A 132,146-nucleotide genomic window follows, 5' to 3' on the forward strand; every position below is an offset into this window, starting at 1 on the left:
TCAAAAAAGTTATAGGCTTATATGTTGAAAAATAAATTAGATGCCTTCAGTTATTTCCAAAAATTTAAGCCCTTGATAGAAAATCAGAAAGGCAAGAGCATCAAGTGTCTAAGAACTGATAATGGGGGTAAATTTTGTTCTAGTGAATTTAATAATTTTTATACTGAGCATGGTATTGCTAAAAAGTTCCTGTAACCCCTCAGCAAAATCGTATTGCTGAGAGGATGAATCATACTATTATGGAACGTGATAGGTGTATGTTGAGTGCTGCTAGGTTAGAGTAGTATTTCTGGGCAGAAACAGTTCGTACTGCTTATTTCCAAATCAATAGTCACACAGTTTTGTTATTGATTACAAGACACCATAAGAAGTTTTGACAGGCAAACCCGCTGATTATTCTTTCCTCCGTGTTTTGGGTTGTGATGTATATTTTGTCATCTCAAAAGAGAAAAGAACTAAGTTAGACGAAAAATCCAAGAATTGTATTTTTTTTTTTTTGTTATGTTGATGGTACAAAGGGGTATAGATTGTGGGATCTTACTGACCACAAGGTTATAGTTAACCAAGATGTTATTTTCAATGAAAATTTTATGCAGAAGAAGAAAGATGCGCTAGATGCAAAAACTGTTGAGGTGGAATGTAGACATAAGAACCATCGAAATGATGGTGAGGACCAAGAACCCGAAATTGTCCAAGAGCTTAAAGAATATTTAGATGATCTTAAATTAAGAAGATCTGATAGACCTAAAAAGGTTCATGTGAGGTTTAACGACTATCCTATGATTGCTTAATAGAAAAGGGTGAGCCAACTTCTTTTCGTGAGGCATGTGAGGTCGATGAAGCCGGTCAACGGAAAACATTTATGGAAGAAGAGATGGAGGCCCTGCGAAAGAATAAACCACAAGACCTCGTCAAACTATTAGATAAGTGAAAGGCAATTGGTTACAAGTAGGTCTTCAAGAAGAAGAAAGGTCCTGATGATACTATTGAAAGGCACAGAGCTCGATTGGTTGTGAAAGGGTATGCTCACAAATCAGGCATTGATTTCGATGAGATTTTTTCTCCTATTGTGCCCATGTCCACTATTAGAGTTATTTTGGCTACGGTTGTTGTTCTTGATTTAGAGTTGAAACAATTAGATGTAAAAACTTCATTTTTTCATGTGACTTAAAAAAAGAAATTTATATGACTGAACCTGAGGGTTTTATTAAAGAAAGGAAAGAGAATTTGATATGTAGGCTCAAGAAATCGTTGTACGGGTTGAAGCAAGTGCCGAGGTGTAGTACAATGATTTGACTCTTTCATGTTGAGCTTGAATTTCGAAGATGTGAAGCTAACATTTGTGCCTATTTTTGGAGTACGGTGATGTAAGCTTTATTAACTTGCTATTATATGTCGATAACATGATTGTTGCATGACCAAACAAAGTGAATATTGTAACACTTAAAGCTCAATTGGCTAGGAAATTTGAGATGAAAGAATTGGGAGCCGTTAACCTAAATCTTGGGATGAGTGTACTTAGAGGCAGGAAGAGCAAAAAAATCTGGTAAACTTAGAAGAGTTATGTGGAGAGGGCTCTACGGCGCTTCAATATGCAGAATGCCAAACGAGTTAGTACCTTATTTCCTGTGCATATGAAGTTGTCTTCAAAACAATGTCCTAGCATTGAAATAGAGAAGACACAGATGTCTTGAGTACCGTATTTATCTGCAATAGGGAGCCTTATGTTTGCTATGGTTAGCACCATACCTGATATAGCACAAGCAGTGGGAGTTGTGAGCAGATATATGGCAAATGCTGGTCATGATCACTGGACCGCTGTGAAATGGATCCTTCATTATTTGAAGGGAACTTGTGATGTTGGTATTTGTTATAGTGAAATGGATTTGAAAGTTACTGGTTATGTCGATTCTGACTTTGCAAGTGACTTGGATAAAAGAAGATCTACTACAAAATATGGTTTTTCTTTGGGAGGTGATGCAGTTAATTGGTTATCCAAGTTGCAGTCTGTGGTGGCGTTATCTTCAGCAGAGGTTGAGTATATGTCACTTACTCATGCATCTACAGAAGCAATTTAGCTAAACATGTTATTTGGTGACTTTCGAGCTGTGCAAGATGGTATTCCGCTTCATTGTGATAACTAAAGTACCTTGTTTCTAGCAAGGAATCTAACCTTCCATAACAGAACTAAGCATATCGATGTTCAGTATTATTCCAACGGTTACATTAAACCAAACGTTTTTATTTAAGGTAAGAGAGAGAGAGAATGATAAAAAGAAATGTTTAGCTACTGATATGGGCAGAGAGAAACCTAGACCAATGGATGCAAAACATGTCATATATGGCAAGGGGTTAAGCTCCAATGCTTATAAATGGGGTTCACTCATCCATTAGAAAATATAAATTTATTCATGATGTGGTAGAAGATGGAAAAAATTTATTGCCAAAAATGCATACTGATGACAATCCAACGGATACGTCGACTAAGCTCATTGGAAAGGGGAAGTTCACTTGGTGCATAACTTTATTGGGGCTTGTGGTTACTTAATGAGTCCTAACCGGTGGGCATCAATTTTTGGAACAGACAAGTTAGAATAGAAACATGTCTTCAAGTGGGAGAATGTTGAGATATTGGCATGAAGCCACATTGAGATATGGTTCCTTGATATAGGAACTTGTGATATTTGACAACAACATATCTCTACCATATTTATGGAGATCCTATTTTATAAGATGTAAATCCTTTTGGGGTTAAGGGAAAGTCAAGTGAACCTATGGGATATGGATTGACTTCCCTACTCCTTAAAAGATGGGAAATGGAATCCTAATAGATGTAGGATATCTAAGTGAATTAGGAATGGCAGAGAGTCGCGTGGGTCTCCCATGGGGTTCCTATTTATAAGTAACATCTTGTAGAGAGAGAAAATAACACATTGAAGAATTATACAAGAGAGAATGGTTAGTTATTTAGTCTTTTTGGGTGGGTATTCCCGTGAGCGAATACCTTGTTTTAGGGCTTGAGATAGATAGCAAGTAATCCCTTGCATTCTCCATACTTGCATAGTATTTTTCTGATTAGTGGAAGAACTTTGTAGCATGTAGGCAACTTGCCAAACCACGTAAATATTTATGTTTTTATTCTTTTATTTTTCTACATTATTTGTCTTTTCCTTATTTTGATCCAACCTTGATTTTTATCTTCTATAAGGGGTGGCATATATAATTATCCTACACCTACTGGCACATAGAAAGGTTCCCCGTCGTCATGTAAACCCTACCAAATGTTAAATTATGTAAAAATTCTCATAAAGGACATGATTTTCATGATATTACCATTGTCACTAGTTAGGGGTAAAATGCATCATGTTCTTATATAGGGTGGCAACTAAATCATCTTGCTCTAACTTGTTCCGATGTTGGTTCATTCTCTAGTCTTGAATCAACGAATTAGTCCTCCATTTATATATATAGTTCAACAAGACTCTAGTACAAACTACAAATGAACACACAAGTTTGCACTCAAAAAAAAAAAAAAAACTAGAAATGAACACCAACAACAATGGAACAGGCTCCATCAATACAAATTCACAAAAACAACAAAATCTAAATTACATCTGACCTAAGATAGATGATTGACTCTACTTGGTCACAATATAATTTTAGAGAGAGAGAGAGATTACAAGTCTCTAAGCTGGCGAAGGTTCAAGGGTGAGATGTATTTAGTTGGACCATTAATAAGTTGTTTGGCTATTATGAGATTGGCAGCCTCACTTGGGTGATATGGATCCCAAAACACATATTTGGATCTATCTGAACATAAGGAAGAAGTTGGCCCACAAGGAATGATACCTGCAAATTGCCCTCCATTGCCACAACATGCCCTACTTGAGCTCTCAAACCCTGAAACACGAAGAAAACCACTTGAATACCCCCATCATTTTCTCTCTCTTATATTATTTTTGGGATTGTATACAATAAGATCATCTACCTTTGATACGTGGAGGTCACAATTACTTACAACCATCCGATATAAAATCTTATAGCTTAAGTGTGTCACAAAGCTTGAGATAATTTCTTTTGAAGTTTGAGCTTGGTCAACAGAATAAATGCAGCCACCAAATTTCACATCCATAGTCAAGATTAATTGTGATCATCTTGTACCAAAAATAAATGGTCTCATTATAAGGTAAGCTTTCTATGCTTCCCCTACAGCATAAAACTTATATACTTCCCCTTATCCAACTGTCCATTCTGAATGGAGGGTTAAGATTGTTCCAATCGCAATGTCACGTCTCTACACTATTTTATTTTTAATTTTTTTTCTATACATATTTTGACACCAAATTTTGGACGCCCAATCCTCTATTAAACTCCCACTAACGAATAATATAAAAAACAAATATTTTCAATAAAATAAAATGACCAAAATACCCCTAAAATTTTCAAGGGGTATTTTAATCATTATATTTTATTGAAATCTTATTTTTAATATTTTTGTTATAGATGTGCCCCAATGAGAAGATGACACGTACTAGATTGCATATTCATACAATTTGTATAAAAAAAACTAAAAATAAAATACTTTAAGACGTCGGATCTAAGATCAAACGGTCAGTGGCTCTCTTGATCAAAATTGGACGGCTGGATGGTAAGGGAAGCATAAACCTTCTATGCTATAGGGGAAATATAGAAACCTTTCCTCTCATTATATACCTTTCCATTATAATTCCTTATGTTTTAGTTTGAGCTTGTACACAATGCTAGCTATTGGGTCTCAAACAGCTTGCTAGCACCTTTCCAACCATCCGATATCAACAAGGGATGATTGACATGTGCCATTCCTCCGCGCAAAGTTTATTAAATTTTTCGATAGACTTTGAGTTTACATCTGGCATTTAGGGAGGTGCTAACAATTTGTTTGTAGGAAAAGTTTTGTGTGTGTCATGCGTCCCTTTTGAACATCGAACATCCATCTCTAGGATGGACATGGAATTAAAATATGAAACAGACTTAGGGCGTGGGAATTCTTCATTTTGATGACTAGAAGGGAATTCTTTAAAAGCAAGCATGCATTAGTTAGTTAGCTATACTCCCATACCAACTAATATTTGACCCCCCTTGTTGGGTGATAAACAACTAAGAAATGCCATTGCCGGTTACCAATAACTTTCATCTATCTTTGACAAAAAAAGGAATAATGTCCCATCCAAAACCGTTCTATTTTAAGGAAAGCAGTTTAATATCCAAAAATTTGCAGCAGCACAAAAAAAATATGTTCACACTATAGGATTTAATCGCTTATATAATTCAAAAAACAAAACAATTTGTAAATCATCAAGCCGACCGGCCAGTAGAACAATATAAGCCGGTCGATCTAGACTGAAGTAAAAACAACGATCCACATGGCTAAGAATTGTGCGCACATTTCGCTGCACCCTTTTTTTTTTGGTGCATATCTATTTCTTTATATTTTCAGTCTAGAAAGGGAGACCTTAAACTTTCTCTTAACTCAACCCACGCCCGAGTAGTAGAGGTGGGTTGCATTATGTAGGTAAGTAGCATAAACCTTTGCTACATCTTATCATGAATCCAAAACCTATGTTATTGTTCTTACTGAGGCTTGATAGAGAAGAATGGAGAAACATGATTTTGTAGCCAATCCTAATTAATTGAGATAAGGCTTGGATAATTATGATGATCTATTTTTTTAATCTTTATCTAAAGTGCTTAGATAAGATTATCACTAGGACTCCTTCAGGAAAAAAAAGAGAAAGAAGTTTCGTATCATGCAACAATCATGCAACACTAGCTGTTCATTTTTTTGAGCTTCAATCTGGCTTCTCTGGGCTACCCTGTTCCGGGGGCTGGTCGCCGGCCGCCGAGACTTAGACAATATATTTTCCAAAATTAAAATAGAAATAGTACTTACCAAAGTCTGCATAGTTGGTAATGAGCTGAAGGACAAGGTCATAGACATTTGCATAGAGAAATTTGGCACCAGGCATATTTTGGTTCATTTGATCCAACAAGTCCTTGAGGCGAGCATTGTATTGCACAGCCAATTTATTGGGCAAGGAGACACATTGGTTGAGTTTCAATTGATTGATGCTCTTTTGGTAAGGAATGCACCCTATAGGCCCCACATTTCCAATTACAAATTTCCTTGCATCCAATTTATAAAGCCTCTGCATAATACACAGCAAAACATATCTTGTCATTCCCGTCCATGAGGGCATTATAGTCATTATTAAAAAATGGCTAAAATATTTTCTACTATTGCAGGAGTATACTATCCATCTACTCCCTCAGGCAAAACCCAAGGGATATATTAAATTTTGCAATCTCTAGAACATAGTTACCTACTTCAAAAAAAAAAAAAAAAAAAGGGCATCCTAAGATTAAAGAAGAACTATCCAAGTTTTGAAGGGAAAGATGTAGATGCTTAAGATTTATAAATCAAAATTTTTCTCTTAGACAATAGTCATCTAGTTATATTTAGATGGATCCCAAAATTTTAAATAAGCAAAACATATTCCAAGTAAGTATTTTTCCCGAGGGTGTAAATAAATATTCTGCTTCTGCGGGAGCATAGTTTACACGCTCCTGAAAATAAGGGACAGGGGATACAAGCTAGCTTCTGAATTGGGGTCTTCTAGCCAAGCCCTAACATCACGTACCAATTGAAATTTTAATTAATTAGCATAAAATCTTATTTAAATTTTTATACAAGGCTTTCCTTTAGAATATCTTACATATGCATGCATTTTTATCAATTATTTAACATTTTACCCATTTTCAACTATTCCAAAAATGTGAATATTATAATGGGTTTTTGAAATTAAATCAAAATAAATGGATAAGATATTAAATAGTTCATGTCTCAGGTGCATTTTGATTAATTTTTTCTTGTTTTTATATGGATACAAATGGCTCCTGAGCCTCTATGGGAGTGGAAGCGGTGACTTACATTAAGCTGAGCCTGGAGATTGGTGATGAGTTGGTCTATGAAACCCTCAGGCGTAACAGAGATCCTCTCAGCAGTTGAGAGAACAGGGAGGAGGTAATTGTTCAGGAAATCATTAGAGCCGATGGTGATCGAGAATATGGAACGATTCCTTACGTAATCCCTCGCTGCGGATTCCCCAAGTAGCTGCGTCATTTGTTGCCTCGTCGTGTTAAAGTTGTCGATCTGAACATCCATTCCGATCCTCCCTATCTGTGAAATTGGAAAGATTCATTAGGTCCATGGCATGCACAGATAAGGAATGTATTTATTTTTTTAACGTCTCTCTCTAACCGACCCCAATTAATTGAAAAAAGTTATGATGATGATGAACCTCTCTGTCTCTACCTCACAAATTCACAGTTTTGTTAGAGAAATTAAACTTACAAAAATTCTTCCGGTTCCATTCATAATTCCTCCACCACCTGATGCATAATTGACACCATTTAAGATGACCTTTCCTGTAGCATTTGGTGACAAAAATGGGAGTGCATAATTTGACTGCCCGAGTTCCTCTCCTATAACACAAAAACCAACTCTTGAGATTATTATAAATTCATCAAAAATCATATATATAGATATATATATAGAGAGAGAGAGGAGAGATAGAGAGAGAGAGAGTTTTAACCTACCGACGATGTCACCGATGGTGCGGCCATTGGTGTATCGTCCGGTGGGTCTCCCACCAAAGGCCTGAAAATCGATCCCATTCGGCGCAATATTCGCCTTCGACAAAGTCGAAAGATAATTGTTATTTCCTGCATCCACTAGTGAATCCCCAAAAATGAAAGAGGCTCCTAACTTTCCATCACCCATGGTGCCTCCATTGAAGCTCAAGAGGAGCAAAAGTAGGGCACAGTATTTCATGTCTTTGGAAGAAGAGTAGTCTCCCATTCTTGGTTTGGTTTGAGAAATGGGAAGAAGAGGTAGAATTTGAATCCTTGGTGAGAGAGAAGCCCACAAGTATAAGTTTTGAAGTTGGTTTGAAATGCACAAGGGTAGTTCATCCACATGAATTCAGGTTTTACTTAGGAGAGTGAGAGTCCAAAAGTTAGGTCTTCTCAAATATTGATCCTTTGAGCTCTAGTCTTTTCTAGAGGACCAAAATGCCCCATGCACTGGTGAACCCAATTGCTTCCTATTAAAAATACATGTAGTAATTTTTGCGAAGACTAAATGCCCAAAACTTCAGCTAAATACCCAAAATTCAATCAAAACAAACTCCACCAATTGTTAGTAGCTATAAACCATCTCTCCCTTTATCTCTCTCTCCATCTCACACACACACTCTCTCTCTCTCTCTCTCTCCAGTTAAATGCCCAAACCTTTGACCAAAACAAACACCACCAGTTGCCATAAGTTATAACCCATCTCTCCCTCTCTCTTTGTCTCTCTAAGGTGTCTAGAACACAAATACTATACAAAGCCCAAGAGGGTCACTTTCGGATGAACATATTAAAAAAAAAAAAAAAGGTTATATAAGGGTGAGGCCCTAAACAATCAAATTAAGGCGCAAACAAAAAATTCACTAGAAGCGATTGTTTTGATGACTAAAAATCTTCAAATCGATCATCTCGACCTCAAGATGTATAGAAATGAGAAAAAATAGATTTCAAATCTTGAAAATAATGCATCTTGTATTGCGTTTTTTGAGCTATAAATTCTTTAGATTTTTAAGTATTCATAGATCTGTTGGATCTACACTCTTTTTAAAGCTTTAAATTTTATAATTAGAGATAAAAATAAATTGTAGGCCGTTACAAAGATTTTTAGTAATAAAACAATATCTTTCAATAATATTTGAAGATGCACGATTGTTTAGGCCTGAACTTTATACAAAGTACACCAAAAAAATTAAAAATAAATGTCTGGTCAAATGTCAAGAAATTGAATGTTTTGGTCATTGTTAAAAAGCATTGGGTGTTTTCATTATTTTGTGTTTAACATAGAGAGAGAGACAAAAGTCTAGTGGAGAGGGGTTGGCGTAGGGTTTTGCATTAAAATGTTGGTGTAGAATTAGGTTTCACAGGTGACACTAGTTTTGACCACATTTTAACCTTCCAAATCACTCTTATATTTATTTCTTTGAGCTTTAAGCCCCGTACAAAATATACAATGACTCTCACATGTGCACACGTGGAAACCCATGTTGTTAATATATTTCTCAAATGGATAATCTTATTTGCTCCCGCGGGAGCAATTTGTACATTTGCGGCAAAATCTGGTGACCAACTTGAGAGGAACTGCAACATTTAAGAGATCTCTTCCAAAACACGACAGGCAGTCCAGGGATGGTTGTATCAGTGCAGTTGATTATTCCAGTTGGCTTGCTGACATTGTTGTGGTTTCGAAGAAATGTGTTGGGAACTGAGACTTGCTCGATTCGATTCTTGTTGTAGTGGATATTTTATACTATAATAAATTCAATATCTCGAAACCAACTCGTTTATCATTAGCAAATTGTTGGACACGCAAGAAGGATATTTGGTGTAATAAGTTTGAAAAAATTTAAAAAAAAAATCGAGAGAAACAAAATGAGAAATTCAAAACCAGAATAACACCGTACGAACTACTATAGTGTTGATAATTTTTAAAATCCAAATACCAAATAGGGCAATTTTTTAATTTTTTTATTAAGGAGTACCTAAATGTTACCAGAGAAAATTGGACCCCTTTAATGATATTGTTAAGGGGTTTCATGCCCTCTATTGATAGTTTCCCTTTATTTTATTTTAGTTTCTAAATCCAAGTCTGGTTTGTGTCTATGTGTAAATGATTTGGATCCAACTTTGGTCCCAGGTCTGAGTCCAAGTGGAACCTAATTGGTTCGGGGTCGACCTGGACTCAACCTGATCCATTGCCACCCCTATCTACATCCGAGATAGACAGGATTTTGATTTGATTTGATTTTTCTCTCTTGGTTTTAAGGGAGAGAAAGAGGATCTTGATTTGATTTTTCTCTCTTGGTTTTAAGGGAGAGAAAGAGGATCTTGATTTGATTTTTCTCTCTTGATTCTATTCATTGATCATCCCACATATATAAATATAGAGAGAGAAAGCTCTTTATACATTCTTCAATGTATTGTCATCATCTTGCTTGGTGTTCTCTTTTCCTCTTACGAAATCTTCTGCAACTTAGGTACCGCTAAACCTGCACTGGTTTTCTTTATTTTTTTTCTTCTTTTCCGACGTTATTTTTTCCGCATTTTGTAGTTTGAGAAAGCGATGTGGATGTCTAGGGGAGTAACATTCCCGCTTCTCAATTTGGATAGATTTTCTCTTCCCTTTTCAAACTGGAAATGATTTAGATTCATTTATCTAAAGGAAAATTGTTTGATGCTGGCTGGATCGCATTTCTACAATATGTGATCTAGATGTATATAACATCAATCTTAAATATAGATGCAAATAGGTGCTGCATCTAAAAACAAGTGTAATTAACGGTCCAAATGTTTTCTTAATATAATTATTATTTTTAGTTTTAAAATTTATTTATTTTCCATATTCATAATCTCCATGTTAAAGATTATATATTCTCTAAAAATTAAGATCAAATTATATTTAAAAAATATATTTATTTCCAAGTCCACATTTCTACAATATGCGGGCTGGCCGCATAGAAACCGTGTCCTTATCTAAATCCTCCTTCCCGATTTGGAATATTCAAAATTAGAATTAGATCAGGGTTTCCAAAATCCCTATCCAAACATTTTCACTCTCATATCAATTCTAAATTCTACCCCTTCCTCTCTCTCTTCCATTGCCCATGCAATTGGCAATTTTCTAAATTCCATCGGAGTCCTCCCACCTGCAAGGGGTGGACCTCCTAAACTAATATATTTGGTATCTTAATTTTATATTAGAGGACTAAGATCCACGTAACAAAAAATTTATTAAACATTACATTCTTAAGAATAAGACTCTGTAGCCTAATTTGAGTTTTTTTTATCTTGGGTTGTTACCTTAGAATCTAAAAAATGAAAGCCATGGATATTTGCTATTGCATTTCAATTATATTCTCATATCTTCAATCCATTTATTTATTTCTATTTTTTTAAGATTTTCTAGCAAATTATTTGAGTTACTTATTGTAGGCTTATAATTAGCTAGATTGATTTCATCAGGCCACATATCCATATGTGCAGTAGACATGGAACACATACTAAAATATAAGGGTGTGTTTTGTATAGGGCTGAGTCCCCAAACAATCGAAGTATGGCGCACCTTTAAAATAGTATCGGAATATGTTTGTCGGTACTGGAAATCTTTGTGATGGCTTCAAACTTTATTTTTGTATCTAATTATAAAATTTAAAGTTTTCAAAATAGTGTAGATCGAGCATATCTATGAACACTCAAAAAATCTTGAAAATTGACAGTACATAAATGGACTATTTTCAAGACTTGAAATCTATTTTTTTCTCATGTCAATATATCTTGAGGTTGAGATGATGGATTTGCGGATTTTTGAGCATCGAAATAACCTTTTTTAGTGGAGTTTTTAGATGCCCCTTAATCTAATTGTTTAGGGCCCCGCCCTCATATAAACCTTTTTCCAAATATAAATGAAAAATAATGAAAATATTGAGAGAGTTGCTAGGATATTATTTACATATTTCATATAAATCCAGGGCTTATACCAAACAGTCAACTATCAATAATATTACAATTTTACAATAGCCATTCCACTTACAAAATATGAAAGCTCCAGATACTATGGTACGCCTAAGAAGTTGCTATTAACATTGAGTTGCAGTATCATCTCTACCACTTTTACCATTGTAGGCCTTTCATCAGGGTTTAACATTAGGCACAATTTAGCAATATTCATCATCTCTGTCATACCATCTTCCACACCATCACATATTCTTTCGTCAAATGCAGTGTTTACTCCTTCCTTCTGTGTTTTCGCCCTCACGAATCCGACCAAAGTGATTTCTTTCCCATGTCCATTGTCAAAAACTGGTTTCTTTCCTGTGACAAGCTCAAGCAGAAGAACACCGAAGCTATACACATCCGACTTGCAAGAAAGAATTGGGCTTTCTCTAGACCGCCTAAGTTCAGGAGCTGCACGCCCGAGATTTCGCCTTATGATGGTGATGGGTGGGGTGAGGTATGAGGCATCAAGGCTGGCTAGACATGTTGAGAAATCAGGCCTCACCATGATGTTTGAGGGCTTTAGAACACCCAGCACAAGGGCTTGTTTGTCGTGATCGACTTGGTTGTGAATCATTGCCATTGCTGAGGATGCTTGGAATGCTATGGCTGATCGCATCTCCCAGCTTAGTGGGGTGAAACTGATCCCCTCCTTTCCTATGAGAGAAACAAAATAGGTTACTCAGATGCTGGTTTAGAGCTCGAGCAGGTTGGATTCCAAGATATTGCTACCAGTGTTTGCAAACTCGGTCGGTTCAACTCGGAACCGGCGGGTTAGATCAGAACTGGTTCCGGTTTTGATCTCGCTGAGCATTTTAAAAAAAATTGTATAAAATCCTTGTTTGTAATGCTTTTTTTTATTTTTTTTAGCATTTTTGGAAAGTGTTACCCATCTTTTTTAAAATTAAAATAAAAAATACACCTGGGCACAAATGAATTATTTGAAAATCCATTTTTTCCCCTAAATTTCAACTTAAGATTTTGTTTGTTTAATCATGCTTTAAATATATTTTTCATAATTTTTTTATATTTTATTTGTACTTTTTTTCTTTTTTTTAACACTTGTTTGACTGGTCGGGACTTGTCCGATTAGGCCATTTACCAGTTACTCGAAACCAGACCTTGACCGATTTTTTAGGCCAATTCAATTTTTCAAACACTGATTGCTACTTGGTTAATCCCAATTAAATTTGCTATACATCATATGGTGTATGGCTAATAGAAGCAAAATGCTTCACCTTTTTTGTCCAAGGAGGAAAATATAGTATTTTCACTAAATTACTAAAAAAAGGCGTGGAGATTCTGGTGCAACAATCATTAAACTAGAATATATTTAAGTGTGAAGCATTCTACATAGGCGCACACACACGAGCCAGAATTTCAACACAACTACTTTGTTAATGAAATTCATTGAAAATTTATTGCAAAACTCCTCATTTAAACTTGCTGTTGGCAAAATATCATTTTCCATAATGAAGTTTTTAAAAGGATTCATGTATCAAGAGTGAAATCTTTTCTACAAAAATGGCCGGCCTTTTCGGAATTGCCCATGACTATGCTTTTAAGGTTTAGGATTCTCTCTTGAATAACACTATTGTCGTATTAAACATTAAGGGCCCGTTTGGATTCCAGAAAAAATATTTTCAGAAATGTTTTTCTATGAGATGGCACATTTTTTGGCATTTTGAGGACAGAAAACTATTTTGGCATAAATTATTTTCCTCAATTCAAACCAAAAATAAGAAAATATATATCTTTTCCTTTACCTTAAAAAAATTGCTTTCTTGCCTGGTTTCCCATTACGGAGCCCCTTACTTTATAACATATAAATTAATCATGCCAAAACACCCCAACGAGTTAGAGAGAGAAACTATCTCAAATTTTAAGTTCTGGAGAGTTAAAGTATCTTAAAATTTTAGAGAGAGTAACTATAGCTATTATTAGAGAGATAAACTACCTAAAAAGTTTTAGAGATGGGAACTATCTCAAAAAATTTATAGAGAAAAACTATCTCAAATTTTAAGTCTTCGAGATAGAAATTATTATAGAATTTTAGAGAGATAAACTACGTCAAATTTTAAAAAGGGAAAGTACCTAAAAAATTTTAGAGCAGGAAACTATCTCAAAATTTCTAGAGAGAAATTATCATAAATTTTAAGTTTTAGAGAGAGAAAATACCTAAAAAATTTTAGAAATAGAAACTATCTCAAAAATTTTAGAGAGAAAATACATGAACAATTTAAGAAAGAGAAACTCTCTAAAATTTTAAGTTTTAGAGAGAAACTATATTAAAATTTTAGAGAGAAACTACATTAAATTTTAGAAAAATAAACTACTTAAAAAATTTTAGAGAGATAAACTATTTCAAATTTTTAAAAAAGAGAAACCATCTCAAATTTAATGAAAAAATGACATTATAATAAACAACCAAGAGCACTTAACGAGAAAAGTGTATATATATATATATATATATATATATATATATATATATATATATATATATATATATATATATAGGAAGATACTACAAAATGCCTATAGGCGAAAATGAACAGTGATTTCGTCTAGTCTTATCACCATCCAAAATCATCGCACGGTCACGATTGTCCGGTAGTATTTCATTTTTCTTATCTTTTTTACAAATCGGTATAGATATAAGAAGATACTACAAAACACTTATAGGCGAAAATGAACAGTTATGAAGGTACACGAAATCAGTGTTCATTTTTTGCTATAAGCATTGTGAAGACTTTTCACATATATATATATATATATATATATATATATATATATATAATTTACGATTAGCCCACTAGCTCATATGAACATATGAGCCCAACGGCCCAGATTGAATCTCGACCGATTTGATGATCACGGATGTCTGGTAGTGTTTGAATTTTTTTTTTTTTTTTACAAATTTAAATCACTTGAAATTTTAGGTGTGTGCTCTTCTCATCAAGGCGCACCTAATAAAAATATATATAAAAAAAAAAATCACTAAAAAAGACCAAAATACCCCCCGAAACTATTCGGGTGATTTTGGTCAATTTATTTCATGTAAAATATTTTTTTGATACTTTTCAAAGATTCACCTTTTTTTGATAAACACACTCTTAAAATATCAAGTGATTTGAATGTGTAGAAATAAAATAAAATTTAAATACTACAGGACATTCGTGACCTTCAGATCAGCCAAGATTTAATCTGGGCTGTTGGGCTCATATGTTTATATGAGCTAGTGGGCTAATCCTAGCTTTTTCTATATAAGCCAAGATTTAATCTGGGCTGTTGGGCTCATATGTTTATATGAGCTAGTGGGTTAATCCTAGCTTTTTCTATATATATATATATATATATATATATATAAAGCCATAAAAATTTTATGCATTCATGTACCATCTAAACATTGGAAATCTATTTTAGAGGAAATATTTTTCTCATGCAATATATTTCACAAGAAATAAATTTTATGAGACAATGAATTTCCAGGTATCCAAACCACCCCTAAAGCATGTTTGTTTTGTGGAAGAGGGGCATGCCAAAGTCCATTCTTCTATAAAGTTTGGAAGATGCCGCTTCTATAGTGGCGGCCTCCTAAACAACATCGATTGACATTGTTTTTATGGCATTTGGAAGCTGCTGCTTCCGAATGGAGGCTTCTACTCTTGCATAACAAACATGGGAGTGATACAATTCACGGAAGCCGGCTTTCACAAAGCAAGCATGCCCTAAGGCATGAGATATTTCTAAAATGGCATGATGTAAAGTGGATTGATACGTGAATTTCAAGATATCCGAACCACCCCTAAAGCCAGTTTGTTTTTTAGAAGAAGGGCATGTCAAAAGTCCCTTCTTCTACAAAGTTTGGAAGATGCTGCTTCTATAGTGGTGGCCTCCTAAAACAACATCAATTGATTTCTAAGGCATTTGGAAGCTGCTGCTTCCGAATGGAGGCTTCCACTCCAGTGCAACAAATATGGGAGTGCTACAATTCGCGGAAGCCAGCTTTCACAAAATAAGCATGCCCTAAGGCATGAGATATTCCTAACAGGGTGTGGTTTGTATAAAGCCGAGGCTCTAAACAATCAAAATAAAGTGTAACTTAAAATAGTGTCGAGAAATGTGGTTTCAATACTGAAATCTTTGTGATAACCTTAAAATATATTTTCATCCTTAATTATAAAATTTAAAGTTCAAAAATAATGTAGATCGAGCAGATCCATGAAAACTTGAAAATCATGAAAATTGACAGTCCAAAAATGAATTATAATATGCACTATTTCCAAAACTTGAAATCCTTTTTTTTCTTATGTACATATATCTTGATATTGAGATGATCAATTTGAGTATATTTAGGTACCAAAACAACCTCTTCTAGTGAAAATTTTGAGGTGGGATCTAATTTGATTGTTTAGAGTCTCGGCTCTATATAAACTTTTTCCTTCCTAAAATGACATGATGTAAAGTGGACTGATACATGAATTTCTAGGTATCTAAACCACGCCTAAAGCTTGTTTGTATTGTGGAAGAGGGGCATGTCAAAGGCCCTTCTTCTACAAAGTTTGGATGATGATGGCCTCCTAAAACAACAACAATTAATGTTGTTTTTAGGGTATTTGGAAGCTGCTGCTTCCGAATGGAGACTTCCACTCCGGCATAACAAACATGGGAGTGCTACAATTCAAGAAAGCCAGCATTCGCAAAACAAGTATGCCCTAGGGGCCGAAGGCATGAGATATTCCTAAAATGGCATGATGCAAGGTGGCCTAATACATGAATTTCCAGGTATCCAAACCACCGCTAAAGCATGTTTGCTTTGTGGAAGAGGGGCATGTCAAAGTCCCATCTTCTACAAAGTTTTGGAAGATGCCACTTCTATAGTGGCGGCCTCCTAAAACAACATCGATTGACGTTGTTTTTAGGGCATTTGGAAGCTGCTGCTTCTGAATGGAGGCTTCCACTCCGGCATAAACATGGGAGTGCTACAATTCGCGAAAGCCGGCTTTCACGACACAAGCATGGCCTAAGGCATGAGATGTTCCTAAAATGGCATGATGTAAAAGTGGACTGATACAACTTACCATGCAACAGCTCTTCCAGACTCCCCATACAGAAGTACTCGTACACTATGAATGTGTCATCCCCATACCAAAAGCTAAACAAGATCGGCGACAGCAACGCATCGCGGATCCCTCCGATAAACGCTATTTGTTGATTGATTTCCGGCAACTTTGCTAGATACTCCCGGAGGCGTCGAATGGTGACAGTGGACCCACATCCAAGAACCAACTTATACAAAGGCCCCAAGTTGCCCTCCCCTAAGGGAACTCCAAGTGAGTTCACCAGCTCTGCCATGTTGAACTTGAGGGGACAACTCTCATTGCTAAATATGAGACCACAAGGCAATTTCACTTGGATCTCTAGAATGGAAATTGAGCCCTGAACTCCATCATTGATGGATGATTTAATGGGATTTTTTGTGTTGATCTTCTTCAACTCCCAATTGAGGATGCATCTGATGCATAAGATGACCAAGAAGACTGCCAAAACGCAGAGGCCTAGATAGGTCGCCACGCTCAGGAGGTCCATATGAGAGAGAGAGAGAGAGAGAGGAGAGAGAATAGATGAACTAATTGGGGCTTGAATCTTTGAACTTTTTTGGGCCACAGGGAGGTTTTCATGGATATTCTCGCAACAGAGAGAGAGCATAAGGTGAAGCTTCAATCTTTGAAAATTATATATATATATATATATATATATATATATATAGAAAAGTAGGTAATAAAATTATTTACCTAAGGTGGTCACAATTAATCTTGATCATGTGAAATTTGGTGGTTATATTTATTTTATTGACCAAGCTCAAAGTTCAAAAAAAAAAATTTCAAATTTTGTGATATACCATACCAAGCTATCAAATTTCATCTCCTATGGCTTTAAATAAGTGTGACCTCCCCTGACCAAAAATAAATGGTCTCATTGTATACAATCCCTACAGAGAGAGGAGAGAGAAAAAAGTTTACATAAGATGTCAATTTTATACTTTAAGGGTTAAGTGCATCTAAAAACCCACTAAAGAAGGTTGTTTTTATGTTGGAAAACCCTTAAATCGATCATCTCGACCGTTTGTTTCCAAAATCTTCAAATGTATATAGATATGCTTGATTATCACCATTTATGGATTTTTAAATTTCATAATTGGGGTCACAAAAAATTTTTATATCAAAGCAAGGCGGTGGAGTACCAAAAGTACATTTTCAACATAGTTTTGAGGCCCACCTTAGTTCAATAGTATAAGGTTTACACCTCATACAAACTTCACCTTACAGAGACAGAGAGAGCATAAAGTGAGAAGAGAGAGAGAAGCTTGAATCTTTTAGAATTATGGGGTGTGGACGAGGTTTTCTTGGGTGTTATCGCCCATAACGATTGATCCAATGTTGGAATCTTAGCTCAGCAACAGTGAATAAAGCGTGTGTATCATGCTCTCGCCGGAGCGTATTGTGTATCTACTCCCTCACTCAAATACTTATTGGGAGATATTTTCAGTAAAATTTTGAGAACCGGAATCATTAAATGATTATTTACTAAAGAAAACTTTCGAATTTCAAAAAAAAATTAACACTTTGATCACGCCTTCAAAAATTAAGTGGTCTTTGTTCAGTCTTAAGATATTATTGTTTTTTAAGTACATAGAGAGTTCAATTCAATTTTTATTTATTTATTAAGAATTAGTCCTTGAGAAGGTTACATCCCAAAAATTTAATCCTAATCCTACATTGTGTTTTACCCAAGGGAGTAAATGTGCAATATACTCCTGTGGCTCCTGTGGGAGTATAAGATCTTTTCGTATAGAACTAGTTGGTTGGTGATATGCGAGTAACATGGGTTGCTAATTTGCAAGGTACAATCCCATGGCTTCTTAGTCTAATATTCAATCTACACCATCCAATCTTATAGCTTCTTAGTCTAATATTCGATCTACACCGTCCAAATCATGGAACGATTAAAAGGAAACCAACAAACAAGGTGACTCAGTTTGATGCAACGAGGCTGACAAATGTAGACGAGACAGATCCAGAAATTTAAAAGCTACCCATGTTTCGTAACGGATTTTAACTTTCCTGTTTGTTTTCTTCATTCATTGTAATTATGAAAACAAAAACCTAGAATGGTTCGATAGGGCTACATCCCTATCAAAATAAGTAAAGCCTCACCTCGTAAGTCATAAAACATTACAATTCAAGCATTGTAAAACGTTTACATTATATTTGCTTGAACATTATGGTTGTAGAAAAAAAATTGGATTTTAAGCTCTGAAAATTGCAACAAATTATTTAAACCATCCATTTCACCCTAAATAAATGTTTATAGATCTGCAAGATCTTTAACTTTTTCTACTTTAAAAAACTTCATTGTCAATGTTGGAAATTGATTTTAGAGCCATCATGGAGATTTTGATTGCTAAAAGTGCTTTTCAGATGAGGATTTGAGGTGAAGTTTTATATGGTTTTCATAAAGCCTAGGCATTATAGAAATCTCATCCTTTCAAAAAAATTAAGGAGCTGTGTGCGTGCAGTGGAAACTATTGTTCCAATGTTAAAAGAAACTCTCCAATCGATTATCTCGATCTCGGGATATATGGATACTAAAAAGAAAGATTTTTCAGTATTAGAAATACTGCATTTTATGATACATTATCTGAACCACCCATTTTCAAGATTTTGTAAGTGTTTTCAAATATGATGTGCAGACTTTTGTACAAAGAGAGATTTCAAATCCTGAAAATAGCCCAATTAATAATTCATAAATAGTGTGAAAAAAAAATTATATAGACAGTCCATTTTGATATTATAATAAATTATATGCACCGCCAATTTTGCCTTAAAAATAAGTATTCATAGATCCACAAGATCTATACTATTTTTTTAGTTTTAAATTTCATTGTTGTTATTCGAAACTGATTTTAGAGCCATCATAGAGATTTCCATCGTTGAAAGTACTTTATGGACAAAGATTTTAGGTGAGGCTTTATTTGGTTTTCATAAAACCTAGGCCTTATAAGAACCTCATGCTAAATTTTTTGGGCAAATCGGTGAGCTTTATATTTTTCAAATAAGCATAATATGTGCTTTAGAGAGTGCATACTCACATGGAAGCATATACTATGCATCTATTCCCTATTCCCTTGCGCAGAAGACCTGCTTATGAGGATTTTTTCCAATCTAACTGCATTCTTTTTCAAAGATAAATGTTGAATTTTAAATTTTCTAACACTTTCATCTCACCCTCGAAATAATTGAAGGGTATGTGTTCAACCCTGAAACATTCGTTTTTGGAAATGTATATAACAATACCATTTACATTTGATACAAGAAGGTCACAATCATTATTGATTATTGGATGTGAAATTGAGTGGTTGAGGATATCTCATTAATTGACCACAAAGTCCATAATAAAATTTTTCGAATGTTGTGATTGCTTCAATCTATTGGATTTCCTAAAAGTGATTGTGACATCTATGTATCAAAAATAAATGGTCTCTAAATATTCAACTTAACCTTTTTCAAGTGTATAAAAATTGCTATTTGATTTTTTTTAATTTTTTTCAAGGGGTAGTCCATGGGTTGAAATACTTACCGCTCGTAGCTTTCTATCTCTTGGTATGCCCTTGTTTTAATTTGAATGTCACATATCCACAGCTTTAAAAAATTATATGAATACCTCAATAATGTAATTAAATGTGGAAATCAGTTCCATTCTTGAATCCATTATCGAGTATAGAAAATTACCTTGGAAACATCAACTGGGGCATTATTTGTGCTTGAAATTTGTATAGAATTCTCTTCACCTTCAAACATGAATTGCTGATTCTCTCCATGTTTTTCCACAGCTTTCTTAAACCTGTTACTCAACATTGCCTCTCCGAGAACTCGAAGAGGGCCCATCTGAACACCATGTTCAAGAAAGCCTGTGGAAAGCATGAATAGATCAAATCTTTCATTCTTCCAAACTTCCTAAAAGAAAAATTCGACTCTCAAAGACAGATCCAAATTTCATCAGCATTTAGTTAAGGATAGGGAGAGACAAATTTCATCAGCATTTAGTTAAGGATAGGGAGAGACAGAGAGCGAGGGGAAGGAGTGGGGTATGGGCATCAGTCCTTAATGGGGTGGATGCCTCAATGTGACGTCCAATCGTCCATTTCCACTATTAACATATCATGGAGAGAGAGAAAGGGAGAGATGGGAATGATGACAATGAAAGAGGGCATGCTAGTCCATTTATACAGGTAGAGGGTAGCCATAACCACCAGCATATAAGACCCGGTCTATCAACCCACTTATTCCCCTAATTTTGGCAACTCCCACGAACCTAGCCACAACTTTTCTAGACTTCTGGAGGGAGCGGGTCCTAAGTTGAGCTAGTATAGCGCTCTCCAACTGGAACATACTCTGTATTTAATCTTTAGAGCAAAAGATGTAGATAATTTTTTAGCATGAGATTTAACCAAGAAAAAAGCTTATATAAGGTGTCAAGCTTATATTGTATTAGTAAGATGCACCTAAAAAATCCATTAGAGAAGGTTGTTTCTATACTGTAAAACACTCAAATCGATCATCTTGACCTCGAGATTCATGGATATGAAAAAAAGGGATTTCTAGTCTTAAAAGTAGTTCATCTTCTAACACATTATCTGGACCGTTCATTTTCAATATTTTAATATGGTTATAGATATGCTTGATTGTCATCATTTCTAGAACTTTAGATTTCATAATTGGGGGGCAACGATAGATTTTATATCATCGCAAAGCTTTGCAGGCAGGTACAATTTCAGCATAGTTTTGAAAGCTTTGCAGGCAGCTACAATTTCAGCATAGTTTTGAAGTGCACCTTATTGCAACAATTTAAGGTTGACACCTTTTGTTTTTGTTTTTTTTTTTTTTAAGAGAGAGCTTGTACTCGTGTGATTCCAAAATACAAACGTTTAATAGTACAAAGCTCAATATTCAATTGATTTTGGCAAAAGCAAAAAAAAACAAAAAAAAAAAGAGAAATTATCGTAAATATATTTTAATTTAAGTTTAATTGAAAAAAAAAACCCCCAAACTTTCATTTATCTCATCTGTACCTTTTGTCTTCATTTTTATCTTTTTTTTTTTTTTTTTTACCAAAATGACGTTCACGGTAATCTTACTACCGTAATACATATCATTTTGTACGGTATTTAAAATACCGTAGTAACTTCAAATAATGTTAAGGTATTTAATATCATTTTATACGGTATTTAAAATACCGTAGTAACTTCAAATAATATTACAGTAGTTTGAGTGCCGTAAAACTCTGGTCATACCGTGAAACCAATTATGTACTTTAAGTACCGTAAAAACTTACGTACTTTGAGTACCGTAAAAACTAAAACCCATTATACGGCATTTTAAATACTGTAAAAACTAACCCATCTTATACGGTACTTAAAATGCTGTAAATCATTTTCTCATCCTGATTATATTTGTCACTTTCATCTCTATTTATCTCTTCTTTCTCTCTAATTCTTTTTAATATTTATCTTTTCTTTTTCTCTCTAATTCTTTTTTATCTATTCTCTCACTGCAATCTCATCATCGTTTCCTTAGATCATGTCCTCTGTTTTGCATAGCCGAAGTTAGTGTTTGATTACTCTCTTTACGGAAATGATGATGAGATTGTAGAGAGAGAAAGAATAGATAAAAAAAAATTAGAGGGAAAAAGAAGAGATAAATATTAAAAATAATAGAAATGATTATATAGAACCCTCCTCAGGTAGGACTCCAAAGGATCACCATTAAATTTGATACGGATCTATAGAAAAGTCAAGTCCCATACCTGTGACAACTTTTCTAAAGATTCGTGTCAACTTTAATGGTGATCCTTTGGGGTCCTACACATATGGGTGGGAAAGAGTCCTATAGGATCATTACTCTAAAAATAATTAGAGAGAGAAAGAATAAATAAACATAAAAAAGAATTAGAGATGAAAGAGATAAACATAATGAGAAAAAGGTTTATCGCATTTTAATTGCCCTATAACATGTGTTAGTATTTACAATACTTAAAATGCCGTATAAAGGTTAATGTAAGTTTACAATACTTAAAGTATCGTATAAAATACCCTCAGTATTACGGTACTCAAAATACCGTATAAAATTCTCTAAGTATTATAGTACTTTATAACATACACTAACTATTACGGTAATCCCCGTGAAAGTCATTTTGGTAAAAAAAAAAAAAATATGCAAACAAAAAAAACAAAAGTAGTGGGTTTTTTTTTCAATTAAGCTTAAATTAAGATATATTTACGATAATTTCTCAAAAAAAATGGAGATTAATGCTGGACAAACGTTTCTAATGTTCATTCATAATAATGTGCTAACTTTAGTAAGAAATGCTCAAGTAGTATTTGTACATATTTGTTGCTCATAAGGGTGAGGGTTAAAAACCCTCTATAATCCTGGCCTTTTTTGTTTTGTTTTTGTGTTTTTTTTGTTTCTCTCATAAAAAAAAAGAAAGAGAGAAATTGAGAAGACAATTTGAACCCAAAACCTCATACAAAGAATACTTTAAGAGTGCATGATCTACCCAACCCACCCCAAATATTTTATTAAGACAAGTTGAAAGCTAATTACGTATCTATTGTTATGATGCTTTTTTACTTTTTTTAAAATAAAAAGAGCATCAGATTCGAATCTAAGACGTATCACGCAAAAGCACCCCTAAGAGGGGGGAACCTGACTAACACAACATCCAATGCTTAGTGGCATAAACGAGTAAGATATTTTATAGGGAAAAGTTTATATAGCGCCGAGGCTCAAAACAATCAAATTTGAACTTACCTCAAAAATTTCACTAAAAGAAGTTATTTTTTATGTTCAAATAGCTTCAAATTGATCATTTTGACAGCAAGACGTATGGACAAGATAAAAAATGGATTTCCAATTTTGAAAATAGCATATTTTGTAATGCATTTTTTGACCGTCAATTTTCAAGACTTTCAAGTTCTCATAAATCTATCGATCCACACTATTTTTGAAGCTTTAAACTTTATAAATATATATTTTAAAGCTATCACAAAAATTTTCAATATTGAAACCACTAGTTGAAAGTAGGCTCTAATTTGATTGTTTAGAGCCTAAGCTCTATACAAACTGCACCTATATATTATATATACATTAATTTATATATTGATTTCGTTTGTTTCAACTGGAACTCTACTCATGCAAGTTACTCAATCTGAGTATCTCGGCCCGGCAAAGTGCCGAGTACATTGGCCGAGTCGATTTTTTGACCACTGCTCTAAACTTACTCGTAACAGTACTCTCCATTCATAACAGTTATAAAATTGCCTAAAGTGAAAATGCCATGGTTGGTCTGACACACCCTTAACATTATAAAGTAACAAGAGAGACCAGCTGGCATATATTAGAACAATCCCCAACACAGACATCTGAGAGATCTGTACCTTCTCAAACGAAAACTATAATAATACAAGATGATATACAGTCGAAAGATATTCCAATACATTTTAATAAACCATTACAAAGTAAAGACTGACTACAACTCAAAGACTGACCAAGTCCCTGGTGAAAAATCATCACAAAACTAAGGAGGAAACAGAGAATATGTTATCAGAAACCACCAAAGAAACAACCCAGATATTCATAGTGAGAGAGAGAGGAAGAGAGAGTCAATCAATCGGTTTCATGGTCAGGGAGGTGGGAGTACCAAGCGGGGGACCTGCCCTTGCTTCTGAGAAGTCTGGTGAATGGAGAATCCGGCATGAGAGCCCTCTCTTCCTCTTCTAACTCTTCTTTTGTCTTGGGCAAGCCATCAGGAACTGGAAATGGCCTCTCTGTTAACTGCTGCTCACTGGGTGGGGGCTTTTCTAAGACTTTCTCTTTCGTCTTCTTGATCATGGACGCCACCGCATGCAACAAGCTTATCAAGGATTTTACTCCATCAGTTTGGCGAATCAACGACTCTACTTGCTCTCTTGGGGTCTCTGCCTGTGTGCACAGAAAGACCAATGAATGAGTAGAGGAAGCCTTACAAAAGCGCAGAGTAAAATGATAATCTCTCTCTCACACACACATACATACAGTAAAATGGGGGGAGGGAGAGTGTTACCTCGAGCTCCTTAAGTTCAAAGTAAGCTCTCCAACAGCCGTAAGATTCGTCTCCATCAACCGTTGAGCAGTAATCTGCAACAAAAAAAATTAAAGTAGATTGCCAACAAAATAACTCCATGGTATTTGAAATGAGGGTATCTTATATCATTGCAATTTGGAGCTTCTTGATATATTTGGATTGATCATTTTCCAACTCTTAAAAAACAGAGTAAGAGACAGAATGGAATAACAAATGAGCAGAAGGACACAAAAGCAATCGAAGGAAAAAGAAATTCTTCACCTTTATTAGATAACAGAAAAGTTTCTCCAAGGTCCCATGCCATCCCCTTCTAAAAATCCTTCTTAGGATTTAATATATGAAACACATATTAAATCATTCTGGATCTATTTTCGCTTCGGATTTATGATTTTGCAGCTTAAGAAATGGTTCAGATTTGATGATTTGATAAGGATCAAAATAAACAGTGATGAACTGTCCAAAAAAAAAGTCTAAAACAGTCAATTTTATGGTTCAATATTTTTTTTTCAGATTCATGCTCATGGTGGTAAAGATTATCGACCTATGAAATTTTAGTCCGGAATCCATCTCTCAAGTTGAATTTCTCGAAGGAGACTGCATTTGAAGAAGTACTTAAGAGGCCCATTTTGATAAGGGTGTGGTTTGTATAAGGCCGAGGCACTAAGCAATCCAAGTAAGGCGCACCTTCAAATAGTATTATGTTGTTTCAATACTGGAAATCTTTGTTATGGCCTAAAAATTTTTTTTCATCTCTAATTATAAAATTTTAAACTTCAAAAGTAGTGTAGATCGAGATGATCAATTTGAGGATTTTTGTGCTTCAAAATAACTTCTTAATTTTGAGATGCGCCCTAAATTGATTGTTTAGAGCCTCGGCCTTATATAAACTTTTTCCTTTTGATAATAAAGGAAAAAGTATAAATAAGATGATATTCAAATCCCTCTTAAAAAAACATTCATCTTAGACATGGATCTAGAATCTGAGACACACCCTAAGTCACTATATATGCATTCTTGTGAACAATATACAGCAGAGTTCTGGAGATTTGTGGTGGTCTCCACTGCGTGGGAGCGTGTTTCTACTACATCTTTGTGATTTTGCAGCACAAGAACTGGAGCAGATTTGATGATATGTAGAGAATTCAAAAAGAACCAGAACAATCCATGCTTAAAATCGTCTAAGTAAGATTTAAAAGGCGCAATGATCATCTCAAAAGGACGGTATATTCTCAAGCCAAAAGACATTGTACTCCTAGTAAACTCTCCATTTACTCCTCCTGGTAAAACCTCAGGATATAACCTCCTAACTTCCATAAAAAAAAATTTCTCCCTCAGTAAAACCCGACCTAGGATTAATTTTAGGAAAATTGTTCCATGCGGCCGGGATCGCATTTCTACATGGTAAAAAGCATCCATCTTTAAGATTGGATGCAAATCGGCGGTCCATAAAAAAAAAAAACAATTGAACAAATGTCTTTTTAATAGAAATATTATTTTTAATTTTTAAAATTTATTTATGTTTTATATTCATAATCTTCATGTTAGAGATTACATATCCTTAAAAATTAAGCCCAAAAAAATCCATCTCAAAAGTAAATTTTTAAGAGGTGACTCATTTCTACAATAACTCATAGAAACCATGTCTTTGATTTTAGGATCTCAATTTTTGGAGACATAAAATCTTTGACGCATATTAATCTCCATAAAAAAAAATTACTAATTGCACCTTTGGAGGACTTGAAAAAAATTAATAGGTAAAGATTGAATAGAGACTGTTCAATTTTTAGAGGATAAAATCTAAGCGTTAGAAAACTCAAAGTTCTAAGTTATTCTTTTGAAAACAATCACCTGGGAATTATTAGGTATTTCCAAAAATTTCACATTGAAAAAATCCTCCCAGAACTTTGCTCCCGAGGGAGTATAGTATACGGGCTCAAGGAGGATATCTTTGTCATTTAACCAAATTTGGTTTTATTGATATTTTTTAAGGTGCGGTTTGCCCTTTCAATTTGAGGATATTTTGAGCATAAAAAACAACCACTTCTAGTGAAATTTCTGAGATGGGGTCTAATTTTATTGGTTACATGGGCTCTATATAAACTTTCTTCTATTTTTTATTTTTTTGTAGGGTAGTGAAAGGTGCGATAGCCTGCAAATATATTTTATTTTTAATTATAAAATTTAAAGCTTAAAAAATAGTGTAGATCGATTGTATCTATGAAAACTTGAAAATTGATAAAATTTGAAATCTTTTTTTTTTTTATTTCATGTCCATACCTATAGAAGTCGAGATAAGTAAGTTGATGATATTGGGGCATCAAAAAAATTTTGAAGTGGCTCTAATTTGATTGTTTAGAGCCTCGGCTCTGTATAAACTATTTCATGGATAGTCGAACTCGAAAGAAAAGAACAAGGGACAAAAATAGAAATAACAAGTATATAGCGAGACAACAAAAATCTTCTCCCAATTACATAATAAAACCAAGTTATTAGCAAATTTTACAGGAAACTCAGGTTACATATTATAAAAAATTTACAAGAAACTAAGATTTATAAGAAAGAAGAAAAAACCTGCAATGGCATTCTCTGATTTTTGAAGAAAAGAAGGCTCTTTAAGCCCCCTATCGATTCGGCTTCGGCTGAAAGACTCTAGCTTCGGTATTTCGCTTCTCTGATAAACGCACACTGTTACACTCATCTTTCGAGAGTTCTCTGTGAGAGAAGAGAACGGAGGAGAGAGAGGTGGGTTTGAGAGCGTAAGGCACCTGATCATATTCGCAGGAAACAGTTGAAGAGAGATGGAAGGTTTTACAGGAAAGAAAACTTGATGGATTTCTCAGAAATGGATGATATCGGATGAGAGTGGAGGCTTTTTTTAGAGAGAGAAATGAATGATATCGGATAAGAGAGAAGGTTTTCCGAGAGAGAGAGAGAGATTGCAGAAGTAAGATGATGCTTAATTTAGAGAGAGACAGGGAATGTAAAAGCAGAGGCTTAGAATTAAAAAGACCTAGAAAAGGGGATCGGATAAGGATCGAGTCACGTAAGATTAGAATTTGGGAAAAATTAATATGGTACCGACGCTCTAAACAATCAAAATACATCCTACCCCAAAACTTTCAGTAGAAGATGTTGTTTTAATTCTCAAGTATCCTTAAATGGATCATCTCGGTACCAAGATGCATAAAAATAAGAAAAATATGTATTTCAAATATTAAAAATAATATATTTTGTAACATATTTTTTAACCATCAACTTTAAAGATTTTCAAAGTTTCATAGATATGACGATATATATTATTTTTTAAGATTTAAAATTTATAAATAAATATAAAAATATATTTTAAAGCTATTACAAAAATTTTCAATATTAAAATTCCATTTTGCTACACTATTTGACGGTAGGATCTAATTTGATTGTTTAGACCCTAGGCTCCATACAAACTGCACCTTTGGAATATTTATATAAATTCATGACAGATATTGCAGATATTTGTCAACAAGACAGATATTACAGATATATTTTTGGGTCAGCATAAATGTCTACTTCTTTTCTGACTATGACATCAACGTCCTAATAGAAGAAAGCTAAGGACTTTGAACAATAAAAAATGTCAAAGGATGGAAATATATACAATTGGGAGGGAGTGGAACGAAAGGCCCGAAGGTGAGCTTGAGGTATCGAATAGCTCAGCTTTAGATCGATGGCCCTTGTTGAGCTCCAGGGCCGGGCCGGCGGCCTTACTATCGAATGGAGCTTAGTATCAGGCTCAGCTCTTCGCCCTGAGCACTACACTCACGGCTGCGACCAGAAGCTATCGGCCTGAGCTCACGGGCCGGCCCTATCGTAGCGAAGGCTATCTCAAGCTCAAAGGATTGAGGATAATATTATATTAGAATTTCTTTGATTTGATGCATAACATTATATAAGAATTCTAATTTTTATTTTTATTTTTCAGTGTCGATCCTAATTTTGGAGCTAGGACTTGTTATCCATCGAAGATTTTGACGTTGTATATACAATATCTCATATGTGTATAATACTTTTGAATATTCAATCTCAAATAGTTAGGATAAGACTAGGGGGTAATGATGATGATGACGATAATAATACTTTCCAATACTAATTTAGCTCACCATAGTGATTATGACCTCTTTATATTAAAAGTGAATGATCTTTTTATATACTTTTTAATACATAATTATACATGAATTTTTATGAAAATCTAAAACATTATGGTTGTGAGGTCGGCCTAAGACCCCCTTCGGTCAAGTCTCTCCTACATTTCTCTATGTATAAACGTGATTATGTATATGTTTAATTTCATCAATAACAGATAGGAAATTTCATAGGCTTTGTACCCTCTTTTCCATGAGATAATATTACGTGAATCTCCTTCCACCACCACTGCCCTCAATCCACCTATTAAAAATTAGTAGGAGAGAATTGTCTATAAAAAAATCATTTATCTTTTATACATGGAGGTCACAATCATTCTCATTTATTGGATGTTAAATTTGATGGCTTGAGTTGAGTCACAAAGTCCAATAATTTTTTTCTTTTGGAACTTTATGTCTATTCAATTATACTCTTACAACCACCCATTTTGAAATTTAAGAGACAATAATGATGATAACCTCCATCTACAAAAATAAATTATCTCTTTGTAGGCAATCTCTACTAAAATTGTCCACTAATTGTTACTATGATAGAGGATTAAACATCGTTCTTTGATTAAAATTGGTCTAAAGATGGTTGATTTTTAAAATCCATCAAATATCATGAGATTAAAACTCCAATGGTGGGTCTTGGTGTACGTTACACTTTCATATTTGGAATTGGATGGACCGTCTATATATTTCAAATAAACGGCCTTTCTTATATTGAAATTGCTGCCATATAAGCACTATTTTCATTTTCCTAGCTCAACAACCTCAACAACATAATGATTTTCGGTAAAGATTATGAAAAAAATAGATTTCAAACTCTAACAATCATAAATCTTGTAATATAAATATATTATTTCTAAACTTTATATCTCATCGATTTTTTAATTCTATTGCGTTAAAACGAGTTTCCATCTCTATTTAGCAATTACTGTAATTTCAATGAAAGAAGAGGATTCGTGTATTCAGGCGGGGCCCAAAGTCCTGAAGCGAACCAAGGGCCAGAGATTTGAAAGACGGGCGATAAGATATTCGGCGTTACGACGTAGTTTTGATGAATCTTAATAAATATCCCTCAACTCTATAACAATTTCATTCATGCCCTGATGGCTCTGTTTCACAGTTGGTCAAAAACACGGTTTTTAGATGGACCACCAATTCGCATTCATCTCTAAGATGGATGCTTTATACCACTAGACCATATAATGTAGAAATGCGGTCTAGCCCTTATGAAACAATTTATCATTGGGCAATGATTTCATGCGATTGTTGTATAGTAATATGATGTACCAACCTTAAAATACTATTTTATGGTCATTTGTTTGGTCTACATTTTGAAATATACACTCTTTTCATTATAATGAACAATCACATTAAAAAAGGAAAAATTGAAAACGTAATCTAGAAATTATTTTTTTAGCCCAATTAACATAGACCGTTTATTTTTGTGAGATACTTAGATCTAGCTCTTAGAAGGATTTTTTCATTTCCAAATTTTTTGGATGGCTTTATTATCATTAGATGAACAATGTTCAAAAAGACAAAAATAATTTTGAGTTTATAAGGGCTAAGATATTGAAATTCACAAAATAAATGGTGTAGATTCATTTTTGGATGAGAGTCATTTTGACCATATCTAAGGTTCAAATTGAACTCTTTTTTTTTTTTTTTTTTGTGACTGATTATTGAAATGAAGAAAGTGTGTGTGCAAAATTTGGGATCATACAAATACCACAAACATGATTTTCTAGAAGTCTCATTTCATTATATTATGATACAACTGTTGCAGTGGATCATTGCTCTTTATCATTGCTCTTGATCATTCTGTATCCGTTTTAGCTTTTGCGAAATATTTATAGGGAAAACTTTATATAGAGCCGAAGCTCTAAACAATCAAATTAGAGCCTACCTCCAAATTTTTATTAAAAGAGGTTGTTTTGATGCTCAAATATCCTCAAATTGATCATCTTGACATTAAGATCCATGGACATAAGAAAAAAATGGATTTCGAATGTTAAACATATTGTATTTGGAAATACATTTTTGGACCGTTAATTTTCAAGATTTTCAAGTTTTCATGGATCTCTGTACTATTTTTAAAGCTTTAAACTTTATAAATAATGATGTTAAGGCTATCATAAAGATTTATAGTATTGAAATCATATTTTTTGACACTATTTGAAGGTAGGCTCACCCATATTTATATTCTCCCATATGAGTATACTGTCCATATGATCCCTCAAACCTATTTGAAGACCCCAAATTTCGGTTTGTAATCTTTACATGCCATAAACTAATATTAATAAGAAAATTTTCCAAATTGAACTTTCTATGCATTAGAAAGTAATAATGTCTCAAGATTGAACAAAGACCATCTAAGTTTTTAAGACCATTTTAAATTTTTATTTTAAAATAATCATCTAGTAATTCGTATGTAGTTATGAAGATTTAAAATTAAGAAATCTTCAAAGTAGATGCTTTGAATGAGTAAATGCACACTATGCACCTCCAGGAGTATAGTAAATGAACCAGGTTTTTATCCGATATACTAAGCATACAATACGTAGTGGGGCGGAGATAAATTAGGATATTTGTTTCATGCGGGCTGGAACGCATTTGTACATGCGTTCCCCAGGTATAAAGCATATATCTTAAAAGTATATATCTTAAAAGAAAGATGCAAATATGTGGTCCATCAAAAAATAATTGAAACTAACAGTTTAAATGTTTTATTAATATAATTATTATTTATAGCTGTCAAATTTTATTTATTTTTTTTATATTCATGATTTCCATGTTAAAGAGTATATATTCTTTAAAAATTAGAATCAAATTCTATTTCAAAAATAAATTTATAATGGGCCCGCATTTATACACGTGGAGGTTGCATGTAATAAATGTGAACGGCACATGGTACAATAGTTGCATCATATTTCTTTCAATCAATGGTGCAATTCTCTATAGAGTATTGTTTCAAGACTGGACCCCATTTCTACAATTTTAAAGATGAATGCAAATAGGTGATCCATTTAAAAACAAGCGTAATTAATTGTCCAAATGTTTTTTTAATATAATTATTATTTCAAGTTTTTAATTTTAATTTTATTTTATATTTATGATCTCCATGTTAAAGATTATATATTCTCTAAAAATTAAGATCAAATTATTTTTGAAAAATATATTTATTGCCAAGCCCGCATTTCTACAATATGGGGGCTGGCCACATTGAAACCGTGTCCATTCTCTATAAAATCTTAGAAATTTTTTGTGACACTAATAAGAGAAAATATAAATCTTTAACATTATGAAGTCTTTCCTTAATAAAATCTTACACACCTACTTGGAATCGCTTGGTTTGACTTGGAACCGGCAAGTGGTTGATTCAAGTTAGAGAAGCCCATTACCAACCCATTGCCACTTTTTTTACTTTTACCTATTCAAATCGGTGAATTGGGAACCAATGTGGCTAGGGTTGGCAACAAGCCGGGACAACCCTGGCTTAGCACATGAAGGGCCGGCCAATCCTGGCCTAGCACGTGTAGGGCTGACCTTGATCGAGCCGAAGAGGCCCTAACTCAGGATCGATCCTAACCATATCCAAGATGGGTGACGCAGTATAAAATTTATTGGCAAACAACACCAATAAAAATTAACCGCGATTTAGATAGAAATAAAAGAGAATCATGAGAAAAATGAACAAAACGTGCGATTACAAGTATTTCGGCTCAAAATGGTTGTTGGGTGCCACCTGCGGAAGGGGTTTTCAAACTTAATTTTGATGGAAGTTCGCTGCGGAAGGGGTTTTCAAACTTAATTTTGATAGAAGTTCGCTTGGGAACCCGAGTATTGCAGGTTTTGGAGTTGTGGTATTCTCCTTTGCAGGGCCTTTAGGTGAGAAGACGCTAACTTCGCTGAAGTGATGGCACTTTTGTAGAAACGAAAAGCAACCCATGAAAACTAGAAAGAAGAAACAAACACAAAAGAAATAGACAATCAACCACAACGTAATGATATACGTGGTTCGGCAACGTGGCTACGTCCACGGGAGATGAGAACTTATTTACTGACAATGGAGAATAGGGTTACAAAAAGCTTTTTTCCTCATGTCTCTCTGATTACATAGAGATATGCGTTTTTTCCTTTAACCCTAGATAAGCCCCCAATCTCCTTAAACCCTAGATAAACCCCCAATCGCAACAATATATATCGTATTTGAGATAGATGGTATAAATTACCAAAATACCCTTATACGGATATATATTAAGTCCCAGATATATCGAATCCCATATACGGATATATCCGAATTTTTCCTCGAGTGCGGGTACGGATATATCCGAATTTGTAGGTTCTCACTGTATAGTTGAAGGAGATTCGCTTAATGTAGTGTAATAGGATCCAAAGACCATCGTGGGAGTATCGCTCGATTATTCTACAAATTTGAGACCTGTCCATGTCTTTTTCCTATTCTTTTATTCATGTCTTTTGTAAGGCATCTTTTTTTCTATTATTTTATTCATGACTTTCGTGAGGCCAATGTTATGGCAGATTGTCTTGCAAAATGTGGCTCTGCTTTACCAGAGACTATGGTCTCAAACTCTGTAATCTCTTTTAACTCTTGATTAATAATAACTCTGAACATCTATAAAAAAAAAAAAAAGTATTTTGACTCGGACCAAACTCAAGAAAATAAACAACTACAAATGGTCTCTCTCTCCAAATAAAACTTTCTTTATTCCATCAAATTCCCATCACCCTCATTACATGGTGAGTGCCTTTTCTTATACACGTAAATCACCTCCTCACCTGATTCTCAAAAGATAAACCCCTAATATATCTCTCTACTAAAAACAAAAAAGAATAACTAATCAAAATAAATCTATCTCTAGACTCTTTCCGTATTCTTCTATAAAAGATAATGACAACTCCTTATTTCATCCTTTTCACGTACATTACTCATTATTTTCCCTAATTTCAACCTAACACAAAAAAATAACACTCATTTTAAAATAAAAAACAAAATATATTTCTTAAAAACTAAAGATAAACACAACTACTCTTACTTCCTCGGATAACCACGTCACCCCAGTGATACATCTTTTCCTAATAAAACAAATCTACCAATTAAAACGTGAAGGCTAATCTCAAATCACCCACATACGACTAACCCATATCCAAAAGCTACACGTCTCTATTTAGTTTTTTTTTCCCTGAACCATTCGGTTTTAGATCTAAAAAATATGCACTTTTTGGAGCTTCAATTATAGATCTAAAGCAAAATTTTGTTTGGGGTACGCTTTGAGTCCTAACTTCTTCAAAAACATTGGCATGTCAATTGACCCCCACACCAAACTGTTTTCCTTTATTAGACCACGATTGAGGGAAAATGCTCCATAATCATATGGAGAAATGAAAAAACGTAGTCCCTCAAATCACCACCCTTCGTTGAACTGATGGATGATGATGACATAGCTTGTTATGATTTTCTGGTTGGCTGTTAGATTATAACATACTTTCCCCACATACTTTTCGGTATTTGTCGAAGTATGATAATCTTTTGCCCTTTTTGGTGCAACACAAGTGAATTAATAAACAAATAAATAGTTTTTGAGTATGTATATTATGCACCCACAGGAACATATTATGCATCTACTCCCTCATGCCGAACACCTATTTAACAATATTATTTTAGTCAAATTTTAGGAACTACGTAAAAACTGCTAAATGATTATTATCAAAAGAAAACAATTTGAATTTTGAGCTTTCGAACACTTAGATCTAGGTCTTCTCTATTATATCTTGACGCCTTTTTATTTTTAGTACATTGAGGGTTTATTTTATAATTTTTTTTTATTGAGATTAGTTTACGAGGTGCAGATATTACACGCCCAAAATTTAAGATCTATAAAACATTACTGCATTCGAGCATGTGTTATACCCACGGGAGTAAATGAATAGTAGGCTCCTGCATGATTAGTAACTTGGTTGGCATAGTTTTTTCTTGGTCTATTGTCTACTATAATAATAAGTTATTTGTGTTGCCAACTTTGAGTACCAGATATGGGGGTCGCAACGGGTCGGGTCCGGCTGGATACGGACCCAGACCCGAATATAATCAGGTCCATATTTTGGACCCGAACTCGACCCATTGGGTCCAAAAGTTGGATCCATACCCGTTTTCGTCGGATGGTCTGGTCAAGTCTATTGCCACCCACATTATGAGTTTTTTTTTTTTTTTTTGCCATTTCTTTACCATCATATACCCAAATTATTCGCAATAAGGTCACAATCACCCGTCATTAAATATCAAGCCCCGTCTTAATTATTGTTTAATAGCTAAAGATGATTATGAGTTCTTATTATATGCGATCCTTAATACACCCAAACAAATAGGGCATGAAGTATTTTATCTCTAACAGTTTACGAGTACGGGATGGGTCCAATTGGACCCGGACCCAACCTCCTGGGTCCAAATATTGAACCCACACCTGGACCCATGTCAGGTATACTTGATGGGTCTTGGGTCGGATATGGTCCCATTTCCACCCCTAATCAGATATCATGATTTTGGAAAATGCATGGTTCTCATGTATCAATAATTTAGTGTGCTAAAGAAAAGTTTACATAGAGCCAAGGATCTAAACAATAAAATTAGAGCCGGGCCTCACAATTTTCACTAGAAGAGGTTGTTATGTTGTCCAAATATCTTTAAATTGATCATCTTGACATCAAGATGCATGTACATGAGAAAAAAAAATAGATTTCAAGTTATAGAAATCGTGCATCTTGTAGCGTGTTTTTTTACTGTCAATTTTCAAGATTTTCAAGTTGTGATAAATCTGCTTGATCTACACTTTTTTTGAAGCTTTAAATTTTATAATTAAAAATAAAAATATATTTTAAGACTATCACAAAGTTTTCCAGCATTGAAACTACTTTTTTAAATACTATTTGAAGATAGGCTCCAATTTGATTCTTTAGAGCCTTGGCTCTACGCAAACCAAACCGCACCCTTTATATAAAGTTAAAGTCGTTGTCTCCATCATTCCCCTCAAAAGATAGCACATGGCTGCATCTTTTGTAAAGCGGAGCGTTTGTTTTGGGTAGATTAGGGTAGATCAGTTTTAGAAAGGCCAGGTTGGTATAAGGTTGGTATAAGGTATCAACCTTATACTATTGAAGTAAGGCGTATCTCAAAATTATGCTGAAAATGTAGTTTCGGTACCGCAAAGCCCTTGCGATGATAATATATTGTTGGCCCCCAATTATGAAATTTAAAACTCTAGAAATGATGATAATCAAGTATATCTATATACATTTGAAAATCTTGAAAATGGATGATCCAGATAATGTATTAGAAGATGAACTATTTTTAAGACTAAAAATCCATTTTTTTTCATGTCTTTAAACCTCGAGGTCGAGATGATCGATTTTAAGGTTTTTCAGCATAAAACAACCTTCTCTAGTCGATTTTTTAAGTGCGCCTTAGCCTATGCTATAACGACGACACTTTATATAAACTTTTTTATTTTTAAAAATAGTTAGTGGTTTTCGAATACATTGGTGGGAATTAAAAGTGGTAGTATCACCACGACCCATTCCCTCAAAGCCGAGCTTAAATTCATGGAAATAGCAATTTGAGTATATGACCCCTTTCAATGTGATCATCTCAACCTCAACATTAGTCAACATGAAAAATATAATAAAAGCTCGAACATTAAAATGTTGTATATTGTAACATAGCGAAAACATTAATTACCCGGGCATACGCTGTTTACTTACTCCCTCGTGTAAATCTCAAACAAGAAATATTTTTAGGACCCTTAATTTTAAGGATGTAACCTCTTGCACGGTGACTAACCTCCAAAACAAATAAAAATACGAATATGAATATCTCATGTACTGAAGAAAATAATATCCCAATAATAAATATCAATTTTTTAGAGGGCAGGATCTAAGTATTGAAAAACTTCAAATCTTTTTTTTATTTGAAAATAATCATTTAATGATTTTTATGGTGGATCACAAAATCCAAATAAAAAAATTCCCCCAAGTATGCTCATGGAAGAACGTGCATGACTTACAATATATTATTTGAACCGTCCATTCCTACTATTTGATGATTCAAATTTCATAGGATGGATAGATTTTTAGATTCCGATAGTTAAGGAGAAGCTTTACAATATAATAGTGCCGCGGCCTTACGTACAATATAATAGTGCCGCGGCCTTACGTAAAGGCACCTTTTTATTTCATTCCGCTTAAATAAAGCCTCACCTCATGACTCTTTGAAAATCACAATTGAAGTACTGAAAAACATTTACATCTGATCATCTCGACTTGAAATTAAGGTTGTGAGAAAATTTTAGGATTTTAAGCTTTAAAAATAGGAAAAAGTTCATATAAGGTTGCAACCTTAATATGTAGAATTAAAGATGCACCTTAAAAATTTATTGAAAAAGGTTGTTTTAATGTTGAAAAAAAACCTCTAATTGTTCATCTAGACATCAAGATGTATGAATAAGAAAAAAAAAAAGAATTTGAGTCCCATAAATAGTGGATGCAGCATATTATCTAGACCGTCTATTTTCAACAATTTTATATGTTCATAGATCTACTTGATTTTATCTATTTTTGGAGTTTAAAATTTTATAATTAGAGATAAAAATAGTTTTTTAGATAATCCTAAAAAAAATTTACACCAAAATTACATGTTATAATAAAATTTGGAGGTACGTCTTAATTGTATCGTTTAGGGTTGCAACCTTACACAAACCACACCCTTAAAAATAATGTATTTTGTAACAAATTAATTAGAGTGTTCATTTCACCCTAAAAATAAGTGTTCAAGGATCTATAAAGTCTTTTTTATTTTTTGAGTTTCAAATTTTATTGTTGGTATTGAAAATTGATTTTAGAGGTTGCCGAAAGTGTTTTTAAGATTTGATGTGAGGCTTTATTTTATTTTCATAAAGCCTAGGCCTTATCAAAGCTTCATACCCTTATAGATGCCAGTCTCTACTTAGCGTACACAGGAGGAGTAGGTGAGCGGAAATTATTTAGTATTGTAAATACTGAGAGATACGTATAAAGAAGGGGAAAGTTTGGTTGTGAACAATCAAATTAGAGTCTACTTCAAAACTTTCAATAGAAGAAGTTATTTTTGATTGAAGAAGTTTTTTTGATGTCCAAATATCCTTAAATTAATTATCTGTATAGATACGGATACGAGAAAAAAATAGATTTCAAGTTTTGAAAATAATGTACTTTATATAGAAATTTTGAACGATTTTAAAAAATTTTATAGCTTTCACATATATATCGATCTATTTTGAAGCTCGTACCTTTACAAATAAAAATAAAAATATATTTTAAAGCTACCACATTTGTCGACGCCACATTTCTGGACACCATTTGAGGGTAGGCTCTAATTTGATGGTATAGAGCCCAGGCCCTATGAAAACCGCACCCTATAGAAAATCCCTGACTATAAATTCTAGGGCTGTGATTCAAGATTATTTGTACGCTTAAATTGAATGGCACTGTAAATTCTAGGTTCCTTTTTGAACTTCTATTGATGGCACTGTAAATTCCAGGATGTTTGGGTCTATTGAATAATGCTTTTCCTGGTATGTTTTAAAAGTCTTTACCAGTCAAGCGGCATGAGGTGGAAGAACATGGCTTTCTTTGATTCTTAGTCAGCAATGGTGTTATTTTTAGGGTCTAGAAGTGGAATCCCTAATTATTAGGTTATGAATCAGATTCTCTGGTGGAGACGGATAGAATTTGCAGGTTGGGGACCATGAAGGCCATGGAGAGCTTGCAAGATCTGATCGAGGAGGCCAAGGTCCGGACTGTTCTATGGGGCATCTGTGTGTTCGGGCTTGCGAATTTCTTGTCGAGTAAGTGAATTTCTCTCTTTCTTCTCCGAATTCTCTTCTCTGCCAAATTCTCTCTCTCTTTCTATCCATCTATCTATACGTAATTCTGTCTTATTTGGGCTTTTGAGAAACTGCTTTGGGTTCTCTTCCTCATTCTATATTTATCTCTGTTAAGGTTGGTGATCCATGGCATGTTCTAATTACTTTAGTTGGGGTTTGTATGGTTTCCCCATATCGATAAGGAATTTGGGTTATATCCTTTCTGGATTATATTTAATATTTTCAGATTGCTTTGGTTTTCTTTTCAACTTGGCAACTAATATGTTATAAATTGGACTTTAATGGTGTTTGTAATCCAGTTGGTTTTAGCAAAAGGTCTAGTTGGTATAGTTTTAAACTTTTAATTTGTCTGTGACATATTTTGATGAATTTTTGACTTGTTGATCTAGTGATATTTAGAGTCAAGTGCTTTTGCTTTGAGATATATACCCATGTGAACGTGGTCTAGGAGCAAATATTGAGTGCTAAATGTGAGATGAATGTAGTTGGGCTTAATGAAGATGGAACATTACTATTTCCTAACGAAAAACCGAGTCCAGAATTTGGCCCTTTTTCCTAAACAGAAAGTTGAATTGTGATTTTTTGCTTGATTTTATAATAAGGAACCAGATATATAAGTTTCCAAGATTACGAAATGCATGTGTTGTAGTTATGTGATTGAATTTGTGTCCGCCAAGATTATGCTTCCAGTATTGTGATATGTTCTACTGGATGAATCAAAGTCATTTTATGTGAACTTAAATTAAATCTCGCCCTAAGCATGGTTCCTAGTGTTTGTAATGCAACTTGGTGGCATTGAACTTCTGTTTTGAATTTTGGTTTCATATCATGAATTATAGTTTGCTGGAATGTTTTCTGTGGTACCAGACATCATCAGTTCGTTAAGAATGCAACAATGTGAATCAAAGACTTCAATGACTGAAATTGTATATCTTTTTATCGAATTATTTGCAACATTTGAATCAAATACTTAAACAAAAAATCATATATCTTCTTATCTAGTTGTTTATTTATTTGATTGGTTGGATATTGCTTTTTAGTGGTTGCCCCATCAGAGAAGTGTAGCTAGGCAGGAAGACTTTCTTGACAATAAAAGGGTGGTTTGGATATTCCTTGAGCTAACTTCTTAGTTCTGTCCTATTGGAATTAATGGTGTTCCCTTTTGTTGGCAAAATCTCTTCGGTAGGATTATATTCAAATTTATTCTTACTTTATGAATTTTATGCGTCTAATTGCTTCTACTGCATTGTCAAATGTGATTCTTGTGTTTGATGGCAGTGACAAGCAAATCGATTTGGATGAACATCCCCATCGCCTTTCTCATGTTTTCTGGTCTCCGCATGCTCTTCTATGAGGTTGAATTTCGATGGAAGGAACGCCGACCAGTTCGTCAGGCATCCTATTTGTCGCATTTGCGAAACCGGCAAGTATCTGTTGATGATCCTCGTCTCTGTTCTCCCCCAATCACAACAAGTTGGAAGAGGAAACTTGAATCTCCTGTTGTTGAGGCTGCAATCGATGATTTTATTTCCAAAATTATTCAAGACTTCATGGTGGACCTTTGGTATTCAGAAATCACCCCTGACAAGGAGGTCCCTGAACTGACTCGAGCACTAATTAATGATGTAATTGGTGAAGTAGCACAAAGGGTTAAAGGAATTAATCTTGTGGACTTGTTAACAAGGTGATTTTAAAGTGCTTTTGCAAGTATAGACCAAGCTTTTAAACATCAGTTGATATTTGAGGTGCTTGTTTTAGTTGTGAAAAATGTTGTTTTACTTTTTCAGGGATGTGGTTGATTTGGTAGGGAACCACTTAGACCTTTACAGAAAAAATCAATCAGCCATTGGTGAAAAAGTAATGGGGAGCCTATCATTTGAAGAGAGGGATGAAAGGTTGTTACGTCATCTGATCGCTTCCAAGGAGCTTCACCCAGCTTTGCTTTCTCCCGAGTGTGAGTACAAGGTGTGAGTGGAGTTGTTTTGATCACTATTTTAGTTTTGCCAACCATCAAGTTTTGCCCTTCGAATTTACTTATGTTTGGGGAATTGGAACATATAGGTTCTCCACCGGCTTATGGCAGGAGTTTTGGCTATTGTTTTAAGACCACAAGAAGCTTGGTGCCCTCTAGCACGAAGCATCAGCCGTGAATTTTTAACCTGCATAGTTATGCAGCCTGTGATGAATTTTGCAAGCCCCGGGTAAGTCTCTGGATAGACTCCTAATAGACCCAGGCAACTATTAACTTTCCATATGCTTAGTGCTGTGGCTTCTGACTTTCCATGTGCTTAGTGCTCTGGTTTCTAAGTTACTTCCTATTAACTGAAGCATCCCCAAGATTTTGAGACCCATTAGCAAAGGACTTGCACATGGCTTCAGAAGCATATCTTTTTTGTTTGTTAATTTGCATATTTTCTTATCCTTAACCAGAAGTCAATCTATTCATTTCTCTCCTATGGACATATTTAGATATCATTCTTTGAAAGATCATGAAGGTTCTCTCTTTTCTGGCATGAAGAATTACACATTCCTCAAAAGGAAAAAGAAAAAGAATTCCCTTCTTTTATTTGTCATATCCTTTTGTGGTTCATTTTTCTGCCATGTTTTCTGTACCTTGGGAGTTACAATTCTGAGCATATACATTGTCTATAGTGACTGTGGAAATCACTCTTTAGACTGAGATTAGAAATCTTGTGGTGGCTAACCTAGATGACTCTGTCCATCTCAATAAAATTCTTAGTTACGGAACGTCATTGGTGTCTGTCAGCTGAAGTCGATTTATATATGCTGCTCTTCTCCTAGTGTTGATCATTCTTTGTGATTTCTTATCAGAAATGAACTTCCTCATAAGTTCTGGAAATTCAAACAAGGGAAGCTGGGTATTAATCTTAAGCTTTGATGCATCATTTCCCCCCTAAAAGGATATCTATAAGCATTAAATATAAAAGAATTAATGAAATTGGAAAAAAGGATCTAGAAGAGAACATACAATTTATATGTCCAATAATTTAAGATATAAAGTATCCCAGTTCATGAATTTGTTGCATGAAGATATGGAAAACAAATGAAAATGAAGAAATAGGTGACTTAAAACAATGGCAGAATACTTTAAGTGTTAATAGTAATAGAAATGAAATAAAAAAAAAAAAAAGAAAATTTAGAAAATCTTGCTCTCTGGACAGGCTAGGTCAAACCCCACCACCTGCCTAAGCTCCCATATCACCCCTGGGTGTGTCCAAACTCCAACTCGTCCTCTACCGCCGCCATCCATATCTGGACCTCTACCAATCACTTCATGTTTATTTTTTGAATTTATGCCAGTAAATGTCTTAGAGCTAAAGCTACCTTCCAAATTTTTTAAAAAACCGGCATCTCTTGGGTATTTATCCTAGTTTTCATTAGCTACTATATATCAAGGATAGTAGCTTAAGTATGACTTCTCATTTCAGGTATATCAATGAGTTAATTGAATATCTCGTCCTCTCCTCCAAGGAATATCAAAGCACAGAGATAAGCAGCGATCATGCCGATACTTCAAATCACATGAGCAGTCATGGTGGTACAAGTGGGGTTTTGGCAAAAGTTGAGCCTGACAGAAGCCAGACTGGCACGTCCCCTTCTGAAAGAAAGGATTTGATCCCAGCTAAAAGTAGTGATGCAATGTCATTGAATACATTTAACACTGGAAATCCACCATCACTGCATCAGTTGCAACCACGTCCTGCAGATTGGGCTAGAATATTGGATGCTGCACAGCAAAGAAGAACTCAAGTCCTTGCTCCTGAAAATCTTGAAAACCTTTGGGCTAGAGGAAGAAACTATAAGAACAAAAGTATGATCCCTGATAAAACAGGGTTGTCATCAGAACCTATTGGTTTGAGGCCTCCTGCAAAGACTACAGGAGGTGCTGAATCAAGGGAGCATGATCATAAAGGAGGAAAAGACGTTGCGATCAAATCAATTAAGCGCTCAAGAGTGGCCGATGAAAGTACAACAGGATTGCATGCAACAACCTCTATTGCTGAAGGAAGTGGGATGGATATCGTAAAGGTGTCTAAAGAACTAAGCAAGGAGCCCAATGTCAAAGGTGTTCAAGCTTCTATTGAAGAAAATACTAGTCGGAATACTGGAAACAACAAAAGGCCACTTAAACGATCAGGAAGCAGCACTTCTGCTCTGTATGATATGGGTAAAGCATTAGCCACTGGAGGTGCTGAAGATCCAACTTTTAACATTCAACAAATGGGGCCCGTTCTGAGGAGTGCTTCAGAGATGGTAGTGCCAAGTGATGGATCTCCTCATGCCCCCAAACTGAAGTGTCGAGTGAGTTTTGTTGCAATGTTTGTGTATGGCTGGTCCAATTTGTCAAGTGTTTTACATTTGAATTGAGGTGTATATTGTACTCCATACTATTTGTACCATGGTTTGCACCACTGTTTCAAGAAGCGGACCCTACCCAACGCCTGGGTGCCCGCCTAGGCGGATATCCCTGGGCGCCCACCTGAACCCACCTAGGCGGCTGTCCAGGGCCTCCACCTCACCCAGGGGCGGAAATGCGGGGCAGAAACGCAGCTCATTGATTTGGGTCATTGTTTTTAATACTAAATGGGCAAAATTGTGGGTTTTAGGTGTGAAACATAAAACCCATTATAGGCTATTTTAGAGAGAGAAAACCAAAAAAAAAAAAAATTTACTAAGCTGCCCAGGTTCTGGGTGCCCGCCTAGGCGCTGGGCGGCCTGGACCCCCGACCGCCTAGGTGCCGACTTGCGCTTTTTGAAACAGTGGTATGCACCAACTTCTTTACTTGTAATCATTCTGGGAAATGGAGGTTTAAAACTTCCATGGATATTCAATGTACAATAGATTTTCATGTAGACTATTGTTTAGATTTGTTTATGTTTGCAGGCATGTCCACATAGTTTTTAATAGATTTACTAGAAACATACTGAACGGAGCGAGTGTATGTCATATGCTGCACCATAGGAGTTCTATTTTCATCTTTATGATGAGCTCTCTGGTCATGTCTTGCCATTCTTATTTCGCATCGCTCATGCAGGTTGTTGGAGCTTATTTTGAGAAAAGTGGTTCTAAATCGTTTGCGGTTTATTCAATTGCTGTGACAAATGTGGAAAATAAGACTTGGTTTGTAAAAAGAAGGTACTCAGGTTCTCCAACCACATTTCAGTTTGCATTAAGAAAATGGCAATTTTTTAGTCCATTCTTTACTGTGGGCTTTTCTCTGTACACGTGAAGGGAAGCGAAAGTTTCTGTTGACCTCATGTCTTGTTATCGTTGTGTTGCATTTGCAGATATAGAAACTTCGAGAGATTGCACCGACACCTGAAGGATATACCAAACTACTCATTGCATTTGCCCCCTAAAAGATTTCTTTCATCAAGTATTGATGATTATTTTGTTCACCAGCGATGCATTCTGCTTGACAAATATTTGCAAGTATGGGTTTGTATGCTAAAATTTGATATTGAATTCTTATTAGGAGCCTTTTATGTTATTTTTCCTTTGTATCTAATTTCAGAGGTTTAACAGGATCTGTTATCCATATCCAATGTTGCGGAACAACATGAAGTGTGGGATTTTTTGAGTGTATCCTCAAAGGTATATTAGCATAGAACCAGTGTCTGGTGCCTCTGATAATATCTTGTTGTGTGTAGCTGTAGCTGAACATGTGTTTATTTTCATGTGCTAATTGTATAACGTAGGCTGCTTTGAAAAGCAAATGATTTACACCACCATCTGATGGGCATATCTTCTTTTTGTCAGAACTATTCTTTTGGAAAGACGCCTTCAGTGATGAAAACATTGGCAGGTTTGGACTTTATTTCTTGGCATTTCTTTAGTTGCGCCATGGGTTTTTCCTTGTTGAACTTATTTACATTTTTTAAGGTATATGAAGAGAACATGTATTGAATACAACTAAATTTGTTCCTGGCAATCATTTAGTGAATATGGTTCTGCATGAACTGATAATTGAACAAATTATTGCATCAAATGCTGGGCACACTTCTAGCCGTTCTTTGAATGAGGATGGGGACCGTCAGTGGCATCTCTTGGCTGGCTATTCACTCAACCCTTAGATTCTTGTCTCCTTACTTAATGATAGCATTCTGCTGGCCTTCATTAGGATGTTAGGCGACAGTGCAGTTGAAATCAAATTATAAAATTTAATCAATTATGGTGGACACGGCTATTAGTAACATGCGCATCCTGGTGCTTGAATGTTTTTTATTCAGAGCAAGTTGTTTAATTACTTCATGGTGTTTTGTCGCAAATCATGCATAATAGCATAGGCCCCACTACTTAGCGCCATATTTTTTTCATGGAAAGTTAATTTATGGAAGGAATAGAATGCAAAACAGTTTTTTTCATTACACAGAAATCACAAAAATAAATAAAAGAAATTTGTTCATAGCCTTGACATTTATTTCTGTGTGTTCTACAGTTAATGTGGATGATGCCATGGATGATATTTTTCGCCAGTTAAAAGATGTTTCACGTAAAGTTGTTGGATCATCATCATCTCCTCATGAAACATGTTCAATATTAACAGATCGCTATATGAGCTTGCCATGGAATGAAGATGAGATACAAAAGCATAGCTCAAGCTATGGTCGCATTGAAGGTTCTCGCAGTCCCTCTGAAGATGAGGGTCATGTCAAAGACACAGGAAATGGCGACGTGAATTCTCCTGCACAGCTTAATGGATGGCATTCAGACAATGAATTAAACTCAAAGAATTTACCACCTAGGGTAATAAAACGTTCTGAAGACTCACAAAGTTTGGGTTCTGAGTCAAGTCGCCGTTCAGAAGTGAAGCTTGACACGCTTGGTTCTGATGGAATCACATGTTCGAATTCTCTGTTGGATGATCCAATTGGAGTGCCACCTGAGGTACCATAGAGCCACTCTTTTCCTTTTTATTATTTCTGTGCCGCTTGTTTTTGGCTTTTTTCCTTCAAAAAGACACATGATTAGTTCCTGCATTTGTTTATCAATTAAATTTTTTTTTTCTATATTTGTTTAATTGGACATGTTTGTGTCATTTCACATATTATGGTTTTGATAAAATGTTTCTTCAACATTGTATTTATTCTTCAGAATAAAGTCCATGGCAATATGTAGTTAAATGAAATACTTTGTTCCCAAAAGACCAATGACCTTGCGATATGTTAAATGAATGACAGCCCTTGTTATTCTTCATTCTTGGTTGTCTGGAAATGAGCGTTTAAGTATTTTATGTTTAAAAGACGAAATTACTACCCAGTCTTTTCAAACTGATTATTTGAGCATAGATGCTCAAATTCTGTTTTGAAATCAGTTTTGGAATCTTATACAAGATTCTTTCAATCATTCTATCATTTGTCAATATCTCCTAGGTTTTCAGATCTGCCACTGTTTCGAACATTACCTTGTATAATATATGTTTATATATCGTTTGTTTGATTTCTACATGCAACTAGTGTCGTTTCTAAGTTTGTGAAAGTTGGTGTGTCATGACCAGTGTTTGCAAAACCGGCCGATCTAATCGCTGACCGCTAACCGCCCGGTTAAACCGGAACCGGCCAGTGGCGGGTTCCGGTTTTAGGCGGTTTTGGTGATCAACCGGTATTTTAAGCTTTGAATAGAATGCTACTTCAAATTCATATAAGATATACTAGAATGGTTTACTGGTTAGCTTTGACGATTAAGTTTTACGTCAATCACGGTTTGAATCTTGCCGCCAGCAGCGTTTTTTTTTAAGACTTCATTTTATTCGACTTCAAAAGAGTTAAAAAAAAATAACTGCCCGTCGGAATCGAATTAGAAACCTCTTATAAAGAGGTCCTTTAATATTAGGCGCACTAACCGATATGTCATTTACTACTTGGTTGATAAAAAGAAGGGCCTATGTTATATGTAACTTAATTTTTTCTTCATTTTCTTAAAAAAAAAAGAGTTAGTCAAGTCGATTTTTTTAACACTGTTTTAATATTCTTTACATTATGGTAAAGATTAAAAATTGTTTTGACCAATAATACTCACTTTTATATTTTCCCATCTTTTTCAGAAAATTTTAAAAATACTCCTAGGCAAAAATTGACTCGTTAAAATCCATTTTTTTCATTAGTTTTCAACTTCATTCGAGTGTGCTTTGTTTTAATCATTCTTTATATGCTTTTCATATTTTAGTAGATTTTTTTTATATCTTTTTTACTTTCTTCAATACTTTTTTTTAACTTTCGGGACTTGTCCGGTTAGAGCGGTTGAATCGGCCGGTTTACCGGTTAGGCCGGTTAAACCATTTCTGGACCTTGTCCGATTAACTGTTCTGGTTTGATTTTGCGAACACTGGTCCTGACTAGTGTTTGCAAAACCGGGCAATCCAATCGCTTACCGCCCGGTTAGATCGGAACCGGCCAGTGGCTGGTTCCGGTTTTGGGCGGTTTTGGTGATCAACCGGTATTTAAAAATTTCAAAAAAGGGAAACGTTTATAGAGCCGAGGCTCTAAACAATCAAATTTGAGCCTACCTCAAAAAGTTCATTAGAAGAGGTTGTTTTGATGCTCAAATATCTTCAAATTGATCATCTCGACATCAAGATGCATGGACATGAGAAAAAAAATGGATTTCAAGTTTTGGAAATAGTGTATGTTGTAATACATTTTTAGACCTTCAATTTTCAAGATTTTCAAGTTTTCATAGATCTATCGTTCTACACTATTTTTGAAGCTTTGAACTTTATAAATAAATATGAAAATATATTTTAAGGCTATCACAAAGATTTCCGGTAACAAAACCAGATTTCTCGACATTATTTGAAGGTAGGCTCTAATTTGATTGTTTAGAGCCTAGGCTCTATACAAACTGCACCCTTCAAAAACATGTATATAAATTCCTAAAATTAAGGAATTTTATTTGGAATGCATTTTTTAATATTCTTTACATTATGGTAAAGATTAAAAATTGTTTTGGTCATCAATACTCACTTTTATATTTTTCCATCTTTTTCAAAAAATTTTAAAAATACCCCTAGGTACAAATGAATTCGGTAAAATCCATTTTAGTAGATTTTTTTTGTGTCTTTTTTATTTTTTTTAACACTTTTTTGACTACCCGGGACTTGCCCGATTAGAGCGGTTGAATTGGTAGGTTTACCGGTTAGGCCGGATAAACCGCTTCTAGGCCCATGTCTGGTTAACGTTCCGGTTCGAGTTTGTGAACACTGGATATGAAATTGTTGTACGTGAAACTCCATGACACTAAAGGGCCGTTTGGATACCTGGAAATATATTGTCTGTGAAATATATTACTAGCGTAATACATTATTGCGTAATACATTACCTGTAAATGGATTGTTACTGTTTGGGTGGTATTTAGATGCAACTTGGGAAATACATTGTTACTGTTTGGCTATGTCCAGAAGAAATATGGGAAATGCATTACCAACAATATTTTTTTTTTTTTTTTGGCTTTATACCCAAAACATGGTTGAGCGTACAATCCTTATTAGTATGTAACTTAAACTTTATTCCTATTAGTATGTAACTTAAACTTTATAATTGCATTAGGTATAAGAATTAGCCACACCTTTTGTATGCCTTTGCGTCTTGACTTGGAATCACATGTTTTCAAGATGTTAAGACTTTGGAATAATATACGTTTATTATGATAAGCCATCATATTTTTTATGTTTTCTTTTTAGCACTTTTATTATGATAAGCCATCATATTTTTATGTTTTCTTCTCTTGTGTTAAAGCCTTTCGATCATCTCTCCAGAAAAGAGAACTTCCATGGGCAAATTCAATAGGAAAAAAAGAAGTTTGGAGAAATTTGGCCAGTAACTTAGTAGGCTTTATGACTAAAATGAGATATGTTGTAGGAGAAATTATGTTGGGGCATTGAAGGAGATTGAATAGGTAAATTAATTTAAAAAAGTTCTGGAAAAAAAAAAACAATTCAAGCACACTGATTTGACGACGATTTTCTATGAGTGAACTCTAAGTATTTCGAATTTATCAGCAAACAATAGCAGGAAAAAATAAAAAATAAAAAATAAAGCCAAAAAAATAAACTGACTGAAATGGCAGGAAAAAATAAAAAATAAAAAACAAAGCCAAAAAAATAAACTGACTGATCTGAGCGAACCCAAATCCGTTTATTTTTTGGAACAATAGCTACTAGCACCAACTATGGTGTTGCAGAACCCAAAAAATAAATCTTGGATATAATAAACAATATCTATAAATGTGGTTGCAGAAGATGTTATAGAACCCAAAAAATAAATCTTGGATATCTAGAAATAAACAATATCTACAAATGTGGTTGAAGAAGATGGGCTGCCGGGTTTTAGAATCCAGTTGAAGAAGTGGTTGCAATATCTATGGCCCCTGTCGGGTTTTAGAATCTAGTTGAAGAAGTGGGCTGCCGGGTTTTAGAATCTAGTTGAAGAAGTGGTTGCAGAAGGGGCTGCCGGTTTTAGAATCTAATTGAAGAAGTGATTGCAATATCTACAAATATGGTTGCAGAAGATGGGGCTTCCTGGTTTTAGAATCTAGTTGAAGAAGTGGTTGCCTGCCGGGAATCTAGTTGAAGATGGGCTGCCGGGTTTTCGAATCTAGTTGAAGAAGATGGGCTGCCGGGTTTTAGAATCTAGTTGAAGAAGTGGTTACCAGCCGGGAATCTAGTTGAAGAAGATGGGCTATCGGGTTTTAGAATCTAGTTGAAGAAGTGGTTGCCTGCCGAAAATCTAGTTGAAGAAGATGGTGGCAGAAGATGGCGCTGTGGTTGCAGAAGATGGGGCGGCTGGTAGTTGAAGAAGTGGCTGGAGAAGGGGTTGGAGAAGGGGCTGCCGCGCGAATCTAGTTGAAGAAGATGGGCTGGCAGGGACATGGGAACGTAAAAAGGAAAGAGAGGGATGGCTTTCTCTCGCTTCCTGTATAGCAAGCCTCCCCACTGGGGAGGCCTGGCCTGCACGACAGGCTATTGGCTCAGTGGTAGAGCACGGCCCTGATAATTGCGTCGTTGTGCTTGGGCTGTGAGGGCTCTCAGCCACATGGATAGTTCAATGTGCAGCGCCTGACCCGGAGATGTGGATCATCCATGGCACATTAGCATGGCATACTCCTCCTGTTCGAGCTGGAGTTTGAAACCAAACTTCTCCTCAGGAGGATAGATGGGGCGATTCAGGTGAGATCCAATGTAGATCCAACTTTCTATTCACTCGTGGGATTCGGGCGGTCCGGGGGGAAGTGTATGGACAGCTACCTCTCGAGCACAAGTTGAGGTTCGGCCTCAATGGGGAAAATGGAGCACCTAACAACGCATCTTCACAGACCAAGAATGCTGGGAATCTAGTTGAAGAAGATGGGGCTGGCGGGGAGAAGGGGCTGCTGGGAATCTAGTTGAAGAAGATTGGCAGGTTTTTGGTGGGTTTTTGTTGGGGCTGGTGTGTGATTTTTGAGGTTTAAATATATGGGCTTACCCCGTTTTATTTTTATTTTATTTTAAGATTTCCCCCGATTACCCGTCAAACGCGAAATAGATTTTTTACCCTTTATTTTAAGATTTCTCCCGATTACCTGTCAAATGCGAAATAGATTTTTCACCTTTCACCGCTCGTAATAGATTTCCTGATTTTTGGGAAAATCTCAAGTAATCTTTTTCCATTTAAAGTGTAAAGTGTACCCTACCCAAACAACAGAAATGTCATATTTCTGTGTAATCTTTTTCCATTTAAAGTGTACCCTACCCAAACAACAGAAATGTCATACTTCTGTGCAATCTATTTTCATGTAATAGATTTCCAGTTCCCAAATGGCCCCTAATAGTTTGTTACACACATTTTAGCTAGCATACATTATTTCTGTTATGTAAGAAGAAATTTTTGCTTTTGCTTTATTTCCCTTCCTGAATGAATATAATAAATTCTATTCATTTATCCAGGAAAACTCCTAATGGTTTGTTGCACACGTTTTAGCTAACATTATTTCTGTTATGTAAGAAGAAATTTTTGCTTTTGCTTTATTTCCCTTCCTGAATGAATATAATAAATTCTATTCATTTATCCAGGAAAACTGCAGAGTATATTATGTTATAAACATTCAATTTTGTAATATAGACGGCTAATGAGTTCCCATATTATGGAGAGTTTTCTGTGAATTGTTTACTGTTTAATCAGTTCATAGCGTAGTTCCCATATTATGGAGAGTTTTTCTGTGAATTGTTTACTGTTTAATCTGTTCATAGCGTGGTGCTTCTCGTGATCAGCCCTATTTGACATGTTCATAGTTTTGCCTTTTTGTAGTGGACCCCACCCAATGTTAGCGTGCCATTGTTGAATTTAGTCGATAAGATGTTTCAGCTTAACCGAAGAGGTTGGCTAAGGTACGGCTATGGATCTGTTATCTCCATTTACATGTACTCATTTTTCTATGGATTTGATTCAATTACTCAATACATAAATGAAAAGTCACTGACCCCAATCTTTATCATGTGCAAGTCAAATTATTAAAGCCTCACATCTATGAAGTAATCACAAAGTATCTATTATCTGGGCATATTCCCTGGTTAACGTTTATGCAGGGGAAGTATCTTTCATCAAATATAGAGTAATAATCTTGTGACCCAAAAAAAAGAAAAAAAATGAAAACAAGCAATGAAGGATGCAATAACTATCAGAATTTCTTCCAGCATTTTGCATGGGGTGTGTGACATTAAATGAGGGTGTAAAACATGAATCCAACCCGACATACCCATAAACGTAAAATGTCCAGTGTGGACAATTTATGTTTATGGACATAAACTGCCTGCGGACAATAATCTTTGAACTTCGCCTGGATCTTTGAATTGGGAGTGAGTATAAAAAATGCATACTTCACTCACAATCATGTATCATGACTCTGATGCCATAATTCTATTGCAAAACCATCCTTCTGTGTGTTACAAACTTAAAATACTTGCCCTTCAAATCATGACTGTTATGGTATTTAAGGCCAGGTAACTTTAGTAAGGTCAACTCTATTGGATGCTGGCCTTTAACTTATGAAATCCTCTGGTGACATGGTCTCATTTCATGGCTGTTATAGCATGGTTGGCTGAACAAGATTTTTCAATTCATTACTTGAGAGCTGCTCGCCCCTCTGTTTTCAATGAAGTCAGGAATATGTGTTCTTGTGTGTGATTGGTAAAAAATTTAGCTGATGTTTGTCTTCTGATACATGGCATCATTTGTACTTTTATGTTTCTGCTCGTTCCTTCAATATGACATGAATGTGATATTTCATTGAGTAATGGCTGGTAATCAAAAGGGATACTAAATGGTGTAGTGTAATCACAAATTATATGACACCTAGTGATAGAGTCACAGACGCAAGGTTTTGTTCGCTATCAAGCAAGGCCAAGGTACCTTACATCCTTATTGCGCATGTATTCTGGACACTAAACATCCAGTCTGAAGTTGACTCTGTCTCATGAGCCTCCAGAAATCCATCAAGAACTTGACTGCCACTTATGGGTGCTCCTTGAGGAGGGAAAATGACAAAACGAGACATGCTTTGTAGCCTGTTCTATGCAACCTTACTGAGGATTTGGATGCACTCCTGTCAGGCTAATTGGTCTGAAGGCGTTCACTTCCTCGTTGCCTTCTAACTTGGGATGAGAGCTGGCTATAAAGGTGGTGTAGGACCCCCTTAGTCAATAAGCAATTGATATGGATTTTTATGAAATGGAAATTCATTTGTTCCCCATACTATTACCGTATTATGGTTGGGGTTGATGTTACAACATCACCCCGAGTTCCTAATAGAATTAGATATGATTATGTAGGGAGGAGGGTGGCTATTTAGAAATGATTTTCGTAAGTGCAAGGAATTAGTATCTGTTGAAAAGTGAATACTCAGCTTACTGGATGTTGCTCAGGCCTTTGCTATGGATGTTGCTCAGGCCTTTGCTATGTTCTATTGCAACTTTATGTATTTAATGATTGGGTCAGTTGCTTAATCTTGGAAGAGGCTCTGGGCTGTCTTATTTCGTAGGGAATGCTTTGTGTGATGGTCTATTCTCATTGATTTATATTCCTGGGATGGTAGTTTCATGTAATGCTACATAATTTTGGCATCTTCTGTGTCTTTGTATGTCTCCCTCTGTCATGATGGCCTTGCTTTATATTTTTAGAGTAATTTCCTAGAAACCATAACTTTGTGATTCCCAGTTACTTGTGGTACCAGCCTTCTTGTGAACCTCGTATCATTATGTAGGTCAGACTAGGGATTGGTCTACTTTGTTAATATTTATACAGATACTCGTCTCTTGTGTTCAATATCTTTTCTAGGATAGGTTTCTCTCTGATTGGCGGTTTCCCAGGATAAAGGTTGGAACTTATGCCAAAAGCATTGTAACTCCTAGGAGAATTGTTGTTAGGCAGTGGGATGTGACAAATTACTGGAAGATCGCATATCGATAAGCTTGAAGAATGGACTACACACTTTTTTGGCAGCCAATAGACAAAAACTCGCACTGACCCATGTATTTCCATAAGTCGTAGGCTAGAAGTTTACTGCTGAGTTATGGTATTAGTAGAATAAGTGATAGCTCACATATTGATGATGTATATGTTTATAGAATCAGGGGAGTCTGTTAAAGTTTAGGGTCTAGGGTCTTGTACAATGCTCTTTTAACCCTTCTCTTCTGGTCTAGGAGTATCACACATTTTTCAATTTCCTTGACAGCTTATATTGCCATTCAAGATGCACATGATCCCTTTTTGTTTTTTTGGGGCAAATGAACCACACACTCAAGACTGTCAAATCTTGAAGCTACCTTGTGAAATTGGAAGTACAACTGTGCATTTTCTGAATTCCTGCATATGTATCCACTGATCGAATTTTTTCTGGCTATAATTAAGATTTTGATGGCACTTGTATTTCTCTTGTGCTACATGCAGAAGGCAAGTCTTTTGGATCTCGAAGCAAATTTTGCAATTGATGATGGAGGATGCGATCGATGACTGGTTGCTGAGGCAAATCCATTGGCTTCGGAGAGATGAGGTTATTGCATTTGGAATTAGATGGGTTCAAGATGTGAGTAAGAGCAATAGTATGTTTTATTCGTTATTTTTTTTAATCGATAGGTAGGGTGATCTGTTTTGCTCTTTCGGCTGTATGCATAATCTAAACGTTGCAAAGAATCACTGCAAAGATAACCATCATGTTTGCATTAAATTTAAATGTCTTTCTCTTTAAGGTTCTCTGGCCCCAAGGTACATTCTTTATGAAGGTGGGTGGCAAGCAGCTGAAATCTGGAAATTCAGACTTCAGTGAAACAACATTAAAGGGCACAAGAAGGGATTCCGTGCCAAAAGATTCTGTGCCTGCCTCCTTTGAGCAACAACTTGAAGCAGCTCGCAGAGCTAGTGATGTCAAAAAGATGATTTTTGGTAAGAATATTGATCTATTCTCATTATTACATAACTGGTTATTTATATGGTTTTTGAATTAATTGTCACAAATCATATACTATAAATATTTCACTTTGGTTCGTTTCATTTTGTGGAAAACTAGAAGCCAACGACTTCCTTTCTGAGGCCCATACTAAGATCCCTTGTAAGGGGCAATGCTCTATGTGACAAATGAAGACCCCTTGTAAGGGGCAATGCTCTATGTGACAAATGAAGTACGTGGGTGCACATGTGTTCATGCACTTGATGTTTAACAAAACCTGAGTGTCGTAGTAATTGCTTCCATTACAGTTTTTCATGGGCATACTAAGCAAATTGAGATTGATTGCCATTTTGTTTATGAGCCAATTGAGTAGACAAGTAGTATGTTCACTAAGGCCACAACCTTCAGGCAACACTAGTTTGTTGTTGACAAACTAGCCTTCCTCAACATTAAGTCTCAGGAGGTTAGGAATTGAGCTTGGGCTTGAGTGGTTAACAGTTGACGTTAAGCAATGCTACATCTCAAGTTTGATTCCTACCACTGAACTACCGAAAATAAAAAGTCTCAGGAGGTTTTATATTGTTTATGTTCTGTATTATTCTAGTTGGGGTGAGTGTATTTGTCATACATCATTGTAATTTGAAGTTGATTTTGTCATTTATATGACAGAAAGGTCACTCACGTCAAGTGGTCCAAGTCATTTGTATACATGCTTTAAGCTCTAAGGTTGTCTTTGTCTATGTAATGAGACAAATTCCTCATCTCTCCTGATGTTTTGCATAGGAAGATTAGTTTGTATGCAGGAGTTAGAGTAGGATGGTTATCATTCATGTGTTAATGCACAACATGCTTTGGAATTCGGACTGGTGTTCACACTGCACACTTTTAACTGCTGTTCATGAGTATTGAAAATCACAACTCCTGAAATTATGCCAATCTCATATTTGCTCCTGAATGAAACTTAGTCATTATAAAGAAAACACTTATTGGACACGCGTGGAACATATCTTTGTATAATCATACTTTTTAGGGATTGTTCAAAATCCTCCTCTATTTTCTCTGATTTAGTGCCAGATTGTGTTGGTTTCATTTCAATTGAGAGCTCCCCCTAGGAACTACTAATAATAGGCCACTGTTGGCAGGAGGTGCCCCATCCACCTTGGTAAGCTTGATTGGGCGCAAGCAATATAGGCGTTGTGCAAGAGATATTTATTTTTTCCTTCAGGTAAGGATTCTATTGTCCTGTTTTATATATTTTTATTTAGGTTTGAGCATGACTCTTTACTCCTTTCCAATACTTTTGTGTAAAATAATATTTTTATTTTCTTATGTCGCAGTCTACCATTTGTGTAAAGCAGCTTGGTTATGGCATCTTGGAACTTTTGCTTGTCTCCATTTTCCCAGAGTTGCATGATGTCATTGTAGATATACATGAGAAGCAGCATTTTTGACAAGCCCATATAAGATTTTTTGCTTCTATGTTCAGTTGGGATTTGGATGCATACGCGATCTTTTTAGTTTTTACAGTCCATTTCATGAAGCTCGTTCTTCTTGGCAGAAGAAGCATAGGGTAAGACTGAAATGAGCATCCCATCTCTCTCTCTCTATGCATCATGGAGTTGTTGGCCAATGATGCTGTCAACTAGAAAGGGAATGGCAATCTCATCTCTTGATTTTATTGTATAGTGTTTGGACATATAATACGACTGGGGCCCTAAAAGGGTGCTGTAGTCTCATTTGAGCTTAATTTGTACAGTAACTTGCATTTATTTGAGAAAGAAAAATTTAAATTCCTTGTGTTAATTGCATTGTTCAGATTGAGGTCTTCGATGTATAGACCGATACCGTTTTAATGAAAGAGTGTTGGAGTGAGTGCATTTTTGCTTTTGATCAAGTTGCTTTAATATGTCACTGGTGCTCGGCATATTTTATGCCATATACCCTCTAGCAGTGAGTGCATTTTGGACATTTTATTGGCAGAGGATCACAAAACTTGGTCCAGATTTGAAACATAAGACAAAGGAAAATGAGAAATTTAGGGAATGGTGTTATTTATGTGAGAATTTAGCATTTTAATCAACGAGTGTTAGAGTGGGTGCATTTTCGCTTTTGATCAAAGGAAAATGAGAAATTTAGGGGATGGTGTTATTTATTTGTGCTGTTTTCTAATAAAGTTGTATCTCAAGGGTAGATAATAGGGAGCTTCATTTTTATTATGGGTAAGGAAATAAGAATGAAACTCGTGCTATGGTGAATATGGCTCCTCTCTCAGCCCGGAACTTGAGAACCCATGTGATGATAGAATCCTCTCCCTCCCTCCCTCCCTCCCTCTTTCTCTCACTTTAGCTCTAATGCACTCCTTGATTGCTCTAATGCACTCCTTGCCTTGATTGCTCTAATGCACTCCTTGATTTTCTTTATTTCTCATGCACCTTTATTTTCTTGATTTCTCTTGGAAATTATAATAATATCCTCTCTCTCTCTGATGCACTAAATTTTTATTTATTTGCTTTACCAGTAAGGGACTTTGAGAAGAACAAATTCTCCCTCCCTCCTCTTTCACTTTCGCACTAATGCACTCGTTGGTTTTCTTTATTTCTCTTGGAAGTTATAGTAGAACCCTCTCTCTCTCATGCACCTATATTTTCTTGATTTCTCTCGGAAATTATAATAATATCCTTTCTCTTTCTGATGCACTAAATTTTTATTTATTTGCTTTACCAGTGAGGCACCTTGGGAAGAACAAATTCTCCTTTGCCTACACTGGGACAGTGGCAAACAATAAAACCTTCTCTCTCTGCAATGTTCAGTAAAAAAAGAAAAGAAAAGAAAAACACGTTTGATTAGACCAGAATTAGAGTTGGGTCAACGAAATGGAGATATTCAACTGGAGTTTTATGTGATCATCGTATATCAATGAAGCTAAGAACAAGTTCTATAAAACAATTGCGAGACCAACTTTGTTTTTATAGGGGCGGTCAAGAAACAATGTACCCATAAAATGAATGTTGTAAATGAGATGAGGATGTTGATTAGATGAGTTGCCAGACAAGAATGAATAAAATTCAAAATGAATAAATTCAGGTAAATGCAGCACCAATAAGTGATAAGATGAGATAAAATAGATTTAAATAAGTTGGCCATGTGCTACGCATGTTACAACACTTGTTAAGAGGTGTGAGTTAATTCAAGTTGAAGGCTAAAAAATGACAAAGGGTAGGTTCAAGAGGATTTGGTTGGAAGTAGTGAGAAAAAATATGTGAACTTATAGCTTCATTAAGGGTACGGTCTTCAATAAAACAGAATGACGTACCAAAATTCATATAGCTGATCCCAATAAGTTAGGAAAAGGCTCTGACAATGATGATGATTTTTAGGACCCACAAAGACCTAATAAGTTAGGAAAAGACTTCGACAATGATAATGATTCTTAGGACCCATAAAGACGTAACCTCCACAACCTAACAAACAAACATCAAAGAAATTTTAAATGAAATGTGCCAGCAAAAAAAATGCCATATGATTACTTTTCTAAACTTTTAACAAATATATTACTAATTTCTAAAAAGAAAAAGTTTATATAAGGATGCTACCTTATAATGTAGAACTACGGATGCCCCTCAAAAATCCATTGGAAAAATAAGTTTTAATGTTGAAAAACCCTTTGATTGATCATCTCGATGTCGAGATGTATGAATATGACAAATCAAAAGATTTTAAGTCTCAGAAATAGTGTATTTTACAACATATTATCTACACCGTCCATTTTCAAGATTTTCATATGTTTATAGATCTACTTGATTTTAACCAATTTTAAAATTTAAAATTTTATAATTAGATATAAAAATATATTTTGAGATAATCTTAAAAACATTTTACATCAAAATTATATACCAAATTTTAAGGTACACCTTTCCTCTACACCTACGGATGCATCCATATGCAAACTGCACCTTTTAAATATACAATAGTATAGCAAAATCTAGCTTCCACCGGAGAGCCAAGAAGGCCACATGAATTATAAAATAGGGGAAGAATTAAAAGCACCACGCCTAGCCAGTAGGTTAGCCTCTTGATTTGTTTCTCAATAGACAAGAGCAAATTCTCTGCCAATAATAATATTCAATGAATCACCTTCCACCATCATAACCTCATGACATCATTCAGAATCCTCAAACCATGAAGCACTGCCCTTATTGTTAAAAGTTGTATTTCTGTATATTTGGGCCTTAGGCTCCCATGGACGATTATTTCATAATACTGCAAACAACTCTCTATTTATTGATTAATTCATAACGAATATACAAAACCCAGATAAATATACGGTCTTTAACAATTAAAGATAAATACCAACGGTTATGGATAACTACTAATTAATCTTATCATAATCAATATATATATATATATATATATATATATATATATATATATATATATATATATATATATATATATATATATATATATATTCATAATGATGTATATCAATATAGACATACATACTCTAATACTTGTATCCGCTTCATTTGCAATGTCTTATAATTTAATAGAAGATTGCAAAATTTTGGATGGATAGATCTAAACTTTTAATAGCTGTAATTTTTTTCTCTACAATTAATCATGTGGTGATTTTTTGGTGGATCCTAAAGTTTCGGTACAAAAAATCCTTCTAGGTGGATAGTAAGTGTACGAACTACGAAGGGCTCTGAGGGAGTAAGTGTACAAAGTGCTCCAAGGAAGCTTGTTGTACACGCTGAACAAAAATAATCTACTTTTAACTAAGGAAATTCTGCATATACTTGAGCATGCCCCTGCGAACATAATGTATAATATCTCCCTTGGGCAAAAGAGCTGCTTGGGACGATTATTTGATGTAAACTTTTGGGATCCACTTAATCGTTTTTAATTAAGAAAATTCTGCATAAACTTGAGCATGCCCCTGCGAACATAATGTCTAATATCTCCCTTGGGCAAAAGAGCTACTTGGGATGATTATTTGATCTAAACTTTTGGGATCCACTTAATTGTAACTATTTTTAAAAAAACATAAATTTGGATTTAGAGTTGAGCACATATAGCATGTTCTTGCCGGAGTATAGTTGTTTACAACCAAATTCAAAATTGGGTGTCTACAATACTGTACAACAACTCCCTTGAGAAAAAGAGTAACTAGGGAGGGTTTTCAAAGAGTAACTTGGGAGGGTTTTCTTTCCATTTAAGTGTCGTCATATGATTATTTTGAAAAAAAATAAATTGGAATTTTAAGTTCTTGAATACCTAAATCTTGCACTCAAAAAATTAGATGGTTCTTGTCCAATCTTGGGACATTAATTTTTTGAATCACATGGAGAGCCCTATTTATTTTTCCCTCTTTGATGATGGCAATTAGGTTCTAGAGGTTGCATCCCCAACTGGTCCAAAAGTTATTCCCAACATGAGTTTTTCCTTTACGGAGCAAATGAACCTTATGATCCCATATGAGCAATTTTTTTTTTTCCTTAGAGTTTTTTAACACTTAAATGTTACATTTAAAAAGTGGATGGGACAAAGGGGCCGTTTGGATACCTAGAAATATATTGTCTCAGAAATATATTATTGACATAATACATTACTGTGTAATACCTCTATTTGGTAGTATTTAGATGCAACTTGGGAAATATGTTGTTACCCTGAAAAAATATGATAAATGCATTACCAACAATTTTTTTTTTTTTTTTTGGCTTTATACCCAAAACATGGTTGACCATACAATCCCTATTAGTATGTAGCTTAAACTTTATCTCTATTTAGTATGTAGCTTAAACTTTAATAATTGCATCAAGCATAAGAATTAGTATGCCTTTGCGTCTTGACTTGGAATCACATGTTTTCAAGATGTTAGCACTTTGGAATAACATACTTTTATTATGATAAGCCATCATAGTTTTTGTGTTTTCTTTTCTTGTGCTAAAACCTTTCGATCATCTCTGCAGAAAACTTCCATGGGAAAATTCAAAAGAAAAAAAAGTTTGGAGAATACCTTGAAGGCTTTATGACTAAATGAGATGTATTGGAGGACAAATTATGTTGCGGCATTGGAGGAGATTGAAGAGGTAAATTAATTTAAAAAAATTCTGAAAAAAAAAAAACAATTCAAGCACACTGATTTGACGATTTTTATGAGTGAACTCAAGTATTTCGAATTTATCAGCAAAGAATAACAGCAAAAAAAAAAAAATAAAGCCAAAAAATAAGATGGGCTACTGGATTTTAGGTGCTAGTTGAAGAAGATGAGGCTGCCGGCTGCTAGTTGAAGAAGATGGAGCTGAAGGGTTTTAGCTTTGAATTTTAGGTGCTAGTTGAAGAAGATGAGGCTGCCGACTGCTAGTTGAAGAAGATGGAGTTGACGGGTTTTAGCTTTGAAGAAGATGGAGCTGCTGTGTGATTTTTTATGTTTAAATGTATGAGCGATTCAGTTAGCAAAGGTAGCTATTGGTTGCAGAAGATAGGCTACAACATTTTAGCTACGAGTTGAAGAATTTTTTTCTTTTTGGTAGAAAGAGGCGCCCGAAAGATTTCGCTGGATAATCTTTTTTCATTTCTTTACCATGTACCTAACCAATAGAAATGTCATATTTTAGAGTAATCTATTTTCATGTAATAGATTTTCAGGTAATGTCATATTTTCGTGTAATCTATTTTTATGTAATAGATTTTCAGGTTCCTAAATGGCCAGTACGAGTACGGAATTTTATTTGAAGGAGTAAATGGGCAGTATACTGCAGTAGAAGCAAATCATTTTACAATAAATCCATTTGGTAAATTTATCAAAAAAAAAATATAAGCGATAAAATATTTAACATCTAATCCATTTGGTAGTGGAACTACCCCAACTCGTAGCCATATATATTTTCATGACTATTTTGAAATCAAATCAACATATATAAATAAAGTATTAAATTCTTGGTCATGGTTAACTTATAAGGTTTCTGACTCATTTAACCTCATCGCCGATCCTCTATGTAGACCACCAAAAGAGTCATTGTATGCAAGTAAAAGGAGTGACAAGCCCCAAGCCCTAAGCACTCTCTTTGTTTATTGAAAAACTTATCAAATTATTTATAAAGAATTTAATACTTTGCCCATTCTTTTTAATTTTTTTTTCAAAATATCCATGCAAAAATAGATGGTCTTGAGCAATCGCAATTGGGCCTACTTCTAGACTTGGACCCAAATTCAAACCCGGACCCAAATCCAGACCCGGACACAAACCGACTCGAATATATCAAATGTGCTATTTAATTTAATATAATAGAAGTACTATTTTAGATAAGAAAGAGTAGACTTAAGTGGGTTGGTCATGTGCATTATAGATCCAGTAAAGCACATGTTAGGAAGTGCAAGTTGATTCAAATGGAAGGCTAACAAAAAACAATGGGTAAGCTCAAAAAAACATAGTTAGAAGTAGTGAGAAAATATATGGGGACTTATGGTCTCAATGGAAGTATGATCATTGATTGAGCAAAATGACATATCAAAATTCGTGTAGCTGACCCTAAATAGTTGATTAAATGTTACGATGATGATGATGACTTGTTTATTAAAATATTATCATATATTAATTTTTTTTTAAAATATTATCATATATTATATAATATATTATTCTTATTATTTTGACAAATACTATAAACCCTTTATTGAGAATAGCAAGTCACCCAACTGGGATTATATCATTCGAAATGGTAAGAGAAGGTAAGGATGCACCAAACTTGACTAGAGAATCAACTAACGAGTTTGGCCTCCCTAAAAATATGCAAAAAAGAAATCATCATATCGTCGACCAAATCAAGAACTTGCAGCCACACTTAACTTAATTTCTAACGTATTTTTTCGCTCTCTTGCACCATTTGATGACGTTCATTGAGTTTCCTTCACTAACACAAAATTCACCCAGATATCTACTTTTAAATATCTTTAAACCCTGTAGAAGAGCAAGCATCTCTATTTGATTTGCAGAAGCTACCTCAATTGGCCCTGCATAAGTAAAAACTATGTTACCATTCCAATTATAGATAGCATCCCCAATACCTGATATAGTCTTGGGTTGTTTTGTAAACTTCCATCAAAGTTCAGCTTGAAAGACCCCTGAGTTGGTGGAGTCCAAAAACTAATAGGGTAATTGCTAACCACTCCCATAGTCATTACGTTTTGAAGGTTAACCCCTCCTTGGATACAGCAAGTGAATACTATAAGGAGTGTTTAATATTATCCAAGACTCTTTCAAAAGGCTGACAATTCCTATCGAAGGTTCTTCTATTTATTTCTTTTTAAATTTCCCACATCACCACACCTCTTGCTATCTTCCAAATAGCATTATTAACCTTTAGGGGATTCGGAAACAGGAGCTGTATGATGATTCCTAAGACATTTTCGGGCATTGACAAAGAAACCCCCATAATTTTGAAGAACCATCACCAAATCCTAAAAGCAAAGGGACAATGCAAGAGTATGAGGCTCAGATTCAGCATCACTCTTACACATTAAGCAAACATTAAGTAGAAATTTTCATCTGTTGATCATATTATCGAAAGTAATGATCTTATCTTGAGTTGTTAACCATATGAAAAATTGAACTATGTAGGGGGGGGGGAAGGGAAGGGGGAGGGTATTGGTCATTTCCAAATCTAGGCAACTTCTGGTATAGACCATCGCCACTGATCATTGAAAAACAGTTTATAATAGGATTCATCGAAAATATCCCATCACTTTCTATATACCGGATAATATCATCTTTTGCATTCCGAGGGATATACACCTTATTATGTAATTCTAACAAAGACCCACACTGATCAGCTACCACATTAGAAATTCTATTATATGAAAGATTCACATTCCACATAATATCATTACCTATACCATCCATAATTTCTGCCTATACGATCCATAATTTCTGCCACCTTCGCATTTGGATTAACCACTATAAAACATAATTTTTAATGCGCCATTATATAATACCTTATAGCTAGAAATTTAAAGGGATTCCTTAAAGGAATTCTTAAGGAGAAGGTTTGTCTTTCTTTCTGTCCCTTAGTTTTTTTTCATTATTGAGAGTTAAAAGGCATAAATAAGAGTACAGAGAGAGATATGATAAATCAGCGGTCCTTGACCCGACCGAGTTTTGTTTAGGTTTGGGTCATTGTTGGAAAAATCAGACAATTTAACCGTTAATTGTCTGGTTGGATGGGAATTGGCCACTATCAGTTTCAGTTTTGGACGGTTTTGGCGATTGACCGGTATTTTTAAAAAAAATTCAAAAAAATGTTTATAAATTTTCAAAAATAAAAAATTTGATTTGTTATGCATTTTTTAATATTCTTTACCTTATGAAAAAAGTAAAATTTATTTTGGTCATTAATAACTTTAATTCAAAAAGTGATTCATTAAAATCCATTTTTTCATTAATTTTCAACTTCATTTGAATGTATTTTGTTTTAATTACTCTTTATATATTTTTCATATTTTAGTAGATTTTTTCTGTATATTTTTTATTTTTTCAACACTTTTTTGACCACCTAGGACTTGCCTGGTTAGAACGGTTGAATCGGTCGATTTACTGATTAGGTCGGTTAAACTGCTTTTGGGTCTATGTCGGGTTAACCATTCCGATTTGATTTTGTGATCACTGGTTTGGGTCTACTTGACGTTCAACCAATTTGGTCCAAGTTCAGCTCCAACATAGTTCTTATCAAGCTGGTTCGGGTTGGATTTGGGTCAAGGCTAACCCGACCCAAATACATTTAGTATAAATTACATATAAATGACACTCTTTATGTACCGTTAAAATGCAGAAATGTACACATTTACCATTTATTTTTAATTCAAGAAAGTCACAATCATCATTGACTATTAGATTTAAAATTGGGTTTTGAGGATGTATCATTGATTCAATATAAAGTCCAAAATAAAATTTTTCGAACAGTATGACATACTTTCATCTATTGAATTTTATATTTAATAGCTAAAAATGAAATGGTCTCCTAATATACAATCTTATAAAACATATAAAATATTTTTTATATATTTTTATTTATAGACGTGAACCAAATCCGATTGGGGACCAATTGACTTGGACTCGACCCAGACCCAAGCCGGTTCTGGTTGGAGTCTCACCTAGACCTGGTCGGTCGAGCCCTTACCACCCGTAATAGAGAGTTTTTTCTCGATAAATTGCCTTTGTTTTACTTTTTTATCATTATGTTGCGTCTAAAGTCTAAACTGATATTAATGGCCTCTTTTTTTTCTTTTCTTTTTTGACAACGCTGATATTAATGGGCTCCTTATGGTGTCCTCTCCATCCCAAGTTTCATGCTTTTCAACAGTCGACCGTTGGAAATCCAGAGAGGGAAAGTTGAGAGAGAAAGCTAGAGAGAGAGAGAGCAGAGAGAAGAAGCTCAGTCATTAGGATGGTTGCTCTGAGGAGGAGCAGAACCCAGGCGTCCTCTGCTTCCAATGAAAAAAAGCCTAACGAAAATGCAGAAATGTTGAGTGAGAGTGAGAAGAAGATGGTGGGTTACGAGCAGTTGAGACTTGAGAGGATCAAAATGAACTTGGAGAGAATGCAGCAGTTTGGCATTACCAATCTTTCCATTGAACTTTCTTCTCCTGCAAAATCATTGAAACGCAAGGCCAGAGACACACCCGAAAAGAAAATGCCGACTAGGCCTTTAAACCCTAGGCGCTCTTCCAGGTACTGAAACCTTTTATAGAGAGAAAGGGAGATATATGATAATGGAATGTTCTGAAAAGTCACATTGGAAACTACTGATAGTTTTCAATTTAGCCTGGTCTGTCACATTGTGAATAGTGTTTTTTTCCTTTTTCTTTTTTGGGTGATTTTTATATGTTCAGAGGCGTTCAGCATTTGACTTCACGAAGGTTTCGGTGTTATAGGTTCATGTTTAGGTTGCAGAATGTCACTCCTTTTGTTCTTAGGTCATACTCTCGTTGGGTTTTTTGTGTTTATGAGAGTTTGGGGTTCTCTGAGTTTGATGTTTGGTTTGCAAAATGATCCCCTTATTTCTTATTAGGTTATATTTCCTATAGATTCTTATGTTTTTGGGGGCTTTAAATTTTTTGGGTTTTTGTCTAGGATTGAAATGTGAGCCTTATTTCTTTTCAGTTCATGTCTTATATGCCATTGGATGTTTATCAAAACTTTAAGATTTCTGGGTTCTGGTCTAAACAAGAAATGCTTTATCGGTTCTTGTTTAAACGGCAGAATGTGAACACTCTTTTTTATCGTTATATATATATATATATATATATATATATATATATATATATATATTTAAATTTTTTTTTTTTTTGGTGCTTACAAAAGCTTCTGTTTTCTGGTTTTCATGACTCAGTGGGAGGATGTAAGCCATTCTTTTTCTTCTTTATGTTTACATTAAAAAGCTTTATATGGGCGTCTAAGTTTCCTTGGTTCTTCTTTAGATTGCAGAATGTTGCCCGAGCTAATTATGTGGAGATCCGAAGAAACAAATCTCAAGAGTCGAAAACTGTAGAAGTCTCGGATTCTGATCATTTAATGCCTGAGATATATACTGACGAAGATGAGAAGCGATTGGGATCTTGTGAGAGTGGCTGGGTTCTCTTCCGAGATGGTTATGGGAAGGATGGAAGGCGTATATATGACCCTGTAAAAGGAAAAACATGCCATCAGTGCAGGTAAGTGATTTGAGTGCATTATTTGGTTTGAAAGTACAATTAATTGAGCAGAATGGCAGCCCATGTAGCCAACCCAATTAGTTGGGAAAGGGCTTTGAAAGTACAATGGACTAGGGAAAACAGTTTGACATGGTTTATCACCTTCGGATGAAATTGTGGATAGTGATAAAGAAAGGTGGATCCACTAAAGCAAGACATGACCCTAATGGTAGGTCCATTCTCTATCTCCATCACCATTCATTGTTTCATTGGACACTTATGACCTGAGTGGTCTATGGTTTCCATAGTTCATTGGATATTTTTGTGCTTTTCCTTTCCTTGAGGCATATTACTCTTGGATTTGATTCATATTCTTACTGCCATTTTGCAATTAGTGATTACTCTTATTTGCATGTTTGAATTTTACTGGATAACCCTATGAAACGTTAATTGCGTCATGGAGAGCACTTAATAGGCATTTTTGGGTTCTTCTAAAAGAGCAGTTTATTAATGGGTATTGGGTAGGGTTTAGGTTGTGTCCCTGGACTAATCTATTCGTGTGCGTCCACCTTTCAAGTGGATTGAGGATCCAAAAGTTTACCTGTCTTTCATCTAAAGCACCACAATCATGAATCTGAAAAGAAATTGATATTGAGCCGTAAAAAGGATCCGTTTTGTACCCTTTTCTTGGAACTTTTCATTTCAATTGTTTAAAGATCATCAGATCTACAATGTTTTTGGACTCTAAATGCCTGGATTAGGGGTAGAAATGGATTTGCAGTGATTCAGGATATGCCTTGGCTCCTAAAACCCTTGAAAACCAGGGTGGATGCATGAGTAAGCGGACTCAACAAGAACTCTTCATTTCTTAACTTTTCTGGTTTTGATATGTTTAAATGTAATTGATTTTCTTGGCCATCTGGGGAACTGCTTAAGTATAAAGCAAAGGATCCATTAATATGCATGGTTAGTAAGCCAGACTCAAAATTGCTAAGCCTAAAACTGAATGCAAATCTAAGATTATGTGTGCACTAACTAATAGAATGTAACGAGATCACAAATTAATAAACTTTTAATTTTTGATGCATTTGTGAACATGTTTAACTTATGAAAGAACAAAATATATATTTGAGAAGAATGCTATTGCTAGTACTAGAAAATCCTGCCAATGTTACTACATTAATTTTACTCTTGTTACTATATCTTACATAGTTGTGTTTAGAACAAATTTTAACATAGCCTTGTTGTTTATGCTCACACATTTCATTTTGAATTCACAATGGCCATACTTGAAGGTTGTCTTGGTTTATATAAGATGGGGTCGTGAGAGTATGAAATCGGCTTGGAATCTGTAAGAACTATAAAGGGATTGGGGTGTCTTGCTTGAGAGTTGATAGGAAACATGAGGATGTGTACGTCCCAGAGAATAAGATTTGGTACTACTTTAAATGAAACCAAAGATAGATAGCACCATTCTTGAAAGATAAAAATAAGAGAATCCCATTTTAAATGAAAGATATACGGGGGAGATGCAATACTGGAAGATGTATATGCGAGAAGTTTTCAACTTGGTAGCCAGGTGGCCCGATTGAGGCCAGGCAGCTCCATTTTGCATTGCTTGAGTGCTACAAGTCATTTGACATGATGCATACATAACATGTCTATCTATGCATGTGTAGATTTTTGCATACATGCCTGCATTTATGCACGTATTTTTGCATATATGTATTTGTGTAGGGGGTTGGGGGAGACAATTGTGCATATAAACCATATATCATGTGGGCTTCTTAGAAATAGGAGCTACCCCCATTAGAAAAAATTAATTGAAATAATGATATTCTTCTTCCTAATAGATCATTCGTTTGGGTATTAGTTGTTGAAGGTTGCGATAAATGCATCTTGGATGCTGAACTATAACTCAGCATTCTGTAATAAGAAATAATTGACCGAAGAATAGTTAATATACTATATTTTTAGGAACTGGCAATTTAACAATCCATATAGACGGATCCCATATGGCTGCGAGTACAACCTTATGGTTATAAGAATATGTACAAATCTAGATCCTTTTTCCATAAATTTCTGAAGATTTGCAAAATTGATTATTCTGGGATAGGCAAGAATATTTGGAGAAGATATTATTCAGAGTTCTATTTAGCACCTTTTTTCTTCTTCTTCTTTTTTTATCTGCTTTTGTTTCAGGCAAAAAACTCTTGGACATCGTACTAGCTGCAGCAAGTGCAAAATAATTCAAGGGCAGTTTTGTGGTGATTGCTTATACATGAGGTGAATTTATCTACTTCCTTGTTAAGGAGTTTGTTTCCTTTCCTTTTTTTAATTACTTAACATGCCTTGGATTTCACTGAATCTCTCATGAAATTCCATTTTCAAACTATGTAGGTACGTCGATAGTGTTTTTGCTTGAATGTTCATCTCCTTCTAGTTAATTGACCCATTTCCTGCATAATATTCCCTATATATTACAGTGTATTTTCTGGAAGATAGACTTTAGGATCTAGGTTTGTTTATGGAACAGTTGGCAATCTCATGAATCTGATCTTTGAAATCAACAGTTTAGTCATGCATGATCTCTCTGTAATCAACGGTTAAGTAGTTACCATTTGGGGAATCTGAGTTTCCAATAAATAATTTGCAAACTCTTATCAACATTATTGGACACGGGATGCGGATTCAATGTGCTAGGTTGGTCTGATGAACTGTACGTCTTGATGCGGTCTTGATGCAGGTGCATCACTTTTCATGCAGTTAGTTTAAAAAAATTCTAGAAATAGAGTTATACAAAGATAAGCATGTATATGTGATTGATGTAATTGTAGGCATTTAATTTAGTATTTGTCTCTAATATATTATGGAAGTAGTGAGAAAAGTTATGGTGATTTGTGGTCTCACTGTGGGTAATGGCCTTGATAGAGCGGAATAGCAGAACAAGATTTATGTTGCCGACCCTAAAGAGTTGGGATATGACTTTGATGATGATTATTTGTCTCTAATATATTAACTGTCTGAGTTGCTAATAGCCTATATACATGATACACCCGCTCCCCCAAATAGTTAGGGCTCCAACCTATTGGTCGAAGGCGACTCAAGTAATGTTATCACCAGGGCCTTGGGCTCGTCCCCTTGTCCCTGGACCCTGTTTTCTGTTTTTGAAGAGGTAAATTACTTGTGCAGGGACATCACAGTTGCTTGGAGTCATATTTGGCGAGAAAGCAATTCCCTAGCTGACGCTCTTGCCAAGATCGGTCCCACAAATGTCAGTAACTGATAATTTTTTGCAAGCTCAGTCCACTGCGAATCTCTTCTCTATGTTTTTCTACCTTTTTTGGAAAGTCCATGTATAGAACTCCCTCGAAGAGGGTTGCCATTTTTGTCTGTATATAGTCTCCACATCTCTGAGGCTTATCTTGGTACTATCCTTGCCTTTTAATATAACAGTTAACTTCTTAAAAAAAAACTATGACATTTTCTGGTTCTATTATAGTTTTCAATTTACATGTAAATTAAAATAATCCATACCCATTAAATAAAAAAGAACGTATTTAACCAAGTGACATTTAGTTTAGTCTTGATCTCTAATATGATTAACCGAATTCCTTCAGAATAATGCACGAAGTAAACTCGATCTTTCACCCAAAGCATCCCCAAATTTTATAAAATCTTTGAATTCAAAAAAATTAGATACCTATCGTTTTTCCCCTTAAAACCATGGAAAAATGGTTTTGAGGGAGTATTTACACCCGTGCCCCCCAAAACCAGAAAAAAAAGAAAAGAAAAAGAAAAAACTGGCCCCATTTCGGGGGAGAAAATGATGAAAACACCCTGCTCGTGGGCATTTTCCACCCATTAGCGGGCTCCTCCGTACAAAGGCACATCACGTTGACTGATGTTCCCTCATATGCAGGTGCATCATGATAGATTGCATATGCCAGTGGGTCATCCTCGTAGATGCAGCGGCATAACTATGTTGCTTACATCCATCCCTTCCTTGAAGCTGCTTCATTACAATTTATCATCCATGCTAAAATAGATTCCTTTCATACTCATGAATGGACTCTTGTCTCTGTGGGTTCCTAATAGAGCTCTGGTATGGGATGGGTTGGTCACTGTTCCCCAGTATCCATAAGGACGATGCCTATTGTGAGAGAAGCCTTCCTCCTTCAAGGTCCATTTAAAATTTTAACTGAAGTTGAGGTAACTTTGGGGACAGCTTAACCAATGCCAATTTTCGGAAACTTTGATGCACAGTGGAGATCTTATGGTTTTCATATGTATGATATAGTACAGTTTCATTTAGTCTTTGTGTGACATGTTGGCCTAAGGCAACTTTCATTTTATTGGGCTGCATGAAAGGGCCATGTCACTAAAACGAGTATCCACCTTGTGGAATATCATTTGGATGCAGCTTCCCTTCATGTCTTCAGAGTGTGCTCTTGAGCATCACTCTATAACCCCCATTAGGACTCTAGCATCTGTTGTTTACCTCAACCTTCCCCACTTTCTATTTCTCTGATTTGATTGAATTGGCTTGAGAGAGAGAGAGAGAGAGAGAGAGAGAGAGAGAGAGGGAGAGCGTCACTGCTTATAAAGAATCTGAATTTTACAGATTCATAAGAACCAAATTCTTCTTGGCTGTTGCAAATTCAATGGCATTATCTTGAAATTGGTAGATAGTGTCAGTATCGACCAATTCATGCCCTTTTACTCTTTCTATTACAGGTATGGTGAAAATTTGCTCGAGGCCATTAAGAAACCTGACTGGATTTGCCCTGTCTGTCGAGGGATTTGCAACTGTAGCGTATGCCGACTAAAGAAAGGATGGCCTCCAACTGGTGCTCTCTATAGGAAGGTAAACTTTCAATATTACTTTCCAACTATATAGTAAATGTTCAAATTTAATCTTCATATTATTACACTGAGAATGATACTAGATCTCATGTGGTTTTGTCTTTGATTGTAGAGTGACCTTTAAAAGTGGTTCAAATTTCCATGTTTCTTATGGAATTGAATGACGTTTTTTCCAGATTAAGAGTCTTGGATTCACATCAGTTGCACAGTATCTCATCAAAACTAGGAGATCTATTAATGACTCAGAAAACCCAGTTCCAGAAGATAAAAAGGAAGAGGATTTGTCACCTTCTAACAAAGTATATGAGGAAGAGGATTTACCTCCTCAGCCAAGCGCAAGGAGGTCTCTCTCATTATCAGATACCCACCATGCATCACTGGAGAAAAATACATCCATTACAAACTCAGAATTTGATCTTGGACAAGAGGGGGAAGTGCTTATATCTGAAAATAACCCACGGATCGACTCAAATGTGAACACTAGTAATGGAGAAGAGGGGGAATTGCTGATATCTGATTTATTTAAGAACAAGAAAGCTGACCAAGAGAGCATTGCTAGACTGAGAACGAGGTTTAATCTGGCCTAATTGATCCCGTTCTGTGACTGGGCCTACACTTTCATGTAATGGGGGTGATTTTGAAACTTTGACCTTTTGCAAACTTGGTATCACCGAAGGCATGGAGCTGGACTAGGTGCAAATTTTGACTATGGAAATCCTAGTGTTTTGGTTTTGAAAACTGATCTAAAGAAGGATGAAGAGACTCATCCCATGAGATGAAAGTGGAAGAGCAGCATTCATATGATCAGTTCGCAACTGTACAATTCTGAAAAACTTTCTTCACTTGTACATATTTTTGTCTGACTGTCTCATCTTAGAATTAGATGAGATGTGCTGATTATATCCTAATTTCCATCATATTTTGTTTTAAATTTTGTTTTCCCTTTTCTCCAGTTCATCTCATTGGTGTGCATCCCTTTGTGTGTGTGTAGAGAGAGAGAGAGAGAGAGAGAGAGAGAGAGAGAGAGAGAGAGAGATTACTGACTAAAATAAAGCCTAATTGGCCCCCCATTAAGTATAGCAGTGATACCATCAAGTTCTTGGTGCCCACTATAGGAACGCTTTGTAAAAGTAACATGCTTTTAGATGAAAAGGCAACGAAGCACTTTGAAAGGACTGACAAAAACAAAAAAAGGCTCTTCCCTTTGATTATGGTCCAAAAATATGTCTTTCAAATCAATGGTCCTGTTCAGATGGGAAGAAATATTTTATGGTACTACCTGGCACCATTGAATGGATCCTTCAGATTTTAGTTATTTTGAAGAATGAAGTTACAAATCTTTTTGTTTTGCTTGTACCAAATGCGAAACGAAGTAAAATTGTAAAAAATATCTTGCTTATTGTTTGCTGGCAACTAGGGTGCTATTTACCAAGCGGAAAATTTTATATAGAGGTGAGGCGCTAAACAATCAAATTAGAGCCTATCTCAAAACTTTCATTTGAAGAGGTTGTTTTGATGCCCAAGTATCCTCAAATCGATCATCTCGACATCAAGGTGCATAGATATAAGAAAAAAATGGATTTCAAGTTTTGGAAATATGTATTTTTTTTAGGCATTTTTGGACCCTCAGTTTTCATGATTTTCAAGTTTTGATAGATTTATTGATTTACGCTATTTTTGAAGCTTTAAACTTTATAAATAAAAATATATTTTAAGGCTATCACAAAGATTTTCATTATTGAAACCACATTTTTCGATACTATTTGAAGGTAGGCTCTAATTTGATTGTTTGGAGCTTGGGCTCTATGCAAAATATAACCTCTCCTGTGGGAGTATACTATTCATTTACTCCATGGGTAAAACATATGTTAGGGATATTTTTTGGATGTCAAATTTTGGTTATATAATCGTGACAACCCATAAAATAATCTCAGCAGAAAATCTTTCCAAAATAAACTTTCTATGTACTAGAAAAAAATTATGCTCAAGATCGAATAGAGACCGTCTAATTTTGAAAGGCTAGATCTAAATGTAACAAAACTCAAAATTTAAATTATCTAATAATTCTTATGTGGTTCTCAAAATTTTAGATTAAAAAAACCCTCCTAAATAGCCATCTTGAGCGATGAAATATATTCACACTATGCTCATGTGGGACTATAGTGTATGCGCTCTATAGCAAAATATATACAAGTGATACCCTCAATCAAACCCCTCCCTCCCTCTCTTTTTTCTAACTTTTTTTTTTTTTTTGGTTTCAATCCAACCCCTCCCTCCCTCTCTTTTTTCTAACTTTTTTTTTTTTTAGGTTTTTTTAAGGTGAGTAAGTGAGGAGAGGGCCTCTACCCTTGATAGAAATTGAATAAAAGATATAACGATTGCACATCGTCAAATGCTAACCAATTAAGCCCAAGCTCACTTCCTAAAACAAGAAATCTCCCTCTCCTACTTGACACAATATCAGCCTCTCTCTCTCTCTCTGAATGGACGAATTTGGACCGTCCATTTAAAGATTGTGGTCGCGTTCCGGTTTGTCATCATGTCAGATTTGGGCTACCTCTGTGTGCAGCTGCCCTAGCAGAGGTCCCAAACAAGAAAAATAAATAAGAGTCATATGAAGGAATAATAATAATATTCGTATGATTTGTTAAAGGAGGGGAGATCATGACGCATGCAAATATGCATGAGACACTTCATATACACCCCTCTTGTCCTTAAGCTCAAAAAGTCCACCCATTTATTTATAATTTTTCTCTCACTGCAAAAGCAAATGCCTTTTATTTGATTGCTATCTCCAAACTGATCCATTGTTTTTGAAAAAAATAGTTTACTATTAGTGATTGCTTGAAGCTCAATTTTGATAGGAGCTCATTGGAGAATCCGGGACTGTTGGGCATTAGAGGGGTGATACGATACTTTTTTGGCAGTATTATTTTTGCTTATTCATTCCCGTGGAATCACTACTGCTAATAATGCCGAATTGATTTCTCTACTAGAGGGATTGAAGATATTTAAAGCGAATAATGTAGGTGACTGCTGCTCAGTGGAAGGTGATTCTATGAATGTTAGAAAGTGGGTGTAGTAAGGAAGAAACTGTGACTTGACAACTTGGATTCATATTCTCCATTGGTGGCTTCTTTAAAGGTTTCATTTCATCATGTGTATAGAGAATCAAATGAATTAGCTGATGCTTTTGCTAAGAGGGGTGTACCGTGATTTTTAATCATGTAACTTCACTGTTGTAATTTGATTTTTTTAATAAAGTTCATGAATATTTTAAATAAAAAAAACAGAGAAGAAAATGTAACCCTAGAAATTTTTCTAACGAATTCAGACAATATTTTGATATGGGTAATGGGGTTACTTTGGTCATTCATAAAAATTGAAGCGTGGCATTGACATAATGGAAAGTTATAGGGGCACTTTCCAAACCTCTCTCTCTACACCAAGTTTTTTTTTTAGTTTATTATTTTGTTTTTAATTCAAATTCCCAATTAGTGGATATTGATTGTGGCCTTTTTCCATGCCATTCTTTGTATTTAAGTGTGGGGTAGGTAAACAAACAATATCGTGCTTCATTCAACCAAACAACATATGTAAAACAAAGTGCAAAAGAAGAAGGGATGAGATTTCCGCAATAAATAAACAAGTTTATTTATTTTTAGAAAATATCGAGTGTACTTTTCATGAAAGGAGATAATTGCCAATAGTAATTTCCTTTATGCAAATCCACATCATTGAAAGATAAAGAGAAAAGCATCCAAATAGCCATAAAGAAAAAGGTCTGTGCTCATTGCACTTCTATAGCAATCCCACATTGATTACAATTAATGTCATCAATCAACTTTGGAAACCCTGATTAGATTAGTAACACTAAATCCCTTAGTTAATTTAAGTACGAGAGAGAGAGAGAGAGACTACACCACGGGTGTCCAGGATGAGGGGTTCTAGCAGCTTATATAGGGTTTGGGTTAAACCCCGCGTGGTTGGGTTCACACAACCCGTCGACTAGAGTCTAGGTTTGGACTTCACAAGTGGACCTGGGTCCAATTTGGGTTCACTTGACATGAACCCAACTTGTCTGGGGCTAGACCGGACCTAGTCACGTGTATGGGTCGAAGACCCGACACATCCTAATATTTGTCTAAAATGTGTTTTTGCGTGTATACGGAGCAGTTTGTGTGTATGTGTTTGTGCGCGTGTGTAAGGTGTGATGCTTGTATAAGGTATCAACCTCAAACACTCAAAATAAGGTGCTTCTCCAAATTTTACTAAAATATGTAGTTTTAGCATGGGAAATGTTATGATAGCCTAAAAATATATTTTCATCCTTTTTTATGAAATTTAAAACTCCAGAAAAATAGCTAGATTGAACAAATCTATAAATACTTAAAAATTTTGAAAACGGACGACTTAGATGATATGTTGCAGGATGCACTATTTTTTAGAATGACATCATTATTTTCCCATAGCTAACATCCCAAGGTTAAGATATTCAATTATAAATTTTTCAACATCGAAACAACTTTTTCAAGTCGATTTTGGAGTTGAATCTTATATTTACAGTAAAGTTAATACCTTATATAAACTTTTTTCATTATATATATATATAAAAGTCTTCCTAACACCTATCGGTAAAAATGAACAATGATTTTGCCTACCCTCATCACCAAATTTCATCGCATGATTACAATTGTCTGGTAGCGTATCATTTTCATTTTTTTTCTACAAATTAGAATGACCTGAAATTTGAATTCTGCGTACATCTTAGTGATGCGCATCTAATAAAAATATTAAAAAAATTAATTCGTAAAAATTTTTTTTATCAAAATACCCTCAAAACTTTTCGGGGGTATTTTCGTTAATGTTTTTTATGTAAAATATTGGTCAATTTTTTTTATAAACCCACACTCCAAATTTCAGGTCATTCTGATTCGTAGAAAAAAAAATGAAAAATGAAATACTATCAGACAATCGTGACCGTGCGATTAACTTTAGACGGTGATGAGGGTATGAAAAATCACTGTTTATTTTCGCCTGTAGGCGTTTTGTAGTACCTTCGTATATATATATATATATATATATATATATATATAGTTTGTATAGAGCCTAGGCTTTAAATAATCAAATTAGAGCCTATCTTCAAATAATGTCAAGAAATGTGGTTTTAATATTGGAAATCTTTGTGATAGCCTTAAAATATATTTTCATATTTATTTATAAGGTTTAAAGCTTAAAAAATAATGTAGATCGATAGATCTATGAAAACTTGAAAATATTGAAAATTGACAATCCAAAAATACATTACAAAATGTATTATTTTCAAAACTTGAAATCCATTTTTTCAGGTGTCCATATATTTTGATGTCAAGATGATATATATATACACGTATCCCCAAATCCACCCAACCATGCGAGTTGTGTCTAATCAACTACGATGCCACGTAGTCGTCTGACCATTGACAAGCACAAGCTTATTGACCCAATACCAAAAAAATTTCCTCCTTCCAATGGAGGATACTATCCGTTTCCTTCCTCAAGAAAAATACATGCTTTTTGGATCTTTAAATTTTGTGGATGCAATTTTTATGATCCATTGAATTATTTTAGCTAAACGTTTTTCAAAATGAACTCTTTATATATTAGAAAAAAACTTATACCTAAAGATTGAATAGAGAGGGTCCAATTTTTAAAGGGCCAAATCTTAGTGTCACAAAAACTTAAAAGGTGTGATTTGTATAAGGCCGAGGCCCTCAACGATTAAAGTAAGGTGCACCTTAAGATAGTATCGAAAGACATTATTTATTTACTGGAAATCTTGGCAACATCCTTAAAATCATTATTACTTTAGAAATTCAAAGGTTCAAACTAAGTGCAGTTCGAACAGATCTATGAATACCTGAAAATTGACGGTTTAGAAAATACATTACAAGTTACACTATTTCTGACTTGAAATCCATTTTTTCTTTTGTCTATACTTCTTGATATCTAGATGATCAATTTGAGTATATTGGGTATCCAAACAACCTATTCTAGTGAAGTTTTCATGTACGCCTTAATTTGATTGCTTAGAACTTTACCCTCATATAAACTTTTTTTCAAACTTTAAATTCAAACTTTTTCTTTTAAAAATCTTATCCAGTAATTATCATGTGTTTCCCAAAATTTTAGACTACAAAAAAATTGTCCTTAGTGTTTTGAGTAGAGGGAGGAGATGATTAGTATCCTCCCTAGGGAAGGTAGTCTATGGGCTCCCAACCACTACCTCCACTCCCTCAGTGTACCTTACATTGTGCAGAAGTGGCCAATAGAACCTCACATCAATACATGTGCTCCAAAAATTGCATTAAATTTGACACATACCCACTTCTTTTGGTTGGATTTGGGGAAGTCCACTCACTAAAAAAAAGGAGGGGGACTAATGGGATCCATGCCCCTCTAAATTCTGCATGTAGTTATTTAACTCCTTGGACTTTCAATAAGGACAAAGAGACTCTTCTCAATGTTTGAACTCCATTCAATCCCTCAATTTCTTTATTGATGAGAGAGATTGGACCTTGGGGCAACTTATTTGGTTTTCAATTTTCAAATGTTTTTGCTCATTTGACAACATGTCAGTGGTCATAAGCATTCATTTATTAGGTTATAAAACTTATATAGAAGATAGAAATGATATTAACTAACTATGAAAAGTATAAATGGTGGAACTCTTGTTGAGGTCAATTTTGGCAGTTTAGAGAGAGAGTATGTAGGGGAGGAAGAAAAAGAATCCCACGCATGAAACATTGTTAAAAAAAAGAAAGAAGAATTATAATGTTTCTTAATCCACGTACACACAAATTGAGTGCGCGTGGAGAGAGGGTTCAAAAATTACCCAAAGCATTAAAAAAAAATTTAAAAATTAAATTTTGATGGAAGTTTTGAAGAAGCTAAGCAGAAGGGATCACAATGGTACGTTCAGCCCTTGTATCCATCTCTGGAGGCCTTATTATAGTGGCTCAAATATTAGAGAAGATGAATGCAGGCCAGTGGTGGATGGTCACTCTAATAACAAACTAAATGAAGCATATAGGTGGAAGAATCTCACCTGTTTTCTTCATGACATTGATTTTGGGCTAATAATTAGATTTCACACGATTTAGTTAGCCTCTATCAAATGCAATTTTCAACCATATTGTGTTAAAAAATATTTAAATCTTGTAATATACTAGAATATCTATATCTTACGAGCTTGTCAAACATGGACGGAATAAGGCAAAGAGTAGGCTCAAAAGGACATAGTTGGAAGTAGTATACAAAGATATAGGAACTTATGGTCTCATTGAGGATATAGCTTTTAATAGAACAGGAGAACTAGAATTTATGTAGCCAACCTCAATTAATGAAAAAATGTTAAAATGATAATGATGATGGTGGGCTTTTCAAATATATCCTTAAGCACAAAGATCAATGCGAATGACAGCAGCATGGAGTCAAACTCAAAAGTTGACTTAGTGGCATAGGAGAGTGTTATGAAGTTTTCTCTAGTACTAATATGGTTCTTATTTTTGGTAGGAAAAAGTATAGAATGAGACCATTTATCTTTGATGCCAGACAATCATAATTCATTGTGACCATTAGATGTGAAATTGGGTGGCTGCATATATTTCATTGACCAAGCTGAAACTTCAAAAAAAAAAAAAATTGAGCTTTGTGACACACCTAAGCCGACTGTTGTAAAGGATAACACACATGTCTATCAATTTTGGATAAAAAAAGCTTTATGTTGGAGTTCACAAAAAAAGAAGAAGAAAAGGATTAAGCTAAAGAGATTTAAATCATTTAAATGCCTGAATAGCGCCAAAACAATTCTTAGAAAAAAAGAATGCAAGAGTAAAAATAAGAAGGAAAAATACAATAAAGCCAAGAAGATATTGTATATTAGAAGGAACTTGGAGAACTATGCAACGGAGATAGAATGTATCATGGCTGTAATTAAGACCTAAGAGTATGAATGTTATTTATGAAATAGAGAAGGAAATATGTCATGATCAAAGAGAATATTCAATGTTTGAGCATACAAATTTAAATTAAATCTCAAGCTGCGTAAATATATAATAAACCAATCTAAGTAGATAAAATAATGAATAAAGATTAGTTATACAAGGCTGCAAGGTCAGACATGTAGGCCTTGAGGGTCTTCAACAAATATTTTAGGATTAAATTCGTCAAAATGGACATGTGAATTGAGTAAGATTGACCCAAACGCCACCCAAATTTTTTTAATATAGTCAAAACGACCTTAGGTTTTAGAAAAAGATTAAAATACAATTGTTTTGGATGATCGACTCAGGACTCATTGTACATAATACGTAAACAAGTATTATGATTGATTTATTAACTAAAATTTATTTAAGGTCCACCTATTTGGAAATATAGCCGACCCCGAATAGTTGTGAAAATGTTACGAAGATGAGAATGATGACCTATTGAGAAATATATATTTGAGAAAAGTTTAATTGAGGTCTTATCCAAATGTAGTTGGCTTCTAAAAATATATCTTAGAGAAGGATTTAGTACCTAACACACATTCTAAGTTATTGCCTTTTTTATTGTATAGTTATATTATGTTAATGTAGATGCATTATCGCTTTAGGTCCATTATTTTGCAGCTCAAAAAATTGTGTAGACTTGGTGATTTATGAGGAATTGAAATTAATACTAAATAAAAATAAAATAAATCAAAGAGAAAAGCCCACTAGTAAGATTCAAAATGCATTTTTTTGGGGATTCATTATCATTGGGTCGAGATTGAGTTGTAAAATTCCAAATATGCAATCCGTCTTTGAGATGGATTTTTTATTGAGACCGCATTCGAATGGGTGAGGCTCCAAAACTCCATCAATGTTTTTCATAGTTAGCAAGTCGGGGAGACAGTCGGCAAGTCAAAACATCAGTAATGAATCGATTTTGTTTTAATAAGTCAGTGGAAAAAACCGGGTAATACTTATCGCAAAAATGAGGTAAATTATAAAGCCGTGAATAATTCGGCTTTTTCTCAAAACAACGGAGTGAAAAAATCAGATGTGTAAAGATGACATAATATAGGATTATGATTTGCAGTTATTGTATCGATGCATTAAAACCGTTGAACAATAATTTTATTACCTTACCTAGTGTCGTTAGAGTGATACTTGACAATTTATTGCTTAAAATTTCAATAAGTCCAACAAGAGTGCTTATTTGTTGTCACAATACGAAACATATCACAAATTTATTTGCAGCATAAAATGAAATATAAATAATACTCAACACAAGAACTATAGTAGTAAATAACACACTAATAGTAAACTAAGATATATGATTATTGTTTGAAGAAGAAAATAACACAAAAAACAACCCTCAGTACAGGATTGCAATTAACTAAAACAAAATACATACTCAAATACGTAAAATAGTAGTCCATCCAAAATGCTATGTTATAGACACCAATAAAATAAAATAAATACAATTAATCAAACTTCTATATATATATATATATATATATATATATATATATATATATATAAAGAAAACAACAAAATGTCTAAGCAAAATTTAAATCTTATGCTGAATTCTTAGCTGCATAAATCTTTAGTATACAAAATCTTCAAGCAAATTCTAATCTCACACAAAATGCTCTTTAGAAGGATGCATTGGGTTTAAAGAAAAAAAAGAAAAACATTTTTCATTGCGTTATTCTTTTAACTCTGCCTAATGTTTGTTATTTTTTGAAACTTTTTTTAAGAGAAATTATTGGTGAAACATTTTATGGAATTTTATTTTAAATCAAGATTCTTAATTTACTACTAATATTAATTTGCTTATCTTTAAATGAAAATTCAATAATATTATGTTAATAAAGTTATAGGGAAGAAGTTTTTTTGAAAGGTTTTTTTTTAAAAAAAATAAAATACTGGTTTACATCGGTTCCATAAAAAAAAAAAACATAATTTTTGAAAATCTTTTGAAAAAGCCAGAGTTCTAAACGGATTTTAAAACTGGGAGATTTTTTGAAAAAATCGTATTTTTAACGAAGACTCGCTGACTATGATGTTTTTACATTTTTTGCCGTGCTTGTTTTCTATTCTATTGAATTCGTTGAGCGTTTGCTGGCCCTCGAACGTCCATCTTTAGGATGAACATTATGAAAATTGAAAAGCAGCGTTCGACTACTCGGGCTCGCAACCCTACAAGCCCGATAATCCCTAAGTTGGTACCCAACTAAGTCGATTTTTTTAAAAAAATTAAAAATATAAATTTTTAAAAATTTAAATATATTTGTGATTTTTTTTGTTCGATCATTTTTACAAAAATTGGAAAGTATTTTGGTTATAAATACTTATTTTTACATTTTTCTTTCTTTTTTGATTATTTCAAAAATACCTTATCACAAATTGATTTTTCAAAATAAATTTTTTAAGATTTCGTTTATATTTTTATTTTTTTAACACTTTTTTTCTGCTACAGTGCTCACCCACCGCGGCCAAGCCGAGTACTAGGCTCGGGACCTCGGGTATGAGCTGAGTACTCGGCCTTGAGTCATTGATTCGAACATTGATAAAAAAATTGCACTGGACCAGAATATCGAATATACGGAGCAAAAATTATCTAAAAGAGTAAATTTTTAAATTTAAATCTTTATTTTTTCATATTCATTATCACTGTGGCCTAGATGATATCTAAAAATTTGGCCCCAAAATCCTTCTTTAAGATGAATTTAGATGGGGGAAGCACATGTACAATAGAAACCTACCCTACTGAAAATTATACAAGTTGTCTACCATACTATTACGGTAAGGCAGACCTTAAAAATCCATCGAAAAAGGTTGTTCGGAAGTTGAAAAACCTTCAAATTAATTATCTCGACCTCAACATGTATGGGTCTCAAAAACAAAATTAAGTCATAAAAATAGCTCCACCATGTAACGTACTATTTGGGCCATCTATATTAAAAAATTTCAAGTGTCTATGGATCTATTTGATTTTCATCATTTTTAAATTTCATAATTAGAAGTAAAAATATTTTTTCAAACCATCAAGTTTCACATTCTTAAGACCTAAAAACTTGGAAAAGTACATAGTAGACCCATTTATCTTAGGTACAAAAAAACAATGTTCGAAACCCCGACTTGGCTCGAGTATGGCTGAGTACCGTAGAAGAAAAAATGTTAAAAAATCTAAAAAAAGGAAAATATATTGAAAGTAAAAAAAAAAAAAGATGTAAATGTAGTTAAAAAGTAGCAAAAAAATTAGATTTAAAAAAAACAGTTTGTGATTGGGGGTATTATTGAAATTCTTCAAAAAAAATAGGAAATATATAAAATTAAGTTTCCAGGGTCAGAATATTTTCCAATATTTCCCAAAACGGTAAAAAAAACATAAAAAAACGTGTTACTAATAGAGTATTTTTTTTATAATTTTTTTAAATTCTTTTTAAGATCCCTGAGTAAAACCCCTACTGTAAAACCCCTACTCTAGACAACTCAAGTTCGGCCACTACCCAAGTTCAAATAACTCGGATAAGTCTGAACTGACTCGGCCGATTTTTCAAATACAAACGATGGCCCTTGATCATCATATCGAAATGTGGTCGCTAGGGATGAACCATTTATTGCAATTGAGGTGTGAAATTTACTTCTCAAAAGAAAAGTAATAAAATAAAAATCCATTTCCCATCCGATTTTATTGCTTGAGGGCATTGGTTCACTGTATACACATCTTAATTATGGTGTCCTTAAAAATCCATAAAAGCTTTCTCAATCGACCTTTATTTCCCAATGTTACACTGTCTTTTTCCACCAAATTGTGAACAATGCTTTATTTTACAAGGACCCCATTAAGGCGTTAAATTTCACACATTAACCAAGAGAAAATATTAATGAACGCCACTAAAAAAAACCATGTTATTAATTTGGACAATTGTTTAATGCGGATTGGACCACAATTCTATATATGGGATCCATAAAGTGTCAAGCGTATATCTTAAAGATGGAAAGATGGATACAAGTGTTCTATCTATCCAAATGTTTTTTTATTATAATTATTATTTTTAATTTTTAAAATTTATTTATTTTTTCATATTCATAATCTCCATATTAGAGAATACATATCCTTAAAAATTAAATTTTAAAATCCATCTCAAAAATAAATTTATTAAGAGACCCACATTTCTACCTATGCGGGCTTGGCCGCATAAAAACCGGTGTTGACTACTCTCTCTCTAGAGAGGCTTCATGACCTCAACTCACATTTCAACCACCAACCACATCCTCATGACTCTCTCTCTCTCATCTATTTCTCTCTTTATATTTTGGGAGAAATTAATCTCTCTCTAAGGGTGCCCACTATTCAAATCTCGCCAGATTTGGACCCAAAAAAGATGATATAGAACCCAAATATATAGCGTGGGACTCATATCCAAATGAACTGAATCCAAAAATTAAAATATCTACACATTTAACTATTTTAAATATATTTAATATATTAGGACTAAGAAATATTACCGGATCCGGATCCATCGGACTTGGACCTGGGTCTAAATAGTATTTTTGGACCCGAACCTAGACCCCATCAAACCCAAACTTGAACCTAAATATTGTTTAGGTCCAAGATTGGATCCGAACCCGGACTCCATCGAATGCAAACCTGAACCTAAATAATATTTGGGTCCAAGATTTGGACTCGAACCCAATCCACCAGGTCCAATTTTTAGACTCATACTTGAACCCAGATCAGGTCTCTCATGTCGGAGGTACCCGTCTCTCTCCTTCAAAATCTATTTTGTAAGCTATCAATCGACTCTCTCTTTCTCTCTCTTGATTCCTACAATTGGAGGAGCATTTTGTCCACGTTCGTCAATCTCTCTCTCTCTCTCTCTTTCTCTACAAGAAGAATCTCAACGTTGAAAAATATGGGGAGAATAGTATTCTGGTCTTAGTTGTCGGGTCGGCCTGCATTTTTAAGGGTAGTGCCACAATGTCATGAAAAAAGATAAAGACAGGGACAATGATCTCGGGCTCCGAACAATCTAGGGATACGTGTGAGAGTCGGCCCACGAAGTCAGACCTCACTTTAATTCATAATAATAACCAAAAAGCAAAGAAATGGGCCTCGCCCTTTTCTCCACTATGTCCAATAATAAAAAGGGGAAATTATAATTTGAGTTTAATTTCTTAATATTTATATTATAATCAATGTTAGGAACAATATTAGAACCACTTGATAATAATGTAAGGAAAATATATGGAAATTATTCCAATGACTGATACGACCATGGATGACCAAAATCTAAAAGCATAGGTTTTATTTCCCGGCAAGCTTCTACGCTTCTCCTCATGTATAAAATTTATATATTTCCCTTTATCCAACCATCTATTTTGGATGGCTCCAATCACAATATCATATCTCTATATTATTTTATTTTAAATTTTTTTCTATAAAATATTTTAACACCAAATTTTGGGTGTCCACTCCTCTCTTAAGCTCATACTTGTAAAAAAATATAAAAACAATATTTTTAATAAAATAAAATAACCAGAATACCCATGAAAGATTCAATGGGTATTTTGGCCATTATATTTTATTAAAAAATTATTTTTAATATTTTTTAGGTGCGCCCTATTGAGAAGATGACAATACGAAGTTCATATTCATACAATTTGTATAAAATAATAATAATAATAATAATAATAATAATAATAATAATAATAATAATAATAATACTAATCTGAAGCGTCAAATCTAAATCGAACAGTCAGCGGCTCACTTGATCTAAATTGGATGTCTGGATGAGAGGAGAAATATATATCTTTTATGTTGTAGGGGAAGTATAGAAACCTTTCATTTTATTTCATACTTTTCAACACAATTGAAATTAACTCCGCAGTAACTGGTCCGAACCATGGAGAAAGGACAAGGATTGTGCTAGGTCGATAGCAAGCCTAAAACTTTTGCCACATTTGTTTCATGAATCCTGATCATATGTTGGGATAGCATATTTATGTAATTGACCACAAATAATTGAAATAAGGCTCGGACGACGATGATAAAATTTGTACATGCAGGTTCTAAGGACTAGGCTCGGTATATATAAAGTAAAACTGCAACTCAAAACTCCGTAAAAAAAATAAAAATAAAAAATAAAAAATAATAATAAATGTAGTAATGTGCGAGAAATCTTTTATATTGGCTGAAATTTACTTATGTCTTTGATCGCCTTATACTATAAAGAACAATTGCTTTTCTACAATATGCGGTCCATAAATGTAAAGCATCCATCTAAATGATATATACAAATAGGTGGTCCATCTAAAAACAACTATAACTAACCGTCCAAATGTTTTCTTAATATAATTATTATTTTTAGCATTCAAATTTTATTTATTTTTCATATTCATGATCTCCATGTTAAATATTGTAAATTCTCTAAAATTAGGATCAAATTATATTTAAAAAATATATTTATTGCCAAGCCCGCATTCTACATGTGCAGGCTTGGCCGCATGGTAACCGCATCCTACGAGAAAATTTGATACTCCAAAACATTAATTTGGTAGAACTCTATATGATGTGCTACACTATATATTATTTCTAGATTTAAAGGGTATTTTTAGAATTCATGATTATTAAGTTTGAGATGATCAAATTTTATGCTTTTCCAACTATAAACATCTATGGGATGAAATGCATAGATAATTACCATATGGGAAAAGTTTACATAGAGCCTAGGCTCTAAACAATCAAATTGGAGCCTACCTCAAAAATATCATTGGAAGAGGTTCTTTTGATGCTCAAATATCTTCAAATTGATCATCTCGGCATCAAGATGCATGGACGTGAGAAAAATGTGGATTTCAAGTTTTAGAAATAGTGCATCATATAACACTTTTTTGGACTATCAATTTTTAAATTATTCAAGTTTTCATAGATCTGTATCGATCTACATTATTTTTGAAGCTTTAATTTTTATAATTAAAGATAAAAATATATTTTACGGCTATTACAAAGATTTTTAATATTGAAACCACTTTTCTCGACACTATTTAAAGGTGGCTCTAATTTCATTGTTTAGAGCCCTGGCTATATACGAACCGCACCCTTAGGATATTTGGGATTTATTCAAGAGTACATCTATGCACTATAGTCATAATTTCAGGAATAATCAATCTTCCCAAACAAAGAATTACAAGACTCTTTTTATCTTAATAAAATAGGTTACTCTCGTCAAAAAAAAAAAAAAAATACAAGATAAGAGCATTACAGTCATTTTAGAAAAGGGCAAGCTTTTCCTACAGCATAAAACTTATATACTTCCTCTTAACCAACCGTCCATTCTGAATGGAGGGTTAAGATTTGTCCCAATCACAATATCACGTCTTTACATTATTTTATTTTTAATTTTTTTATAATCGATTTTGATATCAAATTTTGGACGTTCAATCCTCTATTAAACTCGTACCAATGAAAAATATTAAAAAAATATTTTTAATAAATTAAAATGACCAAAATACTTTGAAAGTTTCGAAAGGTATTTTTGTCATTATATTTTATCAAAAAATTATTTTAAATACTTTTTCTAGGTACACCCCAATAAAAAGATAGCACGTACCAACTTTTATATTCATACAATTTATATAAAAAAATTTAAAATAAAGTATTTTGAAAAGTAGATTCTAAGATCAAATAATGAGCGGCTCTCTCAATCAAAATTTGGCAGCTGGATGGTAGAAAAAGCATAGATCTTCCATGCTGAAAGAAAAATATAGAAACCTTTCCCTTTAAAAAGACTTCTCCCAAATAAGTGGTTATAATATCTAAGTCAGATCAGTGTTATCAGTTTAGCTTAGCTTAGTACTTTTAAGAAAGGGTTGAAGTTGATCGTATGAAGATCCTTCTCTCTCCTCTCCCCCTCTCTCTAGATTTATCTTTTTAATTAATGAAGAGGTTCTCTCACACAGATTTTCCCTTCAAAGGGATAAGATCCAAAGAGGAAAAACAATTTCCTGTGCAAATTTTCCTATCCAAGATGAGAGAAAAGAAATGACAAACCTTCAAAAAAAATAAAACTCTCCCAAGATTTTATTTATAGAGAGAGAAAATAACAGAAAAAGAACACCCATGTTTTCTTTTTTTTCAGGGTGTACTAGACAGCAGATAGCTTTATATGTTGGTGATTGACTTGGGCCATGGCAGGACTGTGACATGTGGACCCCGCTCTCTCCTTCCCAAATATTTTTTAGGAACTTTGATACAGTTTAGAGAGAGAAAGGGAAAGGATTTTCAACCAATGGAAGTCAATGGGGTATCCTAAAAATGCATACTTTTTTTAACCAGTGGTAAAAAGAAAATGAATAAAAAAGCTTTGGGTGCCTTCAAGGTAGTAATTATGGAGGGAGAGCGCAGGGGTAATCAATGCAGTGACATGTATGGCTTGACCCATTGAAGTAATTGCAGGAGGAGGGGTTGCTTTTAATTCTGTTGCAGAGAAGGTAGAGAGAGAGGGGAGTAAATGAGAGGTGGGTTTTGGTGGGGAGAGTAAGAGATAAAGGTGGCTCTGTTGGTTTTTCGGGGCCCTTTCGGGTGTGCGAGAGAGAGAGGTTTTGTTGGGTTTTCAGGGTCTTGTAGGCCTAGAGAGAGAGACAAAGGGAGGTGGGGTTTTGTGTGGCTTTAATTTTTGGGTTTTTTGGTTCCTTTTTCTGCACAGGTGGAAATTGCGAAGGTGGTTTTAGTTGGGGTTGGAAACCATGGATCTGGGGTTTTTAGGATCTGGGGTCTAAATCACTGTTCTTTCTCTCTCAAATGGCCTGTGTCAAAAGTGTTGGTGAGACCTCGTATTTTAAATGAAATCTCCCCACTCTCTCTTGCTGAGCTTTCCTTATCTCTCTAGGGTTATTTGTTTCCTTTATCTTTTCTGAAAGTTTGGTCTGAAAATTGACCAGAAGTTCTTTGCTCTTTCCTGGTTTGTTTCATTTGAATTTCAATCTCTGGCTTCCCTAAAAAATGAGCTTCTTTTAGAGTTGGAATCAGATACCTTGGCCTTGATCTTGTTCAAAAGTTTTGGTTTTTGAATCAAAGTTTTTGGTTTCTTGTAAGCGCCATGATGTTAGGGTTTATTTAGTTCAGGGGTCCCAACCTTAACAGAGTATCTCTCTCTCTGTCTTTACCCGTTTTGGTGGGTTCCATTTCTTTGAGAAAAGTTTTTGGGGTTGTTGATCTTATGGTCACAGGCTATAAATCCGCAGCCCCACTTGGATTTAGGGTTTTGATCTGAGAAACCAGTTAATGGGCTAAAACTAGGGTTTTGGGGTTCTGGGTTTTTTGTAGTTTTGCTCATATTCAGGAGCATTCATGCATCTATCACTATGGAAACCAATATCTCACTGTGCAGCTCTGATCATGGAGAAGAAGAGCAAGAAGAAAGATGGCTCTGGTTTAACAGAGGAAGAGAAGAAGAAGAAGCCATCAATCCTAAGGCAATTACAGGAGAGCAGGTTAAGAGAAGCTCTCGAAGAGGCTTCAGAAGATGGGTCTCTCGTGAAATCTCAGGACATGGACTCTGACCCCTCTGCAACTCAAGATGGAAGCTTTGGAAGGTCTAGATCATTAGCTAGGCTCCATGCTCAAAGAGATTTTCTTAAAGCTACAGCCATGGCAGCTGAAAAGATCTTTGACAGTGAGGACTCAATCCCTGACCTCAATGAATCATTCAATAAATTCCTTACAATGTACCCAAAATTTCAGACCTCTGAGAAGATTGATGAGATAAGGTCTGATGAATATGGGCATCTCTCTGAAGTTGGGTCTAAGGTATGCCTTGATTACTGTGGTTTTGGGCTTTTCTCTTTCTTCCAACAATTGCAATACTATGAGTCCGCTGCTTTTAGTCTATCTGAGATAACTGCAAATTTGAGTAATCATGCTTTATATGGTGGAGCTGAGAAGGGAACAGCCGAACATGATATAAAAGCCAGGATCATGGATTATTTGAACATTCCTGAAAATGAATATGGTCTTGTTTTTACAGTCAGTAGGGGCTCTGCTTTTAAACTTCTCGCTGATTCATACCCATTTCAAACCAATAAGAAACTTCTAACCATGTTTGACTATGAGAGCCAGTCTGTGAATTGGATGGCTCAAAGTGCAAAGGAGAAGGGTGCTAAGATCTATAGTGCCTGGTTTAAGTGGCCTACTTTGAAGCTCTGTTATACTGAGCTTCGAAAACAGATCATGAGCACGAAGAGGAGGAGGAAGAAGGATTCATCTGTGGGGCTCTTTGTTTTTCCTGTTCAGTCTAGAGTTACAGGGGCTAAGTATTCTTATCAGTGGATGGCTTTGGCCCAACAAAACAATTGGCATGTGCTCTTAGATGCTGGTTCATTGGGCCCAAAGGACATGGATTCGCTTGGATTGTCTCTTTTCAGGCCTGATTTCATAATAACTTCTTTCTATCGAGTTTTTGGGTCTGATCCAACTGGGTTTGGCTGTCTTCTGATAAAGAAATCAGTGATGGGTAGCTTGCAAAATCCATCTGCAGGGTCTGGAATGGTGAGAATTGTGCCTGTTTTTCCTCAATATCTGAGTGATTCAGTAGATGGTTTTGATGGTTTGACCGGAATCGAAGATGAAACTGTTGATGAGGCCAATGAATTCTTGCCAGAAACTCGGAAAGGGTCTCAATTGCCTGCTTTTTCAGGTGCTTTCACGTCATCCCAAGTGAGAGATGTGTTTGATAACGAAATGGAGCATGATAATAGCTCGGATAGAGATGGGGCAAGCACTATATTTGAGGAGGCAGAGAGTATCTCTATAGGGGAGGTTATGAAGAGCCCTATTTTCAGTGAGGATGAGTCTGATAATTCTTTTTGGATTGATTTGGGTCAGAGCCCTTTTGGGTCAGATAACTCAGGCCAGTTGAACAGAGGGAGATCAGGCTCTCCATTGCCACCTTCCTGGTTTTCAAGCAAGAAGAATCAGAAGAGGCTCTCACCAAAGGGCATGAAGAATTCGAAGAATTCTCGAAGCCCCATATATGATGACCATGTGCTCTCATTTGATGCTGCAGTTATGTCAGTTTCTCAGGAGCTTGATCGAGTTAAGGAAGTCTCTGAGGAGGAGCAGTCAATGGAGCATGATGGAAGTGGCCGGAAAGGAGGGGCCTCCATGGATAATGCCCCCCAGGTCTCACATGCCACAAAATCCCAAGATTATATCGAAGAAATACAGGAGGAAAGAGACATAAATGGATCGAAATTAGAAAACTCAACTCCTCGCTTCCATGGAAATGGCACTTCGAAAGGGGAAATATTCCAAGAAAGCCTTGGAGAGACAAAAGAGAGTGCCATTAGAAGAGAAACAGAAGGTGAATTCAGACTATTGGGAAGGAGAGAAGGGAGCAGGTTTTCTGGGGGGAGGTTTTTTGGTGTTGATGATAATGAAAGAACAGCTAGCATGGGGCGAAGAGTCTCTTTCACAATGGAGGAGAACACGAGGGAGAGATTCAGTCACAATTCAGAAGGTGGAGAAGCCTCTGCAACCACATTAGGAGATGAAGATGGAATCAGTGAAGGAGAAGCGGGAGACACTCAGGATTGGAGTAGACGAGAGCCTGAGATAATTTGCAGGCATCTCCATCATGTCGACATGATGGGTCTCAACAAAACCACATTGAGGCTTCGTTATCTGATCAATTGGCTGGTCACTTCACTCTTGCAGCTTCGGTTGACTGGTCCAGAGGGTGAAACTCCTTTGGTTAGTATATATGGCCCAAAGATCAAGTATGAGAGGGGTGCAGCTGTGGCTTTCAATTTAAATAAGGGGAATGGGGGCCTAATTAACCCTGAAATCGTTCAAAAGCTGGCTGATAAAGATGGGATTTCTCTTGGTATTGGGTACCTCAGTCATATTAAGATAATGGAGAACCAGAAGCAGCTTCATGGGACAGTGGATCTGGATAACACTTCTTTATGCAGGCCAATCTCAAATGGCCGTCATGATAGCAAGAACGTGATAATTCGAGTGGAGGTTGTCACTGCCTCACTTGGGTTTTTAACGAACTTTGAGGATGTGTATAGAATGTGGGCTTTTGTGGCCAAGTTTCTTGATCCAACCTTTGCAGAAGGTGAGGAATTAACTGCTATACCGGAGGCTGAAGAAAGTTGATGGGGTAATTAAGTTACAGCATTGGGGAAATTTGGAAGGGGATGGCTGCCTTTTGCACCCACACAATGAGGGGCTTCTTGTCATTGCAGTTTTCTGGAGTTCGCTTTTCGGGTTGACAACAAAAGCCAAGGTATGATTTTGGAGCAATGATTGTTTTGGTATATCCCTTGATCGATTTCGTGCGCTAGTGGTGCATGGAGTTGTTCGATCCTGTCGATGAATTTGTTTATTCATGTTCCTTTTTTCTTGGGCTATGTATTTTTCGGGTGCATGTAGAGTTGGTTTCGAGATTTGTGTATCAATCAGGCTACCACAGGAAGCTATCAAGTTTCAGTGGAGTGGTCTGCTGGAAATAGAAATTATATGAAATGAATTGCATGCCACTGGTTTACTTCTTTCTTTGGTAACCCTCTTTTCAAACTAATTTTATTTCTAAAGTAGTCTGGTTTTCCTGGACGTGTGCACACTCATATTGTTTATCTCTAGTGAATGGCATGACTTGAGTGTACAATAGACATAATTTATAAATGGATAGATGTAGATGGTTGTAGTTTTGGATAGATTTATTAAATGACAGATGGATGGATGAACAGTAGATAGTTCATGGATAGAAACAGATGATAAATTTATTTACGAAATTCTGTAATTGACTGTTTTATGGTCTCCTTTTTATTGTTGAGTGTGAAGCTCAACTTTGCATTATAGTGCACAACTCGAAAGTTCTACAATAATAGTATGTGGTCCAACCCTAAATTACTGTGAACCCTGAGAATATATAGTGGAAGTTTCCCGGGAAATGTCCAAAATAAGGGTGCAACATGCTGGAAAATCATTAGGCAAAATTGTCATTTATGAATGCCTATAAATTTCTTTGAAATATAACACTCTTTATTAGAAAAAGTATGTTTCCGATTAAAAAAACTGTTGAAAAGTTATGTTATGGTTTTCTCCATATATTCTTTATGATATTACCCTTATTTTGTTTCCTGTGGCTTGTAAATTGCAACCATTTCCTTGGATCCACATATATAATGAGTACATGCATAATGCTCATGCATACATAGTCAATGGGTGGTTGACTTCATCAAGCATCATATCTTTTTTCACTTTATTGTAGTTGTGTAAGTAGTTGGGAAAAGGCTCTGTTGATGATGATGATGATTGTAGTTGTATTTGTTTGTGTGTATTTGTTACTGGAACATGTTTTCAAGAGAGATTTGAAAGGGTTTTTAGTTGAAAAATATCTGTTTGCAAAATTTAATGGGATAAAAACATATATTAGAAAAGGAACAGTTGGAGCATATTTTCATAATTGCTCCTTTGGAGTCCTCTCATATTGCAAACCATATGACATTATCATTTATTGTAAGTTGGATTTGTATCAGTGCATACCTTTGATATTCATTTACATATGTTTCTGTTTATGTGCACATTTATGTGAATATCTGGTGGTCTATAAAATGGTCTTGGTGGCCAATCAGTGTGGACTACATTGCGTTGTACTAGCAAATGCTAACCAGTATCGGCTAAGAAGTGGTATATGGAGACAGGAAGATAAAACTTTGCATCACAGGTCCAAACTGACTTCGATTAGGCTGGCTGGATCCTTCTTCAAGCTTTGAAAGGCAAGATACACTATACATATCCTGTGTGTGTATAAGGTACACAGCCAGGGTATCCACCTCGATCTCAATGATTGATGGTGAAGATTAGCTATAATTCTGAATAATGGGCAATTACCCAGGTGAGGTTAATCTCCAGTATCCAATGTTCAGAAGGGATGGTGGATGTTTCAGCAGTGGACCATATACTATATACTTTCTTTGTTGGTGTTCTTCCATTGATTGAAATGCATGATCTAAATGTTCTTTACAATAATTCAATCACCAAAATTTTCCTCGGATCATGTCTTTATCTTTGATCCGGTTTGGGACCGATCCTGGTCATATACCTCCACAGGCCTGATAATTTTGAAATCTGATTGAAAAGGATTTAATATTATGTAAAAATAGTCCAGTTTCAATACCAATGGGTGCTAACTGTGCTATAGATCTGATATGAAGTTAGATCATCAGCTATAAACTATTGACACCTTTATTTATTAAGAATCATAAAAAAGAACCTAAACTGATTAGGCTTTGAATAATCCTATTGTTATCGTCTTGTCTTTCCTTCGAGAATTCGGTGCATGACAACATTAAACCTCCACCACGTGAAAATATCCATGGAGAAGACCAATGTGTTTTCTTGAATGATGAGTTGCCTGTGTTAATGATGAATAACTGCATCTTTCGAAAGTACAATGCACCTTCACTCCTGAAATGATTGTCAACAGGAAATGGCAATTCCGCTCAGAAATTACGTAACCTCCAAAGTTGTCTAAGAGTATTTTGCTATGAACTTTTTTTTTTGCCAAAAGATGAGGTTATTTCACTGAAACAATGCCATTTGGTCAAATTCGGAAATGAGGGGTCTCTGTTAATTGTTTATCTTGAACATTTGCAAAACAACACCCCCCTAAAGATTTATGGATATTTTATCTGGATGCTGTATAATGTGGTCCTAGATTGCCTGTAGTAATTAGTGGTCCTAGAGTACCTAAAAAGTGGGTCATAATCTGAATTATTTATGACTGGGCCTGCCCTATTCAATTTTCTCTCATGTATAATTAAAACCAGTTGTCTTCATGTGACTTGCATGAATGAACCTAGTTAAAAATCTTAAAGTCGATCATCAAAAAGGGAAAGCTCATAAAGCTCTCTGTTTCAAATGTTTCCAACTCTGGAAATGAATGTAAGCACGATAATTGAACTCATTTGATTAGAGCTGCATTTAGTTTTTATGAAGGATAATACTACATGACAAACTGCTAGGGTCTTTTATGGGATTACGAATTCTTGGAGTAACTAGATTAGTTTTGAGTAGGAATAAGCTCACAGTAAGCATCACAATGTGATGTTTTGAAATCTATTCATATTATGAGTAGGGGACCATTTTTCATTGAACTACCCCCAAAAAAAAAAAATTTCTAATGAATAATGGGTATTATGGGTGTTAATTTGGAAATGAAGGGTTGGAAAATTATTGGGTTTTAGTCATTTCTAAAGACATGTGCAAGGGTAATACCTTCTACTTTTAAGGACTACTTTAAGGAGGATTGTATGTTATAAGACCACTTATCTTTGGTACAAGATCATAACCACCTTAAGCGCCCGTTTGATGGGAAATCGAGTGGCGCCCGTTTGATGGGAAATCGAGTGGCTAAAGGTGTGTTCAAAATTTTTTTTTGGGCTTTCGGTATATCTTGGGTTGAAGGATTTAATAACAGTTAAAGATGATTGACTTTTTTGTCAGGAAGGCAAAGGGGCTTATTATATTATATTCGTTTTTAAAGCGCATAGCAGGGAAGAAGGTATTAAAGGAGAATCATGAAAAAAGGTCAAGCATGGGAGAGAAGCATGAACAATGCTGATTCTTACTGGATGCAAATTATGGGACAAAAAAAATCATGGAAGTCCTCTAAATTGGTAGCGCACACTAGAATGTGACCGGTCAATTACACTTTTTAATCATGAAATGGATTACCTTTTGGTGTATATTGCCACTGAGAAAGTAATACTATAATCCAATATGCTATTGGAAACCATAATTCATTGTGTTATCCCCATCCACAAAATGGAACGACCTGACACCCACTCTTTGCACCGTCCAATCACTTCATTAAACCATGATGATTGAACGGAATATGTTCTTTTTCCATAGTCCACTGGATTATATTATATTCGACTATTTTATCGAATCCTCACTAAATATCTTTTTTCTCAAAAGAGGCATCTGTTTGCTGTAAAAAGCAAATTTGCGCCTTGATGGCAGTGCATACTTCTCTCTCCTGTGCTGCAAATTCGAATCCGATGGTATCGGATTATATATGAAAACATCTAGTTAAATTAAGTTTTGAGAATTCCGAATCATGGGGGGCGTACACTTGATTAGAGAATTGTCTATTCTGGCGCATGGGACCTACCCATAAATTTTGTTGGGCATGGGATTAGGCACACATTGGTAGTGCTCCTATATGCTGTTCTGTTTTTGAGCTTTTTTCCCATTTTGTCGAAAGCTTCAATGGGGCCTCTGCGATCAAGACAATGGGAGTATATCCATGACAGTGAGGACCACTCAACATCATGGTTGGACCTCATAATGAAAGTTCTATTCTTAGGATCCTAGTAAAAGTTTTTACTTATCCAGTCAAATTTTTGAACAACTCCTTGGAGAAAGTGAAACTTTGAAATGACCAGAGAATGTGAGAAAAAAGGCATGCTCTTTAAAGGTAAAAGAATGCAAGAAATCAGTGGGTTTCTTGGAGATTCTTAATTTTGATTATTTGGTAAAACTGTTGTCTATCTATCACGAGTGATATCTAAATCTGAAAATTTGTGGACGATCGGATGTACTGTTTGCATTGGTGATTCAAAAATCACTTGATTGGGAAGCTGGGAACTCAATGCCACGCATGAGTCCGGGGACACTCGGACTTGGCCGAGTATCCCGATGGAATGGAACTCAGGGCCTCTTCATACCAAGTGCAATATTATTTTAATGTTTAATTATAGTAATCCAAGCCATCATTTTTTTTATATGATGTGAACAAAGGTGGAATGGAACAAAGGACCTCTTGTGAAGAGGTACGTTGATGCAGGGCTGCATAACTACTACTTACTACTTGGTTGATAAAAGTAGCCTTCATATATATAAGCTTGGGTGAGCCCACTAGCTCAATAGTATAAGTTCAATGGTTTAGATTGAATCTGGACCGATCAGACAGCTAAGTGTTTGAACTTTAATTTTTTTTTCTATAAATCCAAATCACTTGAAATTTTAGGTGAATATTTTTCTTATAAAGCCGCACCTAATAAAAATATAAAAAATAATAATACGTAAATTAAAAATGATCAAAATACCCCCAAAAATTTATAGGGGTATTTTGGATAATTTTTTTCATGTAAAATATTTTTTAAATATTTTTGAATATTCACCTATTTTTTTATTAACACATGTTTAAAATTTCAATTAATTTGGATTTGTAAAAAAAATTAAACTTCAAACACTATCGGGCATCCGTGATCGTTAGATCGGCCCAGATTCAATCTAGACCGTTGGACGCATTTTTTCCTATGAACTAGTGGGTTCACTCTAATCTATATATATATATATATGTATATATATATAGGGAAAAATTTATATAGGGCCCAGGCTCTAAACAATCAAATTAGAACCTACCTCAAAAAATTAACTAAAAGAGATTGTTTTGATGTCCGAATATCTTCAAATCGATCATCTTGACATCAAGATGCATGGACATGAGAAAAAAAGTGGATTTCATATTTTGAAAATAGTGATCTTGTAATGCATTTTGGACTGTCAATTTTCAAGATTTTCAAGTTTTTATAGATCTGCTTTATCTACACTATTTTTGAAACTTTAAATTTTGTAATTAGAGATTAAAATATATTTTAAAGCTATCACAAATATTTTCAATGTTCAAACCACAATTCTCGATACTATTTAAAGGTGGGCTCTATTTTGATTGTTTAGAGCCTCGACACTATACAAACCACACCCATATATATATATATATATATCACTTTTTTCTACTTATTTTCTCACTTTTTTCTACTTATTTTCTTAAAACAAAATGCGCTGAACTCGGGCAAGTTACCCGGACTCGCCCCAACTTCTTGACAGATGGATAGTCTCCAAAATTATCTCCCGTTTTTGAAATAATCTTGAATTTGCAAGAGGCTTTAGAAAAATAGTGTTAGCTTCCAAATCTCGTGATATTTCGAATATCAAGCAATATATATTCATTTATGTGACTTCTACATTTATCACGACTTTCCTAAGCCTAATAATTCATTTCTGGATTTTGATTTCTCGTTATTTTCTTCAGAAAAATCAAAAATTTCAAAATCTTTCAAAAAAAAAAATTACCCACATTTAGATCCTGAGGAAAGTTATAAATCAAGGCATTAAGATATGATATATATGTGCAAGTATAGTGAAAATGGAAAACATGCAAGAATTAACACCAATACAACTCGTGACGTTTAGCCTTTTGCAAATATAAACTACTACTAGATGAGTACTTCACTTTTTAAAAGAAATTTTAGTACTTAAAAACACTTTTTTTCCTTACTGTCATGAAGACTTTAAAACACTTCCTATCTAACCGTTCAAAGATGAGATCCGCAAGTTTGTTGGCAGACGTATGCACGTCTGAAAAAAAGAAAAGTATATAATGCGACCATTTACTTTTTGATACAATGTAGTCACAAATGATCATGACCGTTGGATGTCAATATTGGTTGGCTGCATTCGCATTAATTCCATTGACCAAGCTCAAACTTCAAGATATTTTCTTGAATTTTGCAATCCTCGAGATTCAAAAGTCTCAACTCTTTACTAACCTCAAAGACGCCTCTATGGGAGAGAATGCCATAATACAATTCTTTACACATAGTTGTTGGAAACAAGATTAAGATTGGGAGCTAGGACTTGTGAAATGCTAGAAAATCTTTATAGTCGGGAGCACCAGTCATACAATGTATATGCTAAGGACATAGATCCCCAAATACTAGGGATCAAGATCCCAACCTTTGAGGAAATTGATTTTGACCTTTTGGGATGTCGATCCCTTATGAGGATCGTGCTTCCAACCTCAGAGCACATGTAGTCTAGGATTAAGATTATATACACATTAAAATAAAGTATGTATTTATTTATAGATTTTATAATGCAACTATATTAAAAATACAATTATGTTGTTAACTGGCTACACATGAAGAAAATCATCAATTTGGTTTCTATCTTAGTCTTTAAGAGTAGGAATCATGATCCCTAAGTGGGAATCAAGACTCCAAATTCTAAAAATTAAGATCCCTTGAAGATCATTATTTTGAATGCCAGAGCAAGATCGCCCCACCCATATTGGGAGGTCCTGACAATTACAACTCCACATCACTTTTGTATGAAGGTTGAACGGGTACCAAATAGAAAACCCTAAAAAAAGAAACTTCTAATATAAAAGAAGCTTCTTTTGAGACTAAAAGCAGAATATAAAAAAGAAACTTCTTTTAATATAGAAGGGGTATCAATTTGAAAAAAAAAAATTTATTTGATACTTGGTTAAATTTCCCATAATAAATACATGGTCATTTCTCCAATTCCACTTTGTACTTGCTGCTTCTGAGTAAATAAAATGTGAGTCTAGGAATGCATCATTTTGATCAAAAAAGCCATCTCTAGTGCTATCTCCTTGGACTGCATATACCTGTTCTCTTCTACAATATCTGTTGTCAAGTTAAGTAAAACAGGCCGTGCTGGATCATAAATAGTGAGCTCACGAACTCGGGCAACCCACTTTGCAGCTTCCCACACTCCAAACCTAAAATATAGATCCAAAGCGGCATAAGAAAAAACCCAAATGGTTTTGTCCAGAATTCAACCTTCAATCCATGCCACGGCATTAACAGGAAGCTAACAGATGTGCAAGTAGCATAGCCAAACGTTCACAGGCTTTCAGTTTGGCACAATCTCTAAGTCACAGAATATTTTATTCAGTAGTGTCAAATTCGTAACCCAGTCATTAATGCTGGAAATTTGTGACATCTGAATGAATCCAACTTCTATTAAAGATTCTTCAAATGGTAAACCATTTTGAACAATTCGGATTTATTGCCAAGCCTTTTGTTTTATCTCGAGTCATAACACTAGAAACTATTTGTGTGATTCTCCTTTTCTTTTGCTCCTTCTGACATTCAGTTTTTGCAATTCGATTCAAAACATAGAGGGAGGGGCACAATTTTCTATTCCTACACTTTGTTTTGACCACAAGCTTGAACTGGTCCTTTGTGATTGTTGTTTCTCAGGAAATTCGGAGAAGAGGAAAGAAATCAGAATATTGAAAAAGAAAAGGAATGATAGTAGGTAGATATTTGAGATTCATACCTTGTATTAAAGGATGATGACACCAAAACTGCAGGATAAGGCACACCTTTTTTGATATTGTCGTAAGGGGAGTATCTCCTTATAGCCTCAAAATCCTCAAATTTTTCAGGATAGCCAAACTCCTCATAATCTGCTGGATCAAGTGGCAGCACTGGATATATAAGTGTGTTGCAAGTATCTAAGAAAGGAACCTGGCAACAAATAAAATATTTAATTTGATCATGGACAGGATAACTAAAAATGTCAATGCAGAGGTCTAAGAAGTGAAAATGGCACCAGAACAAAGACTTAGATATATTATTGGGGAGATGCTTTATAAAAAGTGCCACCAGTACGATAGGAATGAATACACAAATGATAATGCACAGCAACAAATGAGTGCATATAAATATGTAAGCAGGCACATTCACATATACGTGCATACACATACACCCGTTTACATGTATGTCCACACCCATATGCTTGCATACGTGCATGCATATGTATCATTGATAAACACAGGTGAAACATATAACCATGTAGAAGTGCGTGAACAAAATACAGACGAACTTATTTGTGTGCATATAAGAATACACTTGCGCTCGCATAATTATGTTTTTGGGTGTGTGTATGTATGTGGGTGTGCCTTTCAACACACATAGATTACACACACATACAGATACTCCCTTGGAAGGAAAAACAGACAAAAATTACAAACTGGGAAAAGAGGAAGTGAAAGTGGGACTAACATAATCTTAATTGGTAATCACAATACCTTTAAAATTGCAGCACGAAATAGATCTGGACAGATATTAATGGCAGCAGCAACAAGCAGCGCCCCAGCACTATAGCCCCAAGCAGCAAGCTTGTTATGGTGCACAAGTTCTTTATCTATAAGGAATTTAGCACAGGCAATATAATCATGGATACCATTCTGTTTTTTTGTGCACTGTCCCTCATGATGCCATCTTCGACCACCCCCACCTCCACCTCTAAGAACAATAATCAAAACAAAATAATTAATGACTCATAATGTAATAAATAGCAGGGGTATAAGCAATATATTAGTCGTAGCAACAAATCAGGTTCCAACTTCGACATGCAAAAAAAAACTGGGAATGTTCAACAAGATAGGAATGCTAGATAGTAAAACAAAATAGCCGTTGAGTGATTTCTTAACTTGACATTCTGGAATGAACCTGAGAACTAGCTGTCCCGCTCTGTTTTGGTGTTAGTCCACCAAATTTCTTGACCCAAGTGGAGGGCCTTTGGCCAAAGAATCAACAGCAGCCCTATTTGCCAAAAGCCAACTATGCCACTCTTTTTAAAGTATTTTACACCTGTTCATCGATTTTGGCTTAAATACTCAGAAGTTAAAATGTAAGTTAAACGAGTTCTAAATTGGCAAAACACTATTTTATGCAAAGAGATAAATATTCTCAAGTTTCAACCTGTAGCTTGTGTCCTTTATGTACAAGCTTCACTTTTTAATTAAAGGGAAAAGCTAACAATAGCTGAGAAGCTATAATGAATAGTAAAATAGGTGGAATCTCAGCCATCAGATCTTTATCATGTGGTTCAAAATGCATATCACCATATGAATTTTTTTCTAAAAATTGGATCATAATGAAATTTTAGACATGTGTACTAAAAAATAGGGTACACAATTAAAAAATATATATATAAATAATATTTTTCAAAATATAAAATGACCGAAATGCCCCTGAAAAATTACAAGGGTAATTTGGTCATTTTAAATTATTGAAAATAATTTTTTTATATTTTTATATGGTGCACAATAATATTAGGCATATACACCCAAAATTTAATCTTGATCAGATTTATAAAAAAAAATTAAAATTCATATAGTGATATGCATTCTAAACTACGTGATGAAGATCTGACGGCTGGAATTCCACCTATATTACTATTCATTATAGCTGCCCAACTATTGGAGGGTTTACTCTTAATTAAAATATTAAGTTATTGTCACCATAACCACCCAAAAAGATTAAGTTTACCTAGAATCTTTTTTTTTTTTTTTGATAATGTAAGTTTTCCTAGAATCTTGATTTTTCTCATGAAAATTACAATCCTAAAACCTGTTCAGGATCTTTGGTGGTAGTCTTGGTCGAAAGTTCCTCATAATTAAAAGATTTTTACAAATCAAACAAACTTTTGCCTTAGTCTCATTTATCTGTGAGAACTTTTCATTACTTCTCTCACTGATAGTTCTTTACTGCTAGAAGGATCAAGCATGAATGCTTCTTGATTAGAAATATGATTTTAAATGGTTAGACCGGTTAATTTTAATTGGTATTGGTAGATAGATCATAGATGCCACTAATTAATTTTTCTTTCTTTTTTAGATAGTTTGCAAGTGATTAAATTATTAAAATGCATATATTCATCATTCCAGCTATTTTATTTATTTTTAATAAGTTTTGTGATGTTTTTTCTAATTGTAATTATTTTATATTTTTAGAGCTTGAAAAACGTGAAAGCACCTCCTCCAGACATGCTTCTCTTCCCAGGCAAACTGAATCAGACTCCAAAGGGAACAAAACAGTTTAACAACGTAGTAAAGCCATAGATTGAATGCCAAAACCATAGTTATCGGGATTGGCATTGAATCAGATCGGGGATCGGGATACAGATCAGGACCGCAAGATCATGACAAGCAGAAAGCTCCCTGTGGTAGGGATCACAGCACGTGCACTCTAAAATCTAGGGATCTCGATCCCAACATGTCGGGGAATCCAGACTTAATTGGGATCAAATGATAAATTATGTATGACCGAGCTCCATATGGTTAAAAATCGAGGCCCCAGAGAGCACATAACTAGTATAATAGTATAGTATATGCTACAATAGTATACCACACTGTTATATAATACTATTCTGCAATACTCTACCACAATACTATGCGGAACCCGGTTTCTATGCGGCCAAGCCTGCATATGTAGAAATGCGGGCCTATTAATAAATTTATTTTTGAGATGGATTTTTTAACTTAATTTTTAAGGACATGCAATATCTAACATGGAGATCATGAATATGAAAAAATAAATAAATTTTAAAAACTAGAAATAATAATTCTAGTAAGAAAACATTTGGACAGTTAGTTTCCATTGTTTTTAGATGGAACACCTACTTGCATCCATCTTTAAGATGGATGCTATACTTTTTGGACCGCATATGCAGTCATGAGGTCCAGCCCGCATGAAACAATTTTCTGTACTATGCTATATACTATATTTTACTCTATTATATTATATCTAAATTTAGTATATAGAACTACACTATACTGCTATACTACGTCACATTGCTATACCACCCTGGATAGTTATACTGCATTATAGTGCTATGGAATCTGAACCCTATGCAGCTCAGGACCTCGATCCCTAGTAGGAAGGATCGAGATTCCAAAATTTAAGAATCATAGAGCGAAGTCCCCCTCACCAGGAGCAGAATTGACCCCTTGATATGTGGATCCCAGTAAATATGACCAAACTTCCCACCAAGACTGCAAAATGCTAGAAGAAATCTATTGGAATCAAATTATTGATGAAAAAGCAATTTAATACATTGGATATCAATCTCAGGCAAATCTTAATATGGGCCTGAATAGTCCCAATCAGCAATAGTGAAGCATTTTCGGAAAGTACTTACGGCAGAAGAAAGACTAAGGTTTTGAATGGAAGGCATTTCCTTAAGAAAATTCAATCCAAGAAAGCACAGCTTGGCTTGAAAAGCCATCCGAAGAGGAAGAAATAAGGTCAGGAGTTTGGAATGAAGAGAGATGAGCACCTAGTGCAGCCATTGGGTTTCTATCAAGAGTTTCAGAACTTTTGAAAGAGGATATCATTCTAGTATCCTGATATTTATATGAAAGGGGCTGTATAAAGGACAATGAACTCATATAAATTGATCAAAAAGGAAGAGATCATCCAAGACATCAAAGATTTCAAGGCTAATCATTTTTTTGGGTTGTGTATACAAGATCCACACAAAGGGTTTGGGCACAAGACTACACGACGTCTTAACCCCAATAACTTATTTTCCCCAAGCTGCTAATGTTAAGGAGAGGCAGATTCTGCTTATGTTAAGGAGAGGCAGATCCGGAATAGTGCATTAATGGCTCATGAGTGCATCCATAATAGAAGTAGAAAGAAAATTCTAGGAGTGATATGAGTGCATACAATTGTATTAATGGGAGGGTAGATGACCTATGAGGCTATGGGGTTCCAGCAAACATGGAGAAGGGGATAGATGGGTGCCTTTTACAATACGACGTGATTCTCTATTCCATCAATAAAGCACCAAAAGGCTATTTCTCCAGCTCGAGGACTGAGGCAGGGAAATCCCCCTTTCCCTTTCCTCTTTTTATTTGAGGTTGAAGCCTTCAGTAAGATGTTAGAGTCTATGAAGTAAGGTCACCAACCAGATTCAAGGTGGCTCCCATAGGGCCTACAGTATCCTACTTACAATATGCTGGAAACACTAGTATTTTGTAATGCAAGTGAAGAGCAAATGGAAAATCTTTGGCTGTTTCTTTAAATGCTTTAAAGTTACCTCAGGGTAAAGGGGAACATGTCAAAGACCAAATTGATGAGCTTTGCTATGACACAAGAAAGACCAGAGATGCATTGGATGTTATACAGATTGAATTCCAAATAAATACTACTGACAAACATTGGTGCCATTTGAAACTAACAAGGCTATGTGGCTGGGTCTTAGAAAGGTTTTCACAAAAATTTGGCAGCTTGAAAGACCAGATTCCTACGAATGGCTGGAAGAATAACATTAATGAAGTCCACGACTTCACCCTGTCCAATTTACCAACTTCTTGCATGTCCCTATGTTTAATTCCATCTTCATTGGCAAATGAGATAGAAAAATTGATGAGAAACTCCTTCTGGGGAGTCTTTGCTGAAAAGAATAAATTCCATCTAGTAAGGTGGGACGAAGTTTGCAAGACAAAATTCAGCGGAGGATTGGGTCTTCGGAAAATCAGAGAAATAAACATGAATCTCCTAACAAAATGGTGGTATAAAGCAACCAAAAAGACTAATTCAGGAAATATTGCTGAGTGCAAATATGACGAAGAGAAAGACTGTCAAGGAACATCATAACAAACAAAGGCAAAAGAGAAAGACGGTCAAGGAACATCACAACAAATGACGCTCCCAGAAATATGGAAGGGGGTTAACAGTTGCTGATCTAGATTCACTCAAAGGGTGAGGGTGCAAGTTGGAACTGGAAGGCAGACTAGATTTTGGATTGGCCTATGGCAAGGATCACAACCACTCAAAAGACCAATATCCTGAATTACTTATGTCGGCAATGAACCATAAGATCACCGTGGCTGGTGCAGGAGAAGAAGATGGGCATCTAATAAGCCATGCTTTAAAGGATGATGAATTGGTGCTCCTTACTAATACTTGCTTTCTTAGAGTAAATTCTTTTTACACGTATTTTGGGAGGATAGTTTGATTTGGACACCGGATAGCAAAAGGGGAATGAGAAGGACGACATTAACTCGTCAATCCAGGCCTCCAAAGTGTAACTCTCCCCTGGAAGTTGTGAAGTTGAACTTCAATGGAAGTTCACATGGCAAACCCTGGGCATACTGGTGCAGGAGGTTTAGTCACTTTAGCCCACGACCACAGCGCCACAGTGCTATTAACCTGCTCAGGGCCACTTCATATCATTGATGCAAATGAAGCAGAAGCCTGGTCTCTACACCATGGATAAAGATGCATAAACCAGAAGGGGTACAAGGTGGTAATAGAGGAGGATTGTAAGGACGCAATTGGTTGGGCCAAGGCAAAGGTGGACTGCGTTTGGCATTTGCAACATATAATTGATGAAGCCAACCTCAACTAGTTGGGAAAAGGCTATGATGATGACAAACATATAATTGATAAAATAATACCACAGAGAGGATGCAGGCTTATTTTTAACCATATACAGAGAGAATAGCAGGGAGGCTGATGCACTTGCTCGTGAACGAGTTTCCAAAACTGAAATCACAGATAACCTTTCGTAAATCTTAACAAAATCTAGTGACTTAAGTGTCTAATCTAAAAGTCTAATTGTACATAGACTCAGTTTTTGAGAAGGGAAATGACAAATACTTGTGCACCAATTTTAATTAATAAATAAGAAAGTTTAAAAATTGTCTAGGAAACAACAGAAGCCATGGTATTTGTGAAGCAATGTATTTTAAACACAATCAGGACCCTTTGTCCATGATGTGGAAACGATAGTAGTTTAGGGGTCTAGTTCAATAGGATTAATTGTAACTTGTGGGAACCTTCCATTACTTTGGTTTGAGCACCAATATGGAGTTTATTGTCTGAATCATGAGTGCTATATTCAAATGAATAGTTCACCAAGCAAATGAAATAAAAAATGATAAATGGACAAATTTTCTCAATGGAAGAAGAATAAAGAAGTGAAGGAAGAAAAATGTATCCACAGTACTACCAGGTCATCTAATATATATTTTTTTAATGTTTACCAGGTCATCTAATATTATATGAACTACTGCCAGTAATTGTTAATAATTAGTTATTGCAAGAAACAATACTCTAAAGAATGTGTTTCTCAAATGTGCACTGCACCACAGAATACAACTTGTTAAAAGCATAGCTGTCAGAAATTATTATGAGCCTCATTTTTTTTTTCTTTTTTTTTTTGTTGATTAATATAGGAATGTGAGTTATTTCTCAAAAATATATGTGTATATATATATATATATATATATATATATATATATATATATATATATATATATATATATATATATATATAGGAATGTGAGTTGTCCTCAAGTAGGAGCATCGCATTTGTCAAGAAAAGACTGACAAGTGGAAAGAAAAAAAATTCTAGAAACAACTAATGTAAAGCCAAAACCACAAAAGGAAAATGCCAGAGAACAAACCTAACATCAGCAAAAGCAACCACCCAACCACGATCAAGCAAGCTTTTTAGCTCAGCACGCCATCGCTTGTCTAACAATTCACCATATGCCCCATGCCCATGAAGTAACCCTGGTGTTTCTCTCTCTATCTTCTTTTTGCGAGACTGGACAACTGTTAAAGGAATAGCAACATCTTCTGACGACACATCATAGTACTCACATGCATAATACTCAGAGAGGTCATTCCACATGCCATTTGCAGTATTTACTTTGGTGTTACTATCTATTACAGAGAATGCTATTTTCTTCACAGGAATATCAGAGGATGATGATTTTCCATACAAAGTTTTGGTTCTTTCGAGGAGCACATTTTGCTGCTGTACAATACGCCAATTTCCATCTGCTAAGTTGTAATCTACCACAGCATCGGGCATCTGCAATCGCATTTTCTTATAGTGTTAAGTGAAGTCCAAGTATTGGTTGCAGCAGTACTCTTTTTTCTAACATGTGGAAATCAACACATTTCATAAACAATTAGAAGTACACAATTATCCACATTTATGAATGGCTGTGGATTGTGATTGAGAAATCAAGGGATTATCTAGCGCCCACTGATATGAGCTCAAAACTGCACAATTTAAAAGTTTAATAGATAAAACTATTTCCGATAATTAGGGGACCAATTGGATAACATTCAAGCAACTTGGAGCATCAAAGACACAGGCTTTAATTTTTAAGACTTTTGGAGACATCTTCAATTGCCACCCTTTTTTGTGCTATATGTAGCACCTCTATGCACATTTGGTGGCGAATAATCCATTGATTTCTCAAGTACAGCTATAACACAATTGTCATAATTTAGAAGTCATACGCATGAATTATAAAACACAAGCTTGGAGTGAGATTATCAAGATGGAATAATGATAATAAAGAAAAGCTAACAAGATAATTAACAAAATCACAATTTCCCAGTAAAGAGAAAGAAAACTTCTGAATAATTAAGCAATCTAAGCAGTAGAAAAGTAATACAAATATTACAAGAAAGAAAAATACATGAGGGTATGTATCATCATTGCGATGCCCATGACATGTTTGGAAAAGGATTTCCTTCAACAAAAAAAAATATAAGAGCCAAATAACATTGCGAACTGCAGCTAAGCTCGGTTGCGAACTTCATTCAACGGATATTTAAGTTTTCAAGTTCCATTGTACACCTTTGATTTACACAATAATTTAAAACATTCAAATAGAAAAATATAATACCATTATGATTATCAATCTTCCACAGTGATATCAATTTGTAAGAATAACAATTACGAGCCAAGAATTATATCACATAAGGGAACAATGACTGTAGCAAACTACAACTAAACAGCATTCAATCACAGGCGAACAACTTACCACAGGTGAAGATACAACGAACCGCATGGTTGAGGAGTAGAAGTCATAATTTGTTCCAGGTGAAATTTGACAAACATGTTCTGGGAGAGGTAGGTAACATGGATGAAGAGCATCAATATGATGTGGGGCCTGTTGACAACAAAATCCCTACTAAGTAAGATCATAAGAAAATAGTTTCACAGCATCAAACTGCACAATTCTTAAAGAATATGTTTGCAAAAAACCTATGAAAATCTAAAATATAGAAAGAAAAAAAAAAAAAACCAATTATTGTGGATAATCCATATGACATACAAAAAATGAAGCATATTGACTGATGTAGAAAGAGGTCACCAAGGCAGACATTGACACTGGTGTTGCTTAGAAAAGTTCAAACAATAAGGGAGCCCATAAAGCAGAAAAAACATAATACATCTTATACAACATGACATGTATAGCAACTACAGAGCGATTCATAACAATAACAAACATGAAAAACACCCATTTTTCGAAATAAAAACAAAATCAACAAAAATATATAAAGCTTATAAAGCTCTTAAGACAACCATCTGAATACCATAAGAAATACTTTCTTTTCATCATACATGGAGAGAAGCTAATGACATAGAAACCCATTGGAAAAGATGGGCGATGGGCGTATCCAAACCCATTCAGGCGTCCTTTTAGTAAATCATAGCAGTTCTATAAGATAAATTGAACACTAAAAGTCAATGCTAACGTAGCAGCAAATCCATTGCCTTAATTTGGGAATCAAGATAAATATATAAAATCAAGGAGGAGTCTGGACCACTGGAATGAATAACAAAAGTTGATCAATCTATTAACAAAATCAATCTGTGGTAAACATGACAAAACCATTCAGTTACCTTAACTTGGTGAGGCAAAGGCAGGGCAATAGAACACAATTTGAGCTTCCGTCCTTCCCTTAATAGCAGCACCATGTGTGTATTGCACAGATCAACATCTTCGATGCACATGTTGGACTCCTCAAGAAACACATCCTAAAACAAAGGAGAAATAGCATAAAGATAAACACCAAGAAGGAAAAAAGGCACCTGAGAAAGCCATTAAGTAAGTCAAATAAAAAAAGCGAAACAAAGGCATATAATAAAGATCCAATAAATATAAGAAGCTCAGCACTCATAAAAAATGAAGTCCCATCTACTAGAACCATCCAGGAAGAAAAAATAGCAGATACTATATAAATGAGATGTGCTTTTACCTTGGAACACAATAAACAAATAAACTACCAGTGATGATTCAATCAAAATATTATGACACCCACCAACCCACATCCCCCACACACAAATAAAAAAAAATACACACAAAAAAACATGAAACCAATAACTTAAAAGAGTGTTCCTATCAAGTAGATGGAGCATATAATCTAACCAGTATTATGCCTGAAACAACAATCAAAATTAACTACATTTTAATGCCTTTCTTTCATAAATTTCAAGAGTAAAATTTTGCAATTATGCTGACAAAAAGGTTCATTAACATGTGGTATGGGAGGCAGAAGAAGATGATTTCCTATTTGGATGTTAAATATACGATATTTCATGACTTGCTAGTCTTAGGTTTTTATACAAGACTTTCTATTTTGCTTCTTTGGAAAATAACAATAAAAGTGTCAAACCCCTTCAGAAATTCACCAAGAAGACTATAACCTAGGTTGATATTTTATGACTTGCTAGTCTCAGGCTTTTATACAAGACTTTCCATTTTGCCTCTATGAAAAATAACAATAAAAAGGTGAAACCCTTTTAAAAAATCAATAAGGTGGTCAAATCATCGAATTTGGCATTATAATGGTTCCTTTATAAAAATCCTTTCACTTAGTACTTCTTCAACTTTTTTTTTTTTTTTTGAAACTGTAGGTACTTCTTCAGCTATTTTATCCAAACATACCAAAAAATGATCCTGTTCTTGGTTTGGAGCCCAGACATGCAAGGTAATTAATGTCATATGGCTCCACTTAAATCACTCAAGCCAAAAAATTAAAATGCCCTTCCTATTTCTGGGTTTGAAACCAGAAAATCCCATTGATCTATTGGTTTGGAAGAACTAGTGAAGATGTTTTCATCATTTGGCTCCACTTATGCTCTCATACCAAATGATGCAAATATCTTCCCTTGATTTGCGTTTAACCCAGAACAAGCAATTTCAATGGAAAAAATGGATGTTCCATGTTTGGATCCCAACACGAGATAGGGGTAGTTCCACCATTTGGCTCGAACGACTTAAGTCAAACCAAATGATGGTGATAGTGTAGAAACGAAAAGCAATCCACGAAAACAAAAAAGAAGAAACAAACACAAAAAAAAAAAGACAACCAACGACAACACAAAGACATACGTGGTTCGGCAACGCGAGAGATTAGAGCTTCTTTACTGGCAATGGAGAATAGGGTTACAATTCGCTCTCTTTCTCACGCCTCTCTGTTTTTATTTAATTACAAAGAGATATGTGTTTTTCCCAATCACAACAATATATATCGAGTCTCAAATAGATGGTACAAATTACCGAAATACCCTTGTACGGATATATATTATGTCCCATATATATCGAATCCCATGTATGGATATATCCTCCGGGCCTCAAGCCCTGCGGGCCTTCGGCCCTTCGGGCTTTTAACGGCCCTCTGGAGTCGTCTTTTTGACTCCACCTTGGCTAATCTATTTCCTCAGAATACAAGACATCAATCCTCAATGAATAGTTAATACCAATGCTGATTCCAAAATCCAAAACCAGAACAAGAAACTTCAATAGAAAAAAAAAATGTTCTAGGTTTAGAAAAGAGAACAACGGAGGGCAGTTGCCTCATTTCACTCAAGAGCTCAAGTGGAGTCAAATGACAGATATAACCCGGCTAGTTCTTGGTTTCATACCCAAAAACAAACAATTTCAATACAAAAAGAGATGTTATGTGCCTGGAACTCGAAAAAAAAAGGGCAGGTCCATAATGACACAAGCAGAGTGAAATGACAATAATATCCCACTTGTTCTACGTTCCAAACCCAAAACATAAGGATTTTCATCATTTTTAGAGAAAATAGGTCAAGTACCTGGGAGGAAGGATTTTTATAGAGCAACCACTATAAAGGAAAATTGGTTGATTTGACAACTCTAGATGTTTTATAAGGGATTTAACCACTTAATAATGCTTTCTCTTGATTCTTTTGAGGGGATTTTGAAAAAGACCCCTTACAACTTGCCTATTTTAACAGTTCGTCACGATGAGCTACAGATTTTAACACTTTGCTAATTCCATATTTTTGCAGGAGGTGTTAGTAAAATAAAATATCAATGTCCTAGAAAATCAATAATTTTTAAGTACTACCATTATAACAAGGAACTTTTTAAAGGAGCAATTTTGGAAAATGCCCCTACTATGACATGGGTACTGATATTGAGTGTTATGAAGTGTTAAAATGGCCATCTCCTAGGATGTATGATTAAAAGCCCTTCTTTTTATTATAAACTTCATCAGAGGTATGGGAGAGTCCCTTCTAATTTATATCATTGGTGGACATGGCTTTTATTAATTATTAGGTATTATAAATTAAGAGAATTTCACTTACAATTAAGACAAGTATAGAATAAGACCTTTTACCTTAAAACCAACAAGGTCACAATTACTCCACACCCTTAGATGTCAAATCGAGTAGTTGGAAGTGTGTTATTGATTGCACTCAAGTCATAGAAAAAATTTCTTGAACTTTGTAACAGACCCTAATCGCTTGATTCATATTTTGACAACTAGGATTGATTTTGACGTTCTTATATCAAAAGTAAACAGTCTTATAATATACCTCCCTTCTAATTAATACTCTAATGGAACTTATTTTCAAAATAAAAAACATTAAAAAATTTCAGTACTTAAGACCATATTTTCTATCAAAACTATAAAAAAATTGCTTTCTTTTGTATGGTCTTTTTTATTTAAATTGCCTCGTAAGGTTCTTACGTTACTAAATTTCTTGGATTCTTTAGATATGTAATACTTGTAATTTGGTTAGGTTAATAACATTTTTAAATTTTTTGATGTGCCATTAGAATTCATTTAAGAAGAGCTCGATCGCCAAGTTTTGGAAGAAAAAAAGGAACTAGTTTTCTTAGTTCCTGCAAGCTAACACTTTCTTTTTATTAACTTTTTTTAGATAGCAACATGTAGAATATGATATACATTATATTTGATCCCTTTCAACAGCAAAAACATATGGTTTTTCTATTTCTCTTACGCATGTAGTCTTAAATTAAACAGTTCAAGAGTACAGTGAAAAATTACAAAAATATTCTAGTAATTCATATCTCCATTAAATTTTTTCAATTTTGTATAAATATTAAAAATAAGAAGCTATAAATTATCAATAATCAAAGGGCATTGCTTCCCAAACACCTTTAATAGAATTATTAGAGGTTACTAAATATTAGAATCTAAATTGTGAGAGTTTATTTTATAGAATTTTCTAATAGGACTCTTTTGCATTGTTACAAAAATAATTGAAGGGCCAATCTGGATGACGTACAAGGTGTCAAAAAAGGTGGTCTTATATTCCCCCACCCCCTCCTGCTCAGGGAAGTTGGAGATACATACAGTATCCGCGCAAAATAGCACGGATGGGGAGAGATAACACCGACGGGGTAATAGAACTCAATATGGTATTTTGCCGCCATCCATATTTTACTCCATCAACAGATTGGCAGACACCAACTGGCCCCAACATTCTTGACCAAACAAAACAACACGGATGGGGGGAGATAACACAGATGGGGTAAAAAAACTCAATAAGGTATTTTGCCGCCATCCATGTTTTACTCCATCAACAGATTGGCAGACTCCCAACTGCATTCTTGACCAAATGTAAATAAGCATTTTCACTTGTATGGCATTTATTAAGTCATGAGAATGTTAACCTATAAATGCTAATAACCATAACTTAGCCAAAAAAAAAACAAGATGCTAAATTATGCTGAGAAGTCAAATATTAAGTCAAGACAATAATTTGGATGCTGGCACAGACGTATTACAATACAAAAGCATCCACAATAAAATATCACATCTTCACTGAAATTCATAATGATGATGCTAAATAAAATTAAGAATAGAGTCATAGGAGATCAAATATTGGATGCAGTCTTTCACAGTGAGTGCTTCTCATAATTTGAACAGTAAATCGGGCTCACTTCCTCTGCCCATAGTTCCATACAATCTGTATGACCCTTATCACCATAAACTGTCAAAGTTGACACGTCAAGATTATAAGCATTCAGGGGGCAAATGTAATCAAATGACAACCAATTGTTTATTTATAAATTCAGAACACTGGCAACGTTATCTACCAAATGTATTTGATAGTAACAATCTTTCGACAGATTGCATTACTATTTTACCATAACATACTCAAATTTGGGTGGAATGTTACGATGAATTTATCATCAGTATGTTAACCAACTTTGTTTAAAGAAACGCGAAACCACTTTTATAGTGAGTGTAATAGCTAAATACATCAGTCCAAGATGATCGGTTGTTTATGATTTAGACCATCTAGAATCAGAATGTGACCAATGAGAAAAAGCACCATCAAATGTAGCACTAACCACCTCTTAAGTTCTATTTTATTATTTGATACATCATTTTTTTTTTATTAATGGTAACATTTAGAACACTATAATTGGTATAGAGGAATTGCAGAGTAACTCATACTCTCTAATTAATTCCAAAAATAATCAATACAGGATGTATCATGGCTTCAATCAAGAATGAGAAGATCCCTCTAAAGGATTGGCATATTTTTCCAAGTTGGGAAAGAATGACCAAGAGAACCTTCAACAGTAAGTCAATAACCGTTTATATCAATACCATACTCAAAATATGCACTTCAAATTGTTTAGCTTTGTAATTCTCTAAAAGGATATATTCAATCAAACGATTCTGATTGAAACAGGAATACAGGACACCCCCCATTTCAGAAACAGAGTAAAGTTAAGAGTGCCACTGCATAAGGATTGCTTGCCATTATAAACAACCAATATCAATATCCTTTATGGTTCCAAAAATGACAGAGAATGCATCAAATCAAGAAAATTTTCACAGGAGTGGAAAGTAGAATTTTGGGGATGTTTATTTAAAGGGAGAAAAAAAGGAATTCACAATGTTTTGCATTCAAATCAATCGAAACTCCTTAAGACCGAAAGCAGACACGTGAACTAAAATTCAGGTAACAATATTTACAAACCATAGAACAGACACTATAATAGAACCACAAAAGTGACAATAAACTCTCATGGAGTGGAGAATAGAAGAAGCAATTTTTGTAAAGGCAATTGGATTTGCTAAAGCCTTCCTCCTTCCTCCCACCTCTCATGACAAAAGTAACTGATTTGAAAATTTTTATCAAGTGGTCAAGAGGAGGGAATCTCCCTCCTTTCCTTTGCCTCTTCCATTGGTATTGCGGATTCCAGAGAGGAGGAAGCCCGTGCTCTCCTGGAAGGGCTTAAACTCTTCACCCTTCATGGAGCTCTTCTCTCATAGTAGAGGGAGACTCCAAAAATGTCATCACCTAGGCCTCTCAAGAATCTATCGCAGCTTGGAGACTTTTGGCTATCTTTGACGAGATTTCCTATCTTTGCAGGCATATGCAGGTCTCTTGGAGGCATACCTGGAGGGAGGCCAACCAAGTGACCGACGCACTAGCTAAGCAAGGAGCCTTTATGGAGTAGTTTCATGCTGTGCGCTATTTTGCGCCTTTTTAGTTCTTCTGGTAACAGCATCTATAGGCTGCTTCCATTTGCAATGACTCCTTATGATGTAATCCTGCTTGTATAACTTCTTCTACTCTTAATACAATGTTAGCCTTTTAAAAAAAAACAAAAAAACATTCTATGAAAAAAAAAAACAAAGATAGTAATAAATATTTTTGGGTAAGATAGTAATCACTTTGGTTTTAAGCTTTATGAATGTAACACAAAAAACAGTAAAGATCAGCATTTGAAAGAAAATAGCATGAGCACGTACAAACCTCCCAAGTTCTAGAACTAGAAGCTTCAACTGGACAACGAAGCAAATAATGAGAATCATCAAGTTGCCCATCTCTTGCAGCATCTGTAAATAGGTATAGATATCCTTGATGATGTTCAATTATGCAATGTGCATGTGGCTCACATTCCCATACTTGTATCATACCAGCCAAAGGGGCTGCCACATTTAACAAAAAAACCTAAACAGAAAGCAGCTTTCATCAAGGGTGACACAAAAATCTAAAACCAAATAAAATAGAAGAAACACATATCTTGCATGTGAAGTTAAAAACAAATTAGCAAATTATGACCTTTGAGAAAGTACTCGAAAACACATTTACTGTGACAAAGCGGTAATCCTTAGTGTTTCTGATGTTAAGGTAAACCGTCTCATCTGAATCTTCCATTACTAGGATGTCATCCTTACCAGATCCCAGAATGCTGCAGAAGATCCTGAAGCAATGTTCGATAACTCACATTAAAATACTGAATCAGAAAAACAACCAAAAGGAATTGAAAACGTAAGTTAACCAAACCTATATGGTCTCTTAAAATCATTAGTTACAGTATAAAGCAATGCTTCACCACCCATAGCCCATGCCAAATTGGCAACCCTGTCAGCTCGTGGTCTGCTACATAATGATCCTGTATTCAAATCCCGAACAGATAGAGTAAAATAGTCTTTGTCCTTGTCATACATAGTATATGCAATAAACTTATGGTCTGGAGATATTTCAGACAATTCTTCATAAGCATACCCTATAAAATAAGAAGACAAAACCAAAACATAAACACACATCTCAGTAAAACAGATCATTCAAAACATCATCAAAACAATTAACATCAAAAATCACGAATGAACTAGTTAAAAGGCATTACCCCCAAACCTCTCAGCTTCTTGATTGTAATCTAACAACTTTTTTTCTATTTTTTTACCAGCTATGAAATCGAAACCAGCAGCAGGATCAGTATTAGATATAAACTCTTCATTCAAGCTAGCTAGCCTCCGGCATAGAACAGGATATTGCTTCCCTTCTTCCACACGCCTATAGTACAACCTGAAAAACATATCTTGAAGGAACCCCAGAAGCATTTTAGCACTTAGAGCTACTTCTCTAATGACTACAAGAACAAAATTTCGATGAAGTGTATCAAAATACACATGTTTTCCAATTGAAAAGATCTCAAAATCTGTAAATGTTGTTTCAAAAAAAATTGTTGGTGAAGTTGCCTACTCCAAGCTATATACCACCTTCAGTTAAGAACACATATCAAATTCAAACACTGTTTGGAAAACCACGTGCATTGCACTAACATTATTGTGGGAGGAAAAACCGCCAGCAAAGCAACAACTCTTTTGAAAATACGATATCTGTATTTTCAAAATTTTGGTTCTCATATTTAATAGCACAATCACACAAACAGATGGTTGCCAAAAACAAAGCCATGAATGTTATGAATGCGGCTATATCAACAAAATGACACAACAAGTATAGAAAGAATCCAAAATCAACCAAAAAATGAAAGTCCATAGATTTCAGGATAATTTTACATATGGGACCCAATAAAGATGAATATACAATTACAGAGATAACCGAACCAAACCAATAACGTACTAGCATCATCACAAAATCCATAGGATAATGCAAATCCTTCAAAGGAATTAAACAATTCAAGCACCTCAACTGCTGTATTAAAATGATCCGTAACCCAAATATTGTTCTCAAAATCAAAGATGGATAGGAATCAGAAATTTTCAACAACCTCTACTCATTTCTGGAGACCCAATTAGTTGAAATTCCAAGTGAAACATGCATTCTCACAAAAAACATCAGCAAAATATTGGTAAAAAAAGATTTTCCAGAAATTCTACTTATTTCAAGCAACCTAACTATTCAAAATTTCAAGTGATCGGATTATGGGTTCTTAGCTTCTCATACAAGACGATTGCATCATTATTCAAACCTTTCAAAAGTGATACACTTACCAAGGGCCCCATCGAACTGGAGGAGTAGAGAGATCTGCAACCATTCGGCCCGCCATCTCAGTTTGAAGCTTCCTCTGCAGCTTGCTTGAATCTGACATTACAGCTTCAGTATATTTCTCCTCTTGTTCCATACACACATCCATATGGCGCATGGCAACCTTATCTCTGAGATCGGACATCCAACTATAAGGATCGTGCCATGTCAATCCATGTAAGCTCACTTCTACTGGTTTTTGAGGTGGCTTTGGTGGAGTTGGCGGGCTTGGAGGCTTGGAGGCCTGTGCATGTGCCCATCGAATCCATGGTAACCTAGAACTAGCGATCCATGGAAGTCTTTTCGGGGCTAGAATGGATCCTATTGAGGTCATTAGAAGAAAACTTGTTAGAATTGGGGTCTTCTTTTTCAAATACGAAACATTTACAGAGACAGAGCTTCATATATGTAACAGAAGCAAATAAAAACTATATTTCTCCATAAGGACCAGAAACGCTAGCAGATTTAGGGTTTCTCGATCTCCTTATCAAAAAAGGATTAGGAGAACTTTGCAGACGAACGCAGTTATCTGTGGTGTTGTTTCACTTTGCTCTTTGTTTGTTTTTCTGATATGAACTTTGCCGTTAATGTGACAGATGAATCAGCTTGAATTAGGTTTTTGTTTACGATCTAGAACTGAATCATTTGGAGATAACTGGTATGACAAGGAATTTAGGGTTTCAAATGCGTCGTGGTGGAAGATGTAGTTGCAGAGAACTAGGGCGTTCGGTATAGGGTTTTAGCTCTGCCGAGTGAAAAATGCCGGGGAAATCAATATTATGAAAAAGGCTACGGCCAGTAATAAGAAAGGCACAAAGACGCATCTCAATCGTCAGCTGTAGCCATGGACGGTGGAATTGTTTATAGCATACTGTTTGGAAAAAAAAGCTCAGCATAGTGTACTTCCTTTCATCGTTAGAAGTGGTGCAAGGAGCTCAAAGAGTGGTTTTCGCCGTTCAAATGAAATACTTATTTAATGGAAAACGTTAATTTGATAATTATCGAGTGGAACTTAGTAAAGTGATTCTAGAATATATTAGGCTTTTGTGGAAAACCTATAAATTTGTTAAATTAATTCTAAATAAGATTAAATACTAAATCGATGAGTATTAGAACAACGCAAACGAGCTTTTAATTCTCCTCCTAAAATAAAAAATCCTCTCACGATTTAGAAATAATTATTCCTATGTGTCTTTCGAATAATATATCTCACATTTCACTTTTGATGTATTTCCACTTTAGATAGACGACTTTGCAGCTCAAGAAATGCAAACTAAATGATTTGGGGAAAATTAAAATGAACCTCACTAATTATTTAAAAACAAAATTTAAAATAGTCGTCAAAGTTCATTAATTGAGATTGTTTTTCAGCAAGGACTTTTTGGAACTTTATTAATTGAGATTGTTTTTCATCAAGTAGATGATTCCATCAATAGGTTGTTTTCTAGCAACTACTAGATGATTCCATTTGTAGGCTTTTCTTCTTAATTTTTGATTTGCATGTTTAATTTCTCTCAATGGCCACCACCTATCCATGTTTTAGTGGTAAAAGTACAATCACTTTTTATGAGCCATGAGACCTTGGTCTTGAATTTTAATTTACATCAAATAATCACTTGAATGTCAAAAAATATTCCAAAAAAACCATCTTTCAAGAATAGAACAATCTTGATTTTGGAACATCCACCAATAATAAAACAATCAAAGTTAGGGGTCCAAAAAATATGAAATAATTTATATGAGGTATCAACCTTGTACTAGCATAGTAAAGTGCACCAAAAAAATGTATAAAAAAAGGTTATTTAGACATTGGAAAGCCCACCAATTGATCATCTCAACCTTGAGTTGTATGAATATATAAAGAAATCACGATTTCCAAGGATGAGAAATGGTGCATCTTGTAGTACATTATTTAGGTGGTACATTTTCAAAATTATCAAGTGTTTGTAGATCTTGATCTGAACTATTTTTGGAGTTAAAATTTTATAATTAAAGATAAAAATAGATTTTCAGACCGTCATAAGAATTTTTGCCAACAAAATTACATCTTACCATAACATTTGGAGTGCGACTTACTTTGATTGTTTAGGATTTCAACCTTATGCAAACTGCACCCAAAAAATATTCCTAACATGAGTTTAATGCAACGGAACAAATGAACAAAATGCTCCTGCGGTAGCAGAAAATCATTTTACAATTTTGATGGAACTCGAATGGTCAGGTGAGAGCGTAACCGGCTTCAAAACTCCAAAAATAGAGCCTGAAAATGTCGGTACAAAAGACCAGAGATTCACATCTAACTGTTTAATCGTGAGCTCTGTGACTTGACAAAATAGAATATCGACTTTAGTCCCTTTCTCATCATCTGTCTCCATTGCACTCTGTCTGTCTCATTCTCTGTTTCTTGTGTTTTTCTCTCCAAGAACCGAGCCTAGATATTGGTTTTCTTTCTTTTGTTTACTTAGAAATAGAGAATTGGATGTATAGCCTTGTGGAGGATTTCTGCTGGATTTATGAGCCAGAGAGGATATTGTTTTTCTTCAAGGTTCTTTCTGGTAATTTCTGTATAGAACTTGTAAGAATCCTTCATGCTCTTTCTTTGTTTGCAGTTCTTGTGTCTCTCATTGTGATCACATATTTTTTCCTTGAAATTTTGATTTGGTTTAATTGTTTTGTTGCTCAACACATCTAAAGCGTGGTTATGTACTATGCAAGCTCTTAGATGTATAGTAATCTACAAGGCAATTCAGAGTAAAATACTGAAAATATAAGCAGAACACATTAAATAGTTTCAGTTGAATTACTTAAGTGGAAGATATAAGGAGTGGTTTCTACATTTTAGAGAGTGCGACAAGTTTAGATTCTTTAGAAATTTGATGCTGTTAAAGAACAAGGAGCTTAGATTTTAGGACTAGGTTGCCCAGGTTTTTTGTTCATCGGGATTCAATACAAATGAAGGAAAGAGATATAGAGTTTCACCAAAGGTTCTTGCCAACTTGCAATTACCGGGGGTTGGCTCTGAATTAGGCGGTCCTTGGATCTAGATTGTCACGAACCACAGAATCCGTCTGTACGCTGTAGGGACTCAGACGAATCACGACTCCTCTGAGATTTCTTGTTTGTTCATATTTTTTTTTTCTTTGGAGGGTCCATGGTTTCACATGTTATTGGTATCATAAGATGTACCAAAAATATTAAAATAAATATGAAAACATGGAAGATGTTTATTTTTAGACTTTGGCTTCTTGTGAAACAAGTTATGACTCCTTCATTAAGTGAGAATGGAGAAAAACGACCCAAAATTTATAGGTACACACTCAATTTTCTCAAAAAAATCTTTCTACGAACCCTCAATGAACCTTATTTTATTACATGTTTATGTCCCAAAAAACTTTCCAGAGCCTGTGACATGCAATGGTTTCTTTCCTCGAGAGAAACATGCGTTATAGGGTCACATTAATCTTAACCATTGGATGTGAAATTGAGTGGCTGCAATTATTCTATTTACTAAGCTCAAATTTCAAAATAAATTTTCACGAACTTTGTTACACATCCAAACCATCAAATTGCACATCAAATGGTTGTAAGGAATTGTGACCATCTTGTATCAAAAGTAAATAGTCTCATTATATATAATTCTTATTTATTTTATTATACCTATAATTGGCGCAGAACCAGTTTTTACAAATACTAGGCTGTAAATAAACCAACATGGAGTGGACCTATAAGCTTCGTATAAGGTCAAGGTTTTATTTGATATTACAATTATAGAGGGAGTGGTACACTTGTTTTCCATAAATTTACGCGAAGAATGGCAAATAGAAAATTGTAAGTTAGCAAAATATGATTTGTATCAGTTTTTACTTATTAGTAGAAAATAATTAGATTGGTAAACCCTAAAGATCACTTGTTCACATGGCCTTTATGCTGCTTTTCAAAGTTCATTCTCAATATTGTTAACCTCTTGTCGTGAATAAGTATTGGGTATCAGTCCATTGTAACAAATGGTTCGGTTTGACCCTACCTGACCCAGGTTTGGATATGGACACGGGTGTTGGACCCTGCCTAACCTAGGTTCGAATATGGGCTTGTAGGAGGCCATTACCTCTTTTTAGAGCAAAGTGCATATCTCTTTTGTAAGGTGACCTAAATAAGACATACATGTTCTTTCTCTCATTTCATAAATATAAGTTTATGAATCTGGTAACAAATCACATTAGAAAATATATTAATTTTTCTTATAATTTTTTTCCTAAAATCAAGAAATTTCACATAAGGTATCAACCTTTATATCTCCAAACATTGACCAAAGATGTAGTTCCTAATTATGAAATTAGAAGCTCTAAACATGGTGAAGACCAAATAGCACTGCAAACACTTTGAAAAATTTGTAAAATAGACAGTCCATATGATGTACAATTAAAAAAAATAAAAAATCCACATGATGCACTATTAAGATTTAAAATCATTCTTTTCTTGTCCCTATATCTCCCAGTTGAACCTAGTCCATCAAGACTAGCATGGAAAAGGAGTTTGCCCAACTCATTGATGGTCCGGATCATTCCCCATTCAAAAAGCGGTCTAGAAGAGTAAGGCTCGTGATCTTTCACATGAGCACGTCTTAGAGCCATGCTCCCAAGGGAGCATACTGTACAAGCAACTCCCTCAGGCAAAATAAAAACCAGGATGATATTTTTTAATGTGAAGTTTTAGGATCCATCTAAGTATCATTAGATGATTATTGTTCATTTTTAATTTTTTTTTTTTTTTAAGGTCTTGAACACCTAGATCTTGGCCTTTGAAAATCGGATCGTTCTTGTTCAACTTGAGATGTTAATTTTCTTATCAAGAGTCCTATTTAATTAATTTATTTGTTTCTCTCTTTGAGGTTGGTTACTAGGTCTTAGATGTTACATCCTCAAAGTTAAGGGTCCAGAAAATATGGAAAAAGTTGATGATGTATGAACTTAGCGTTGAAGCAAGGTGCACTTGAAAAATCTAGAGAAAGGCTGTTTAGACATTCAAAAGCCCTCCATTTGATCGTCTCAACCTTGAGTTGTATGGGTATAAAAAAACAAGATTTAAAAGTCAAGAAATAGTGCATCTTGTAATACATTATCTGAATGGCTATTTTCAAGTATTTATAAATTTGCTTGATTTGAATCATTTTTGGAGTTAAAATTTTACAATTAGAGATGAGAATAGATTTTCGGACCATCCTAAGAATTTTTGATACCAAAATTACATCCTAGATAAAGTTTCAAGATGTGCTTTACTTTGATTGTTTAAGGTTGTAGTATTTTTGCAAAAAGATAAAGTTTTAAGTCGAATGACTTTAATTCCTCGGGATTGGGGTTGAGGTTATGGTGGTTATACTACTTGAGCATTAGTTACTGGTTTAGGTTTTTATTCCCAATGACATATTTGAAAACCGCTAATTATTTCTAAAAACTGGTAGGGGTTTTTATTCCCTACTGATCTGTCAAAAAAAAAAAAAAAAGACTTTAATCCAATGGAGCAAATAAACAAAATACTCCCGCGGGAGCAGAAAAGCTTTTCACAATTTAGATGGAACTCGAACGGTCAGATGACAGTGTAACCGCCATTAAGTTGGGTTGATATAATTTGATTTTTAGCTGTTCGGTAGTCAACAGTTGATTCCTCGTAACAGCACAGGGTTCGAAACGCGATAAATAAACCCTGTTCGACAAGTTGAGAAGTTCGAAGTTCGACAAGTTTAGATTCTTTAGAATTTTGATGGCTTGATGCTGTTAAAGGACAATGAGGTTAGACTTTGGGATAGGTCGTCCAGGTTTTTTGTGTTAGAAACTGTGTGTATATTTGAGCCTTTGGGCCCTGATGAATATTTTAATCTTATCAAGAGATATATATCTATACAGATTGATATCTATATCCATACATTAACATTTTGTTCATCAGTAAATAATGAAATGAAAGAAAAAGAAAGAGATATATCCCAAGGATCTTGCCGACTTGGAATAGCATGGGTTGGCTCTGAATTGGGCTGTCCCTGGTTCTAGATGGTGCCGAACCACAGAATCCGTCTGTTAACTGTGGGGACTTAGACGAATCACAAATTCTCGGAATTTTTTTTTTTTGTTCATAATTTTATTTTCTTTGGAGGGTCCCAGGTTTCACATTATTTTTCTGAACTTTTTTCTTCCTAGATATGGTTAGGAGACTCAGATTAGTGGGCACCACCTCGTGTTTTCTAAAACTGTTGTTTCTTCTTCAAAGCTTGAGGCATGTTTGATTGTGGGAAGGAGTGACTTTGGAAGACACATCTTCCCAAAGAAGCAAAGTTCCCGCTTAGTTGGCCCCCATGGATGCCACCACTTCCAATTTTTTGAAGGCTTCCATAAATCATGTAGCACTTCCCATAATCAGACAGGAAAGTGCTACTATTTCTGGAAGCGGAGGTGGAAACCGCTGCTTCTGGAAATCAAATGCGTCGTTAAAGAGTTCAAACAAAAGCTCATATTTTATTATGATTATGGAGAGATTTAGTGCTTTGTTTTTTGGGTTGGTAAGTGGTGGGTTTGGAAGAGCCATGACCATATGGTTTATCACTGTCCAATTAATCTGTTGGACAGAAGGAGTGATTGTCATGATATGCAGTTTATTTATTGAATTGTACAGTGTGATCCACTCCCATAACCATCCAACCCATTGATGGAACGCTTGACGGGGTTATGATGACTGTATGAATCATAACATAAAGGGCCCTTTCTGAAATGTATGTGTGCTTACATTCCCAAACCTTCAATATTTTAGGTTAATTTTACTTGTTTAAAAAAAAAGTGATTTTGATTGATCTCTTATTCATCTCTGGTGCCATTAAGTGCATATAGTGTATTCTGTTTAAAAAAAAAAAAAAATGACGATAGGTTGCTTATTCATGTTTGATGTGTCAAATTTATTATGCTGCTTGGCCACTTAAAAATGTTATTTAGTGCTACTGCATAATGGATCATTGCTTTACTTTATTTATTGTCTATTGATATAAATCTAGTTCAGAAGCTCAAACTTTTAATGTCAATTTCAGGAAATACCGAGAAATTTTGTGAAGTATATCATGGAGGAATCATCTGGTACGGCCATTCTCAAGGGTCCTAGCTGTGAAGTTTGGGTTGTAGGCCTTAGAAAACAAAAGAAGATGTCTTTTTCCGTAGTGGTTGGTCAGATTTTGTGAAGCTTAACTCGCTCCATGAAAATGATATACTAGTCTTTAGGTATGATGGTATATTGCATTTTACTGTTCTAAATTTCTAATATTTGGACCAAATTGCTGTGAGAGAGAAGATGTGTTTGAGGTTGTGAGGTGTCGAACATGTCCTTTCAATTCGGACAACGGGGTTCTAGGGAAAGTAGGAGAAAATAACATGGAATGCTCCAATACCTCTCTACAGGAAACTTCTAAAAGTGCAAGAGTGAGGGAGCTTGAAAAGAATGAAAATCAACAAAGAAGGAGATCAAAGCATAATAAATCTCATGCAAGGGAAATAAATCACAATGAGAATGGATGCGAAGAATCTGCGAGTATAGAGAGGGATAGTCGATCACTGATGACTCTATCCAAACATAAAAAATCTCACGAAACTGAGAGAAATCGTGATGAGCATTGATGCGAAGAAATTACCAGTTCATATGTCCCCAACATGGAACCATGGACTTCTATTTCTGGGTGGAAAAATCTTGGAAACAGTGAGTTTATTTTGTATTTTTCAAATTTTTTGAAAGATAACAAGCAGTGCCTGAAACCTGTGTAAATTGAATAATTTACCCTGCTCCATGTAATTACTAAACTACTATTGTTAGGCATTTTGAATACGAGAATTAGGAAAATAGTAATTGAGAAAGATTAGACTGGTCCAGGTACTGTACAAAGATTCTATTTCCTAAAGAACCTGCATGAATTTTACTGGTGTTTCAAGCACTGTTTTAGCATTCTGCAATTGGGTGCGTCAAAATTTTATGATGGAAATTGATTCTACCCATTTAATATTTCAATATCTTAAACATGGGGTTGTGCTTCTAGAGAAAAGAAAACATTGAGAAAGTAAATTTGTCTCAAATTTTAAATTATTCTGTGGTATTTGACTGCAAGTTTTCTTAATTTCAGTAATAAAATGTCTTGCAGGCCTGCGTGTCACCGATGAAGCAAAAGTATACTACAAAATTTTTGTATCAAGACGGCACTCTGTAACTGAAAAGAAAAAAGATAGAGCATTCAAAGAAGCCGCCTCCTTCAACTCCAGAAATCCATTTTTTAGAGTAGTTATGCGCGCAACAAGTGTATATAAGGAATTCATCATCGTAAGTGTATCATATGATTTGCCCCTTTCTGTTTAAGGGGCCACCTACGTTGAAATTTATTTTCAGAAGGAGGACTTATGTGGTGGTTCCTAAGGTAATCTTTCATTCCCTGTTTGTATTCTTTTGTAGCTCTATTTGTTTTCATTTAAATGAATTAATAAATAGATTTAGTCATGTACAGCAAAAAATTCAATGCCTGTTCAGTTTACGTATCACAATCTTCGCATGAAGCTAGTAAAGGTGAATATAAAAAGGAATGGCGTCCTGGGCTTAGATTGCATGCCCTACACTGAAGCCAGTTTGCTTTGCCATATTCTTGCATGGATTTAACATTTCATGCGGTATTTATAATTCATTAGAGCTTCAAGTTCGAATCCTATGCTGAACTACCCATAAAAGATATATTTTGCTATAGTGTTGTGGTTGTGGGCCTGCACTTTTTCTTTTTGTTCATTAATTACCATGGGTTGGGAAGATAATAAAGGGAGGAGATACATGCAAAGAAATTGTTGGGGTGCTTTTTGGCTTGTTCTTACTCAATGCAGCTAACACCGACAAGGCTAAACTTCGTAAATCTGCATGCTTATGATGCTGCCTTGTATGATTAAATTATGCTGTGGTATTGCATGTCTTGATTTGGTTTGGGTGATTTTGTAGTTCAAGGCTTTAGGGGCTAGCTTCTTTGGGTGGTATAGAATTTAGTCTTACAGTTCTAGATTTGACATGGATGTTCACAATAAAGTAAACTGATAATAATGCTATGGGTAAGGCTTCTTTTATTTTGTTTTTGTTACTTTTGGATAATGCCTGTGTAATGCTGAAAGAAAGACTTTTCGAGGCCTTTCTGCTTTTATATAAGTTGATGATAATTTTAGAACTTCTGGTGAAGCCCTAAATCTCAGATGCAGAAGTGGTAAGCTTGAGGATCAAACCTGCCATGGTTTAGTTTAAGTGTACAATGAATGCTTTCAAAGTTGCTTCAAATCATGAGTTAAAAGTTCATGAAAGGGGAAAACACACCATAATCAATAACCCAAAGGAGTACATTAAACAGTACCCAATGGGTATCCACTGTCCATCCCCGCTATTGGACTGTGGAGATTGACAGTAGTGGGGCCCTCTAGGGCATTCACCCAAGTATGGTTAATCTCCACTTTCACTCATCAGTAATATTTAGTCAGTGCCCCTTCTATGTCTGTATGCCATATTCTAGTGGATTTGAATGCTGGTCAAAATCTGCCTAGCAAGTTATGGCAAGAAGTCTTCTACATATGCTCATTGCTTATTTTGATAGGGTAATAAAGGCATTTATTTATTTTTCTAATGCAGAATATTCCAACCAAATTCTAAAGACTCCATGACATTGGAGAATCTCAAAATGTCACCCTTCAAGATCCAACGGGAAGGTCATGGACAGTGAAATGTTACGTAAAAGGTTGTTTTCGAGCAGGATGGGCAGACTTCTCCTTCAATAATAATGTGGAAGAAGGTGATGTGTGTATCTTTGAGTTTGTTACAAGCAGAAAGGATGTTGTTCGTGTGCATATTTTCCGAGTAGTCAAAAAGATTGTTCTATTGATAAATTACAAATGTTTGACGGGTGGGGATGCATCTCAGACTAAATCTAAATTATGTTCCAAGTGATGATATTAATTACTCTGCTCTTTACGTATCAAAACAGCAAAAAGATGAAAAGCCTGTGAGCTTCATGCCATAGTGGCCTGAGAGAGGCATATATCTAATTTTGAAAGAATTTATGGCATTTTTGTAATAGGAAGAACCATGGACCTATGAGGAACTTTCAGATTTTTTTTTTTTTCGAAAGCTCAGTGTGGAAAGATCCCCAGGAACTTTCAGATTTTTTTATAAGGAAGAAGTTGTTTCATGGATTTCTGCCATTTTGTTTGATGGAAGTGTATTTTGTTTGATGGAAGTGTTTTATGGCTAATGGCTCTATGATTCTATCATTTTGTGGTAAAATTGTTTGGTTTGTGAGGTTTGTATGTTGCCGTAGCATTAGATATGCTCCTTTCTCTCTCTCTCTCATATGTGTACTTATTGGTTGTTTCTTGTACCTGGATTAAATTTTCTTGTTTGTGTAAGTTGTTGTTGGATCACTCACACCGAGTATGAAGGATTACCCAACATGGAGGACTCACTCAACTTTTGGTGTTGCTACTGTTTAGACTCGTAGACTCAAAATCTAAGTTTAGACTCGTAGACTCAAGATCTAAGTTTAGATGCTTTTAAAGACTCTTCATAAAATCTTTATGCATTTCGAAGGTTAAAATCTACTAATAAAACTCGCAAAATAATAACTACATGCAAAACTAACTTATTACCCATGTAACAACAGTTATTCCTCCTGGGATCCTTGTATACATGTATCATTTCCCACCATAGAATATAGTAACTTATATATAGTCTACATTAGTGTTTGAAAAATTGAACCGGCCTGAAAAACCGGTTGAGGGCCGGTTCTGAGTAACTGGTAAACAACCTAATCGGGCAGATCTTGGGCGGTTTAAAAGCGTTAAAATAAAATACAAAATAAATCCAAAAAATATGAAAAGTGTATTTAAAACATGATTGAACAAAGCACATCCAAATAAAGTTGAAAAGTAGTAAAAAAAAAAAGAAGAAAAAAGTATGGTTTCTAAAAAGTTGCAACCTTAAACAATCAAATTAAGATGCACCTCCAAATTTTATCATAACATGTAATTTAAGTGTAAAAATTCTTAGGATTATCTGAAAATCTATTTTTATATCGAATTATAAAATTTTATATTCCAAAAATGTTTAAAATCAAGTAGATCTATAAACATATGAATATGTTATAAATGAACGGTCTAGATAATGTGTTGCAAGATGCACTATTTTGGAGACTCAAAATCTTTTTTTTTTGTTCATATTCATGCATATTCATGTTGTAAATTGGGATAACACAATTAGCCCTTTTGAACAAATCGAGATATCTCAAATCCCTACTAGATGTGGTGAGCATTTTGGGTGATTACCTTGTAGAGTGAAAAGAAAAAAAAAAAAGGATCCACTAAAATAAAAAAAGGTTAGAGAGAGAACATATGGGTGTTTAAAAGGAAAAACCCAAAAGGAATTTTGTCACTACCGTAGAGAGAAAACGGGGAGAGGGCAGCACCTTCTATCCACCAGCGATGACCTCCATGAGTGATCATCTCCACTAGCGAGCACTTTCCACCACCGCTGTGAGGCCATTTTTGCTATTTGCCACATACACTCAGTTGGAAAATAGGAACAGTTGGTGTGCTTTGAGGCCTCTTCTCCAAGCCATTAGAAGACCATTTTTGGGGGCTTTGATGTGAGAAAGAGATTATTTTGTTGATGCTTGTCAGGTAACCTTGTATTTTCTCTAAGTTATTGTTGTTCTTTCATTTGATTGTAAGCCTTAAGTTTTGAGCAAAAACTTGAGAATAAACTATATTGTAACCGTCATTTGTTTTAGTGGATTTCTCTCTTGGTGCCCCATGGTTTTTTTCTTTACATTGAGGGGTTTTCCACGTTAAATCTTGTGTTGTGATTGTGTTTGGTGGAACTTTCCTGTCCTCTTTTGTGATTTTTATTTTTCTTGGCACTTAGCAAATTACCCATTTTCAATATTTGTAAAACATATATTGCGGGATATGGTTTTACCTTTGATTCACACATAGAAGGGAATGACATTGCTTCCCAGCAGAACACTCCACACCAATGATTTCAACACTCAAATAACATGCTCAAGATGCAACATAGTTAGGAAAAATATATTGATAAGAAAACAAGTAATATGAGAAATAATCAAAGAACAACACAATTAAGAGTAGAGAGGGATACACATATAGAAGATTCACCCATGATGGGCTACGTCTACGGGCACGACCTCAAAGATGTATTCACTATCAAGAAAAAACTTACAAGATTGAGGTTATGTAGAGTTACCTCATATAGTATTAAAAAAATCTCAAACAAAGAAATTTCCTACCACAAAACCACTTACAATCGACTCATTTCTTCAATTGACCGATGCTGCGGAAAAATGTTGACAAAATGGCTCAACATGAGCCCGAATGAAGGTGCTAGGGTTTTGTTGGAAAACCCCCAATTTTCCGCCTCCAATCTTCAAGTTCCCTTTTCTTTACAAAAAGAGCTCCGGCTCTTCAATCTACGTTTCTCTCTCCAAAAAAAAAAAAAAGAAGCCTTTTATGAGCCTCCACTAAAAAGATTATTTTTAATGACAAAAATACCTTTTAACAATAGGAAAAATACTTATCATAGGGTGTGAGCTTGTGTATCACGCTTCAATAATTCACATATTTTCATGTGGATTAAGATTCATGTAGCCGACCCCAATTAATTAAAAAAAATGCTATGATGATGATGATGATTCATGCATATTGATGTCGAGATGATCAATTAGAGGGTCTTTGAACATTAAAACAACTTTTTCCAGTGGATTTTAGAGGTGCATATTTAATTCTACATTTTAAAGTTGCAATCTTTATAAACTTATTCCTAAAAAATAAATTTTTTGTGTCTAGGAACATTTTGGAAGTTTTTCAAAAAAAATGAAAAAAATATAAAAATAAATATTCATTGCCAAAACACTTTTCAACCCTTGCCTAAACAATAAAAAAAAAACAACTAAAACGGGATCAGTTTTGACCGGTCGGTTCCAAGTTGTACAGGCCGAGTTTGTGAAAACCGGTCTAAATGCTTCTCAAAATAACTTAGAAGTTGTGAATGCACATTTATTTGAAAGTAAAATCGGCGTACTCACGTTATTTCTTAACAAAATCATAAACATGCATCACGCAACAATCATTTACAAAGCATGATGCATGGTGTATGATTTTATTCTGAAAGAACCTTATTGGGCGATTTTACTTTGAAAAACTAGCAACATGCACCCCAAAGATTCCCAAATTAATCTCTCTCTATAACTCGAGAAAGAGAGAGCAATAACGGGCAACAAAAAGGAGAGAGAGAAAACAATTAACAGGTGACACAAGGAAGAAAGAGAGAGAGAGAGCCACAAGGATTCCCAAATTAATCTCTCTAACATGTACCAAAAAAGGTACCCAATTTAATCTCCCTCTTCAAAATTCCCTGTGAAAGTGATGGTCCTGTGCATGGTAATATATCCTCAGTTCCTATAAAGCATAAGAAAATGGAAACGAAGAAACTAGAATTCAGCCATTGATGGTTCAATTCAATTAATGGCTACTTCTTCCAAAACTGACGAGTTGGAGGCTCGATAAAACTAGAAACCTAATGACGCAATAAAACTAATGCATTCTTTACGATTTCTGCAAATGGGTCTTCTTGTTTGAGCATGAAAAAACCTGTAAATGGATCAATGGGACTATGGAGATTGAAGAGCTTTCGACACTCAAACAAAAAACTTTTCAAACCCTTCCTCCATCCCAATCAGGTGACCCTAAGAATAAAAAAGAAATCAATCCCTAATTCAAATAAGGTATTGGATTTTTTTGGAATGTAAGTTTTTGAGCTTTTCAGTTTAAAAAATATTGATTTTTTTAAAGGAAATCATTTTAATTCTCTAAAATTGAAATTAGGTATGCTATTTTAGAATTACTTGTTTTTTTAGCTTCTTGGGTTTTTAGTTTCTTTTATTAGATAATTTTCCAATTGCTTGAGAGAGAGATTTTGAGTTAGTTTCCATGAAATGGGCATTCCTTAGTTTCTCTCTTGAAACAGTAAAATTGATTTTTGGGCAACAATGGAGAGGGATTGCTCCTATTGTAGGTTGGTGGGAGAATACTTCGGAAATCATATGGCACTAGAGAGATTATTCTTTATCAAGTTTCTCTCTAGGGATTTTTATATAAGCAATCCTTCCTGGTTTTTTTTTGTTTTTGTTTATTGCTTTTTTCGAATCATAAGTGCATTGCCTTTCTTTTTCTCTTCTTTTAAATGTCTAGTGGGATTTGAATGGGTTTTGAACTTTTGATACTTAACTTATTGAAGTGCATGGTTCACATTTCACATATATGCTTGTTTTTGCTTACTGAAAGTGTGATTAAAGTTGAGCTGAGATTTTGGGAAGTACTTGTATTGGTTATGGTTTTCCTTTATCAAAACCAGTAAAAGACGAGATACCAAAGCTCGGCCAAGTCGACCCAGACACGGCCGACGAGTTACTTAGAGGCGGTTATAAATTTGGGTTTAGAAAGAGGCCTTAAGATATTTATTTGTTTCTAAATCACTCATAAATGAATAACGGCTGTAAAATTATGAGTTGTATTTTTTCGTCTTTATTAATGAAAAATGGGTAGGGGGCTCTACCCCACTGATTTACCCATAAAAAAAAAACCTCGTAAATGATGCATCGATTGGTTATATATATATATATATGTGTGTGTGTTTTTTTATGATAATTTGTGAAATTTTCGTATTATATTATGCACTGTTTTTTTATTTTCCCCTGTTTTGGATTTCTTTTGTCTCAAGCTGTAAATGAACTTTTTCCATAGTTAATCCTATATATACTCTCTTTTTTTTAGGACTTTTGTTGCATTTTATAGATTTTCAATGTTCTCTTTTTATCTTTAACAATTTTCCTGTAATTAATTTTGCAAATTTGAGCCCTTTTTGGGTTCCTACATCGCTTGGGTGAGTGCACTTGGACTTGCCCGAGTTACTCCGCTCAGGCAGGAGCCAAGTCCCTAGCCTGAGTCAAGTAATAGAACATTGGTACAAAAAGCTAAGCAAAAGACAGTCTCAAGCATCCTCTGTGAGAATTTTATTAGATTCCCAATTTGCTGTACTGCAAATTGTGGAATTGGTATTTTTCAAATTGGAAAATGTTGTATGGAGGCTTTGTATTTATGAGTTCTAAAACTAAAAGTTTGCATTTCAAATTTTGTTTACAAGTTCCATGGTCTCTCTTTTAGTTTCAAGTGTTTGTTCCCCGTTTAATATGGTTTCTAGCATACTGGTCTTGTAAGTTGCTTACTGATCTTTGATGCCATTTACAATCCTATAATCCTCTTGATCACCCAAAGTTGTAAATTAGTTTATGCATTGCATCCCATAGATAAATTTGTTCCCCTTTTCCTAAGATTGTTATATATATATATATATATATATATATATATATATTTGGGCCTAGAAATGCAAAGATGTTGCAAATCCATGAATGATTTTTTCAAACGCTTCCTTCAAAAGAAAGAATTAGCTGATCCCTAAGACAATTGCTTCTCCAACAATGGAGAAGGAAATGCCATCATCAATGTTTCATTGATCAATCCATTCATGTCAGAAACTAGCAATGAATCCAAAATGAAATTGTGACTTCGT

The 132,146-nt window shown here is 34.8% G+C and overlaps 7 protein-coding genes across 18 annotated transcripts; 3 read left to right on the forward strand and 4 right to left on the reverse strand.

The window, feature by feature from the left end:
* Positions 1–687: 687 nt before the first annotated feature.
* LOC18446047 (GDSL esterase/lipase At2g23540) lies at positions 688–8,041 on the reverse strand. 2 transcript variants are annotated; one of them, XM_088856750.1, is made up of 6 exons: positions 7,636–8,037; positions 7,391–7,521; positions 6,968–7,216; positions 5,930–6,185; positions 3,850–3,900; positions 688–883 (listed from the first exon to the last, which is right to left on the reverse strand). In XM_088856750.1, exons 1-6 carry the CDS (start codon positions 7,895–7,897, stop codon positions 861–863), a joined length of 972 nt encoding a protein of 323 aa, XP_088712876.1. In that variant the 5' UTR covers positions 7,898–8,037; the 3' UTR covers positions 688–860. The 2 variants fall into 2 exon arrangements, with proteins under 2 accessions (XP_088712876.1, XP_020530297.1); XM_020674638.2 differs by lacking the exon at positions 688–883 and having other exon boundaries at positions 3,435–3,900; positions 7,636–8,041.
* A 3,543-nt stretch (positions 8,042–11,584) lies between these two features.
* LOC18446046 (putative inactive receptor kinase At4g23740) lies at positions 11,585–17,494 on the reverse strand. Its single transcript, XM_020674653.2, has 2 exons — positions 16,740–17,494; positions 11,585–12,315 (listed from the first exon to the last, which is right to left on the reverse strand). The coding sequence occupies exons 1-2, from the start codon at positions 17,365–17,367 to the stop codon at positions 11,717–11,719; spliced, it is 1,227 nt and encodes a 408-aa protein (XP_020530312.2). The 5' UTR covers positions 17,368–17,494; the 3' UTR covers positions 11,585–11,716.
* Positions 17,495–24,083: 6,589 nt separating this feature from the next.
* MEE14 (maternal effect embryo arrest 14) lies at positions 24,084–27,816 on the reverse strand. Its single transcript, XM_006856171.4, has 3 exons — positions 27,415–27,816; positions 24,823–24,896; positions 24,084–24,701 (listed from the first exon to the last, which is right to left on the reverse strand). Exons 1-3 carry the CDS (start codon positions 27,614–27,616, stop codon positions 24,387–24,389), a joined length of 591 nt encoding a protein of 196 aa, XP_006856233.1. The 5' UTR covers positions 27,617–27,816; the 3' UTR covers positions 24,084–24,386.
* Positions 27,817–38,533: 10,717 nt separating this feature from the next.
* LOC18446044 (phox domain-containing protein) lies at positions 38,534–56,186 on the forward strand. Of its 2 annotated transcripts, none has more exons than XM_011629441.3 (15): positions 38,534–38,908; positions 40,226–40,631; positions 40,735–40,912; positions 41,009–41,148; positions 42,397–43,270; positions 44,005–44,105; positions 44,258–44,402; positions 44,496–44,564; positions 44,730–44,775; positions 45,409–45,857; positions 51,251–51,330; positions 53,888–54,023; positions 54,187–54,379; positions 55,526–55,608; positions 55,721–56,186. In XM_011629441.3, exons 1-15 carry the CDS (start codon positions 38,809–38,811, stop codon positions 55,832–55,834), a joined length of 3,114 nt encoding a protein of 1,037 aa, XP_011627743.1. In that variant the 5' UTR covers positions 38,534–38,808; the 3' UTR covers positions 55,835–56,186. The 2 variants fall into 2 exon arrangements, with proteins under 2 accessions (XP_011627743.1, XP_088712878.1); XM_088856752.1 differs by having other exon boundaries at positions 40,735–40,901.
* An 8,469-nt stretch (positions 56,187–64,655) lies between these two features.
* Positions 64,656–71,868, forward strand: LOC18446043 (uncharacterized). 2 transcript variants are annotated; one of them, XR_016048365.1, is made up of 6 exons: positions 64,656–65,109; positions 65,859–66,092; positions 68,274–68,357; positions 69,264–69,345; positions 70,809–70,938; positions 71,114–71,868. XR_016048365.1 is itself a non-coding variant. In XM_006856169.4 (5 exons), exons 1-5 carry the CDS (start codon positions 64,826–64,828, stop codon positions 71,522–71,524), a joined length of 1,143 nt encoding a protein of 380 aa, XP_006856231.3. In that variant the 5' UTR covers positions 64,675–64,825; the 3' UTR covers positions 71,525–71,868. The 2 variants fall into 2 exon arrangements, 1 of the variants encoding a protein (XP_006856231.3); XM_006856169.4 differs by lacking the exon at positions 69,264–69,345 and having other exon boundaries at positions 64,675–65,109.
* Positions 71,869–86,802: 14,934 nt separating this feature from the next.
* On the forward strand, positions 86,803–94,760 carry LOC18446042 (uncharacterized). 2 transcript variants are annotated; one of them, XM_020674593.2, is made up of 2 exons: positions 86,803–91,245; positions 94,470–94,760. In XM_020674593.2, the coding sequence occupies exon 1, from the start codon at positions 88,305–88,307 to the stop codon at positions 91,113–91,115; it is 2,811 nt and encodes a 936-aa protein (XP_020530252.1). In that variant the 5' UTR covers positions 86,803–88,304; the 3' UTR covers positions 91,116–91,245; positions 94,470–94,760. The 2 variants fall into 2 exon arrangements, with proteins under 2 accessions (XP_020530252.1, XP_006856230.1); XM_006856168.4 differs by lacking the exon at positions 94,470–94,760 and adding an exon at positions 92,597–92,990.
* Positions 94,761–98,269: 3,509 nt separating this feature from the next.
* Positions 98,270–117,250, reverse strand: LOC18446041 (Prolyl oligopeptidase family protein). 8 transcript variants are annotated; one of them, XR_016048362.1, is made up of 11 exons: positions 116,441–117,250; positions 115,333–115,511; positions 114,990–115,098; positions 114,765–114,906; positions 114,456–114,653; positions 108,297–108,431; positions 107,431–107,559; positions 106,051–106,463; positions 99,877–100,093; positions 99,123–99,252; positions 98,270–98,559 (listed from the first exon to the last, which is right to left on the reverse strand). XR_016048362.1 is itself a non-coding variant. In XM_020674537.2 (11 exons), exons 1-11 carry the CDS (start codon positions 116,806–116,808, stop codon positions 98,382–98,384), a joined length of 2,259 nt encoding a protein of 752 aa, XP_020530196.1. In that variant the 5' UTR covers positions 116,809–117,250; the 3' UTR covers positions 98,270–98,381. The 8 variants fall into 8 exon arrangements, 4 of the variants coding, with proteins under 4 accessions (XP_020530196.1, XP_006856229.1, XP_088712880.1 ...); XR_002282942.2 differs by having other exon boundaries at positions 114,990–115,212; XR_016048364.1 differs by having other exon boundaries at positions 115,333–115,524.
* Positions 117,251–132,146: the final 14,896 nt, after the last annotated feature.

Source organism: Amborella trichopoda, chromosome 13 (genome assembly GCF_054954075.1).
Source record: "Amborella trichopoda isolate Santa Cruz 75 chromosome 13, AtrichopodaSantaCruz75HAP2 v2.0, whole genome shotgun sequence".
Classification (NCBI taxonomy): domain Eukaryota; kingdom Viridiplantae; phylum Streptophyta; class Magnoliopsida; order Amborellales; family Amborellaceae; genus Amborella; species Amborella trichopoda.

What these genes read in the sequence shown, in the direction of transcription:
- MEE14 (XM_006856171.4), bottom strand. Translation starts at nt 27,616, where the DNA reads ATGATCAGGTGCCTTACGCTCTCAAACCCACCTCTCTCTCCTCCGTTC. An exon ending in ATCAGAGAATGCCATTGCAG is followed by an intron (nt 24,897 to 27,414) that starts GTTTTTTCTTCT and finishes TTTTTGTTGCAG; the next exon opens with ATTACTGCTCAACGGTTGAT. An exon ending in TTGAACTTAAGGAGCTCGAG is followed by an intron (nt 24,702 to 24,822) that starts GTAACACTCTCC and finishes CTGTGCACACAG; the next exon opens with GCAGAGACCCCAAGAGAGCA.
- LOC18446041 (XM_006856167.4), bottom strand. Translation starts at nt 116,808, where the DNA reads ATGACCTCAATAGGATCCATTCTAGCCCCGAAAAGACTTCCATGGATC. An exon ending in TTTCGAGTACTTTCTCAAAG is followed by an intron (nt 114,654 to 114,764) that starts GTCATAATTTGC and finishes CTTTCTGTTTAG; the next exon opens with GTTTTTTTGTTAAATGTGGC. An exon ending in TCGTTGTATCTTCACCTGTG is followed by an intron (nt 106,464 to 107,430) that starts GTAAGTTGTTCG and finishes ATGCGATTGCAG; the next exon opens with ATGCCCGATGCTGTGGTAGA.
- LOC18446044 (XM_011629441.3), top strand. Translation starts at nt 38,809, where the DNA reads ATGAAGGCCATGGAGAGCTTGCAAGATCTGATCGAGGAGGCCAAGGTC. An exon ending in ACTTGGTTTGTAAAAAGAAG is followed by an intron (nt 44,106 to 44,257) that starts GTACTCAGGTTC and finishes TTGCATTTGCAG; the next exon opens with ATATAGAAACTTCGAGAGAT. An exon ending in GAATTAGATGGGTTCAAGAT is followed by an intron (nt 54,024 to 54,186) that starts GTGAGTAAGAGC and finishes TTTCTCTTTAAG; the next exon opens with GTTCTCTGGCCCCAAGGTAC.
- LOC18446043 (XM_006856169.4), top strand. Translation starts at nt 64,826, where the DNA reads ATGGTTGCTCTGAGGAGGAGCAGAACCCAGGCGTCCTCTGCTTCCAAT. An exon ending in GGTGATTGCTTATACATGAG is followed by an intron (nt 68,358 to 70,808) that starts GTGAATTTATCT and finishes TTTCTATTACAG; the next exon opens with GTATGGTGAAAATTTGCTCG. An exon ending in CTGGTGCTCTCTATAGGAAG is followed by an intron (nt 70,939 to 71,113) that starts GTAAACTTTCAA and finishes CGTTTTTTCCAG; the next exon opens with ATTAAGAGTCTTGGATTCAC.
- LOC18446042 (XM_020674593.2), top strand. Translation starts at nt 88,305, where the DNA reads ATGCATCTATCACTATGGAAACCAATATCTCACTGTGCAGCTCTGATC.
- LOC18446046 (XM_020674653.2), bottom strand. Translation starts at nt 17,367, where the DNA reads ATGCTCTCTCTCTGTTGCGAGAATATCCATGAAAACCTCCCTGTGGCC. An exon ending in TCTGGAAGAGCTGTTGCATG is followed by an intron (nt 12,316 to 16,739) that starts GTAAGTTGTATC and finishes TTTCTCTCATAG; the next exon opens with GAAAGGAGGGGATCAGTTTC.
- LOC18446047 (XM_020674638.2), bottom strand. Translation starts at nt 7,897, where the DNA reads ATGGGAGACTACTCTTCTTCCAAAGACATGAAATACTGTGCCCTACTT. An exon ending in ATGGAACCGGAAGAATTTTT is followed by an intron (nt 7,217 to 7,390) that starts GTAAGTTTAATT and finishes CCAATTTCACAG; the next exon opens with ATAGGGAGGATCGGAATGGA. An exon ending in ATCTCCAGGCTCAGCTTAAT is followed by an intron (nt 6,186 to 6,967) that starts GTAAGTCACCGC and finishes TGTATTATGCAG; the next exon opens with AGGCTTTATAAATTGGATGC.